Raw genomic sequence first — 137,942 nt, forward strand, 5'->3', positions numbered from 1 at the left:
TCAATGTCTGTATCCTCCGGGAGGACAGCCTTCATCCTCGTCTTCACATGCCCAGGCAGCTGGCAGAGTCCCACATAGGATGGGGACTAGTAAAGTGTTGGCCGAATGCACGTTGTGTTTTCCCGATTCCATTAATAGTCCTAGCTATCCACTACTTCTCAGGAAGTTCATGGCAGAAAATTAAACAACAGAGTATTTTCACTGGTGTTGATAAGACTTGTGGTACATTTAGTCCAACATTTTCTGGGCTCTCCACTCTAAGCATTTTATTTTAGTAATTGATTTGGGTTGAAATCAATCTAAAGTGAAATCATATCTCTGAATTTTTATTGAGTTTAATATCTTGGGATGCCTTGCTGAATGATATAGCAAAGGTGTTGAAGGATACTGGGCACACTATTATAATTTCCTGAAGAAACTTTGAGTGACTCATTTGGGAATGATGTCAGCTTTGCTCTCATAATTGACTATTTGAAAAACACTTTTGGTAATACAAATCATGAAAAAAAAAAAACACCCAAACCCAAAAAAAAAAAAAAAAAAAGTACAGTTGAATTTCCACTGAGAGGAGTAGGAATCATGGATTCCATTCAGAACCCTTGGTGTGGACACATGTAAATGAGGTTTGCCCTGGACCCCTGAATGTTTCCCCCCTTTAATCTGTTCACCTCTCTGTGTCACTCTTCACACCCTTCAGGTTTCTCTTTCCCTCTTGCCTACTGAAAAGAGAATTTGATAAACTCAGTCATGCTAAGATGTCACAGGTGGAAGCAATTTAAAGTATCACCTTCTCCTCGAAAGGAGGCTGGTAGGTAAGAAGAATCAAGTCAATGGTGTCACATTAGTGACCTGGATACATGGTAGAAGTTTTTTTCTCAAAGGAAATTTTTTTTTTTATAAAGCCAGGTGACACTTGATCCTCTCAGCACCTTTGTATTAACAAAGCATGACTGAAAAATAGTCCCTGCTACCCATGGACTTAACATGTAGTGGAGGCACCTACCGGCTACTGTTTCTTTTCTTCTAGAGACATGGTGAGTATGCTCCCCAATACCAACTGTAGCCACTCCTGCCCTCACTGCTGTAACAGAGACTAAGTCAGATGTGATCTGGATGTATTAAGCCCACATGGCAGATTTCTCCAGAAACTAAATGGAAGGCACGTCTGTCTGACATTCAGGGCCATTGATCATCTGACTCCTTCTCACTAATCCCCAACCACGTGCAATTAAACCATTGCCAGCCCTTGGCATACCCTATAGCTTCATGTTTTTTAAGGTCATCTATTGCTATGGAAACAGATGACCCCCCCCCCCAAAAAAGTTACTGGTTAAAACAAGAAGCATTTATTATCTTACTGTAAGCTTGTGGGGTCAAGAATTTAGGAAGTGAGTCGCTGGCTGGTTCCGGCTTGGAATTTCTCAGGAGGCTGTGGTCATACCTGGGCTTGAGGATCTGCTCCTGAGGTGGCTCACTCAAAAGGCAGTGCTTGTTGTTGGGAGGAAGTCTTGGTTCCTCTTCACGTGGGTCTCTTCCAGGGCCATGTGAGTGTGGCTGCTGGCATCCCTCAGAGCGTGTTATCCAAGAGAGAGTGCTCAGGTGTAAGCTATCCTTATTATGACCCAGCCTCACAAGTCACATGACATCATCTTCTATCATATTCTGTTAGTTAGGAGTGAATCACTAAGTCCATATTCAAGGGGAGGGGAATTTTTATTTGTATTTATCTGTAACCCCAATATTAAACAGTTTTAATATGCTGGTGTAGTCACTACTCTAAAAGACTATTCTAACAATCTAGAAGAACATGACTTTCTTCTTTCAGTCTTCATGCTGCTGAAGACCCTGACTTGTTCTGCCCAATCTTTCTAAGGCTTCCTTCACTCCAGATTCCAGTGGCCTTTCAATAAATTGCCCCAGTTTGTTGTTGTTGTTGTTGTTGTTGTTCAAGGCCTGGCTCAAATACTACTCCTTCTCCCTGATTTCCTTAGATGGAATTTATCTTTTATTACCCTTCATATGTCCATTAAAATGAGTTCCACAGCTTAGTAGTAGATTCAAGGTTCACATATACCTAAACCAGGTCCCTCCTGAAGGCCTCCCAGGGCCAAGCATCATGTCCAGAATAGTACAGGCCAGATCTTATTGTGAATGAAACGGATTTTCATTTGGGGCTTTAACACAAAGGGATATACCAAGTGACCACATCACTAGGGAAAAAGTTTGGAGGCCACTCTAGCAAAACTTCCTAATGCTTTTTTTTTTTTTTTTTTTTTTGTATTTCACATTTGTTAGAGGCTGGTAGTACAATGAGGATATTGAACACTCACTTTGGATCATGAATGGTGACGTTCAAATCCTATCTCACTCACCACAAGACCTTAGGCAAGTTACTTAATTGTTCTGTGCCTTAAATTGCTCAATTGTAGGGGCGCCTGGGTGGCGCAGTCGGTTAAGCGTCCGACTTCAGCCAGGTCACGATCTCGCGGTCCGTGAGTTCGAGCCCCGCGTCAGGCTCTGGGCTGATGGCTCGGAGCCTGGAGCCTGTTTCCGACTCTGTGTCTCCCTCTCTCTCTGCCCCTCCCTCGTTCATGCTCTGTCTCTCTCTGTCCCAAAAATAAATAAAAAACGTTGAAAAAAAAATAAAAAAAAAATGGCTCAATTGTAAAATGGTGACTCTTATGATACCACCCTGAAGGGTTAAAACAGAAGACAGATCAACTTGGAGCTGCTCTAGCTGAATTAGACAAGGGAGAACCAGAGGCTCACTCTCTTGGCATCACTCTCTCTGGTTGCTACCTCTAGGGGTACCAACTCAGGAGCCTGGGGCTCTCTACATTCGTATGAGACAAATACCAACAGTCAGTTCAGTGGTTTTGCTGATAGGAAAGCTGAGCAGATTAGTAAATAGCTTGCCCAGGCAACATGGCTGGTTAATGGTAAACCAAAGACTAAAATCCAATTCTCCCAACCTATAAACCACATTCTCTTTCCACTAACTCTGCCAACTCTATTCCTGATGTCAACTGTTCTTAAGTTTGTCTTGTTTTCCTGAACTGACATTCAAGTTCGTGGCCTGTGGTCCAACATATCCTACCTTTCCCCTATTGCCATTTTTACTCTTTATCACGTTCTGTGGATTTTTACCTTAAAAATAGACTCACTGCCTTATCCGATTCATTCCTTTCCACAACTTCCATGACTACACTCCCCCTTAACTTTGAGTGCTGTTAAATTAAACTCCTCCGGGAACCTACTGGGTAAACTGACTCCTATTTTCCTTATTTCTCCTAGATTTGAACAATCTTCCCATTATGACTTGCTCTCACATTGCCCCATGATATTCAGAGTATAATTTTGCACTGCTTACCTCAGTTTAGTAGTAAAGATACAAGGGCTTTTACACTTGTTGAAAATTGCTTTGTGGAAGTTCTCATACCCCTCTCTGATCTCTCATAACAAAATTAGATGTGTTATACTGAATTCTCTTTTTATCGCCTATTTTTGTTTAATGAATTATCTTTTCAACTAATTCCTCCAGTTCACTGATGATAGATAGGGATTGTTTTAAAGGTCTTTCTACAGACATATTAATGTTAGATATATGGAATGCAAGTTCAAACAGTAATTCACCTTATGGTTTGTCCTACAAACTAGACCATGAACTTCTCTAGAATAAGTATTCTTTTTAATTTTGTAAGTCCCAATAGTGCCTTACATAGGGTTCTAATACAGGGACAACAAGTATCTGAACACATTTTTGGGTACTGTAAGTCCAGCATGTTCACATGAAGTGAAACATGGGGCTGGGTTAAAGTTCTTTTAAGAATATATGAATCCAGGGGCACCTGGGTGGCTCAGTTGGTTGAGCATCCGACTTCGGCTCAGGTCATGATCTCACAGTTTGTGAATTCAAGCTCCGCATCAGGCTCTGTGCTGACAGCTCAGAGTCTGGAGCCTGCTTTGGATTCTGTGTCTCCCTCTCTCTGCCCCTGCCCTGCTCACACTGTCTCTCTCTCTCGAAAATAAAAAAATAAACATTAAAAACAAAAAGAAGAATATATGAATGCATGTGTGCATATCAGCTATATCTTCTCATTCCTTTCTGTATGTATGTTACAATGTTATATGGCACACTATAGAAACAAGGTAAGAATTTATATGCCAGGCCCTGGGCTTTGTGTTACATGTATTATCTAATTTAATAATCATGACTATCCTATGAGGCAAATACTATTTTTACATTAAAGGATAAAAAACAAACAAACAAACAAAAACCTTAGATGAGGTTTAAAAAAAAAAAAAGCCCCAAATCATACAACGAGGTCGTGTAGACTCAAGTTAATCCATGTCTAATTCCAGAGTCTATACTCTCAGCTACCATGCAGTGTGACCCAGGGCAAGTCTTCGACATTTGGTTAGTGGGCTAGGAAGTTAATTCATGTACTTAGCACAATGCCCTACACATAATTACCCAGTACTATTCCTTATCATTTCACCATGACAGGGTTAAAAGGTCAATAAGACATGCTTACTGTCCTTGAAAAACCTAATTTATGGTAGGCAGAATTCTAAAATGGCACTCCAAGACTTCCTGCCCTATGAATATAGCATATGCATGATTATGCGATATTAAATGCGAAAGAGATTTTTCCAGATGTACTTAAGGTTACTAATCAGTGGGCCGTGAATTATCAAAAGGGAAATTATCCCGGTGGGCTGCATATACTCACATAAGCCTGTAAAGAGCAGTTCTCCCCAGCTGGTAGTGGATGGAAAAGTAAGACAGACTTGAATCCAATGGATTCAACTCCTCTGTGAGCAAATTTAATGAGCTGAAGTTAGATTGAGGGGGCCAGATGCAAAAACTGAAGAGTGATCTCCAGTTGCTGAGAGTGACCCCTGACCAATACACAATTCTGGTGTCAGCAGGAATAATAAGGCTAGAAGCAAATCTTCCCCAGAGGCTTCAGATTAGAGCCCAGCCCAGTGGACACCTTGATGTCAGCCTTGTGGGATCCCAAGCAGAGAAACCAGTGGAGCCCATTTAGACCTCTGATCTAAGGAAAAGTGAGATAATGAATGGATGTTGTTTTAAATTAATAAGTTCATGGTACTTTGTTATGCAGGGGGACACAACACTATGAACAAGGGCTTAGGCCGCAGACATAGATATAAAGCACAAAGGGAGTGGAACTACCTAGGTGGAGAGACTGAAGAGGGCATGAAGTCTTGGGGAATTTAGAGGTGCTACCACTTTGAAGAATGAATGAAACTTGCTGGCTGTGGGTTGAGGGAAGATTTCATGGAGAAGACAGGGAGGAAAGATATTCTAGGCAGAGGGGCTAGCACAAGAAAATGATGAGCAAGCAGAAACTTGTTGAGGCAAGTCCACATGCTGAGAGCAGCAGAGGAATGGGCCGAGCAGGGTGGGGGAGGTTGGAGTGCGGCTGGGACGCTTTCTGTCGGCTGTGGAGAGGTCTGGACTTCCATTCCGCCAGCACTGGACGTACTTTTAAAAGCATCTTCAAAAACTAATGGAAAATATCTGGATTGAAGACTTAACAGAATATATGTATGTATCTATATAGTTTTACATTTTATACAAACGAACATGTTTTAATGCTCGAGCTAAGAGGATGGATAACTCTTAACACTCTCTCCTCTTTAATATAAAACTAAAATTGCCAACAACCAATTAAGAAGCATTTATTAAGATGGCTAAATTCAACAAAAATATATCCACACACAGAGAGAAAATTTGTTTTGAGTTAACAAACCTAAAAATATAACACTCAGGAAAGTACCCATTTTCAACAACAAAAAATCTATTAAAAATGTTTTTGAGTATAGCTGACACACAGCGTTAGTCAGTTTCAGGTGTACAACACAGTGATGCGACACGCCTATACGCTATGCTGTGCTCACCACAGGTGTAGCCACCACCTGTCCCCATGCATGGCTATGACAGTATCACTGACTGTCCTCTCTATGCCATGCCTTTCACTCCCGTGACTTACTCATCCCGTAACTGGAAGCCTGTGTTCTTCCGCTCCCCTTCACCCATTCAGTCCATGCCCCCAGCCCCCTTCCCTCTGGCAACCATCAGTTTGTCCTTTGTATTTATAGGTCTGATTCTGCTTTTTGTTTAAGACATTCTATTTTGATAATCTTGAAACATGTTTATGACATGGCACAATTATGTACATACAAGGTCTTTTCAATCCCTCTCTCCTTTAGTAGTTACAATAAGAGATTACCATATCTCCGAAAGCAAACTGCTGTGATTTAAAACACAATTTTCAGTAAGATTTGGAATGATCTTGCCTAATTTTCTAATGATCAAACATGCCAGGATTGGTATTTTCCGATATTCAGATTAATAAAAATACCTCTGTAATAAATCTCCTCAGAGAAAGAGAAGCTTTTCCTAAAATGAAATGTTAAGTATTTCTGGTCACGCTTCACAATTTCAAAATAAAATGTTGAAATAATATAATTGAGCCAGGATTGTTCATTTCTCTCCCCCTCCCTTGAGGAGCTCCATGGGAATAAATTAAGCACTGAGGGAGGTACATTACAATAAGGAGTCTCCTTGTGGCTACAGCAACTGAGTATCCCAGGTCCCTAATTTATCATTAGAGTGACCTAAAGCTCTGGGCAAATTCTGCATCAGTAGCCTAAAGCTAAGGTTATATGAGTAGATTTTTAAAAGAGTATCCTATAAGAAGGATTATATACAAACATTTTAATAATTGTTAGTTATATGTAGGATATCAAATATTAGTCTTATAATAAGAAGCACCAGCTACTGGGTATGTCTTTCTCTGATTAAACTGACTTCACAAGAGTTTACTTCTATCAATGTAGCACAGAGGGGTATCTAAAGAAAAATCAAGCAAATGTCTTCATAAGTCAGTTCTTTTAATGTATAGAAGTTTTAATCACATGACCTTGGCTTCCTTACCAATCACTGGTACTTTTATATATATATCCATATATATAGATAACCATAATAGAATATGTCTTAATCCAGATACTTGACCTACATTTAATTAAAAAGTAAAAATGAGAAGCACCTGGGTGGCTCAGTCCATTGAGCACCCAACTTCGGCTCAGGTCATGATCTTGCAGTTTGTGAGTTTGAGCCCCACATCAGGCTTGCTGCTCTCAGTGTATAATAGCCCCCTTCTGATCTTCTGTCCCCTTCTCCCTCTGTCCCTCCCCCCAGCTCATGCTCTCTCAAAAATAAATAAAACATTAAAAAATTAATAAAAAATAAAAAATAAAAATTACAGGGGTGCTTGGGTAGCTCAGTCGGTTAAACCTCCTACTCTTGATTTCTGCTCAGGTCATGATCTCACAGTTTTGAGATCAAGTGCCATGTGGGGCTCTACGCTGATAGTGTAGGGCCTGCTCAAGATACTCTTTTTCTCTCTCTCTCTGCCCCTCCCCCGCTTGCACGAGCTCTCACTCAAAATACACTTTAAAAAAATAAAATAAACATTACAAAAATGCCAATTATACAAGCATGTCATAGAAAATAACACACACTACCATATTTTCAAATGAAGTCTTTTAAAACTTCAAAGGTAATACCATTTCTAGTGTTAACTAAAAATATGCATGATCCCAGATAAACTGCTTTTTCATAACTATTATTAGCAGAGTTACATTAAACATGTAAACATTTAAAAATAGTGATGCTTTTGAAATCTAAGTGCACAAAGTCAACTCTGTCTACTTTATAGTTTAAGACTAATAGATCCCTGTGTAAATGGTCATCAATTAAAGTTTAATTACTGTTCAATAATTCACTCTTTAAAAAGACATGGATTTTGATAAATTCTGACCACAGGGACAGATATTTTCCTGCCAAAGCATTTCTCTTCTTGTTCATGGTATAGCACTTTATCTAGTACAGTTGCCCCTCATTCATGGTAACACAGGTGATTACATTCAACTGGCATTTAACATAAATTGCATCAACCTGCACTATAATTTCATTTTGGACTGAATTAATTAACTTCTCAGTAGGTGACTAAGGTGCTGAACATAAGCCTAAGGAAATACTTGACTGCTTAACCTACCTTAGATGAATTGTCTCTAACTCAAGGCAGCTTCCATTTTTAATAAATACTAGAAAAATGTATTTAGTAGGATCTTAAAGGGTAAAGATAAGGCATTTATAATAAATGGAATCAGTTTTCCACATACATGCACATCCATTTAAAAGAAGTCAGGGGGCACTGAAGACAGTTAAGGAGGATTTAACCAAACTCCCCAAGAGTTGGCATGGCATGCCTGATATTTTGAAAGACTGTTTACCTTAGGAGGTGTGTGTTTCCAGTAACAAGATGCCTTCTTTGTCCTTGGCAAGATGTTTAAATAAAAAGCTCACCACTTTGTAGCAAGTAAAAATAATACTATCTTAATGCTGTTGTAATTTATATCCCAGAGTTTGAAATGTAAATGTAATTTTCTAAGACATTATCTTCAGATCACCAGAATTATCATAATATCATAAAATATCTATTCTTTTTTCTCTAATTATAATATTGTCAAGATCTGACAGCTAACTCTTTGTTTTCAAGTTTATGGTCTTCATCTATCAAGAAACAAATTAAAAGGACAAAGAATGTGAAAAGCCAGCTCATAAAAAGCTGAAATGTCTTTCATTACACGGCATATTTTTATATGTCATAAACTTCCGGTTTAGGAAATGCGAAAACAAATACTTCTTTTGACGAACTCCTTGACAAAGTGTTTAAGTATTTTTAGATTTTTTTTAACTGTGGAAGGAAGGAAGGAAGGGAGTAAGATGGAAAGAAGGAAGGGAGGGAGCCCCAACTCTGTATTATACCTTTTGGGGGGAAGTGAATGAACATTTAATGAGCACGACGTTAAAGGAAGTGAAGCTGGAAACTTCAGCCTGAGTGCAAAGGCTGCACAGCGTACAGTGAGACGGGCCCCCAGAACCGGCCTGAATAATTGCGGGAGGGAGGTGGCCCTTGGTCAGGCTTCACATAGACGGTTCTAGCAGGAAGGGCTTCAGCCTTGTTTCAAAGTGCCCCACGGAGGGCACAACTGCTACTTAGGTTCTCTAGGAGTACATTCTCTTTCCAGTACACCTTAAATCTTTCTTGATATAATATGCATGAGGAAATGACAAGAATATAATTTGGAAGTTTTAACACCGGTTGTTATAAGGAAGGCTTCCACTAAAAAAAAAAAAATGCTTAGATGCCAGTTTCAGAAACAATTTTGCCTGCAGCATCTTCTAGCTCAATAATTTAGTGGCAATGACAGTCACAAATGCTGTCAAAAACAGCAGTGAGGTTTAAAAAATAAACAAAAATTCAAACCATAATATCCTGTAGATTTTTAATATGTCCTTCACTGATTTGGCAACCACAACAGACATTGAGGAGAGCCTCCTAGTTAGAAAAAACAAATTAATCCTACCTTTGCAGGTTTTCATACACGTGACTGTCTCTACACCCTCTAAGGCATGCATAAGGGGCTTCCTTCTCATCAAATACTGGTCACAAGAGACCTTTTGTATCATTACTCCCTCGAGTTGCAATTCTGACTAGGAGGCCTGGGCAAACACAAAAGTAACCTGGCAGTTACATCATTCTCTATAAATGAAAAAAGACTGCTATCTAAAAATAATGAAAGGCTCCATTTAAATTAATGTTATTTTTTGTCAAGTGTTCATTTTACTTTGTAATAATGTAGTTCTGATCCAAATAGAGTTCTCATGAGCTTTAAAAAGATCTCTAGAGATTATACGCAGGCCAGTAATTTAATTCTTGAATTTTTATTTCTTGCAATGACATTTAGGGTTCAGTGTGATTTCACATTTTTTGGTGCTGTTGCTGACACCTTATGGAAACTGTTTTATTTGAAAATTCTGACTTGATTTTTAAAACTGTTCAGTTCTTATTTAGAGGAATCATTATTATTTAAAAAATGGATTTTTTTGTTCCTTAAGGTATGCATCCTCTTGCTGTTGATTTCATAATCCTGTTTGGGTCACTGTGATTAGTTGCTATGGAAATTACCTCCTATGGAAATGATTCCGATGTCATTGTTGTATGAATATGACTTTTAATGAATAATATCAATAGCAGACATCAACCCTTACTAGAAAAAAGGAAATTTAATTAAAATGTTTTAAAAGGATTAATTCTGAAAATTATTATCATGGCCAACTTTTCTGATATTTTTCAATCGGCCATCTGCTTTTTAAATAAGCATTAAATGAATTTTAAGGTGTTAATCAGCTACTCACTTCCCCAAATTCCAATGTCACAATGGAAATTAGCACCATGCATAGAAAAGTGGAAATAAAGAACATTTCATTTACCTTTTCTCTAAACTAATAAATGTTATGCTTCACTTTATGAGTTAATGTCAACAGGATTTCAGGGCTCATCAAGGAAACAACTTTGAATAGCACATTATAAATCCCCTTTAAAGATGAAGAATTTAATATTCCAAAATTTATCCCAGGAATTTGAAAGGTCAGTGAGTTAACTAGTGAGTTAAACAATAGATGAGAGCCAGTGAACCATTAGATGAGAATTCCAGAATGCTAAGAAGAAATTTTCTTGGGTGGATTCTATAATTTGTGGTTTGAATAAAACTTTTGAAACATTCCATTAGTATTAAAATTCTCACAATGAGAATATGGCTCAGATTTAACACATTTTAAGTTACTAGACAGTCTCTCCCCAAAGAAATTTTAATGCCTTCTTCTGCCTAGTGCTTGCTCACTGCTGGTACTAATTTAGGAATAAATTAACCCTTCCAACAATTAGGATATTGTCTAGAAACTGCCTCTTGCACTCTACTGAGGAAATCACTTACGTTCTGAAAATCAGAAGTAAAAGAGAAATCCATTTCTTCATTATAAAACATTTTTTATACCTAATAGCTTATTAATTATTGATGTAAATCACTATCATATTTACCAACATAATTATGTATCACTATATCACCAGTGCTTCTGAATTAAGCCTAACAGTTATAGATTTTCTTAAATGTTTTATACATTAAGGGTTTTCTATACTTGTGCTTGCAACCATGATCGAGGATCCAAAATGTCTTTGATAGATTTCTGCCTCGGAGCTGGCACTGGCTTGGCTTCAAAATTGGTTTTAGTGTCTGTGAGTTCGCCATCAGTTAAATTATTTTTCCTGGCAGGGAGAAGTTTTCGAGGAGCAGCCATTGGTTTCTGTAAGTGATGCATTAGGGTTGATAATTTGGTATCCAAAGGCGAGGCCCAAGATACACTTGTTTTTTCCCAGTTGTCCTTAACCAATTGATCTGTGTTGCTCTGTGTTTTTAAGCTGAATGGAGCTTTATCAGAAGGAGGAAGGGGAGCACGTCTCTTTTTCCCTTTCCCGTCATGTAACTGCTTGCTTGCAGGAGATAACACCTTTTTCTGGATAACCACTTCATGATTACCATCAAAGAGGCTGGCCCAAAGAGGTGGTGAGGGTTCTTCATGCTGACCAATAAGAAACTGTCCATTTGTCTCTTCAAGTTTTTTTTGTATGGTCTCAGTTAAACTTTCAAGTTTTATAGGTGAATCAATGCCTGTAATGATTTTGAGAAGAAAATGCATGGGAAAATTCAGAAGCTGTGTGCACTTTGAGTCAGTTATTGTTTTCTAAACCAACATCTATAACGGTCATCAAAACACACTGGATAAGCAAGTGATTTGGAGTTGTTTTTCTTTTTCTTTTTTTTTTAAGCATTTGCTTGTAAAAATAACCCTTCCCCTACCAACAGAACCAAAAACTAAGGAGCTCATTCACTGTGCGCCACACATGCACGCACACGCGTAAATGTTCCTAAATAAACGCGTAAAACTCAGCTTTCAAAGGAGTAGAGTTACATCAGGATTTTTTTTTTCAATTCTGTAGATTAAGTACTTATTAAATAACTTTTCTTGGATTTAAAATATATTCTGATTTCTAGGTTAGAGTGGATTCCCTTTTTATAAAAGCCTGATATGTAAACTGGGACAAATGTAACTGGATTAGTATCCTTTCCTGTAGACTAGCAAAAGTCTCTGATCATAGAGAAAAAATTCCAAAACCAGAAACCCAAGGAAACATTTTGGTGATAAGGGTTCTGGATGAATTTTTCCTTGGGAAAAATAAGAGAATAGAGATAATGTCTATTAAATGAATCACTGATATTTTCAAATGTGTTTTTAATCTAACATTTTAAAGTAAGTGTAAAGCATATATTGGTGGCAAAACAGACTAGAATTTAGTGTTGACCTGTGTTCACAGCACTGTTCACTCAGGCAATCCTACAAAGATAAATAATTACCCTTCAAAGTGTGGGAAAATGGAATATTAATGAGTCTAGAAATTTAAAATTTTCCAAAGCATTAAACTTAACCAAATTTTTGACCTGAGATGAAAGAACACTTCCATTTACTAGTATTCATTTATCAACATTACTTTAAGACAAATTTAATAAAATACAGAAAAAATTATAGAACGTGATTATATTTTAGAATCCACAAGTTCACATTTTCAGAATTTTCATCAGCTACTCAGCTAATATTTATTTTCAGTGCACCTTTATTCATTTTGAAGCCTTAACATTTTTGTTTGATCTTAAGCATTCAAACTATGAAAAATGTGTATTCATTAATTTTGTATTAATTCATCTATTAAACATGAGTTCCTCAGTCTATAATCATAGTCTTTTTTCATTCGTTTTGACTGCACCCTGAAAATTTTAGCATTTTAATGTCAATAGAATAAGCTGCTTGAGTATGGACAATGTTGTTTTTGTTACCCCGAAGCTTAGAAAAGACAAACCCCACTTACTCATATCATGGTAGACTGAGGTCGCCTCTTTTGTCAAGAACAAAGGTGGTTTCCGTGGTGACATAATCTCAATTTTCATAAGTTCTTCACAACAATGCTTCCATTGGCCTAAGAAAGACAGAAAAAGGCAGGCTAGTTTAAAACATAAATGTGAAGACGTATACTTCATTTTCAATAGATATCAACATATTTTTTTTTGCTGTGAAAAATAACAGTGAATTTATAAAGCATTGCCTTAAGGAAGCCACAAAAACCTAATACTACCAATGATTTTACAGTCCACGTCTGAGCACAAAAGTAATCTATTTTAAGAATAAGTTCTGTGCACAGATATAAGAAGCTAAGATCTCTAGGCTATTAAATACTGTACTATTTCACTGGCACAGTAATGATCAATAACTAAAATTTCTATTCATGGCAAAAGTTGGCACAAGTTCTCCTCTGTTAAATATTAAATAAAAATACCCAGTATTTAAGACATTTGAAAGGTAAAAATCAACCAAAATATAGTTAGAAATAATGCTTCTCAAAAATGGCTTTAATTTTGAAAATTCTAAGAAATAAGAATTGTTTATTTAACAATTATTTCTTCAAATGATTATGCTTTTCAAAAATCACATAACTAGAAAAATGCTGCATTTTCAGTCAAGTAAAAGGTATATAAAAGCCCATTACAATAAAAACACATTATTCCAAATTCTAACTGGATCTAATTTATTCAGGAAGGACACTTTAAATAAAGCCAGTAGTTACTAGGAATAAAAAGTACTCTTAAATAAGTTGTTTCAATTTTTAAGTTAAAACTTTGAAGTGTGAGCATTAATTTTTCTTTTAATTATGTTTTATTATTTTCATCTTAAAATTCTCAGATTAATCTCTTCTGAGTGGTGGATATAAACAACTTAACCTTTCCATATTTATTGTGCACCTACGCGCTGGGTAACAGCTGTGCTAGAAACCATGCATCTCTCTGTTCATATTATAAAAGCAGGTTACTGGGGTTCGCTATGCTTATACTCTATCTTACATCTGTAGAAAAGTAAATGTCATACACGTATGTGTCTTTTTGGAATGATTTATGATCTATATTTCTCTTCCTTTTTATTATATTCTCAATATCCAATTTAGTTATTTTCGATAGCTTAAAAATGAAAGACATTTCACGTTTAGTCAAATTATCTATTCATTTCTGTTGTTTTAAATCTAATATACAGCCATGGCTATATGGTAATATGCATAAATTTTAAATCCATCACTTTAAATAGTTAAGAAACATAAAAAACCTTTTAGTGTGTTTTATTACAATGCTAAGTATAGAATATGGCAAAAATTTCAAAATAGCCCACATAGCATCTCAGAGAGAGAACAAAATCTTGAGTTTGAGGCTTCAAAGGTTGCTCTGCAGAATTTAAATCTAGTAGGATCTGAGATCTGATAACTTATTCCTCCCCTCCACTTCCTTTTTTAGATAAATATATAAAAGCCAGCTTTTCCTTCTTGGGGCAGAAAAAAATTAAGGTCTTATCTACTGGAAAAATAATGAAATACTTTAAGCTAGCAAACATTTCTCTGTCAAATCTTAGGGAAATTACAAAGTGCCGTATTTTCTCTATATTGATAGATTAAAGCTGTTCATTGTTAAAGTGGTAGCAGAATATTAATCATGTTGAAAACTGGAATATAAAGCCATGTTATCCATGTGTAACTGAAGTCAGAGGTACAAGTGTGGAATGTTCACCGGTCAATTTTACAATGGAAACATTTATTTTACCAGTGAATAAATTAGTATGCAAAGTTATACATGATACCAACATGTTAACATAAAAAAAAAGGCCTCAGTATGAAATATTAAATGGCTATGTTGTCTTCACATAAAATCTGTCTACTGGAGGTGTTTACCACAATAATATTTGTTATAATGTTCCCAGTCAAATGATCTGTTATGCTAAGCTGCTTATGTTGACTCAATATGTATATTATTAAATACTTGAAACAAATTTATCTTTGACCCACCACTCCTACCCCTTTCGATTATCCAGAACAGTGTCATTCCTTTTACGTGTTTTTCAGCTCTCAAATATTAAAAATTAGCTATCACATCCCCCTTGGCTTCCAACCTCCACTCTTCATTCGTCTCTGTTCTTCTGCAGGCTTAGTGCCATTAATGTTTTCTTGTGATTTTTAATCTCACTCTTTCAATTTTCTACTCTTACACAGAGTCAAATAATTGAAATTTGCTCTAAATATTAAATTACTCTTAGTTTATTCTGCCTTGAATATCCATCCTCTACTATGTTCTACATATCACATTTCACCTAAGATCACAACAGGCTACACTTACCATGAGGAAGATAAAACATTTAAAGTACAAGTCAATCTTTAGGATTTCCATCTTTGCTTCATATCTTCATACACAATGAATTCTTTTTAAAAAATGTTTATCTATTTATTTTGAGAGAGAGAGCAAGAGAGAGAGACAGAGAGAGAGAGAGAGAGAGAGAGAGAGAGAGAGAATCCCAGGCAGGCTCCATAGTGTCAGCGCAGAGCCTGAAGCCTGATGCGGGGCTTGAACCCACCCATGGAACTGTGAGATCATGACCGGAGCTGAAATCAAGTCAGATGTTCAAGTGACTGAGCCATCCAAGTGCCCCATACACAATGTATTGTAAAATGTGAATCTAATAGAATTTATACTTCAAAAACTAGATAGATTGGCAGATTTTATCCCAAATCATTAAATACTAAAGAAATAGCCAGATCTAAGAATCTAGTTGTCATTGCTTTCTTATTTCGACAGTTGTATCACGAGATTTATATCCCTCCAACTTCCTATTTTAGCATGATAAATTACTTTATGTAATCTGGACAATAAAAACATGAGATCATCTAGTAGTAGTTGATATCCAGACTATAATATTCTGCATTTTTACCTCCTCTTACCCTGTTCCTGTTTTTATACACATAAACATTTTTATAGAATCACTTCTAAAAATAATATAGTCTTTGTAAGACAAACTCTCTAAAGCAGAGCATTTAGGAAAGCAGTTAAAATTTCAGATGTGATCAGCAAACGAAAGGAAGTTGTTGTCTTTTAAGTTACACATCTAAGATCAGCTGAAGTTAAAAAAAATGTAGTGCATGCTGATAAGCATGGAACAAATATTCAAACGCCTATTGAGTGCCTAGGGATAGTACTTAAGGAAAACAAGTCCTAAAGAACTCCAGAAGGCTATAGAGGGAGTCCTCTAGTTTCCTGCAGTAAACCAGACATCTCTTCAGGCCTCAATTTTCTCAACTTTAGAGCAGAGGGAAATAATTTCTGCCCTGCTGGGCTGTTGTGAGAAATAAATGAAGCCATATGGTATGTTGAAGGTAATCAATACATTCAGGTCCCTTTTTGCGTCCTCCCCAACCATCACTATAATACTTGACCAGGCCATGGATCACACTGGTGACAGGAGGTATTAACTCTTTTATAAAGTTCCCCAAAATAGCTCATTAAGAAGTCCTAAAATTTCTGTTGGATTATTTCTAGGGGTTGAAGAAATAACTTTGATTGTTTGGAAATGGCTATCTTTTGTAATTCTATAAAAAAGCATTCTAAAGATATAAAATGCTGGTTGAATCTAACAGTAGGCTTAGTTTGACTAGAAATAGCCCATATCAATAGTTCACATTTACACAAGTGCCCTCCTTAATACCCATCACCCATCTAGCCCATCCCCCATCTCCCTCCCTCCTATCTCAATATATCATTTCAATATTTTCTTGTTGATAAAATTCCTCCTTAACTTGACAATACTAGATCACATATTTTACATAGTAAAACTCTTGTTATATTACTATCACATTGTTTTTAAAATCATGGGCTGTACTATTGAAGCTGAAAAACCACATGTATGGTTTAAAAAAATTTTTTGGGTGATGTCCAAAATGATATTATAACGAATCTGGAGTTAACAGAAGGTTACATAAAAATGAATTTCCTTCTGAACATTTCAACATTTTAGAATCATCACTAACGTAGAGAAGTGTTTCACTCCTCAAATGGATTGTTATCCCTTTGATTAAACACACTGCTTTAACCAATTAAAACCTAATATTTTGAAAAAATGTGGTCTAGTTGTTTTAGGGACCAGAGGAACTTAAAAAGTAACAGGTAGAGATACTAGGAATTCAAAGGTATAATAAACTATAGTTAAAGTCAGGCATTGGGGAAAAGTTGAGAGAAAAAGTGATCAATGCATTGATGATATACTATCATTTTATTCAAGAGCATAAAAAAATTCTTGATACAAATTATAACATTATAATTTTAATATTTAGATTGCTTTGTGCATCCTTTCATGATACATATATATAATACTGGCAAATCCAAAAATTAACTTACTAAGATCAAAAAAATGCTGCCAGAAGGCTTCCATCCATTTCTGGAGATCTTCTCTACTGTCCACTGCAAAAATATGAGTTACAGACTGTCCAGCAACAGGGTTGATAACAGAAAAATTATGAATTTTTTTCTTGGCATCCTTATCCATTGCGCGAATTCTGGTTTCCTAAAAATTAAGACAAAATTAATGTTTTACAAGAGAATATTTTTGTAATTAACAAATAAGTATTTTACTGCTCACTACCACATTTAGAGCAGATACATTTATAAATCTTGCTGCTGATCATTTAAAATATGGAACTTTGAGAATTTTCAAAATTCAGACTCAGATCACCGAGTTAAAAAATGCTTTGTAGTAAAAATACTGAACAATGTTTCAAAGCATGCTACATATAGAACTTACATTAAGTTACATGAGATTAAAACATAACCTGTTTTGATCCTTTTAAGTAGGAGTATGCTGTCTTTTATATACATCTTAAAATTTGCAATAAAACAAGTATGGCATGTCATAACTGTAATGTGAACTATATTAACTACATTTCCAACAGTAATAAAATAAAAGAATCAGTAAAGAATGTTTGTTATTCTAATATTCAGGCATTACATACGGTGTTATCACTTAAAGCAGTAAAACCGTAACTTAGTGTTTACTGCAGCAAAGCAGTTAGGTTTTTCCCATTAACATTTATTTCATGTGTAACATTCATTTACAAAGCTCATAGCTAAAGATCCACGAAGTACTATAACCTTCATGATGGTAACAATTATTTTTTTAAATGCTGAATGCAACACTCTACAACAAAGGCAATGGTTTCATTCATGTTGATAGTCTTAAGCTTTTTTTCTGAGTGGTACTAGGTACGACATTATGGTGCTTACTGTGTCTACATGTAGCAAGTCTGTTCCCAAGTGACACAGGCACCACCATGCCACATGACAAGCTAGCAACTACATGTAGTTTCCAAGGAGTTTTGGGGAAACAATGGGGATTTGGCTGCCTGGATAATGAGTGATATTATTCTAGAGCAGTGTTGTCCTGCACAAGTGAGCCACATCTGGGGTGCCTGGGTGGCTCAGTTGGTTAAGCATCTGCCTTTGGCTCAGGTCATGATCTCGTCATGGTTTGTGAGTTCCAGCCCCATGTCGGGCTCTGTGCGGACAGCTCGGAGCCTGGGGCTTGCTTCGGATTCTATGTCTCCCTGTCTCTCTCTGTCCCTCCCCTGCTCACACTCTTTGTCTCTTTCTCTCAAAAGTAAATATTAAAAAAATAAATACATGAGACACATGTGTAATTGAAGATTTTCTAGTATCACATTAGAAGGTAAAATGAAAACTGGTGAAAATAATTATGTAATAATTATTACAATATTTTGAAATAACGTTTTTATGGGCGCCTGGGTGGTTTAGGCAGCTGAGTGTCCAACTCCTGATTTCAGCTCAGGTCATCATGATCTTCCAGTTGGTGGGTTCAAGCCTCAGCACAGAGCTTGCTTGGGATTCTCTCTCCCCCTCTGTCTGCCCCTCCCCCGCTCACACTCTCTGTCTCTCTCTAAATAAATAAACACCTTTTTAAAAACTTAAAAACAATAAAATAAAAGGGGCGCCTGGATGGCTCAGTAGGTTGAGCGTCCAACTTCAGCTCAGGTCACGATCTCGCGGTGAGTTCGAGCCCTGCATCAAGCTCTATGCTGACAGCTCAGAGTGTGCAGCCTGCTTTGAATTCTGTGTCTCCCTCTCTCTCTCTCTCAAAAATAAACATTAAAAAAATTTAAAAAATAAAATGTTCTTCTGCAACCCAATGCATCCAAAATATTATTTTAATGTGTGATTGAAAAACTTTTTTTTGAGATATTTTACACTTTTTCATTCTAAGTCTCCCAAATCCAGTGTCTATTTTATACTTAAAGCACATCTCCATTTGGACCAGTCACATTATAAGTAACAGCCACTGGTAGCGAGTGTCTACTGTCCTGGGTAGAAGAGTTCTAGAGGAATATGTTTAAACCTACTGTAGTGTGTGCAGAAGAAGATTTAGTTGGCAGTTACAAAAGCTGATTAGGAGTGAGAAGAAATTCCTCACTTCTTTCAGTACTGAGTGAAGAGAAATTGCATGTATTCTCACATACCAAAACTAACATATACATATAATGTCTATGGACAGGAGCAAAGACTTACAAAGAAAAGCTATACATTCCCTGAAGCATGGGAAAATACAGACAGGTGAGCACCATATAAACACTAGCTCCCCCTTATCCTCAGTCTGTGTTTTCTGCAATTTCAGTTGCCCCAGTCAACTGTGGTCCACAAGCAGATGATGCTCCCCCTGACACGTCATCAGGTCAGCAGAGCCTAATGCTTCTACGTCATCATAATGCCTATGTCACCCACCTCACTGCATCTCATCACACAGGCATCCTATGGTCTCACATCCATCACAAGAAGGGTGAGTGTGGCATAATAAGATATTCTGAGAGGCAGAGAGGCCACATTCATGTAACTTTCATTACAGTACATTGTTATAACTATTCTATTCTACTATTAGTTATTGTTGTTATCTCTCACTGTGCCTAATTTATAAACCAAATTACCACAGGTATGTATGTATGTATAGGAAAACACAGTATATATAGGGTTAGGTACTGTCCACAGTATCAGGCATCCACTGGGGGTCTTGGAACATATGCCCTGCAGTTAAGAAGGGACTACTGTGGATGACAGAAGTTCTTTCCTGAAGGAAGGAATTCTTATTCAAAAATCACATGAGAAAAAATGTATGCTGCATGAAGTAGCAACCTAACTTTGAAAGTCTGGAGTATCACAAAACATAAGGATTAGTAACCATCTTAGAGACACTGTCATTTTTAAAATGTAGGAGTGTAAGTGTCTTCAGAGGATTGTAATGGACTTATGGTCAACATTGTAATTTAACATAAAGGTCTTTTTACATTCCTATGCCATGGTAATAAACTTTGTGAATTAACTCTTTTGAGCAATTATTTATACAATATAAAAACAAAATGGTACCCTAATTGATATCCTTGCAGGCTGAAAATGCATGTAATCAACCTCTTTAAGTATAACGCTTATTATCACCAGCAGAGAATGACTGAAGCTCCAGAAAGAATCTTTAATATGCTCTCAGTAAGACTTACTGAAGGCTGATTCAGTGGGGGAGGAAGGCAGGAGAACCCTCTATTCTCTCAGTATTAAAAAAAAAAACAATAAAATATGAATTATTCTTGTTGTTGAAATTGTGCTTTTGTCTCCATTCAAATCTATCGGAATACAAATTTCTGACTACCTTTTGTATGTAGGATTAAAATGGATTCAACTTTTAAATATGGAAAGTGTGATTTTTATAGATGAATATGTACATTTTTAATAATACCAAGATATCATTTCAAATGAAAATAGCTATGTAGAAAATCTGATAAACTGGATCATTTATATCTTTCTAAGAGAATATAATGCAATAATATATAAATACTGTACACTATACACTCCATTAGCTCTGAGGACCATAAATACCACTAAATTTTTAAAACATGAGAAGCTTTTAAAAGGTGCAAATGAAACGCAGAATAGATCATTTGAATTAACTTCTATATTTTATCACCCCAAATAATTTAGCTAATGGGAATTTTTTCAACCAAAAACTGGATGTCAAAGAAAAAGTCATTAAATAAAGTTTCTGATAATGTCAGAAAGTCCATGCAAGCTGTTTTTCATTCTGGGCAAAGTATCAATAAGAGTTCTTAAAACTTCAATGAGGAATGGATTAGAAAATACAAGGTGAATTCTACGACTGTTATCATTATGGGCTCACATGACGCTTAGATGAGGGCAGTGTCTCCTCTTAGCAGGGTTTGAAAGCAAGAAACGGGCATTTCTTCTCCCACTATTTCTCCCACCTAAAATACTGCCTGGCACTCACTAAGTGATTGAAAAATATATGAAGAATAAATTAATGAGATAAGAGAAGAACAACTCAGATAATGACAGTTTTAGGTTGACATACGAGGATCGCACATATAGTCCTAATCCAACACTTTATAGATGAGGAAACTTATGTCCCCAAATAAGTTTTCTATCTAAAATCAGAGTTTCCTGCCTTGCTTTTTGCTAATCCCAAACCATTTAGTTGATTAGGGAGGTTTTACAGTCAACTTTTACTGCTCTGCGGATAAATTTGAGACTTCATTGTGAAATTTTAATCCTTGGCTGGATCTCCTTTTATCAGTCAACACATACTGAACTGGAACCTTCCACTGCATGAGATGGCGGGTACCCAGAGAAGGCCAACTGAAGTCAGTAACAGATATAATCTGAGAAGTCAATTTTGTAACAAAATATAATTAACTCTGAAATCAAAGGAAAGTTTATTTTAGGCTGTTCATTATTTTAAATTAAAACTGTACTTCAACCTCTCTATTTCTGTGGTAATGGAAAATTACTAAATTGGGACTAGATTTATGCACTGTTTCTTACCTTACTTTTGACTATACAATCTTTAAAAAGTCTACTCCGTAACCAGATTATGGGTTCTAAATATTATTTCCTACTAAAAGGAATCAGAGCTCTTTATAGACATGGCTAATTCTTAGCTTGGGCCAGAAAAGGACTTGAGAGCCAAACTGAAGAGGCTTCCAGTAGCCAAAGATGGGACTATCTAAATGTCAATAAGAATCCAATGGTAATGGATTAATGCATGAAATGTCTTTAAACCCATAAATTCTTAATGATATTTAAAAATGAACTCATTTGGGGGTAACTGGATAGCTCAGTCAACTAAGCATCCAACTCTTCATTTCGGCTCAGGTCAGGATCTCACGGTTGTGAGATCAAGCCCCGTGTCAGGCTCTGTGCTGAGTGTGGAGCCTGCTTGGGATTCTCTTTCACCCTGTCTGTCTCTCTGTCCCTCCCCCCACTCACTCACTCTCTCAAAATTAAAAAAAAAAAAAATGGACTCACTTGTCACTTCTGAAGGATGCTAAGGAACCACCTCATTGTTTTGGCAACTAGTTAAATCTTAAAGTCTTCATTCTGTCTTTCCTATAAGAATTGTACCTCAACCAAATAGCTGATAATATAGAGGTATCCCAGCTAATAAATGAAGAAAGAATGTTAAAATACCACCAATTTGCAATCCCTAATGAAATAAAGGATGCAATCAATACTCACCTATGGATGTTAACATGATTAGAAGACCCAGGCAATTAAATGTCTCTCAATAAAAGTACACAATATTTCCTAAGATATATTGTTACTAACCAATCAACCAACAAACAAAAATCTGATCCAAAAATAGGAGAAAAAAAGACAACTCAAAGATGCAATCAGCAAAATTCAGAGTATGGAAAACGCTGTAGGATAAATGACTCAATTTCTTCAATAAATTGTGTGTGTGTGTGTGTGTGTGAGAGAGTGTGTGTGTGTGCATGAGACCAAGAGACAACTCCAACAGAGTTACAGATTTAAGAGATCAAATCAATTAAATGCAATATATAACCATTATTTTAAAATCCTGATTCAAAAGCTATTTAAAAAATTACAAGGCTGGAAAATTTGAACACTGAATTTTTGATGATATATTGACTATATATATGACTATAAATTTTCGTTAAGTATGATAATTGTAATAATTATAAGTAAAATCATATAGCCTCCAGGATTTGCTTCAAAATAATTTTATGATGGACAATGTACGAGGATACAGACAGGTTTATTTCTATCATTCTCTTTAAAGATTATATTTAAACGTCCCCTCCCCAAATTAAAAATAAGCTACAAGTACAAAGAACTAAGTGCCTGCTTTCCTACCTATAATGCTGAGATAATATTACTTCACTCACAGCTTCCTCATGAACATGTTGTTAAGAATAAATGAGTTCTTTGAAAGGTGTTTGGTCTAAAGTCTTGTTAATCAGGAATGAAGACAAAATGTTGCTGACGAAAAACAAGCTTTAGACCTCATACACACTCTAGTAACAAAGAAAGCATACTTTCACAATATTTGGCAAGGAATGTTGGAAATACATAAACCATAACCATAAATCAAACCAAGCATTAGGAAGGATTAGTATTAGTGTGATATAATTATTTTCAATTTATGTCAATGAAATCAGATGTAAACTCCTAAAGGAAAAGGCTTAAGTAACTATTTTTGCTGTATTTAATAAACGACAATCTAAATAGTTGATAGGATTGAGATATTAAAGGACTAACATAATCAGAAAAAAAATCCCATGTGCTTCATAATAATTTTGCTTGTTAGGGTCCATGACAAACATAATGGTTAAAGCAATTTCAAGATAATTTAACAAAGATCTATCAGACCAAGTAGTAATATTGATTTGGTTAGTACAAATTTTATTATTCATTATTGAAATGATATACAGTATCTAAATCAAGAAAAAACTTTTGATCTCAAAGACCCACACCACTTTTCCATTCCACTACTCACCCCACTGGCAATGGATAAAACTGGCTAATAAAATGTTTTCTACAATATATAGAAGATTCAATGGCTCTGTTAAGTATCCCTTATTGGGAATGTCTTGCTCAACAACATTAATAGTGAAGTTTTTTGAAGTTGAAGCAATCACTTTGAAGTAAATCATCCTTTCAAATTTGGATTGAAAACAGGAGGGGAATAGCTCAGGCTTTTCTTCCCTTAATGTGACTATTTCCACAGATGGCTCCCTATGAAAATTAATAAACTGACTTAGCTTTACAGGAAATGCCATTTAGAAAAAATTACAGTTAGAGAACAGATCCTGTGATCAAAATAACAGAATTATTGTTTATACACCTTAGCAACTGCAAAATTTATGATTTCACATAATTTTTATAGTAGCATTAAGCAAAATTATTATTTTCTAAATCATGAGATGAGAAGAAAGACAGCAAAGAGAAAAGAACTCTGATTTGTACTTAATATTTAACAGTATTAAGCATAAAAAGATGTTAGAGACCCAGAATTGAAAATATACTAAAAACTGAAACAAAACCATTCTTAAAAGTTTTATTTGGGGGCACCTGGGGGACCCAGTCAGTTAAGCGTCTGACTTCAGCTCAGGTCATGATCACATGTTTATGGGTTTGAGTCCTACGTCGGGCTCTGTGCTGACAGCTCAGAGCCTGGAGCCTGCTTCAGATTCTGTGTCTCCCTCTCTCTCTGGCCCTCCCCCTGCTCATGCTCTGTCTCTCTCTCTCCAAAATAAAAAATAAACATTAAAAACAAAAATTTTTTTAAAAAAAGGTTTATTTGGTGCTTACCTGCTCTACATATCAGAAAATACCAAGTTGGCATTTATCAAAGGTCCTGTTTAGCATGTATCCCATAGAAATTTCCAAAGTCAAACAATTAAAATACCTACCTTATATTTTAAGATCAAGTAATTTAAAGCATTGAATAAATAAAAATCTATGAGTTTACCATTAATCCGGGGGGAACACAATAGACACAACATTCATTTGCTTCTTCTGGAGGGAGTAATGCTGCTCCGATACATACTGCCAATATCAATACAAGACCAAAATACCAACTCCTTACTCTGAAAATTGGTAATTAAAACAGTAAGCTTTTATCCTGCCATTTCAGGAGGGACTGGAATTCATTGTTACTTGATGAGAAAAAGTCCTTCTTTATAAAAGAATGCCAGCTAATACATGTAGAATGAAGGGTATTGTGAGAACAACATATGCAACCTCCAGTGTGATAACCAATTCAGACAAGGGCAATCCGGTCGCTAAAACCATTATGTGAAAGACTACTGGACAACAAAGATATACAAACAGTGCCAAACTATCACCTCACTGATTACTTGCTAATAGTAAAGAGGATGTCTTACCGTTATGCAGGAGAGAGTTAGTGGTCACCACCTTAACCAAGTCATTAAATGTGGCATTGCCAAAATGAGACAACCCAGCATCATGTACCTCTGAACAGAATGCTCTGTAAAGTATTTGTCATTATGCATGAAATATTCTTGTAAATAATGTTTAGAATGAATCTAAGCAAACCTCTAGACCTAATTTACAGTTGAGAAGAATGCACAATCCTTGAATGTTCCTAGATTGAAAGTAAAAGCTAAAAGGACACTTTAGGGAAAATGGGGAAATTTGAATATGGACTGGATATTAGAAGTTATAAGAGAATTATTGTCAGTTTGGCTAGCTGTGACGATGGTATTGTAATTTCATCTACACAACACACTTTTTTTTAGAGGCTCCTATTTTTAAGAGTTGCATGTTGAAGTATTCAGGGATAAAGTATCAATGTTGGAGACTTATGTTCAAATGGTCAGCAAAAAATATAGATAAGAGACTTTACAGACTTATAGCTGTAAGATAAATAAGATCTGAGGGTGACTATAGCTGATAACACTACTGTATGATTAAAATTTACTAAGAGAGTAGAACTTAAATGTTGTCACAAAAAAGCTTAAAAAAACCTATAATCCAATACTGATTGTAGTAATGATTACACAACTGTATATTATCAAAAATTATCAAATTGTACATTTATAATTGGTGAATTTTATTTTATGTCAACTATACCATCATAAAGCAAATTAAAACTAAATACAAAGAGTTTATGGGGCGCCTGGGTGGTTCAGTCAGTTAAGTGTCTGATTTTGGCTCAGGTCATGTTCTCATGGTTCGTGGCTCAAGCCTGCATTGGGCTCTGTGTTGACAGCTCAGAGCCTGGAGCCTGCCTCCGATTCAGTGTCTCCCTCTCTCTCTGGCCCTCCTCTCTCTCTCTCTCTCTCTCTCTCTCTCTCTCTCTCTCTCAAAAGTGGATAAACATTAAAAAAAATTTTTTTTAAATACTTTTGTTTTGGGGCACCTGGGTGGCTCAGTCAATTAGGCCTCTGACTTGGGCTTAGGTCAGCATCTCGCAGTTTGTGAGTTTGAGCCCCACGTAGGGCTCTGTGCTGACAGCTCAGAGCCTGGATGCTGCTTCCATTCTGTGTCTCCCTCTCTCTCTGCCCCTCGCTTGCTCACACACACTCTCTCTTTCTCTCTCTCTCTCTCTCTCTCAAAAATAAATAAACATTAAAAAAAATTTTAAAAAACATTTAAACTCCCCCCCAAAAGAAAAAAAGAGATAAAGCAAAGATGACAACAATGGTAACTGTTAAAGCTAGGTGGTATGAAAGTGTCACTATAGTATTGTTACAACTTTTCTATAAATTTGAATAATTTTCTAAGTTGAGAAAAAAACAAGTAAAAATTACTTTAATAGGAGATGTAATTACATAACGGCCAGGTTTACAGAAGTAACAAATACATTTCTTGACTGAGATAGTCATATTTAAACAAGAAGACCAGGGCATTTACTGTTAAAAGTGAAGTTTTCAGGTAAATGGAAGGGTTCAAAAGAAGCCTGAGGTAGAAGTAGGAACTGCAAAGAGAAAAGCTGCTACAGAGAAAGGGCAGGAATCAGTCCTGGAGAAAATTAAGACAGCAATGTCACAAAGCTAGAGAATGGAGGACTGTGTTATCAGTTTAATCTTTGAGATCAGCAACTAAATTATATTAATCTTCTCGACCTAACCCTTACCTCATGGTTTAATCTTAAAATTCTCTTTTGTACTTTAGACAAAAGTCATGTGCAATGACAATTTATGTCATCGGTCGTCAGGGTCAAATACAGCCCATACTGCCCCAAGTCTAAGGCTGAGGTTATACAAATTACTAGATTAATCATTTTCCTGTGAATTTGTAATGGTCAATTGTGGAACCACCACTGGGATTTCTAAGTACGGTGATTTTAGTCATCTTAATAATGGAGCTGATTGACTACAGAATCCTATCAGTCACCAGGCCACCAGCTTTTATTACTACACGAAAAAATGTGTCAATTGAAAAAAGATTAATTCAGCCAGACCATGTAAACACTGTTAACTGCTTTTTTGGAATTACACCCTTGTCATCAGACAAGAAAATACACTGGTTACAGTAACAAAGGGGTTCCATTATAACTGCCTCTTAAATTTAAATGGTAAAGATTCAATACGTGTCTAAGCCATTGCCTATAGGTAGGTAGTAACTGTGGCCTCAGACTCAAAACGTCACTTCAGAGCTGTTTTTACTCTCATAACTTATTCAGAGTGGGTACAGAGATGGGAAAAAGTCTAATTTTGCCTTCCAAATCTAGTCTAGCAGTATGTCTGTAAGGAAACAGAAAAACAGTGAGCCATATAATTTTACTTACTAGCTAGACAAGTTCTATCTGATCTGTGAGTCTGTTTCTTCACTTGTAAAACAGAAATAACATACCTATAAAACAGGGCTGACTTACCTGCTCTGTCTACCATAAAGGACTGATAAGGTAAAATGAATACCTTGAAGACTGTTTTCAAATAAAATAAATGAATTTAAAATATCATCTGTCTAGATTACATTTTAATTTGTTGTCTGACTATCCATATTCCATTGCACAACATGTAAGAAAAAAATCGGTAGAATTCCATTTTTCACTACCTAGCTACCTAGTGAAAACCAGGTTAGATAAAATCATCTATGCAGAACTCTTGCCAAAAATATTTACTCGAATCTAGTGAAACAATTAGTCAAAAACAGATTTAGGGACTAGCCTGGATTTTTACAAAATGTCAATACAGTAAAAGACAAAAAAAGAAAAAAGAGGCAATGAGTGATGGGTCCAATTTAGGTAAAAAGGAAACAATCAAAAGACCTGGTGACCAGCTGCAGTTTGTGATCCTTGATGGGGGTCTTAATCAAACAATAAAGAAAAATTAGAACATTTTAGGGACAATTTGCTCTCTATATATTAGATAATATTTTATCAACAGTAAATTTCATGACTGTGGTAAATAATATGGTCATGAAGGAAATGTCCTTGTTTTTAGCTGAAACATACTGAAATATTCCAGGGAAGAAATGTTATGCTGTGGGCTACTTACTTTCAAATGGTTCTGAAAAAATTCTCAAACTATGTGAAGAGAAAGCAAATATGGCAACATATTAACAACAGCCAAAGACTCTAGGTGAAAAGTATATAGGTGTTTGTTATTCTATTCTTTCAACTTTTCTGCACATCTGCAATTTTCAAAAGACCAGGCAAAAGTGGACACTGCATAAACAAGACAAGACAAAACATTGGCAAGTAATGAAAAAATATATCAATTTTCCAATAAAAAATATACTTTTCACAAACCAACCTAATTATCTAAACTAAAATAAATTCACCATGTTTTAATATTGGGGTATATTATTTAAGAGCAACACTAATCTTTCTAAAACACAACACAGATCAATTAAGTGGACCTTAATGTAAAAGGTCTCACTGAAGAAGTTCCTTTAAGAAAAAGCAGTATAATTTCTAAAAGCAGGATAGAAATGGACTAAATGTCATTATTGGAAATGATCACAGAAATTAACTCAAGTCTTTATAGATTAGTAAAACAGTATCCACATGTTTTTCAAGACATACAACTTTATGTTTTTTCAAAAGATAATTTCAAGTCAAGCAGAACATGTACAGTTAACAGATGTGATGGCTCATATTTTACCAGATACTTCAATTCAACCACTCCAAAAGCAAAAACAAGCAAAGTAAAACAACTAGAAACAAGTCAGTATAGTCTATGGACAGAAAACATGATACTCTGCTCTAGAAATGCCAAGAAGTGCCCTAGAGTAGGAATGCCAAAAGGGGAGGAACCCTCTAATAAACACTAGATTTAGGTAACAGATGAAGATAAATTTAAGATCATGCGATAAGAGTGTGTGTGTGTGTGTGTGTGTGTGTGTGTGTGTGTGTGTGAGAGAGAGAGAGAGGGCGGGGGGAGGGGGAGAGAGAGAATCAGGCTTTCCTTTTCTGACAGAAGGTTGGACAACTGCCCATCAATCCCCTAAGAAATCAGGAAGTACACCCGGGAATATCTTTTTATGGGTTCATTTGAATACTAACTTTCTAGAAAAAGCATCACTGTAACATGAGCTATCAGTTTATGTTTATATTATCTCTTAAATAAATTCATGAAAAATTTAAATATCCTGTTAATGTGGAGTTACATTCTCTGCTTTAAAATCTATTTACTGGTATAGATTTCCAATTACTATGTTTTCTTAGGAAATACACAGTATTTCCTTTACTGGATAAGCACTGTAATAGAAGAAAAAGAGAAAATTAATTTATCTTTGTGAACTAACCTATTTTCAGCAGTCCTTCCCTTTTCTTCATAAGGTGGCAATAATGTGAATTGCACGGAAAAGAACAAACTATAAAATGTTATGTCTTTATTTTTAAAACAGCGTTTTATTTACCTTGTTAATGGACACTACCAAAGTTGGCTCCACTTTGGCTTCAATTTCTTCTGGTGTATAAAAACAATAGAGTTTACCCCCTCTTAAAACACAGTACAACCTTCTCCAACTAATCAGGCTTTCTACCATTTGCTGAAAAAAAATTCAAGAAGCCATCAACCTTAATCATTATTTATCATCTTAACATTAAATTCAACAAAATACTTAAATTACCAAAGTTATGTTAGTTTAAAAAAAATTTTTTTAATGTGATAGAGTTACCCATTAATTTAATGTACAATAAGTCAATAGTCCAAAATGAAAGAGTAAGTTAATATCACAGAAGAAAGGTTTGGAATTCTCAAAAGCATTAAGCAAATGGAGGTAATGATTACCACATAACTTTTACACATATAGGATCATAAATCAATGCAGTTTTAGAAAAGCTAGTCTATTAAAAATTAGTGCTTCAAATTCCACAGCAATCCATCTAATAACTCAAAAAAATTATAAAAATAACTCAATACTCAAAATATAATTTTCCCTTACTGTTCTCAGAATACTGGAAAATGTTGACTACCCTGTAAGAATGCAAATTTTCTTTCCTCTTAATGGAATCTTTTTTAAAAAGGTATTGATTCACTGAAGCCCGTAATTAATTATTTACTGCATGTAAATAACTGCGGTTATAAATAAATCAGGAGTAGGTGCCACAGAAGCAACTTTGGAAGCCCAGAGGCCTTAAGTGTGCCAAAAGCTGTCTGCCAGGAAGGCCTTCTCTGAAAGGTAGGGAACAGCCCTAATCTGCTTCCACGAGGGGTCCCTGCTGCTGATTGTCCTGCTACAGCCATTATGAAGCAGAGGGACCTGGAAGTGGCTCCTTAGCCATCAGGCCTGCATGAGACCCCTCCCCTTCCCACCTTCTCACCCCCATTCTAGGCCTAACATTGGGAAAATGGCCATTTAAAGGAACACTTTAAAAATAATACTTTTCATTATCAGAAGACCAAACTGCAAGTATATTAAGATCTAGACTGTAGCTATAACTGTAGGATATTCAAAGTCCTCCAACCTGCTGATGTAGAAATCCTGCAAATGCATCCTTAGCCACGCACGCTGGCTGGGCAACTAGGCGGCAGCACATGTTGCCGTATAAGGGAAGCCAAAATGAAGACTCCTCTAGTTAAACAAGATAGAAAAAAAAGCAAGTTACAAACATGTGTATTTAAGGTCATTATACATTTTCTTTTTTTTTTCTATTTTGCAATTTTTTTTGCTGTGTATAAGAACATATGTAAAGGCTCATCATACTCAAACAGCAATGCCATTGTTAACGAAAAAATCAAATATGAGAAAATAGGACAGGATGATGTTAAACTGATAATGCTTCTACCCAAAACAGACGTGGAGCTTTTAGTCTCTTGATCTCTGGTTTGATCTTAAAGTATTTAACCAATGAAGGTAGTTCAGGGCATATAAGTAAACTCATTTAAAATAAAAAACATTCTAATAAAATGATTTTTATATGTCAAATTCTACTTCGTGTTCTGATTTTCATTGTAATATCTAACAAAGCGATCTGAACATAACATTTCAGAGGACAATTTCAAGATAATGCTTGTATAAGCCTCTTGGCCCTTCTTCTTTCCCTTCCCTTACTGCACAATTCAGTTGTAAGTCACTAGGTAGAGCCCACCCCCACAGGCACCTATGCCAGGTGCTGGAGCCAGGAAGGATGGGGATGGTGAGTAGGAGAGCTGTCAAGCTGTCAAGCACCAGGTGTCAGAGCCTGAATGGGCTGAGGAAGATGGACCACATGGGACACAGCCCATGGGGGATTTCTCCTCAGGGGGTGGCCTGGTGTGGGGAGTCAAGGCCCAAGCAGAGTGATGTCTACATGGTGTGGCTGCCCAATGTGAGGTGTCAGAATCCAAAGAGTAAGGAGAGTGTGCACATTTGGCAGGTGACTCAGCCATGGCAGTCGGAGTCTGAGAGCAGCAAGGTCACATTCAGTGACCCAGAAAAGTGTGTCAGAGCCCAGTGAGGGGGGCATCTGAGAACAGAGGCAGTGGGCGTGGGGTGTCAGAGCACAGGCCAGCTGAGGAGGGTGTCCACTTGAGGTAAGGGAGAGGGCAGCCAGGCAGGGGAACTTTAAGCCTGGGGTGGCCAGGCTTGTGTGAGCCTCAGCAAGGTAAGGAGAGTCTACATGGGGCAAGGGGCAGCCTAGAATGAGGAGTCAGAGCTCCAACAAGGAGAAGAGAGTATCTATTCAAGGGAGATAAAAGAATGGTTGCTTTCAGGAAGGCTGATCAAAGAAGAAAATGCATTAAAGGTACAAAAGACGGGTTTCTTTCTGTCAGAAAAAGGAGTTACAAATGTGTAGAATGAACTCTGTGCTGTTAGATTAGAACTGGATGCACTGGTATGGACTCATGATTTCCAACATACAGAGGTTAGGAAATACAGGACAAAACACATAAGCATGTGTGCAGCTGTGTCCACTGAGAGCGCCCGTGGAAAGCCACACTCTAACAGTACCACTCTAATAAATCTAGAGCCCAGCTCATGTCTTCTAAATATTATTTCCATTACAAAGAACCAGCATTCCTTGGAGAAATGACCGATTCCATGACTGGGGCAAGGAAAGTACAGGATGAACCTGAAATACCTTGTTATGCCATAAAGCAAGGAAGTACTCATGATGAGAACACTGTCAAAAAGACAACAGAACCCTTCTTGAATGTGTTCCCATTGGCCAGATTGGAGACAACTTGAACCTTAAAACAAGCAATGATATTAACAGATTATGATGCACTGAATAAAACAGGAAAACATGAGTCCATATTGATATAAACAAATGAATAAATTGAAAGACCAGTAAGACATACACTTACATAGTTTCAAGCCACCGCCCTCTTCCACACAAAATACATATTAAAAGTTCTTTCAAAGGGGAAACAAAAGAGTAACTTTACAGTAGAGAAGCTGGGCGGACACCACACTAATCAAGTGATCAAAGTAAAAATTATCAGTATTGAGATGAATCAAAATTACATGCCACTTGACAGAACTCAATAAGAACTCAGGATCATTTCTGTGATATTCCTGCCAAAGATGCATATCCTAAGTCTTATCCCAAGAAAACATCAGACAACCCTGAATTTAGGGACCTTATGCAAAGTAACTGACTATGATGTTTAAAAATATCAAGGTTATTGGGCTGCCTGGGGGCTCAGTTGGCTAAGCATCTGACTCTTGATTTCGGCTCAAGTCCTGATGTTGTGGTTCATGGGTTCAAGCCCCATGTCAGGCTCTGCACTGACAGCATGGAGCCTGCTTGGGATTCTCTCTCTCTCTTTCTCTGCCCCTCCTCTGCTCTTTTTATCTCTCTCAAAATAAATAAATAAACATTACATAAATTTTTTTTTAAATGTCAATGTTATGAATGCCAAGAAAAGACAGAAGAAATGGTCCAGTTTGAAAGAAACTAAAAGAAGCATGATAATTAAATGCAATGAATGATTCTGCACTGGATCCTTCTGTCATAAAAGACATTATTGGGACAAGGAGCAATACTTTATTTAATACAGTTTGATGATTAAATGGTACTAATGTATTAATATTCATTTACTGACTTGGAATAGTGGTAGTGATGTAACCAATGTCCTATTAGTAGGAAATATATAATAACATATTTGGAGGCAGTGGAGAATGACGTAAACTTGCTCTCATAAATTCTTTTGGGAAAAAGATCTTGACATTTAACTTGTAACTTTTCTGTAAGTTTGCAATTGTTTAAAATGGACCACACAATGTCCACAATGGACATTGCCCACAATGGACCACACAAAACTGATTTTCAAAGTTTTCAATGCATCCCTGTTGGTAGTGCCTCTACAATTGCTAGCCATTGGTTGTTACGATTTTTGACCCCAAAGTCAATAATCTGGAAACTCTGGAAAATAACTCTGGAAAATAAAACATTTTTTGGTAAAAGTACAATTATATATAGATGCCATGCCAAGGTTTGGTACATCAGTTACATGAAAAAGATGTGCCTAAATAAAGTACACAAAGGAAAACAAAAAAGTTTTTAACAACCTGCCTGCTCATTATTAAGAATAGAGCACAACAAATTGTCTGGGACTATTCAAATCTTTTTTACTAATATCTTGGTAAAGCTGCTACCTTTCAGAAATAAAGGGTTTGACCTCGGAAAAATAAATGCATAAATAGAACACAGGCAATGATTCCAAAACACAGGCATAAATAAATAGATATAGGAGAAACTCCTTTTCTAAAATAGGCAGGAAATGAAATAAAAATTCGATAAAAGCAGGCATCTGAGTAAAACATCTGAAATCAACTTTGAGATTTATGAATTTAAACTTTGAAAGCAAATTTCTTTATGTAGCAATCCTAGATTTATGGATGGCTTATGTTCTAAATATCTGTAGGCTAGTTATTTTTAAGTGAGGATACACTTTGTTAAAAAAAATAGAACCATAAATGATGATTAGCTTTTCATACAAGTTCATAAAGTTTGTTCAATCACTAATGTATCCTGGAAACTACCACTCGTAACAAATGTGCTTCTCCAGTAAAAGAAGTTTAGATTTCATAGCATGCAGAGAAAAATAATTTCCTCCTGATCATGGTCCTTGGAAAGCAATATTGGATGTAGAATTCCTTTTTCTGCAGACCCCTTGCCATATACTCTGCAATCACCTATCCCTTCTGACCAGGGTCTCTTCACAGCTGAGGACCACCGTGGATGAAGTGCAGAGTCACAGCTTCTTCTCTCTACTTCTGACAGGAAACATGGCATCCATCTAGTCACTTAACCCAGCTGAGGACCAAGTCTTCATGTTTAAAAATACTACCCATCTTCAGAAGGAGGGCTGTTGTGAAAATCAAATAATGTGGAAATGGCATCTATCATTGTGTCTGTCACATAGCAGCTTCCTGTTATTTCATATCTAGGACAGTCTCACTCCCCAGACCACGCCCTTTCCATTTTCAGTGCTGCCTCCATCCCTGCACAAATTATCTAATCCAAATGCTTAATTCTTCTTTTCTAACCAAGGGCGACATTAGGACAAAATGAAATGAAACAGGAAGTGAAAAAGCAATTTAACTTTTCACTACTTAAAGATTTTATCTAATTCATTTATATTTTCAAATGGAGAACAAAATGGTGTTTAAAAATGACAGCAACAACAAAAACAAAACACAGGCAAGGGAAAGAATCCAGATAACATCTTAGTTCCCTGTGAGTCAATCTTCACAATGTGGTTTCATTGTTTCATAAAAAGAATAAAAATTTCTTGATGATGAAGATACCATTTTAGCTTTTCCTTTCAATTATCAAGAATAATAAAACTGAGTTATAAATTTTAGAAAATATAGTTATTTCCTCTTGATTTTACAGACACTAACATAACTTTATTCAGGAAAACCCAATGTATTAACATAGATTTATATTAATGAATAAATTTGAGGGTGGCTTTTTTTCAGTATAAAATTCTGTTTCCTTTAAATTAGAATATTTCTTCTTTTTCCAAATAGGATTGATTTACAAGATTTTAATTCATACACATTCTAGGAATATACCTCCTACGAAGAGTTAGGCATATGGGTTATTGTTTCTTTAACTTTCTTCTGTGGAGTCCACAAACTCCAGTGCCCACAGTTTTGGGTGTTACTGGTTTAAGCACAGTCTCAGACTTCTCACAGTGTGTGAGTCTGTATTGCATTTCTCTAAAAAAGAGCCATACCACACAGTGCCCATGCTGATCTACCCATGAGTATTTTATTGAACAAGAGTCTAGTAATAAGACAACTGAGGAATCACTGCTAAAATTAATGCTTCCTTTATGAATTGTATTCTTTTCCTCAACTTTTCGGATGATTTGGTTGAAAGAATGGGGCCTTTCATCATCAATTCCATTATTCACACATGGATAGTATTTTGAGTCTTTAGGTGCTTTAATAGTCATCATCCCTGACCAGAAAGCATAGCAGAGAGAGTACAGCCTGTCCTGGATTATTTAAAGTCTGGCTCACCCACTTCCTAGCTACATGACCTAGCATGTTATGTTCTCTAGGCTGCAATTTACCCATCTGTAAAATGTAAATGACAATAAAATGAAGAACTTGTGAAGGTCACAGAACTAGCCAGTGCTAGAACTAGAATATGAGTCCAAGGCTGACTGGTGCCACAGTCCACACCATTAATCACTTCATGGTAATGCTTCTTTATAGACACATCCCACAGACACTAGGAATGAAAATTGCTTAAAAGTGTTTGTTTGTTTCTTTGGTTGTTTGTTTACTTATTTATTTATTTACATTTTATTGTGGTAAAAACACCTAACAGAAGATTTATCCTCTTAAGAGATTTTTTTAAGTTTATTTATTTATTTATTTAGAGAGAGCGTGTGTGCCCAAGAGCGGGGGGGGGGGGGGGGGAGGGGGAGGGGGGGGACGGGCAGAGGGAGAGGCAGAGAGAATCCCAAGCAGGCTCTGCACTGTCAGCACAGAGTCCAACGTGGCACTCAAACTCACAAACTGTGAGATCATGACCTGAGCCGAAATCAAGAGTCAGACACTCAACCAACTAAGCCAGGTACCCCGCCTCTTAATAGATTTTTAAATGCACAATACAGTATTGTTAACAATAGGCTCTACATCATACAGTGGGTCTCTAGAACCTATTCATCTTGCATAGCTGAAATTTTATACCTGTTAATTAGCAACTCCTTCTTTCCCCTGGTAACTGCCATTCTACTCTTGTGCTTCTTTGAATTTGCCTATTGTAGATACCTCATGTGAGTGGAACCACACAGTGTCTGTCCTTCTGCAACTGGCTATTCCAGTTAGTGTGATGTTGTCAAGGGGCATTCATGCTGTCACATATTGCAGAATTTCCTTCTTCTTTAAGGCTGAATAATATTTCATAGAACAGTGTCTGATACACAATAGACACTCAACATATGATGGCAATATTGATAATCAGAGAACTGACACAAATGAAATGACAATAAACTTCATCTGCTAGACTTTGTGATAAAATTGATAATGCTAATAATATTGCGGACTTCAAATCTTGGGTAAGAAGGGTAGAGTGTGCAGACCAATCTTCCCACTGACAACTATTGAAAATGCTGTATCAAATATATTTAAAATTTCTTCCAAGAGCGACAAAAAGGTAACAAGACCATAAGAAATTACCAGTACAAATTTGATGAGAACCAGTGAGTTAAGTGAGCACAGATGCTGTGTTTGTCCTGAGAGCATTTGCCAATCCCAGCAAGGCTGAGGTTATGATTTAATGATCCTGCAAGATGAGGAAGCAGAACAGAAATCAAAGTCTAGGGCCTGAACTATGTAACTAGGTTAATGGGAGATCCTCCCCATGCTAGGCTGACATCCCAGAGGAACCACCAACAGGGTAGGCAGTGAACCAGAAATAAACCAGCCTTGCTGCCTAGGACTCTCAGTGCCTAGAGATGGGGATACAAGGAGTCCAGAAAAACTCAGACATGATCTTTGAATAAAGTGGGCCCCTAATGATAGTCCCTCCAGGTGCCTGCATCAATTTATTCCTGTACATAAACTTTCGATTTTAATGGCAACTATATGAAGATAACCCAATATGCAAGGAATTGAGACATCATGACCTGTAGGAAAAAACAACAGAAATATACCCAGAAAGACGTTATACATCTGAATTATTAGTCACAGGCTATAAAACAGCAATGCATGCTCTTTCACCAAAAACCTAAGAAACAACATTGACAATGCATGCAGGAAACACATCATAAAGGGTAACACACAGAGAAGATAAAGTGAGGACAACTGACACGGGTTTAACAGGCATGCTGGGGGAAAAGAAAGAGAATGGAGGAGCAGAAGCTCTCTGAATGGAAAATTGAGATTTTGTCCAGAACTAATGAAAGACACCAATCAATAATTTAAAGAAGTTAGAGTTCCAAAAGCATCATAAATAAAATTAAATTATGTACTTTATCATAATGAAACTTCAGAAAACCAAAGCTAAAGGGAAAAGAAAGCTACTGTCACAGAAGTGACACACTGACATGATTTTCAGTAGCTGGTAAAAAAAGCCAGAAGATAGAATTATATCTGTAATATTCAAAAATAAAAAAATGGGAACTACCAAAATTCTGTATCCTATAAAAATATCTTTCAAGAATGAAGCAAAAAACAGTTATCTTCAAACACAAGAACAAAGGTGTATGATATCCGTGGAACATACTAAAAGAAATTCTTAAGGATCATACTTCAAGCATAAGGAAAATGATCCCAGATGTAAGGTATTAGATACAAGTGGTGCACAGAAACTTTAGGTAAACTTAAATAAATATAAAATGTATAAAACATCTTGTGAAATTAAAAATCAAATAGAATTATAATATATAATAATAGCACACAGGTCAGAGAAATGGAGTTTCTGTTCTAAAGTCCTTGCATTGCCTAAAAAAAGGTAAAACTATCTCTTTTTTTTAAGTTTTTTTATTTATTTTGAGAGATAGAGACAGAGACAGAGACAGAGATGTAGGGCTTGATCCTGTGAACTGTGAGATCATGACCTGAGCCAAAATCAACAGTTGGACACATAATCGACTGAGCCACCCAGGCACCCTGTAAAACTATCTTTTAATTTTAGACTTTAACATATATGATTAATGGCATTTCCAGAAGTAATTTCTAAAAGATGAGAAAAAGAATTACAACTTAAGTTGGAACAAGGAAAAACTGAAATGATGAAACTATCAATCCTTAAAAAGGCAAGAAACAACAGAAAAACGATCATGAAATATATAAGACCAGCAGCAAACACAGGATATGATGGCAGATTTAAACATAAATATTTAATATCATATAATATGGGTTATAAACTATTTGGTATCAAATGCAAAATGACTGTTCCATTAAAAAACACAAAGATTGTCAAACTGGATAAAAATTAAAATCCAGTATATAATCCTGCTTGAAGAGGCATATCTACAATATAAAAATAAGAACAGTTTGAGGCTAAAAGAGTAGAAGAAAGTGCACAATTTAAAAATTGTGTGTATCAAACAGTAAAGGCTCAAATATTATAAAACAAAAATAGACATGGCTATGAGAACTAGAAAAATCCACAATCACAGCATATTTTATCAGACCTCTCATAGTAATACATAGACTACAACAGTTATTTCTAACAAATAATTAGAATATATAGAACAGACTACTGAATAAAAAAAACTGACAAACCTACTGCAAGAATGATAATAAAAAGACAGAGGACATACAAAAAGCCACTATCAGTTGGAAAGGAGAAACATCACCACAGGTACTGGAGAAATTCAATAAAGCTATTGTGAAGAAGTTAATGCTTATGAACCCGAAATTTTAGAATACACACATATGTATAAAAATATAACTTACTGGGGCATCTGGGTGGCTCAGCTGATTAAGTGTCCAACTTCGGCTCAGGTCATGATCTCACGCTCGTGGGTTCGAGCCGTACAACGGGGTCTGTGCTCACAGCTCGGAGCCTGGAGCCTGCTTCTGCTTCTGCATCTCCCTCTCTCTCTCTGCCCCTCCCCCACTCGTGCTCTGTCTGTCTCTGTCTCTCTCTCTCTCAAAAATAAATATTAAAAAAATTTAAAAATAAAACTTACACTAAAAAATAAAGTTCTTAAAATGTAAATGTACAATGTAACAAATAACTATGAGATGAATTTATGCATAACTACTCCCATGTCCAGAAAGAACATTGCCAACATTATTTCTTAATTATTCTAGATGTAAATGTGGCCCAATTTTTATGGTATTCACTTCCTTGCATTTATTTTTGGTTTTACCACCTATGTGTGCTTCTCTAAATAATACAATTTAGTTTTTTTCTGGTTTGAACTTTATATGGATAAAAATCACATTATGTTTTCTTAGTGACTTGGTTTTTGTTCATTCAGTATGTATATATCTTATTGCTTAAAGTATTTCATTGTATGATTATATCAGTATGTAAGTTATTTAGTTATTTTTAATAGTTGTAGGGTTCTTTAGGTTTATGGTTTCTTGGATCAGTTTTAGTAAATTATATATATATTTTTTAATTTTTTTTTAATGTTTATTTATTTTTGAGAGAGACAGAGACAGAATGCGACTGGGTTAAGGGCAGAGAGAGAGGGAGACACAGAAGCAGAGGCAGGCTCCAGGCTCTGAGCTGTCAGCACAGAGCCCGATACAGGGCTCGAACTCACGAACTGCGAGATCATGACCTGAGCCGAAGTTGGACACTAAACCGACTGAGCCACCCAGCCACCCCTAACGTAAGTTTTAGCACAAAACTTAAAAAATATTGTTGTAAAAACATCTATCTCATCAGTACAGAGCCACGCATCCTTACAACAATAAGTACAAGTAGGGTAGTACGTAATTTTATTCTGCTTCAGAAAATGGACAAGAATAAGTGGCCAAGTTATATTTCCAAACTACTTTACCATCACCACTCTGTATGATTCCTCATAGGTAAAATAATCTGGGAGAATGGAGAATGCTTATGCTAAATTTTATGAACCTTCCTAATTGCTTAAGTCCCTTTTTCACCTTGCTGTATTATTATTATTATTTTTTGGCGGGGGACACACTACAACTACCAATATTATCCAGAGATAAAACAGTTAAGATTAATTTGGTCCTACCTTCCCCAATCCTCTGTTTCTACCAACATAAGGGTTGGCTTCCTCAAATTCAACTTTAAAAATAAGATAGGTGGGTGGGAGGGAGAGGATGGTGGGTGATGAGTATTGAGGAAGGCACCTTTTGGGATGATCACTGGGTGTTGTATGGAAACCAATTTGACAATAAATTTCATATTAAAAAAATAAGATAAAATAAAAAAATAAAAATAAAAATAAGATAGGTCTTTGATTGCCAACTAGAAGGGTGTTGAAGTAATCAATTTCAAGTCCAAGACAAGGATTAGGAATACACAAAACCCTTCCTGTTCTCACTGAGCTAGTAGCCTCACAAACAAATCTCTGGCAAATGGCATGAGGGAAACATAACATTTTTTTCTCTTTTGGGGGAGGAGATGGACATATTAGAAAGAACCTACAGAATCATGCATGCCTACATTATTTAAGCCAACATCTGCTTCAGAGGGGCATACTAAAATTAGAAATTACTACTGCCACAATGTTATCTATTGACATAACATACATAGTAAGTAAAATATAGACTGTACTCACCATTTCCATTAATGGACAGATTATGGGTCTTGAAGCTATCCTCAACACTTTCCAAGGTCAGAGTAGTATGAGCTAGCAAATTATATTTTGTACCCCTAAGAATAGAGAGAAATAAGACATACCTTAAGTATTTTAGTATATTTTCTACTACATAAAATAGTTAGATGTTCAACAACAGAAAATAAACAACCTGACTAAAAACCAGGCAAAGATCTTGAATAGACATTTCTCCAAAGAAGATATACAAATGGCCTATAAAAACATGAAAATATGCTCAAGATCATGAATTATTAGGAAAATGCAAATTAAAACCCACAATGAGATTCCACTTCACATCCATTAGGATATGTTCTATTAAAAATAACAAAACAAAACAGAAAATAGTTAAGTGTTGGGTAGAATGTAGACAAACTGGAACCTTTGTATATTCCTAATGAGAAAGTAAAAATGCTGTAGCCACTATGGAAAATGGTACAGTGTTTCCTCAAAAAATTAGAAATAGAATTACCATATGATTCAGGAATTACACTTCTGGGTATATACCCAAAAGAACTTAAAAGTAGGGACTCAAACGGATATATGTACACCTGTATAAATAGCAGCATTACTCACAATAGCCAAATAGTAGAAGAAGGCCAACTGTCCATTCAAAGGATGAAAGAATAAACAAAATGTGATACATACATTCAATGCAATATTATTCAGCCTTAAAAGGGGAAGGAAATTCTGACACATTCTACAACATGGATTAACCTTAAAGACATTATGCTAAGGGAAATAAGCCAATCACAAAAGGACAAATACTGCTTGATTCCACATGTAAAGCCCATAGAACAGGCCAATTCATAGAAACAAAAAGTAGAGGTGGAGGTTGACAGTGGCTGGATGGAGGGGGGATCAGGGTGTGATTGTTTATTGGGTATAGAATTTCAGTTTGGAAAGATAAAAAGTTCTGGAGATGGATGGTGGGATGGTTGTACAACATTGTGAACACACTTAATGCCATCGAACTACACACTTGAAAATGGTTAAAATGGTAAATTTTATGCTATATATATTTAACCACGATAAAAAATGTAAAATATATTTAGATGTTATAGATGATAGAGTATAAACATAAATGAATTATCAACTTGGCATGTTTATCTCTTTACGCTATTTTATCTTATGAAAACCTTCAAGTTATTTGGTTTAACTCACTAATGTTTCTCTGGAAGATCTCCATTCATTCAAAAATATTAACTGAATACCTAATATGCGCCAAGTCCTATGCAAGGTGATGGGACACTAATGACAAACAGGACTCAGTATTACATTCTGATGCAAGGGGGAGGGGAAAAAAAGAATAAGCAGAGGGATAAATAAGACAATGGCATTTGTAAGTTACAATGCAACTTTTTCTATGAAACGAAGGGGTAAGAAAACTGAGGGGTCTTTTAAGAAGGAGAAGCAGGAAAGGACTCTCTAAGGGGTAATGGTTATAACCTCATAAAATGATGGATCCAGGCTAAGAATGTGGGAAAACATTCCAAACAGAGAGGGCTGAAAGAAGAGCAGTGTGGCTGAAGCATAAGGAGCCTGCAGGAAACACCACCCTACTTGACCCAAGGTCAGAGGTACAGGCAAGGATTAGATCCCTGGGACTTTGCTGTGAGGCTTGGAGGAAGGGCGGATTTGATTCTAAGTAGAATAGGAAGTCACTGGAGAAGGTTAAGAAGAAGGGAGTGATGGGATTGGATTCGCATTTACTTCCTGGAGTTTACCAACTTCAAAGATTTGGGGTTTTCACCCATCATATGGGAAAATGGAGGACTTCATTACCAATTCCATTTTTTTTCCATTATAGTTCCCTTTACACTACTTGTGTTAAAATAGCACTCTTGCCAAAGTATCTAAAAATTCTGATGCTAAATTTCATATCCTGGTAACTTGTGGTGATAAAAAGTGAATTTTTATTCAATAATTATATTTTCTGTGCTAGCAATCTTATTTCAAGACTTCTCTTAATTTTATTATTTATTTTCCAAAACAGTAAAACCTCAACATTCAAAACATCAGAAAGCATGTTAAAATGAGACAGACAGACAGAAATGTACACAAACTTCATAGAAGAGAAACTTCTGATGGGAATTTTTATTGTATCAGGTGATATGTTTCATAAACTTTCTTCATCTCTTACTAAATCTTTAATAGAATCTATACTACAGAGAAAAAGTATGTATATATGTAGGTGTGTAAAGCATACCCCAAGAACGTTACTCCCTTGGAGAAGAGCTCTTGGTTTATTTTTTGTCCAGTTTTATTGAGAAATAATTGAAATACTTTACTAAGTACAGCATGGCGGCTTGATTTATCTTTATTTTTAATATACAACCACCAAAGACTAGAAATATCTCTCAATATCCAATGTCTTTTGTCAGTGTTTATAAAAGAAAATTTATGTTTCTGTCTCTAAAACTCAACAAAAATTTTTTAATGAAACGACGCAGGACTACAAATTCAAGGTACATTCTGAATACAATTGGTATGATGTCAGACTCATATGGAAACTCCTGGAAAAGTTCACTGAGCACCAAAAAATCTCCACTGTTGCAAGAGCTAAATGGCACCAGCCTCATACTCAGTGTGGGCCATTCTCTGCTATTACCCACTTAGCCTGGGTTTCTAGTCCTTCCATAGTTAGCTCTTATTTTTCCCTAGTGTTACACAATGAATTCCCCCCCAAAAAAGTTGAGAAAGTATTAAAGAAAACTGTGGAAAGCATTTGAGAAGAGCAGTTACAACGGAAGAGCAAACATTACTATGCACAAATGGCCTACTAACAATCCCTAATTGTCTGGTGATCCGGGTCCAATATATTAAGCATTATCTCAATGTGATAATTTGTCACTGATACAGAAGGTTTACAGAACTGCATTTTAATGACTCCTACCTAGAATAGAGGAAAATAGACTCCCCAGTAGCATTTTAGTGCAGTGTGTTATCTTCAGGAGCAGCTGTCAATAAGTAGGTACGTGATGAGGGAGAGAGATGCCAGGTGTGACTGGCAAACATGCCCAGAGTGGCTGGAGTAGTGAAGGAGGAGAGGTGATGTCCAAAAGGTAAGTAGGGGGCAGACACTGTACATGACAGTGCTTTGTAGAGCGTCAGAAGGACACTGGACTTTATTCTGAGTGAGATGGGAAGCAAATGGTAGGTTTTGAGCAGAGGCATGTGCTATGATCTGACTTGCATTTTGAAATGATCCCTCTGGCTGCTATGTGGAGAACACACCACAGGGGCCAACAGTGAAAATGGAAATGCCAACTAGAACGCTTCTGCAATGGGCCTGATTGGAGGTCAAAAGAGCTGATGCAGGCCTGGAATAGGATGGTAGCGGGTGAGCTGGTGAGAAGTGGCAATATTCTTGATATATTCTTAAAGTTGACCCAATGTGGACATGGGATGTGAAAGAAAAAAAGAGCTGAAAGCACTTCCAAGGCTTTTGGCCCGAGAACAAAACTGGAACTGTTGGAAACTGCAGTGAGGCTGACTGAGAGAAGACTAGACAAGTAAGAGTTGAGTTGTGGATGAGTCAAGTTAAAATAGTTTTAGATATCTAGATGGGCTACAAGGTAGGCAGCTGGCTATACAAATGTGGAGTTAGGAGGGAAAAAGGTATTGAAGAATTAAACTTGGGAGTTACCAGTATACAAATGCAATTTAATTAAAGTTAGAAAGTCAAGTGAAGTCCAAGGACTGAATACCGAGACACAGTTCATAATTTCAGATTAAGTTGAAGAGCAATGAACAAAGGAGACAGGTGAGGAACAGTCACAGGTGGCAGAAAAACCGGGGAAATGGTATCCTGGAAGGCAAGTTAACAGAGGCAACACGATGAAAATTGACTACAGTGGTCTAAGGGAGAGTAAGAGGTGAAGAAGTGGAGATAAGGTATATAGAAAACTCTTTTCTGTAAAGGATAGCTATGCAATGTGGCAGTAGGTATATGTTTGTAGCAATGATGCAGTAAAAGAAAAATTGATAATGTGGGGGAGTGGGGTACATGTGCAGGACCTGACTTCTGAGTGGCTCAGAAGATGGGATCTAGTGTGCAAGAAGGCGGCCTTAGATGAGGGAAAGAATTCCCAAGGAAGGAAAGCAGCAAATAAAGACACAGATGCAGATAGGCTGGTAGATTTGGCAGATAAAGGATACGCAAGTTCTCTCCTGATTGTTTCAGCAGAGTCAGTGACATGTGAGACAAAGTCATCAGCTTTGAATGAGCAGAGAGGAAGGGAATTGGAGGCTTCGGAAGAGAGAGCAATGTGATGGGATATACTTCCCCTGAAGAGAGGCAAAGTGGAAAGGCATGGAAACTTAGTAGGATTGCTCAGTCATACTGAGAACTCACCTAAAGTTACTGATCATGTGTCTAAAGTGAGACCAGCCCTTTGGACTGTTTTTCTCCAGCTTCCTCATCTATTTCTCATGAACGCAGCTGCAGAGGATCTAAAAGGAGATTCAACCAAGGCTGGAGTTTTTCCAAGGTAAGTATGACATAAGGAGAAAAAGGCTAAGAAAAAATAAAGTGGTAAATCATGGAGTCTACGCTAAGTTCAAGGCAGAGCACTGAAGGGAACAAGCTGGAAATGTGGGAGGTGGATGCAGCAAGATACTTGCTATGAAGATCACAGAGCATATACAATTATTAGTAACAAGTAACATAGTAACAACAATGGGGTGGACGACTGAAACAGGCAAAAGGACAAGATCACTGCAGGCAGGAGGTCATGGAACTGAGAGGTCAAGGTATTAGATGGATAGTCTACATGTCATTTTAAGTCCATCAAGAGAAACATCTGAAATGGTGGGAGGCACGGAGAGGGAGAGAAAGAGATGAAGATACTTTTTGGGTTTATTTTTCAGAGTGACACTGTAATTTATTCTTACTAACCACTGAAAACATTTGAGTATTCTTCACCTGAGGAACAGCATCATTTCAATACATTGTATAATACAAAATGCTAGTGCTATGAGTGTGCACAGGAAGCAGCTGGATTATAGGCTGCGCACCTGCACCAGGGCCCTGGAGAGGCAGGAAGCTCAGAAAGCAACCTGTATGGCAGAGTAGGCTGAAATTATGTGATCACCCAAGTATACATTTATATTTTTTCTCAGGCCTTAAAAAATAGTTGTAACTAAGACAACTTTTCCTCAACATAGAACACATCTGCCTCTATTTCCAATGAATGATGCATCTGAAAATAATAATGTGAGAAAGATTGTTGACAACTTCTAAGACTGGTTAAATAAACTAAGAGCCAACTGCTAGATAATGTGGTCATTAAAATGATTATGTGAAGACTCTGTAATGAGCGCAGAAAAAGAGCCAAATGTGTAATTATGAATATCTAAGTATCTCCCAAAGCTAGGTATTTAAAAACCTGAAAATTATCAGTTCAAAATTATAAAAAGTATTTGATTTAGAGTGGCGTGTGAATAACTTTTTTCTCTTCTAGATTCTATTTGATTGTTTTTATAATCAAATAATAAATGTGGTAGTACATTGGAAATCTCCCATAAAAATCAGAGACATGCGAAGAATTATAATAGCACATAGGTACAGCCTAAGGCATTTTGACAAGCAATGTCTTTCTAAAGATTCATAGTAACTACTCGAGGTAGGCAGGGCAGATAGTTTGGTCCATATTTTCAGATGAAGAAACTGAAGCTCAGAGATTATCACTGATTTGCCTATACCTAGCAAGTAGTATAATGGAAAGAGAACCCCACTATACTACACTTACTACCTTTATACTTCATTAAGAAATGGTTTAAAATTTTGGTACTTTTTCTGTTAAGACAGATACAAGCGACTATATTTCACCACTGCAAGAATTTTGAGTGCAGGGAGCATGACTCATTGACCTTGGAATCCAATGTGCCATATGATATAACTGCTGAATAATCATTTCTAAGATGAGTAAATGAAGAAATTACACCCAATGGCTGAGTACTCCTTAATTATGTTTGAACTCTGCATTGTCTTTCAAATGACCAAAACATTAACATCATTGTTCCTCAAAACATAAATAATCCATTTATTCTGGACAAGTGTTAAGATACTTGTTTTACAACTTCAATTTAATTTAAAATGTAGTATAGTGGCTTATTTTTTTAAGTTAATACACCTTTTTGTCAAGTAAATAATCACTCTCAATTTTACCAGTTTTCACAAAATGATTGTTTAAAATGATGTATATTTATACAGTGACGAATAATATTCGAAATAGTTCTCAAGGGGCATAAAATAGTGAACTCAGCTATTAGAGACACTGGGAAAATCCAGCTAAAGGAATTTCAGTAAGTGAGATTCCACAAATAAAATGAATAAATGAATCACATCAGGGAGCATGCTAAAAATTACCAAAAATGTTCACTGTCTTCTTCAGATCAAACAATACTTTATGATGATATTTCAAGTTACTTCATTTTTAAACCATGACTAATTACAACGCCAATGCTTCCAAAACCAACAATGATCTCACTTTTAAAACATTCCTGTCAGGATAACATTTTCTTACTAAAACATTACACTCATTCCTTTTAGCCAACCCTAATATTGAGTTCCCAACAGTTTAATCAGCTACATTTTTTAATCAAATAGACCAATTGTTATAACATTTATGGGGGGGGGGGGAGATTGGTTCAAAAATGCTATGAAAAAATAAATGACTAGTCTAAATGGTAGTCTAAAAACGCAAAAAGAACAGCTATATTTGGTGGTTATATGCCATATTACTAGAGAAGATCTATACAGCCCAAATTTGATCTTTTATGTCCATTTTGGTTAAAAATTAATAGCCATATTGGGAATCTTCTCATTGAACTAGATTACTATTAAAGAAACAAAACTGATTCCTTTATACATTCTGGTCACTAGTGCTAGTCTCAAACTCCTATATGGTGCTCAAGCGGTCAGTTAAGGAATTATCACTTAAGAGTGGTCCTGGGCTATGACTTTAACTAGTATACTCTGGATTCACATCAGAAACTCAGTAGAATACAGGTATTAGCAGAACATGAGTCAGTGAAATGTAAAAGATTTTACTTTTTCTTTGACCAACTTTAATTGGTATAAATAAGCAAATGGCATGCAAGTTACATGGGAGTGTGTTCACAAAGAAAATCAGTGTTTGGATTCAGGTATAAAACAAGTACAATAACAAATCTAGTAGGAGAATGAACACTTCAAGACAAATAATGTCAGTCACTATTTTAAAAGAACTTAACACCAATCACTCTCAAAACTTCTGCCAGACTTCAAAGAAAAATAGAGGTTAAATGCAAGTTCTAATATCACTTAGGTTATCTTCCATGAAATTATAAACAATGGTTTTAAATTTGAAAGTATCTGTTTACATTTTATAATCCTATGTTGTTTTTAAACTGCAAAGCTTCAGCATAAGTTTGAAGAAAATAATTCAGAAAAAGCACTAGTCTCACAACAGCAAAAATAATAATAATGGAAAGAGCTACAATTCTTAAATGTTTACTATATTTTTATTTTTTTCAATCATTAATTTTTGAGGAACCTCCATACTGTTTTCCATAATGGTTGCACCAATTTACATTCTCACCAACAGTGCACCAGGGTCCCCATTTTCTCACCAATAGTTATTTCTTATCTTTTTTGATAACAGCTATTCTAACAGGTATGAGGTGACATCTCATTGTGGTTTTGATAAGCATTTCCCTGATGATTTTTGATGTTGAGCATATTTTCATGTGCCTGTTGGCCATTCATATGTCTTCTTTGGAAAAGTGTCTATTCGATCCTCTGCCCATATTTTAATTGGATTTTTTTTTTTTTGGCTCTTAAGTTCTTTTTTTCTTTTAATTTTTTTTTCAACGTTTATTTATTTTTGGGACAGAGAGAGACAGAGCATGAACGGGGGAGGGGCAGAGAGAGAGGGAGACACAGAATCAGAAACAGGCTCCAGGCTCTTAGCCATCAGCCCTGAGCCTGACGCGGGGCTCGAACTCACGGACTGCGAGATCGTGACCTGGCTGAAGTCGTACGCTTAACCGACTGCGCCACCCAGGCGCCCCGGCTCTTAAGTTCTAACCCTTAGCAGATACATGATTTGCAAATATCTTGTCTCATTTAGTTGGCTGCCTGTTCACTTTGTTGATGATTACCCTCACTGTGTAGAAGTTTTTGAGTTTAATGTTACAATTCCACTCCTGGGTATTTATCTGAAGAAAATGAAAACAGTAATTCAAAAATGGTGTATGCATCCAGATGTTCAATGTAGCGTTATTTAAAACAAGTGGGGCGCCTAGGTGGCTCAGTCGGTTAAGTGACTGACTTTGGCTCAGGTCATGATCTCATGGCTCATGAGTTCAAGCCCCACGTTGCGCTCTGTGCTGAAGCTTGGAGACTGGAGCCTGCTTCAGATTTTTGTGTCTCCCCCTCTCTCTGCCCCTCCCCTGCTCGTGCTCTGTCTCTGTCTCTCTCCCTCTCTGAAAAATAGACATTGAAAAAATAATAATAAAAATAAAATAACCAAGATATGGAAGCAACCTAAGTGTCCATCAATGGATGAATAAAGAAGATGTTGTATATTTATATAATGGACGACTACTCAGCCATAAAAAAGAATGAAATCTTGCCCTTTGCAACAACATGGTTGAACCTTGAGGATATTATGCTAGTACGTCAGACAGAAAAAGACAAACACCATATATACCATATGATTTCACTTCTATGTAGAACTTAAAAACAAAACAAATAGATACAAGAAAACTAATAAATACAGAGAACAGACTGGTGTTTGTGAGAGGGCAGGTGTGTTGGCAAATGGGCAAAATGGGTGAAAGGGAGTCAAGAGGTACAAGCTTCCAGTTATAAATAAGTCAAGAGGATATAATTTACAGCATGGTATCTACAGTTAATATTGTTATTATGTTAATATTTGAATTAATATTGTATTTAATTAACATTGTATTCATATTTGTACTATAACACATTTGTATTTGTACTGTAATACATTTGTATTTAATATGTTGTATTAAATATAGTTAATATATATTAAATATTTAATACAATATAGTATTACTAAATATTACAATACCTTTTAATGACATTTTTATGAGAAAAGACTTACATCTTCTATGACCGTTTTTCAGTGGATAGGACCCATTCACTGAATCATGACATCAATTTATGATTCATAAACAGCATTTTTAAAAAACTAAATATAGAACAGGAAAGTCTGATCACAGTGTTATAAATAGGTAGGGCTAAGCACTGCCTCACGAAATCTATCTGCTTATTCTGCTGTACACTCAGTCATGAGGGTATTTCTTAGCATGGGTCTCAAGCAAAATAGACTGAAAGCTACAATGCTAGAATCCCAAAACATTTTCCATACCTGAAATATTTTGCTTTTTGTAATAATAGTAAAATTATTGACATGCTGAAGAGCCAACTCTACAGAGACATGCAAAGAAATTCTGGGAATGTAGACTGATCAACAGTTTTCTCAAGTAACATAAACATAGGGGAGCCTGGGTGACTCAGGCAGTTAAGCATACTGACTCTTGATTTTGGCTCAGGTCATGATCTCACGGTCATGAGATCGATCCCCACTTCAGGCTGGGTGCTGAGCCTAGAGTCTGCTTGGGATTCTCTCTCTCTCTCTCTCTCTCTCTCTCTCTCTCTCTGCCCCTCCCCCACTCATGCTCACTCGCTCTCACTCTCTCTCTCTCAAAGTAAAATAAACATTTTTTAAAAAGAAAAGAAACATAACATAAAACTGTTTGTGAAGTAATAAACACAATGTTTGAAGAAAATATCTGAAACAAACCAGGGCTCCTTGAAGAAACCAAGTCTGGGCAGAAAAATACAAGATGAATATCGAACACCTTGTGTCAGAAAAACAAAGAAGCTATCAGAGACTAGGTTGTGTCAAAAGCTGCAGGAGTCGCTGAAGATTTCCCACTTATCAAAGATGGGACAACTTGGCTTCAAAGAGAATAACAACTGTAACAGATTGAAACACAAATATATACAACAATTCAAGAGTTCAAATAAAATCAAACACTGATTACCTCCATGGTTGCTAGGACATCAATTTATTATTCTAAAATTGGGTAAATAAAAGAATCAAGTATTTTTTTCTCCCTTTCCTCCATCAATTTTTTGCACTTATACCCAGAGAATTCATGAAGGAAAGTTCTTGAGAAAATTCCAAGTTTAAAAAAAAAGGCATGATAAATTTAGAAAGTCAGCAAATTATAATCCTTAATGAAATAATCAGCAATAGCTGCTAAAACCACTAGATAAAAAATTGATAGGGAACTTTATAAAGGATGGGTTAAGCTGGCAACACCTGAACCCACTGGTCAATCTGAACATAACTGTAAGTGGGACAAGTCCTCCTAATGGGAGACAGTAGGAAGTACCTATAATCAATATGAAGTATTATTACCCAGAAAGAACCTGAATCAAATCAGTCCTCTAGATCTAACTACCAAACACAGGGATAGAAAAAGTATTTAAAAAGACCACAAAGATGCAATTAGCTAAATTCAAAATATGGGAAATTCTACAAGATCTGATTTCTTCAATAAACAATGACAAGAAAAAAGTAGACAGGGAATAATCAAAGACTAAAAGAAACTTAATCACTCAAACGGAACATTGTAGAACTTATCTGGATCCTGATTTGCACAAATTATAAGAGGACATTTTCACAATTGGGGCAATTTGAATACAGACTGGATATCAGATGATGTTAAGGATTTATTTTTTATTTTGTTAGATGTGATTATGGTAATGAGGTTGTTATCAAGAGATAAAATATTGTTAAAAATCTGTAAGAATGATGCATGACATATATAGAAATCCAGTTAGACTGACACACAGCAAACACTCTGACATAAAGATAGTCCATTTTTGAGAAAAACATTTCAGGGGTGACTGGCTGGCTCAGTTGGCTAGAGTCCAACTCTTGATTTTGGCTCAGGTCACCATTTCAGTTTGTGAAATAGAACCCTGTGTTAGACTCTGCGCTGGCAGCATGGAGCCTGCTTGGAATTCCCTCTCTCTCTCCCTCCCTCCCTCCCTCCCTCTCTCTCTCCCTCTCAAAATAAATAAATAAACTTTAAAAAAAGAAAGAAAGAAAAACGTCTCTGCTTTTGTGGTAGATACTAGAATTCCAAATCACTAAAAAACACGGTTACCCAACTTCCTACTTTCAAAGGAAGGTATTAAGGATACCCCAATTGGGTGAGTGTCAGTTTTGTTTCTGCTTCAGGATGTTATTTCCATTTAACATGTAAATTTCTACTCCACATACAATACTTCAAAATGTCACAAATATATAGTAATACTATGTCACTATAAATACTGTACGGAAAAACTTACGAAATAGCACAACTGTAGGACAAGCATGTTTCATGATCTTCTTGAAGCACCGAATTTATTTTCTTCCCTGTAGCTTTACTTATAGATGTCTTCAGCTTCTTGGCTAGTTTCTTTGGTGTGTTGGTTATAGAAGATTCTTCTGTACAGCAGCTATATACTTCTACCTTTATCTGAAAGTCTGGCCCTGCTTCATTACTAAAATCAAGAGCATTCATAATGTTAGAAATTTAACTTGGTGGAAAATAAAATCGTAACACCCTTTGATGTTTTCATAACATTTGAAATCACAATTTGAAATGAGTTTATGTTAATATGTTAATGAGGCAGAATCTCCCTGTGTTTATTTAGTATCTAAATGACCTGAGAGAGTCACTGCAACTTCCAGAGCTTCTAAAATAGGACAAAGTTAACTCAATTCAATCTATGTATACAGGCATAGTACTAAAGAAAAAGGATAACAAGCAAGCAAGAAACAGTATAAAGTGCTATACTACAAGGCAGGAACTCCTTGAGGGAGAGTGCTGCCTGGGTAATCTCTGTATTCTTAACTTAGCATAAAAGGTACTCAATGCATTATTATACCCATATGCAAAAATTCTGCAATTTTAGCAAATGCTAAGATTGGCTTTACCCTTTTCCAGACACAGTGAACTACCTTTGCTATAAAAGATTGCGGTGGTGTTACTAACAATAAAATTTACTTAAAACCGCAAGAGAGGGCCATCAGCGGTAGATGTTGCCTTAGATGGAAGATCCATCAGTCTTAGAGAATAAAAATGGCCAATCTATAGTTTGGATACACCCAAGGAGTAACTCCCAGATATTTTTATAGTTTACTTGGCAACTTTTAAATATACAGTATTCCTGGTAATGACTAACAAATGTCAATATTTAGAGAAAAACCAGAGACTCATAAATATTGAATACTTATTAAAAGCAATCATAACAAAGGCACATTTTTAAACAACATTTAGAACATTTGTCAGCAGTTATTTTTGGAACAATTTAAAATATTTACAGATTTTTTTTTAAAAATTATAAATCACGTGTTGTCTTCCCAAGTAACTCACATCATTCTTTCAATGAAAAAAAATCATAATTTTGCCTTTGTGGTAAAAAGAAATAATAACAAAGTGATGTGAAGTAAAGAGATCATTAAAAGGACAATTTTGGTAGAAAAAAATGCACTAGCAAAGTTGATAATGGAAATAAATGTATTTAGATAACTAAGGAAATTTATCCTTTTAGTCTCAATTCTGTAAACATTTGGTGATATTTTGGGGATCCTAAATAAATTCCTTATTCCTTTGGTTCAAAAGAGTTTGTAAGAAGGCCTGCACAACTGCTAATAACTCAGAACAGTACATGTTATTTTTCCATGCTACACAGTTATTTATGGGACACTGGACAGAAGCCACAAAACATGGCTTGCAATAGTTTTTCTAATGTTACGTGAGTGGCAAAACTACTCTCAAATCTCAACTGTTTACCTCCATAGCTGAAAATGGCAAAAGACGTGGACATTCAATTTTACTTAACTATTAGTTAAGTAGCTATTAATATCTAGATACAAAGATGGTGTTTTTGAAACCCTGAAAGAAATACAAATCACACACTGATTTAGGCCAATAGCACCTCTGAAAGGGCCAGGAAAAACTTATATTAGTTAAAAATGATTTCTATGGCTACCTGAGGAGTTCCTTCTGGCTCTGTATTATGACCACAATAAAATGAGCCTGTAAAAGAGCAGGGGCAATAAAAACAACCCTGAGGATCACCCAATCTTTTATTGTTTTGAAGTACATGAAAGGAGCACTCCATAAGAAAAAGAACATCTTGAAATTTTACCAAAGTGCTTTTCCTATGGTACATATTTCAGGACTATCTTATAAGTAAAGTTGTTATAACTATTTTAGTATTGCTATACCTAAACATCCTGTAGGAAATGTAATAACCTGTTTTATGCCCCAAATTCACTCTCTAGAAAATACTGGTATAATGAGACTCCACTGTATTCATAGCTTGGTTAATAACACTATAAATATTAATAAAAATTAATAAAAATTTACCATATCCAATGAGTCAAATATTTACTAATACTACATGATTTCCACTTTATTTTATGTTGAAAAGTTTCAAATGCAAAAATGGACTTCTTTTGAATAATTTTCAAAATCAATTTAACATTTAAACATCTTAATGCTTCAAAAATAATCCAAAGACCCAAAAATTTTGTCTTCCTTTAAAGAATTTTAAAATTTTAGAATTTTAGAATTTTAAATTATTCTCATTCTTTGAAGATTTAAATATACTTACAATATAGTTACATTTTCAAAACATATATCTGTGGTTGTTTTATCCACAATCACCATGTCAGTATCAAAAACTTCAGCTCCCATTTTGAATAAACAGAAAATGGCATAGTGCTGTGATCCTAGGGAAAAAACAGTGCCCCATGAGATGTATCATACCTATATTACGTTAAAAGCTCCTTGAAAATGACAAAGTTATCTCAAATATTTATTAATAGACTCTTATTTTCATACATGGTATACTGTAACCTTAACTTTTTATAGTGACTGCTCTGTCAGTACACGTTAATACCTTACCCAATCAGAACAAAGCAACTAAGCCAGGAAGTATCAAAAATTAAAACCGAAAATATAGGCCTCTCAGCAGCCTACTGTAACCATGACATTCATAAATTTTATTCCTAGAAAACTCTTTAAGCTTTAATTAATAGCAAATTTATTATTGTATATATACTACTACGACCTCTGTCATTTGGCATCCAAGTCTATTTAAGAAGTTCTCTATTGTGAGAGACCAAAAGCAGGCACGTTAACAACAGCAAAACATTTTCCACCAAACTGACAGCAAGGGAGGAAACCACAAAAACAATAAAAAGTAGACGTGTGAGTCCAAAAAACATAGCTGCTGAGCCTCTTAATTTGGTGATGTTTTTTAAAAGTATTAGGTGATTAAAGGGCCAAAACCTCATTATTGAGAAAATGTAGCTCTTCAGAAAAACTTATTCTCCATAGTAATCAGAAAGATACGCTTAATCCCCATATGCATTCCATTTTAAAGTAAATTATATTTCCTAATTGAATAACAAATATACTAACCTGATTTTGGATTCTTCATATAAAACTAATTATGCTCAATATGATTCAGTTTTTAAAGTATGAAGAACAAAGCTATCACAATAGACAAGAAAGATAAAGGATTATCATATCTTTTCCGCTTTGCTTCTAACAGCTAGAAATCATTTGAGGTTAATTTCTATGACCTTAGCAATACATGGATTTGTGAAGACTATATAAAGCCATAAAATGCTGAAGGGGGAAAAATCAGATCAAGCTAAAAATCTTTCCCTTTTACATCCTATTAAATAATCTGAAGTAACAAAACAAGGCAGAAAAGATCCCCCAGATTCTGGTCAGATAGAAATGCTGCCTTTACCTTTTCTCCTTAAACATTTTCCTTTGTTACACATTTCTCTTCCCCACAACCTGTTACTGTCCTTGCCTAGGTTCCAATCAACAACTACAAGTACACCAGATAGGCATTATCTTAGTATCAAGCAATTACAACATATTTACTAAAACTAGGAAAAAACACAGTTCAGCAAGATACTGCTTATTCTGTCAAATGACATCAATTTATTTCACCATGGAAGCAGCTCTTCTCTCAATAATTACAAATTTACTATACCATAAAGAATACATTCCAATTATAAATTAAAATCATACATACGTTCTTTGTTGCTGAAGTGATCAGAGTCTTTCCACATTAGCGGTATTCGAATATCTACAAAGGAGGGGAAAAAGAAATGACAAGTAATAGTCTTGATAAATTTCATTTCTTAGAGTGAAACAAACCTCTGAATTCCATAATAGATTCTGACCATTAAAGCCAATATAAAATTTATTATTTAAATATTCTAACACAGGCAATATTTTCTCAAAAATAGCTTAGACTAAGAATATAAAATCTGTTCTATTTATTTAAATAATTTACTAAAAAATCCTACCAATTATGACTCAAGAAATTAAGTAAGATCTGTAATACGCTTATGCCACAACATTTTCATTTTGTGATTTATGTTTTTGAAATAGTTGAATTTCTCCTTTGGGTAAGCAGTAGCAACAAACATAGCTAAAAACATTTCAAAACCATAAAATAGTAGATAGAAAGGACTTCAGGGCTTCTACTATGCAAACTTGAAAGATGAAAACTCCATGACTTGTCTAAGATCATTGTTTGTGACATACAGACCAAATTCATTCCATTAAGAAGATTTAACCTGTCTACAAAAGAATTTGCAAGATCTTTGTATATTCATGTTACAAACTACACAAACTACAGCATTTCCCTTAAGAAAACTAAAAAGAGCAATGCATTCCTTCTTTCAGACCAGGAAAAAGGTATATATTCTAAAAGTGATGGAAATACATTTTCTCTCGTTCACACATGCTTCAAATTTGAAAGTAATTGTGTTAATGATCCTTATTTCAGATGTTAATCTAGACCTTTGTCACAGTCAAAATGTTTCCTTCTTAGCTTCCTCCATCCTTCCCTTTACTTTTAATACTCAATTAACAATTTTCCCCTGACATTCCTATGTTATCTATATACCTTCAAAGAGAATCAAAGTTCTACCAAATAGATTAAGATATATGAATTATAGCATAACACAGGACAGTAGAAAGCTCAATGGTAAAGTGAAATTTGTTTTAATTACTCAGAGTATAAATACCTCAAACCTTTGTGGAAAATTTCTCTGTTTAAGACATTTCCCAATTACACTTAGGACATTTATGTGCATGTTTTTATACCTATTAATTATGCCACTTTCAAATACCTTCAACTCTTTATGAACATAAGCTATTTGGCTACATTTCTGTTGTACTTCACTTTAAATCCTATGATCTTTTGTCCACATTTTCATTTGTTTAGAATTCTTTTTAAGGTTCTTAATGCCTATTTCTAATTTCCTTTCTAGAAAAGCTTTACAATACTCCTTCATCCCTACCCTATCCAACCAGGTAGGTATGTATGAGTGCCCTTACCACTGCTGCCTTAGCAGTTTTAATAAAAAATATTACTTATTGGGCTCTCTCCATGTACCAAGCTAAATATTTTATATACATCTCATCCAACTATAATTTTAAAAATATATTTACTAATTTAATAGTCAATTGATAAGATTTGTTTAGATTTGTATTTTCTTGATTAACAAGAAGAATGTCAACACATTTATTAGTCAGTTCAGTGAATATTTGTATCCGTGACCCACGTTTTTCTTTACATAGTTTATGGTTTATACTTTTAAAAGTTAATTATTTAATCTATATGAGAATATTGGGTATATGTAATAAAAATATAAAGATTCTTCTTATAACAATAATTGTTCCAACTCCATTTATATATCTAATAGGACTTCTCTTCCTTGCTGATTTAATGATTAAATGGCTCTTTATCATATATGCCATTCTGACTAAGTATCTCTTCTTTGGCTATATGCTTTACAGATCTAATTGAATCATTTATTAATTACTGTCTATCCTAGTACCAATACCATACTATTATGACTACTGAATCTTTATAATATACTTTGTCATCGGTTAGAAATATATCCTTCCAAAACATCTTATTCCCAATTGCTAATTTCTTTATGTGAATTTTAGAAATATATTGTCAAAACTCCCTCTCCAAAATGTTTCATTAGAATTCTACTGTCCAAATTAATTTGAGAGCCATTAACTTTATAATATTCTGTCAATATATACAGTAGCATGATACAGTCATCCTTACATTTTTATTAAGGTTATGCTTGGGGTATTTGATGTTTTTGGTTTTTTGCTATTTTTATTGTAAAAGAGACCCTTTTGCCATATTTTCTAACTGGTTATTGCTGGTTTTGAGAGATTACCACTTTTTTGTATATTTATCTTGAATCTAGCCACTTTTACTGAATTCTTTATTAGTTCAAATAGTGTTTCAGTAACTTTCCTTAGATTTTCTAGGTATGCAATTTCTTATTTTAAAATAGTATTCAGTTTCTCTATTTCTTTTTAGTAGTTTCATCTTTCATTCTTGCTATTTCAGCTGCAATTTCTAAAACTGTGTTAAAATTATATTGATATAATAGACATTTTTACTTTGTTCTTCATTTTAATGGGATTGTCTTTATTGTTTTATAATTATGACTTGGCTGCTACCCTGTCAAAGAGCCTGCTTCTTGCTTGACCACAGTTGCTGACTCATTTCATTTCACAACTGTTCTTGTTCACAGCTGTTCTTGTCCTATTAGGGTGGTATTAACCATTTACACTATCTTGGGAGGAACATGAACCCTGACTTTCTCTGCTATACACCAATAGTCTATGGCATATAGCAGTCTTGCCTTTTCCCATGCCTAGCTAAGTCAAATCCTTGAGAGAAGGCACACATTTCTTATCTATTTACCAGGTGGTCTATTTACTGTTCAGATGACAAAGGATGTGTAACCTACCAATATGTGTTTTAATTCAGCTTCAAATAGTAGAAATTCCACACAGATTCTTGCAAATGGTTGACTCAGTTTTAGTTTACAGTACTCTTGCTTTTGTCTCTTTTTATGTCTTCATTGACACTTGTACTATAAAATGAAAGAGACATATGTAATACAATGGCTAACTTGATGCTATCAAGTCCTAGAAGTCTATTATTTTTAAAAGTAAAAACTTTTGTTTTTGAACTTTGTGAACTGACTTGGCTTTAGATATTGAATTAGTAGTCAGTGAATAAGCTAAGACAATTGCTACAATACTATTATTTGGTGCTTAGTAGGAATGATCAGGATATACCTGAATTATTCTTTTTAATTTTGTAATGATCTGGCCATGAGTGGTAAAGGTGAAAATGGAAAACCCAGGTTTCACCTGGTAATCAGAGAAAACTCAGAACATTATGAAACTTTGTAGCAAATATTCATTTTGATCAAAACCAAAGTCACATTTTCATCCCAATGTCAAAAGAAAATGTGTTTCGTTTTAAGGTGAATTCGTCTTTAATTTTCTTCATTTATTTTTTTACACATTTTTTTACAAATATACAGATAAGATATAATTAAGACTAAGCAAAGATGAAAAGAAATTACATATGTAATTTTCTGAGACTTCCAGTTCCTTAAGTTAATTTAAAATTATCTTTTGGAAAGAAGGAACACATGCAGAAATAAGTTTAATTTCTACACTGAAGTATTTGTGGTCAGGAAAATAGTTTTTTTTCTTATTTTAACTGATTTTACTTTATCACTCTTCTAAATGTACAGTAAATGCTATTTTCACAAATTGCTGTAGCCAATAAACTATTATAAGATGTCAATAGATGTTAAGTCTATCATGTCATTTGAATCTTCAAGAGCAATTTAACATATCTCATTTGTGTACTTACTGGCACTAAATCAGAAGCAAGAAATAGAAGATTATGTTTAAAGTATTTTTAGAAAATCTCCCTTAAAGATCAATAATACTTTATTTATTCACATTAAAATGTATTGAACATAGTGCACAACTATGTAAAGGTACTGTGTTTCGCATCAAAAGCATATAAGGAGGTATAAAACATGTTTTATTCCAGTCTTATAATTGGAAAGATGAAAACATGAATATAAATAACCATAAAACAAGCAACAGATTTTTATACAGTTATTTTTCTGAAGAATTTTTGCTGAGGGCAATTCCTATGATTTAGGACAATTACATCCTGTAAAATCCAAATCTATCCTTCCTGCATGAGAATTTTGTTTATCCATAAAGACATTTCTAAAAACAGTTCCTTGGGTGAGAGAGCCTGAAATGCAGCAGCATGTTCCCTGGAGCTAAGAGAACAAGGCTTCGGGCCAATGAAACAAGCTAGTTATTACTCAAGGGGTGATGGAGGTCTGCTGTACCCAAAATGTATTGATGAGATAATATTTGTAAAAGGCACATTATCTAACTAGTGTACACGAGTCAGCCTTGTGTTCATTTCAATCTGTGGCATCTCCAAGCCACTGTCTAGTTTCCTTAACACTTTGGAGAAACTGAGACAACAGAGCATTAAGTGCCATCTAGTGGTAAAGGGTCTTCTATCTGCATTAGGAATTCAAAGAAAGAAAACATCATTTCCAGCTGGAATGATAACAGGGAAGGCTTTATAGATGAGCAAACAGATCGCGAAGATAATATAGTTATTTCAAGAGCTAATTGGCTGTCAGAAGCAGGCAGTGTATTGACGGAACAGGGAGAGAAATGTCTGGCTAAAGCAGACAGTTTATGTACAGGAGTAGAAGATATGGCTAGAAAAAGAGTTGGGTCAGAAGGGAAAACTCTGGGGAAGAGGGGAGTTTGGTTTTTATCCTATGGAAAACAAGAAACAGTCATCCATCCAATCAACATCAATGAGCAATTACTATGCATAAGCACCATGCTGACAAACATTGTTCCAACCCAGGAGCTTCTAGCCTGGACAAACATTAAAAATATTATTGAAACTTCTGAGCAGAAAAGGAACAGAGAGTCAAAGATTTGAGTTTGCAGTCCAGCTCAATGACTTACAGGAAGTTATTTAATCTTCAAGTCTAAGAAAAGAGAACTATCCTACCTATTTCACAAAACTACGCTGAACAGAAAACCGCATAATATATGTAGTACATATGGAACAGCTTTTCCAAACTGTAAAATCTTACACAAAAGTACAGCAAATGATAAAAACAAATTTAAAACAAATATAGATAGAGGTATGCAAAATAAAATGAAAGAAAAGAATGGGCGCAGCGAATTGAAATCCCACCAGTTCTAGGAAGATACTTTATACAATTTATTCAGCAATACGAAAACAACCCATCTACAGCATACCTGATATGGCAATCTTCCCTTTACATGCCGCTCGTTCTTTACTTTCAAAATTCGCATCACTGTCAAAAGGAAAAAAAACCTAATGAAAAAAAAGATCTTTTCTAATAAGCAATGTTTTAATAACCTTTCACAAATGCCTAAATATTAAAACCTGACATATATCCATGCATAATAATGACTTCCAGTTAATATAAACTACTTGATTCAAACTTCAAGATGTTTAGTCAACAGCTAGCTGGCTTTAAGAGAAATACATACAGACATTCTCTTTGATTTTTCTTGTAAGCTTTACATTTCCTGATGATTATATACTGGGTTACTCTACAATGAAAGTCTTCTGTGAACATTTATTTATAAGCAAGATGTACAATATTTGGAAGTGTCCTAGGAAGTGTAATACCTTGGATCACCACTTCACAAATTATATTTCTAACTTACTACATTATAGTTGCCTGAAAAAGTTAAAGAGCTTCCCAACCATGAACTTGCTGCTCAGGAGTACTTTATCCTTATAAAAACCTAACAAATATCAAAAAAATTATTCTCCGCTATACATTTATATGCAATAATATCATATATCATTTCCTTGAAATTCAAAAAAACTACATACTAAAACAATAAATTAACTCAGGTGCTAAAGGAAGGGAGTGGCTCTGCAGAGAGAATAAAATGGGGAGAGGAAAACATTATCATGACAATAGAAAAAAATCTTAAGTAAAAAATCTCAAGTAAAAAAATCTCTAGGTATACAAGAAACTCCCAGATCTGACTTTAGAATACACTATTATGATAAAAAAAAAAATTCAAAATAGTTATCTCCTGCTAAATCAAATCAATCCCTTGAATATTTTCTAATTTTCTATTTCCTAATATCCTGCACTTAGAAATTAGCATTCAGGGGCCCCTGGGTGGCTCAGTCAGTTAACCATCCAGCTTTGGTTCAGGTCATGATCTCAAGGTTCTGGGCTCAAGCCCCACATCAGGCTCCGTGCTGACATTGTGGAGCCTGCTTGGGATTCTCCCTCTCTGTCTCTGCCCCTCCCCCACTAGCACTTTCTCGCTTTCTCTCAAAATAAATAAACCTAAAAAAAAAAAAAAGAAGAAGAAATTAGCATTCCATTTCTGGGACAATATTTCCAAGAGTATTCTTTGCACATTTTTTTTTTTTTGGTCTCAACTTAATTTGGTTAGCTAATTAACTACTGGCTAATTTAATTAGGTACTTCAAATATGTGATAAGATAAAAACTTTCCATTTGACTACTGTTTCGTTCTAAGAGAGCTTTTGGAGATTGGGTGGGATTTTGAAGTATAACTAACTTTCAGAAGAGTATGACACCATCTCATTGCATTTCAGTAGGCTTGTTAAAAAGATTGCAAAGATATTCATTATCATATGCCAAAACTTGAAAACAAAATATATAAGTCTACTTCTCTTACTCTCTTACTGAATTAAGCACATAAGCATTTTAGGCAAAATATATTCCAAATGCACTGAAATAATACACTGATGTACTTAAGTTGATAAACTTACATAAGACAAGTATATAATTATTTTTAGAACTACATGAGGTATAACTAAAGTAATGTAGTAGATTTAAAGCCATAAACTCTCAGGATACTATCTAATTACTTTATGGTCGCACTAGTATTTAAGTTAAAATAGGGAATTCATTAAGTAAAAAATAAAAGTACTCATTGATTATTTCAAGATAATGTTTCACTGAATCATAAGTTTAAAAAGAATCAAGTTCAGTATTTTATACTCAAGTTTAGTTTGTCACACTGGAGAACATTAGCTTGCTTATTAGTTCATCACAAAGTGAAAAGTTCAATTGAATAAGGCACACTACAAATCAAACACAAATCTCAATTTCCTCAGGTTGGTGTAAGATGTACAATATAAATACAGTTGGCTGGCATTTTTAAGCAATATTTCTAAAAACACCTTCTATATGAGCAATGCATAATATAAATTCCTAAAATACTTATTTCAGTGAGAAAATACAAGAAAGCTCTAATATTGGTAAGTAACTTGAGTATTATAGAATGTAGGTCATAGATTACACTAAAGTTGAGATCCATTAGGTATTTCTAAATTTGATTAAACTTAATGCTTTAGCAGGTAAGTGAAATTCTGAAATATTAGAACCACCAAAAGCAAAATGACTGAATATTTATCAAAAAAAAATTTTTTCCCCTCCAAACTCTTCAATCACCTGGCAGAGTATAGCTTTCTTCCCTGTAATTACAAATCGCTTACACAGGCATTTCCAGGGCCAGCCAACAAAGTTATTACATCAAATATTATCAAACTATAATATAGATCCATTTAACCATATTCTCTTATAGAAAAATTAAGTCTATGTTTTAAAAAATGAGACAAACTGAAGCAATTAAGCCTCATTTTGCTGAAGCTTGAATTATTTTCAATTCAAATAACTCCTCAAACTGTTATTTAGGGTGCTAAAATGTGATGTTTTTCTAATTAATCCAAATTGACAATAAAATTGTTAAACATTCTCTGTTTAATAATGTGCTACTGTAGCTAATAGTTTGCTACAGTTAAATAAATACTTGTTTGAAAATCTGCAATGTTAATGCCAATTCTAAATGCTACAATTAGAGAGCCAGCTTGAGGGAAAAGCAAATAACCACAAAATTATCTAAACAGAAGCACAGCTAAATAATAGCACACCTTATTCTTATAGACCTAGTTTAGAGCATTATTTTGGTAAGACTTGTAAAAGCTAATTTAAAAGAAATAAAAATATGAAAGACAAACTTTTAACTTTGCTTTATTACTTAATTTCTGCCTGTAGGTAAATAAAATGACCAACAGAGGGTGCCAATCAACCACTTTGTTGCTCAAAAATCTGTATTGAGTAAATACAGATTATCCTATTTTATATTATTCAATATGGGAATTTAAAATAGCATTTATTTGCCAAAGTTAACAAGGTATAATGAGAAATTGATGAAAGTATTTTATATTTTCTTAATGAAGCACTAAAAGAATTCTAACTGGGATTCCATTATTTGGAAGCAGGTTATAAAATCCTTCACCTCTTATGCAAATAAGTGAAAACTAAAATATTCAGAAGTGCTTTATTATGGAATTTTAAACCATCCTAAAATTATGTGGTATAAAATTAATAACTTCATAAGTATCTTAAAATTGGAAAGATGAGGTTTCTATTTCAAACCTTGATATAACAGACTCTTTCAACAGACACCCAAACAATATAAAGTTTAAAAAATAAAATCAGCAATGTCTTTAATATACCATGTTTTATTATAGAAATACCAGGAGTACACAATTTTCATTTGCCACCTATACTTTTTCTTTTTTTTAGTTATAGTATGTAAGTAATAAATTAGGCAACTGGAGTATAAGAAACTGGTTATTGTGGCATTATTAAAATCACAATTATGTTGAATGATATACATAATTAGGTGCTACAAATTGCTTTGACTAATATTGTTTTTACAAAACCAAATAAAGTATTTCAGAATTTAAGAGATATATTGGCAGGTTTGGGTAGGAGGGAATATTATTGCTAAAATGTAAGCTCTGTAAGCATATGGATTTTTTTGGCCTATTTTGTTCACTGCTGAATCACCAGTACCTTCAAGACACTCAATAAATGTTTAGTGAATACTAAATGAAGTGAAATATATATGGCCATTTTGATGGAGCAGGGAACATTTAGTAGATTCAGACTGAAGTCTTAGGTTTGAATCTTACCATCAATAAATAACTAGTTATGTGAAAGAATTGCCATTAACCTCTTGGCCTCAGTATCATCATCTGTAAAACAGAAGTATCCATCTACCTCATAGGTACTGAATGAAATAATATTTTCAATGAATCTATATCATTCTTAGAAATGTTACACAAATACAAAGATTACTGAGGATTACTGTGTATTTATATTTTTGGCCTCAGTATTTAACATGGAGCTTACATGGAAGAGGCACTAAAGCATTTGTTAAAGTGATCAGAGTCCCAGTTCCAGTTCCTGTAAGATAATGGTAGTTAAATTTGAATTTCTTCAGGTATCTTATAAAAGTTTTCAGATCAACAAGGAAAGCAAATAAAATCACCTATAGCCCATACTTACAGTGTAACTAGAAAACAGAGACTATAAAAAATTTACATTTACATGTAAATAGGAGAAATTAACAACTGAAACCATCAAAGCCAGCTCCTGGAGGCCTTACCCAAGTAGAGTCAGATACCCATTGCAAAACACAATATCAACTTTTGATGTCCCCTAGAAGAAAAGAAAACTGATAAAAGACCTGGTGGATACCATAGCACTGGTTCCTGGGGAGTTGAAAGGGAAGGACTCCAAAAGAATTCTGGTTCCGAAGTCATTAGTCTTGTGGAGAAGAGAGACACACAATGAGGAAGATATCCTTTGAAAGTCTGGACATGTCAAAAAAAAAAAAAACCACAAAAACAAAAAAAACAGGAAGAAGAAGAAGAAGAAGAAGAAGAAGAAGAAAGCAACTGAAGTTAAAAACCCCAAGAAACAAAATCATACCAAAAAATCAGGAAACCAACTAACCAGCATCCCTAAGTCATCTTTATTAAAGAAATTTGTCTTCACAGTTCAAATAATAGAAAACACTCTTGGTCAAAAAAACAAGTAAGCCCTTCTGCGCACCTATCATCACTTGGCCCAAGAAAACTCTACATGCTACATATTTAACTAGGGACAAAGAAAAGGACCCAAACATCCATAGAAAGCTACAATAAAACAAAAGTAGGAGTCGTCAAAATGCTTCAACATTCCACAAACCACTCTCCAAAAAATATAAAATAACAAAAATATAATACTCCAAAATGAACTGAGTGCAGTTAAATAAGCTATTGCAAATGTGAAAGAAGTGGGGAATCTGAAATCTAAAGCCTCAGACTAGTAAAGGACAAACAATAGGTAAATATGCAAAAAAAGAAAAAGAAAGAAAATTAAAAAATGAGAGGTAGGAACAGGAAACAAACTGGAAAAAGAAAAATAAAATCATTTCTGAAATGAAGGGTAAAATACAGTGCCCAAGAATGAAGACATAAAACTGAAAGTATATTAAGGGACATAATGGATGAGAATGAAAAGAGCAAAATTAGATAAAGACTTTAAAAATATCAAAGGAAAGTGATAGACATAGAAGACAGGCAAAGAAGATCCAACTTATGTGTAATTGAAGTCCTTAGATTTGAAAAACAAAGTAAGGAGACACTTAGTGCTTTATTCTAGAGGCTTTAACTCCAAGAAAACTGTCTGAAAATAAAAGAACTGAATCTACATACTGAAAGGGTTCTAAGTGAGCCAAAATGGTCAGCCTTTAAACATACTCCACTAAAATTATCAGACTTTGGATAGCAAAAACTATTTTTAGCCTCTAGATAAAAAGACCAAGTCATTTACAAAGCAAGGAAAATTAGACATTAGATTTTTTTATAAGAAAACAGGGATGTGAGGTTTTCAAGAAACTCCAGGAAAGAAAGCATTGGCCAAAGATTTTTGTATACACCCAAGCTGTCCTTTTAAAGACCAACACTAAAGAAAAGCACTTTAAAGATAAAAGAATATGAAGAAAGCTATACTCACATTGAGAAATCTACTAGATCATAAACTCCCCTCAAACAAGATATGATTTTGGAAAGTACAACAAAAGGTCAGGTAGTAAACATTATACATGTTTAAAAGTGTATCAAAGACTAAAACAAAAGTGGAGACACAAGTACAAGATTAGTATGTATTATCTACTCCATCACAGGAGAACTGACCACAACCTAGAAAAAGATAATACTAAACTAAAATAAAATAGAAAGGTACAGAAGGAAAAAATGGAAAAATAAAATGAGTTCATTGATCTCCACATAGATGAAAAGTGAAAATAAAATGATATCATTCAAAGTAGAAAAACAAAATAGTAGAAGCCTAAGGGGAGGAATAAAAAAGAATTAAAGTGATTATAAAATTACCAGTATATAGTTTTTTAACATAAAGTTCTAGTAACTACTATAACCAATAACTCTTTTTAAATTAAATAAAATTTTAAAAAGCACAGAAGATAGGCGACATACTGTAAGACAAACCGCAATTATAACATACATAAGTTAACATAGCATAAAAGAATATAACAAAGTCAAAGCTAAATATATCAGTAATATAAATGTAAATAGGCTTATTAAATCCCCTAGTTAAAGGACTTTCAGATAGGTTCACAATATAAAACCCAACTCTGGATGAATACAAGAAATACACCTTCAACAAAGTGATTCATAAAGGCTAAAATAAAGAGATGGGCAGAGGTAAACCAAACAAATGCAAACACTAAAAATGCCTGGGATTATGATCTTGTTATCAGGCAACCCCTGAATTGGAGTCTATGTGACAAGCACTATGTGACAACAGTAACAAAAGAACACTTGATAACAATGCTAAAGGCCGCAATTGACAACATGTGTGTAACAAGCACTAAGATACCAAACGTCTCATAAAACGGAAAGTAGGAGATATACAAGGGGTAAGACAGAAAAACTTTAGTAACAATCTCAACCTATCTTTCAGTCCAAGACAGTTCAAGTGGCCCAAAAATAAGCTAGGCTGTAGAAGATTTTAAAAACAATAGCATATATCTTTTGAACATATATGAAAGTTTGTACCCTGATAAAAAGAAATGTGAGAACTTTAAAAGGCTGTGAAAGTTATGAAAATTAACTATATTAAGTCAGAAAGAAATTATATTTCTTAAGATAGAAAAAATAAAAATCTGATCAAGATAAAAAATGCATTCCTCTTTTGGTATGTCAGAGTAGCTCATATTAGAAAAACTCTACCTCCCCCTCTTATGTTTTCCACAGAAAACAATATAAAGTCTGGAAAAACTACTTAAAAAACAACTACCTGAAGGGACTGGCAAGCAACCAAAAGTAAGAAGAAGTCAGAGAAGAGTCAACACTAGAAGGAAGTATACTCATACAATGGAATACTACTTACCAATAAAGAGGAGAAAATCACTGATACATGCTAGTTACATAATGAATCTCAAAAGTATTATGTATGACAAAGGAAAAAAGAGAGTACATACTGGACAATTGCATTTACATTAAGTTCTAGAATAGGCAAAACCTATGGTGGAAAAAAAATCAGTTAACAATGGTTGCCCCTTAGAGTAGGGACAGAGGTAGGTAATACTAATTGGGAGTCGGGGAAAAAGAAACATGACATATCCAAGAAGTTCAATTTAGTCCAAGGGTAAAAAGGGACACTCAAATTGAAACACTAGATGACCCTGTTTATGAAACTGAAAGAAAAAGATCACTTTAAGGAACTTTTAATCATGGTCTCCTGTCTATCCACAGGAATGTATACATGTTTGCGCATACATAGACACATGTACAAAAAGAACTTTCTTCGAATTGCATCACAAAAAATAAGATGAATTGATAAACAGATGAATTTAGAATAAAGAAAATATAATTAAAATATTAATTGTAGAATCTAGGTGGTGGGTATATGAGTCTTCATTTTACAAGTCTTTCAATCTTTTTGTATACTGGAAATTTTTTCTAATTTCTGTATGCTGGAAAAAAACTGCAAAGAAATCTTGAACTGGCCTAGGTCAGTAATCATATTGATACTAAAATTATGAAACTACTTTACATAATCACATTATTAAATAAGGAAATAGGATTACTGTTATTATGAATTAAGATTTTCAGAATAACAAAGAGACGCAAATATAAAATAAAGAAAACAAAAACCTAAAAATATCAATATACACTCATAATTTAAAAAAAATTTTTAAGTTTATTTATTTTGAGAGAGAGCACACATGCATGAGGTGAGGGGCAGAGAGAGGGAGAGAAAATTCCAAGCAGGCTCCATTGTGACACAGTGCAGAGCCCAACAGGGGGGTTGAACCCACAAACCATGAGATCATGACCCGAGCCAGGATCAAGACAGATGTTTAACTGACTGAGCTATCCAGGCACCCCACAAACTCCTAATTTTTTAAAAAGTCTCTCCCATAGCTATGTCTACTAAAAAAATCTAAAAGCAGTGATCCCCGGTAGCAATGAGCACACCCAGTGCCCAGATCTTGATTTCAAAATATCATTTACCATTAAAGGGAACCAGAACTCATTAGACAAATGGCTGATTCCAGGTATATGGCACAGAAAATGCAAGACAAGCCTAGGTCATCTTTTTGTGCTAGAAAGTAAGGAAGTTCTTAAAGACTAATAGAGGCAAGTCAAAAGAATAAAGAAGCCATTTTGAAGGAACTTCCATCAAACAAATTTGGGACAATTTATCTATCAAAAAGATCAATGACTATAAATGATATAATACACTGAATAAATAACAATCCATGAAGCAGTGGGAGAGAAAGGAGAGAAATGCCCTTTCTTACAGAAGAGTAGCTAAAAAGTATAGAAAAAATAATAGGGTTAGATAATTACTATCTGCAAACCTCATTGTAATAATGTAGGCAAGGATCATAAATAGATAAAACCACTAAGTGAAAGCTAGTTAGATAACAGAATATAACAGATAACAGAATATAATGTCCCACAGATTACTTGTGAATTGCAAAGAAAAAACCATTATACCACAAAGGAGAAATCAGCCAACTTCCATCCAAACCAAGGGATCAAACTGCATCACACAGGGTGGTAAAACCAATTATCTCTTCACATTACACTGGCAGCATGTATCTTGCTCAATCTGCCCTAAAACAATTCTTGCCCCCAAAATGTTTAACCTGAGTCTTATTAATAAGCCATTAGATGCAAATTCCAGGTACAGCTAAAACAGGAAATAGGATAAAAGGTCAATGATACCATAAGAAACAATTAAATAAATACAAAATGCAGGACATTCATAAAGGATATTTGTTAGAAGTGCAGACTCTTCAAGGCATTAATGGCAAGGAGTCTTTATAAAAAAGTAAAATGATTAAAAGAAATTAAAGAGACATAACCAAATGTATTATATGAACCTTGACTGAATTCTGGTTTTAGAAAAACAACCAGAAAGGATTTTCTTTTAACAACTAGTTGAAAGTGAATTCAGACTGAATGTTAGGTTATTACTATGGAATTATTGTTAATAATTTACATGATAATCATATTTTGGTTATGTAGTAGAATGTTCCTCCTTTTAGAACCACTGAGATGTATATGCCATGTTGTTTGCAACTTATTTTCAAATGGACCAACACAAAAAAGGAAAAAGGTATGTGTGTGCATGTAGCACAAAGACAGAGGGTGAGTAGATGAACTATATGGTAAACTATTAATGGTCTGCCAAGGTAGAGAATATACTATTCTTACAATTTTTATCATACTATTCTTATTTTTTTTACATATGAAATTTCATAATAAAAAGTTGATTAAAAAACTGAACAAAGTAGGGAATAAGAAATGAAAGTCTATAACATAGCAAGCATAGAGGACAACAAAAGTCAGAACCTAAGAATATACAAAGAAATTGACAAAAAGAATGTTAGGAAATTAAAACCAAGGTTTATACCTCTTTCAGTTTATAATGTGATATTTATGCACCCTTAGCATACCTGGCACCTAGAAGTCTGTCAGTTAACAACTGTTAACGTGCTAGCTAGCCTTCTAAACTTTCTTGAATCTTGCTATCCCTTTGCTTTTCAACTTTGGCTTCATCTTCAGCCTCAACCAAACACATCTCTTCACTGTTCTTAAATAATAAATGGTCAGGGGTGCCTGGGTGGCTCAGTCGGGTAAGCGTCGGACTTCAGCTCAGGTCATGATCTCACCCTTGTGAGTTCCAGCCCACATCTGGCTCTGTGCTGACAGCTTGGAGCCTGGAGCCTGCTTCGGACTCTGTGTCTCCCTCTCTTTTTCTGTTTCTCCCCTGCTCACACTCTGTCTCTCCCTCTCAAAAATAAATAAACATTAAAAAAAAAATTCATGGTCATCTTTCACCCTGAGCTTTTATTTTGCTATTTTTCTTTCTTGAAATGCTACTTTCTTCCTACTCACCCAACCAAACTAGATCATCCTTCATGATCTCGAAGATCATGAAGACCCAATTCTTCCACTAGATCTTCTTCAATTCTATCATTTCATCCTGATTTGATTCTTCTTTAACAAAGCTAAAAATTATATTAATTTGTTTATATTTTATAGTAAAATTTTAGAGAAGGTAGACTAATGGTAAGCAGTAGACTCATTAAAATGCTCTTTTAACTCTGGCAGCAATGTAAAAGCAAACCATTTTTCTACCTCAAAGACTATCAAAACCAAGCTAAGGAACAGACTACTGTATCTCTAAAGGTAAAATGTTTGGCTTCTGAATATACAAATATTCTCATATTTTGACAAATTCTGTTCTTTGAATTTGTACACACTAGCACGGTACTTAATAATTGTTCTACAAGTAGTAGATATTTGGTAAATATTTGATTGATTCATCAAATGGCATAATTTACATAACTTCCTTCAAGATATTGAAAAAACTTATCATAAGACTTGCCTTACTATTTAGATCATTTGGGGGCACCTGGGTGGCTCAGTTGTTTAAGCTTCTGACTTTGGCTCAGGTCATGATCCCATAGTTGGTGAGTTCAAGCCCCGTGTAGGGCTCTGTGCTGACAGCTCAGTACCTGGAGCCTGCTTCAGATTATGTCTCCCTCTCTCACTGCCCCTCCCCTGCTCATGCTGTCTCTCTCTCTCTCTCTCTCAAAAATAAATAAATATTTTTTAAAATTTAAAAAATAGAAATAAAAAAATATTTAGGTCATTTTTATGTAATAAGAAGGTAAGTATTATAATTTCCAGTTATATTTATATGATCAGTAACATCAGGTTCTATCTGCACATAACAATATGGAATTGTAAACAAAAGAATTCATAGAGAATATTCAGGTTTCTTTAAAGAAATAATTTTATAATTAAGGGAGACAATTTTTTATAGGAATAATGAATATAAATGTATGTATAGCAGCAAAGCTATTTTCATCTAATGAAGATAATCTCTAAAGAAACTGAAAAACATGCACATTTCCAGTTGAGAGTTTCAGATATTTTTTCCTATCTTTTTTATATAAATCCCATAAGGATTAAGTTTATTTAAGCATTTTTACAAATCAGTAACTTTAGAAAAGTTACACTGCCAAATTAAGAAAATAGTCAATTCATAATTCACTATAAGTATTTAAAAAACATAAATGTGGAGGACAGATATGATTTCCAGAGGAGCATTTCATGTAACTGTGAGAGATGATATAATAGCAAGTGTTTAGTCCCACACTATACTTCAACCAGTGTTTCTCAAACTCTTCCACTGAAACAGCCCCCTCCTGACCGAATATCCTTAAAAAGGATAAGAGAACATATATCTCTCTCCATGAGTAGAACAGCCCAAATTATGCCACAATTATAAATTTCTCATTTTTTCTTAAAAATTCACGGTTAATAAAGAAGGTGTGTCATATTTATTCTATGGCTTTTTATATCTCCTGACACATACTTATGTACTCTTAGTGATTTATATGACCCAGTTTGAGAAGCACTGACTTAAACCAGTGTATGCCCATGTGAAAAATATTTTCCTGAATTATGACATAAGAATAATTTCATTTTATAACATCAGGGATAAATAATAATGAAAATTATTTGTTATGTGTTGAATAATAAATATGTAAAAAGTATTAAATTAGGTTTTTAATATATATAATCTTAATTTTCAAAATGTAAATATTATCTTACCAACAGTAATTAAGGAACTGAGACACAAAGAGATTAAATAGCTATCCAAAGGCAATACAGCTAATAAATATTACTTTGTACACAAGTCTTTATTATATCACAATCTCATCAACATTTTATTTTTACAAAATCTCACTTTTCAAGAATTTAATGCAGATGTGCTATGAACAGCACATAGCCACTAACGTATCAAAAGAAACTCTTCACTAGCAGTACAGTTTTCAGACCAATCGATGATGGGTGATGTAAGACCACTTATATTAGAAAAGAAATCCCCATCTAGCCACTAAGTTGAGCTAATTCTTGGGTTCAAGTAAGACCTGGCATTGTATATGTGCTGCCAAAGCGAGCACAAGACTGGGCATTGTAAATAGGATAGGATGTAAATTTCATACACACATTCTAGACCCAATCCAAAATGGCAGCACAGAGTAACATTATTTGGCAAATCCTAAGCAACCTCCTGTTAACTTCTGTCACTAGCCAGTTACAAGTCCTTGAGTTAAGTTGCTTGCCTGTCTAGGATTTATGTTCACCATGTGAAAGGGGTGTGCATTTCAATTTCTATACCTGTTTTCGTTACTCTCAGCTAGTACTTCTTTGTTAGCATTTTTTAAGCAACTCGTTTTTTAAAAAATTGACATTTCTATATACTAATTATCAGTCTTGGTCCTCTTTAAAATATTCCCTCAGTTCTTGATTCTTAACCACTTCATTTTACAATCTGGAACACAACAAAATCGCCTGGTGAAAACTGCTACTTTAATAGTAACTTTACTATGAGCTCTACTATCAAAATGTTTATAGTATCAGAGTCTATTTCAGTGTATTTATTTTTTAAAAAGCTTTGGTGATTTGATATTTGCCATTAAAGTTAACTTATATTGTGTTCTTAATTCAAATTATTCAGTACATTAAAATCCATAGGAAAACTATACTACTAACCATCTTCCAGTTTGATTTGCAACCTGTTCTTCTAATTTCTGTAGCTCCAATGTGTAAGCCATTATTCGAGCATTGCATACCATGAGATTCTTAACTGCATGCAAGATCTGGTCTTTCTGAGTACTCAGAGAAAGGAGTTTCCATATTCCTTCTCGCATTCGAATTTCTAAATCTATTTTTTCTTGAATGCTGCAGTCCTTAAAAAAAAGAGAAAAGCATTTTTTTAAAGATAGCAAAAATCCAAAATTATAACATTTCTTTTTATTAGTAAAAATGTGCTAGTGATTTTATAACATATTGGGAAAGTAACAAAGTTTTGAAGTATGATAGTACAAAAAATATAGCTATTCAAAAATGCTGTTTGCAAAACCTTAATTTCTTGCTTTATTAGGAAGTCTACAATCTAGCGGAGAAACACAACAGAAACAAGGGTGAGAAACATTACATATTCTTTGCATAGCTTCGCAAGTTTGAATAGTGTCCCCCAAATATTCCTGTCCTCCCAGAACCTCAGAATGTGACCTTATTCAGATACAGGGTTTTGTAGATGTAATTAGTTAAGATGAGGTCATACTGGAATAGTGTGGGCCCTAAACCCAATGACTAGTGTCCTTATAGGAAAGCCATGTGAAGACAGAGAGACATACAGAGATAACTCCATGTAAAGACTGAAACAGAGATGAGAGTAATGAGTCTATAAGCCAAGGACTACCAAGCAACCACCAGAAGCTGGAAAAGGCAGGGAAGATTCTTCCTACAGCCTTCAGCAGGAGTATGGGCCTGCAGATACCTTGATTTCGTACTTCTGGACCCCAGAACGATGAGAGAATAAATTTCCATTGTTTTAAGCCACCTAGTTTTGGTAATTTGTTAAGGGACAGTCCAGGAAATGAATACAATAATATGTATAGTAACTAATGTGAATATTATAGCACATGTACATATTATTTAAGTTGTATTGTGGGATAGCAAGATGTGGTTGATGACACTGAATTAACCAAGGAAAAACAGATGTTGGAAAGGAGCAGATGCTGGAAAAGGGACTGAGGTTTAGCAGCTATGGTAAACAAAGTCAATAAAATCTCAGAAGCTACAGAGGGAAAGCACTGTGTTAAAAAATGTCCAAAGCTTTAGCTATCAGATGGAACAGAGATGTAGAATATATTTTTGGATTTTTGTTTATTTTAAAGAGTCACCATGAAACTACTAAATCATTTTAGTTCTGAAAGTCTTTTATTCCATACAATGATCTTGTAGTGGCCCGTTCTATATACAAGTTACACATGTGACAATAGAATTCTAGAAGCTGAAACTCACAGAGGCTTTTTAAACAATTATAAATCATTAGATATACTCTTTACTAAACTACAAACACAATAATGCTCTAGTACGTCTATTTTTAAAAGTAAAGTGACCATTATCCTGGCTTCTGTGGTAAAAAAAAAAAAAATGAATGCTATAATTTACCATTTAATTGAATCAAAATCTATATAAAAAATGTAACTGGAACCTAATAACAAAAGTTCCAGGTATTAAAAAGACAATCTTTTCAAAAAGAAAACCTAAAAGTTAGGAGGGCAAGTCAATGAAAATTACGCTAAAAGAGAAGCTATAAGGGTGCCTGGGTGGCTCAGTTGGTTAAGAGCCCAACTTCAGCTCGGGTCATAATCTCACAGTTCATGGGTTCGAGACCGGTGTCGGGCTCTGTGCTGACAGCTCAGAGCCTGGAGTCTCCTTCAGATTCTGTGTCTCCCTCTCTCTCTGCCCCTCCCCTGCTCACACTCTGTCTCTCTGTCTCTCAAAAATAAATAAACATTTAAAAAAAAATTTTTTTAAGAGAAGCTATAGTAGATGATTTGACTATCCAAATCAATCAAATATACTATTCACATGCAGAAAACAGATCTGTTTAATTACCTTCTGTAATTACATCACGTAATTACCACATAAAAACCTTCTTTAGTGGTAGAACTCAAAACTGGTACACTACATAAATGTAGTCATTTGCTAGTTTTCCTTCTTTACACATGGCTGAATCTCAACAACTCCATTTCATCTTTGTATGACTTTGTCAGCCCCAAAGTAAATTCTTCTTTAATGTAATTAATAACGAATTTTAAGAATTATCTATGTGACCCATATGTCTCTAAGATTAAGCTCTGTCAAGCTGGTTAGTATTGGGGAGCACACACATAGGAGGCAACCTGAAGCAAGATGAATAGTTTTACCCCACAACCCAAATATAAACAAATACCATCTGGTGCCATTAAATTCAATTTTGCTTTTTAAATGTTACAGTGAGGCAGCCAGCTGAACCAGCACAGTGGTTCTTAAAGCTGGCTACACATGAGAATCACCTCTGGTAGAGGAAGAGCCTTTTATAAAAGCATCTGAACTTACGACCCACCTCAAAACAATTAGGCTCTCTGGAGGTGGAGCCTGAGGTTTTTTTGTTTTGTTTTGTTTTGTTTTGTTTTGTTTTGTTTTGTTTTGTTTTGTTTTTAAGTTCCTCCAGTGACTCAATGTAGAGCCAGGGGAGAGATATGCGGTAGTACTTGAAATTCCACAGTGACCTGGAAAGTTGCAACAACCTTAAGAAACCAGTAGGTGGCCACAAACACATTAAAGAATCAGTTTGGGTTCTAGGGTTTCCATCTTGTAAATGAAGACTGTCTTCTCTTCATCACTTGATAAAGACTATAAAATTATAGAGGCTTGGGAAATAGTGCAAAAATGAAATGCAAAGTTAAGGCTTGTTTTTTAAATCACCTTATTTGTAAGATTAAATATTCATTAATATTAATATCAATATTAATATTCTTATTAATAATTAATAAGATATATCTAACAGATATTAGTATTAGAATTCTAATAGCGTGGGGGTCAGCAAACTATAGCCTAGCCAATGCCTGTTTTTGTAAATAAAGTTGTACAGGGGCACAATCACGCCCATTTGTATTATCTAAGGCTACTTTCAAACTACAATGGCAAAGTTGAGTAATTTCGAGAAAGACCATGTGGCCCACAAAGCTGAAAATGTTTACTATCTGCCTTTTTACAGAAATAGTTTGCTGATCCTTAATTCAGCCAAATTAACATACATAGTAAACTATGACCTTACCTCCCCTATTCTACAGTGAGCAGATGTGGATCTGGGAGGGCTGACATGAGTGGGGTGAATTGTTAAGCATATGTATGCTTTTGAATGTACTGGGGTTTAAAAAAAAAGAGGTATGGTGTTACCCGTTTTTTGTTCTCCATGCAACTTCTTTTAGTACACATCTATACTTCACATACAGGGAAACCCATCTGGTCAAGTGATAACTACTGCAGCCAAGAAAGTCTTTTCAGAGTGGAAAAACTTAATTTTAGTTAGTAAGGGGTGCAAAGTGCTCCTGGGGTTAAGAGCTGATGTGCCATGCACAGTGAGAACAATGATCACGTAATGAGGGCATGCATAGAGCATTCAGTGATGGTGCTTACTAACCCCAAAGCGGTATGGCAGGGAGCTAAAATCATGACTGCTGCTGCCTCAACCATAATGGCAGAGTAAACACTGACTAGGACCCATGACAAAAGCATGTATTCATCCCTCTTAGAAGTGTCTGAAAGCAAGTCTCCAGAAAGAGCAAATGGGGTGGGGAAGAATGGGGTGGGGAAGAATGGGGTGGGGGGAAATCTTCCTCTTGCCATTTCTCCTTCAATTTTCTAAATATGAGCTACCTTGTAATCAAGTCAAACAGAAGCCTATGGTACTGTCCTGATCATGTAGATACCTAGTCAGGCTGATAAAAATGGACAGGGCAAGGCTAAAAATGAAACAGGGAAATGATTTAGAAGTGCAAATCTAGACTATGTAGAAAACAGAAAGATACCAGGTTTTAAGAGCATAATGGGACAAAGGAAGTGCAAAAAAAATGGCCTTAATATTTTTTTTAAGTAGGCTCCACACTGGGCATGGAGCCCAATGCAGGGCTTGAACTCACATTCCTGAGGTCAAGAGTTAAATGCTCAACTGACTAAGCCACCCACGCTCCCCTGAAAATGGACTTAATTTTGAAATTAAGCACTGACTTAAAAATAAATGAAGCTGGGCTGCTGCAAGACAACTGTAGTAACCCAGATAGAAAATATCACCCACCTAATGGATATAGTTAAACCGTGTTAGTTAAGAGACCATGGTGAAAGAGAAGACTGCAAAATAGTATATATAGCATACATCCTTCTAAAAGAAATTGTGTGTATTTTAAGAATTGTTTATGTACAGGGGTGCCTGGGTGGCTCAGTCGGTTAAGCTTCTGACTCTTGGTTTCGGCTCAGGTCATGATCTCATGGTTTATGAGTTCAAACCCCACATTGGGCTCCATGCTGACAATGCAGAGTCTGCTTGGGATTCTATAGCTCCCTCTCTCTCTCTCTCTCTGCCCCCACTTCAAAAGTAAATAAATAAACTTAAAAAAAAAACTTAAAAAAAAAGGAATTGTTTATGTACAGAAAAAGTCTGGAAACTGTTAATAGTGGTTATTCTGTGGAATGGTATTAGAGAAAGAATTCTTAAATCCATGTTTCTGTATATGTTTACTACAATGAGATAGTGAGACAGGGAAACTGAAGAACTCCATTAAAATATGCTTTTTGCTCCTTTTCCTGCTTCTATCCTTGCTACCTGCCCCTACACTCCACTTTACACATGTCTTATAATGAAAATAGTGCATGTCCTCCTTGTAAGGGACAAGGAGTTAATGATTTGTCTAGAATAGATAACATCTAAGGATGAACCAGATGAGAATGATGGAAGAAGCTACTATATGTGTATTCCAGACCACTGGCACTAGACATCTCAATGCCAAGACCCCCTGGCTCCAAGCAATAATACCTGGGCCCTCATCTTTGTTCTAACAGGTTCCTAGATGCCTGAGAGGACACGTACACTAGACCATCATCCTCAGTAAAAACCCCCAGACCCCGAATGAAGACAAGACTCATGCTCCTCTCCTTTCGGAGTCTCCTGAACTTTTGTCTGTAACTGCTTTCTCTGTATCTTCAATAAACTCACCTCCTGCTGGCTCACATGTGATTTCCATCCTGCAGGAAGCCAAGAACTGGTCCTGTGGGACCCCTTCTGGATCCCTGAACCAGCCTGCCGGCATCAATGGCATTACTTCTTGAATTTCTTTTTTATTAAGATTTCAAAAGCTTGAAAGTTTGTAAGAAAGGTTAGGTGGCTGCCCCAACAGATGAATGGGACAAAAGATAGTAAGAAAAAGTTTTCCCTCAAGCACATTCTGAGTGTCAGGTACTATGCTAAGTACTTTAAAAAGGTTCTCAACTCCCAGCAACTTTCTAGGATAAGCATTTTACCCATTTTACAACTGTGGAAACCAAGGACTTAGAAAAGACAGGTTAACTTATTTGAGATTGTTCAACAAGCAGAATTGGATTTGACCTTAATCTGACTCCAAAGCCAATGCTTTATGCTGCGAGTACTCACAGCTGACTCTAAGGTTTCAGTAGATGTTTCACTAGTGTTATGACCACCTCAGAATCTTTGGTCCTATCCCTATTAGGTGGCAGTTTCACTAATATCAGAGGAAATACAGCAAATAAGAAATCACTGTTAGTCAAATATAAAATTCTCTTAGCCTCAATATTCCTGTTAGATTGAAACCTATTACTATTTTGCAATTTTTATCCAAGATCCAAACACAAGCAATTTCCACAACTCAATTACTTGGTTTTCTTACTGCCTATGAAATCATTAAATATTACTGTACCATCTCACATGTAAATAACCCAGTTCTTATGTATATTTATTTACTTTCATTCCATGTAGCTAAAGTTCTTTCATGACCTTATCTTCTTGTCTCTTTTGTAAAATTCCTAAATATTACTGCTGCACACAGCTAAATAAATATACGGCTACACCAATACCTATGTAATAAATACCAGAACCTCAACAGATTGCCTGCCCATTCACTAGAAATCAAGATTCTGTTATCAGAACAGAAAAAGTACTTAACAGATAGGACAGAAAAGCATTTTACATCAAAATGTCTGAAATTTTTGAAAATGCTGGCATAAAACAGCATTACTAATAAAGGAGTTGGACTTTGGTTTGCATAATAGTTCTTACTGTCTTGCTTTATTTCCCTCAGTATTATTGAAGAATTTCTAACAATTTTGTATCTGCTGAGGTTTCTAAACAAAATAACAGGTTTCTAAGCAAAGGTTAGAAGGTTAGGTTTACCCAGGTTTCTAATAAAAAAAATAGGTTGGACCATATAAAAGTGCTGATAGTCTACTAATTTTGACCTACAAAACTGGCATTTTCACATGGTTTAATCTATTTCAGAACTAGGTAAAAGAAGGTGGAGATTAAAGGGAAGATCAAGCATAAAGACATCAGTTTTAAGACTCTAAAGTTAGAGTTGAGGGGAAAATATAACACTTTAATAATTGATTGGTCTCTATTCAGTAAAAAAACACATACTTTACATGGCGAAATAGCAAAACATCAAACTTCTCTCTTATCCGATTCGAAAAGAATCCACTATCAAACCAAATTTTTCTAAAGTTCCAAGTTTGCAGTTTGCTTCTCCACCCTGCCCCCATCGAGTTTATGTCGTGTGTGGACATCGCTCCAGTAATTGCGCTTTCCGTCAAATCGAGTAACAAGCAAACCGTCCTCCCTTGGCCTCGGGTGGGCTTCTTGGAAATCCCGGGACCCCCATTTCCCCTGCGTCACCTACACTGGGATCTAAACCGTGTGTGTGTGTGTGTGTGTGTGTGTGTGTGTGTGTGTGTGTGTGTGTCGGGTGGGGGGGGGGGGGGCGGGGAGGTGTGGAAGGAAGCAGCCGGCAGGTGCGCCCGGGAACGCACGGAGGAACTCCGGCATCGCTTCCCCATTCGGGTCTAGTCTCCTCCAAAAGAAATCGGGGGCCGGAGCGGGAGGAGGAGATTTCCTAGCTCCACTGGAGCCTGCAAAGTGCGGTCTCCTAGTCCGTCCCTTTGTTTCTGGACACGACTGAATACGAGACGCGGAGTGGGGGCTTTCTCGACGACGAGGCAAAACGGTGGCTTGAAGACTTGAAAGTCCGGCCCTTCCTCACTCACCTGCTGGGCGGGAAGGCCCGCCAGGCGGAGCTCGGGACCCCTCAAGGTCTGCGCCTCCATCTCAGCACCACTGCCAGGCCCGCCGCCGCTCCTCCTAAGATTTGAAAAGCCCGCCGCTCGCTTGAGCCGCGGAGGACGCCAACCGCCGGCCCGGCCGTACCAAGTCCGGCCGCAGGGGGAGGGGCGCAGGGGGCCGCCAGCCTGAGGGCGCAGGCGCAGTGGCAGCGCCCGGGCCTCCCGCAGGGAAGCGCGCCGAGACCCTAGCCCTCCGTGCCGCGGCGAAGTGAGTGGGGCGCGGCGGGCAGGTTTAAGGCACTGACTGAGGAGTGGGCGGGCCTGGGACAAGAGTGGGCAGGGCCGTGGGGAGTACATTGGCCACTGAGCGCACCTGGCCGGGCACAGGGTTTAGGCAGGTGGTTTTCGAGGCACGCCCCAGTGCATTTTGCCTGCATCCCCGCCAAGGCCCTTCGCGGCTGGCTGACTCAAGGCTGCCGTCCCTGCGTTCCTGCGGACGACTCAAGGACACGCGGTGTCACCAGGAGCCCGTGGCCTCAGTCCCAGAGAACCAAGGGACACTGCTCCCAAGCGCTCCCACACAGCAGAGCATTGTCACTCAGGGCACTGGAAGCCCACGGCCCTGTTGATCAAGCTGGAGAGATACTATGTCAGACGTTTCACAAGGTCTTTTCTTTTGTCCCCAGTGTTTCTTTGTAATTCCAGATAACCCACCGCAAACACGTAAGTAGTCTGTTCTTACAAAGACTTCTTTCTTGAAAGTAGTCTATTCTTTTCTTGCAAAATACTTCTTCATTACTCTTTCCCATTACTCTTTCCCATTCTGATGGCAGAATAAGGTATTATTTTCCCAAAGCCCCATTTTTTGCTGTCCCTAAAGACCCATACAAAGACTTTTTTGAAGAGTTTTATTATTAATCATAATGGGAAAGAATGGAATCTTTAAAAATCAAAGTTGAAGTGCTACAGATTTCAGGACCCTGCAAGGTCCTTATAATCCACTATCCTGGCCTATCCTGACTTACCCTTGAAAAGGCAACAGGACACTGCTTTGGCTTCTGACGTTTTTTTCTCCTACAGGAAAAATCAACCAAATCAACTCTTGCACCCGCAACCTCACAGAAGGCGGCCTTGGGTGCTTTTCCTTCCATAAATAGGGTGACCATGTGTTTTATTTGCCTGAGACATTCCCTGTTTGGGTTTGTTGTCCCAACGTCCCACCAATCATGCACTTGTCCAAAGTGGATATTAAGTTGTATGGTCACATTATCCACAAGGCCCTTTTTTAAGCAGTTAGTTTGAAGATTTACTTCTGAAAATATGAAGAGTGCCCTTCCTCTCAAATAAGTAATTTGCCTCTTTGTGGCCCTTTGAACTAGATGATAATAGAAGCTGCCCAGCTAGGAATGACATCCCCTTACAATTAGGAATGTATGGGTCATTACAGATGACCCATATCCTTACACACAACTATAAAATATGGAGAGCTGAAAATTACCAACACAATGAGTTCACCTCATTCTCTCCAAACACAGATCTGAATTCCAAAGTCATTAGGTACCCTTCCCCCAATGCACTCCTCTCTCTAATGCTTTACCATTTTGTGGTATAATTATCCCCTACTCACAGTGAGCGGCATGAACCTAGTAGAGTACCTGACTCATAAAAGAAATACACACAGGGAGCTCATCATCAGACGTATATTATTTCTCATGTAACACACACAGCTCTTAGACCAAAATACTTACAGAAGCCATCACTTCATGAGAACAGAGGCAAGCCAGCCAATTTAAAATTGGACACTGATGTAGGAATATTTGATAAATACTAACTGGAGATGCATTTATTTATAATACTGAAGAAAAAGATCTAGGAAAAGTCATATTTAGCGATTGTCTGTAGAATTGACAATTGCTATTAAAGACCTTTCTCTTTGGAGAAGATAATGATGTAGTCCTATCTATTATTCATCAAGGGATGTTCCCAGGAAGTTCTTAAGATATAACTATTATATGGTGATTAAAATACCTCAGAGTAGGAATGCTGTTTCCTTATTTATCCCCAGGTCCTTCTGGTAGTTTCATCATAGTTTTCTCTGATGCATGTGATATACATAAAAATAGATGGAAACTAAAAAAGGTTAAAGATTTCACAAGCAGTGGTTTGGTTAGAGAATGAATGAATGAATGAATGAATGAATTTTAAAACTCCCAGAAAGTAAGACGTACTACCCTTTGCCACCTCAACTGTTTGAAAGATAATATTTGAGTATCTCTCATTCAAGAGCTAACATCCCACCTTCCTTGGGCTCCCACAGTTGATGGATCCCCACCTAATTGCCCAAGTGTAAAAGCTTCAGCTGAAGGTTGAATGGTGGCATTTCTGTTCTACCAATATTACTTCCCATGATAAGTTCAACATTTAAGACTAATTATAAGTATCTCTTATCTCTAATATAATAAACAGATAATATTTAATAATTAATAAATATAAAATCAGTATTTGACATAGGACAGCCAATTTAGATAATATGAATAAATGTTAAAACATATTTTTCTTCTCATTATTCCCTACATTCGCCTTTTTAACTCTCTAAAAGGCCAAAGAAAGGAGATAATGAACTTGAAATAAGCTCTCTTACATAATAAACCTATTATTTTTTAAAATGTGATTTGCCCCAGAACAGGTAACTATTGTGGTTTCTGATATCCTCCTAGACTTTCTTTAAAAAATCCTATTAAAGAATCCTCTTGGTGCTTCCTTTATTCATCTGTTATCTTGTAGGTAATGCATTTAAAATGAACTTCATAGACTAGAACTGTATTTTAAATTACACACACACACACAAAAAAAAAGGGAGAAAAGAAACTGAAGTAAAGATGCTAAACAGAGGTGCAGCATTTGTCTAAATGAATAGGCATAATCTACAAATAGCAGAAGCATCATATAATCATAAGAAGGAAATGGAATACAGAATCTGAGGACTCATTAGCTATATGACCTTGGGCAAGCCACTCAGGGTCCTTATCTATAAAACAAGTATAATAATAGCCAGCTAGTTTTGTTTTTTTTTTTTAGTTTTATTTATTTATTTATTTATTCATTTATTTATTTATTTATTTAGAGAGGGAGAGAAAGCCAAGGGAAGGGCAGAGAGAAGGAGATAGAGAATCTGAGGCAGGCTCCATGCTGTCAGTGCAGAGCCAGACAGGGGTTTCCACCGTGAGAACATGATCTGAGCTAAAATCAAGAGTCGGACCCTTAATCGACTAAGCCGGACCCTTAATCGACAGCCAGCCAGGTGCCCCACCCAGCTAGTTTTGTTTTGTTTTGTTTTGTTTTGTCATTTTATTTTTTTTTATTTACATCCAAGTTAGTTAGGATATAGTGCAACAATGATTTCAGAAGTAGATTCCAGTGATTCATCCCCTATGTGTAACACCCAGTGCTCATCCCAACAAGTGTCTTCCTTAATGCCCCTTACCCATTTAGCCCATCCCCCCACCTATAAGCCCTCCAGCAACCCTCAGTTTGTTCTCTGTATTTAAGAGTCTCTTATGTTTTGTCCTCCTCCATGTTTTTATATTATTTTTGATTCCCTTCCCTTATGTTCATCTATTTGGTATCTTAAATTCCACATATGAGTGAAGTCATATATTTGTCTTTCTCTGACTGATTAATTTAATTTAACATAATACCCTCTAGTTCCATCCACATTGTTGCAAATGGCAAGACTTCATTCTTTTTGATTGCTGAGTAGTACTCCATTGTATAAATACACCATATCTTCTTTAGCCATTTATTGGTCGATGAGCATTTGGGCTCTTTCCATACTTTGGCTATTGTGAATAACACTGCTATAAACATTGGGTTTCATGTGCCCCTTCAAAACAGCACACCTGTACCCCTTGGATAAATACCTAGTAGTGCAATTGCTGGGTCGTAGGGTAGTTCTATTTTTAATTTTTCGAGGAAACTCCATACTGTTTTCCAGAGAGACTGTACCAGTTTGCATTCCCACCAGCAGTGCAAAAGAGATCCTCTTTCTCTGTATCCTCGTCAACATCTGTAATTGCCTGAGTTCTTAATTTTAGCCATTCTGACTGGTGTGAGGTGGTATCTCATTGTGGTTTTGATTTGTATTTCCCTAATTATGAGTGATGTTGAGCATTTTTTCATGTGTCTGTTAGCCATCTGCATGTCTTCTTTGGAAAAAGTGTCTATTCATGTCTTTTGCCCATTTCCTCAGTGGATTATTTGTTTTTTGGGTGTTGGGCTTGATAAATTCTTTATAGATTTTGGATAATAACCCTTTATCAGATATGTCATCTGCAAATATCTTCTCCCATTCTGTCGGTTGCCTTTTAGTTTTGTTGATTGTTTCCTTTGCTGTGCAAAAGCTTTTTATCTTGAGGAGATCCCAGTAGTTCATTTTTGTTTTTGCTTCCCTTGCCTCCAGAGACATGTCGATTGAGTAGTTGCTGCAGCCAAGGTCAAAGAGGTTTTTTACTGCTTTCTCCTCAAGGATTTTGATGGCTTCCTGTCTTACAGTTAGGTCTTTCATCCATTTTGAGTCTATTTTTGTGTGTGGTGTAAGAAAGTGGTCCAGGTTCATTTTTCTGCCTGTCATTGTGTCCAGTTTTCCTAGCACCAGTTGCTGAAGAGACTGTCTTTATTCCATTGGATATTCTTTCCTGCTTTGTCAAAGATTAGTTAGCCATACATTTGTGGATCCATTTCTAGGTTCTCTATTCTGTTCCATTGATCTGAGTGTCTGTTTTTGTGTCAGTACCATACTGTCTTGATGATTACAGCTTTGTAATACATCTTGAAGTCTGGGATTGTGATACCTCCAGCTTTGGTTTTCTTTTTCAGGACTGCTTTGGCGATTCAGGGTCTTTTCTGTTTCCATACAAATTTTGAGATCATTTGTTCTAGCTCTGTGAAGAGTGCTGGTGTTATTTTGATAGGGACTGCATTGAATATGTAGATTGCTTTGGGTAGTATTAACATTTTAACGATATTTGTTCTTCCAATCCATGAGCATGTAATCTTTTTTTACTTTTTTGTATCTTCTTCAATTTCTTTCATAAGCTTTCTATGGTTTTCAGTGTTTTCTATAGTATTCAGATTTGAGGGTATCAAACCAGCCCTGCATCCCAGGTATAAATCCCACTTGATCATGGTGAATAATTCTTTTATTGTTGAATCTCTTTGGCTAGTATCTTCTTGAGAATTTTTGCATCCATCATCATCAGGGAAATTGCTCTATAGTTCTCCTTTTTAGTGGGTCTTTGTCTGGTTTTGGAATCAAGGTAATGCTGGCCTCACAAAATGAGTTTGGAAGTTTTCCTTTCATTTCTAATTTTTGGAATAGCTTCAAAACAATAGGTTTTAACTCTTCTTTACATGTTTGGTAGAATTCCCCTGGAAAGCCATCCAGCCTTGTTTTTTGGGAGATTTTTGATTACTAATTCAATTTCTTTATTGGTTATGAGTCTGTTCAAATTTTCTATTTCTTCTTGTTTCAATTTTGGTAGTTTATATGTATCTAGGAATTTTTCCATTTCTTCCAGATTGCCCAATTTATTGGCATATAATATTGGCTCATAATATTCTCTTATTATTGTTTGTATTCCTTCATTGTTGTGATCTCTCCTCTTTCATTCTTGATTTTACTTATTTGGGTCCTTTCCTTTTTCTTTTTGATAAAACTCACTAGGGGTCTATCAATGTTGTTAATTCTTTCAAAGAACCAGTTCCTGGTTTCATTGATCTGTTCTACTGTTTTAGTTTTGTTTTCTTTTGTTTTAATTTCAATAGACTTGATTTCTGCTCTAATCCTTATTATTTCCTGTCTTCTGCTGGTTTTGGGTTTATTTGCTATTCTTTTTCCAGCTCTTTAAGGCGTAAGATTAGGTTGTGTATGTGAGATCTTTTTTCCTTCTTTAGGAAGGCCTGGATTGCTATATACCTCACTCTTATAACTACCTTTGCTGTGTCCCAGAAATTTTGCCCTGTGATGTTATAATTTTCATTGAATCCCATGTACTTTTTAATTTCCTCTTTAATTTCTTGGTTAACCCATTCATTCTTTAGTAGGATGTTCTTTAGTCTCCAAGTATTTGTTGTCTTTCCAATTTTTTTCTTGTGGTTGATTTCGAGTTTCATAGCATTATGGTCTGAAAATATGCATGGTATGATCTCGATCTTTTTGTACTTGTTGAAGGCTGATTTGTGTCCCAGTATGTGATCTGTTCTGGAGAATGTTCCATGTGCACTCAAGAAGAATGTGTATTCTGCTGCTTTAGGATGAAATGTTCTGAATTTATCTGTGAAGTTCATCTGGCCCAGTGTATCATTGAAAGCCATTGTTTCCTTGTTGATTTTCTGCTTAGATGATCTATCCATTGTTATAAGTGGAGTGTTGAAGTCCCCTATTATTATGGTATTATTGTCAATGAGTTTCTTTATGTTTGTGATTGATTTATATATTTGGGTGTTGCGCATTGGGGGCATTAACGTTTACAATTGTTGGGTCTTCCTGGTGTTTAGAACCTTTAATTATGATATAATGCCCTTCTTCATCTCTTGTTTCAATCTTTATCTTATAATCTAGATTGTCTGATATCATTATGACTACTCCAGCTTTCTTTTGATGACAACTAGCATGATAGATGGTTCTCCATCCCCTTACTTTCAATCTGAAGGTGTCTTTAGGTCTAAAATAGGTCTCTTGTAAACAGCATATAGATAGATGTTGTTTTCTTATCCATTCTGTTACCCTGTGTCTTCTGATTGGAGCATTGAGTCCATTGACGTTTTAGAGTGAGTACTGAAAGATATGAATTTATTGCCATTGTATTGCCTGTAGAGTTGGAGTTTCTGGTGGTGTTCTCTGGTCCTTTCTAGTCTTTGTTGCTTTTGGTCTTTCTGTTTTGTTTCATCTTTTCTCCCCTCCGAGAGTCCCCCTTAAAATTTCTTGCAGCACTGGTTTAGTGGTCACAAACTCCTTTAGATTTGTTTGTCTGGGAAAGTCTGTATCTCTCCTTCTATTTTGAATGACAACCTTGCTATATAAAGAATTCTTGCCTGCATATTTTTCTGATTCAGCACATTGAATTTATCCTGTCTCTCCTTTCTGGCATGCCAAATTTCTGCTGTGAGCCTGATCTGTCTTCTCTTGTAGGTTAAGGACTTTTTCTTCCCTTGCTCCTTTCATAATTCTTTCCTTTCTGTATATTTTGTGAATTTGACTATGATATGCCTTGTTGATGGTCGGTTTTTGTTGAATCTAATGAGAGTTTTCTGTGCTTCCTGGATTTTGATGTCTGTGTCTTTCCCCAGGCTAGGAAAGTTTTTCACTGTGATTTGCTCACATATACCTTCTACCTCTTTTTCTCTCTCTTCATCTTCTGGGCCCCCTATGATTCAGATGTTATTCCTTTTTAATGAGTCACTGAGTACTCTAATTCTTATATTGTACTCTTTTGCCTTAATTTCTCTTTTTATCTGCTTCATTATTCTCCATAAGTTTGTCCTCTATATCACTGATTCGCTGCTCTGCTTCATCCATCCTTGCCACCATGGCAGCCATTTGAGATTGCATCTCAGTTATAGCATTTTTAATTTCATCCTGACAGATTTTACTTCTTTTATCACCACATAAATTGATTCTATGCTCATTTCAACCCCAGCTAGTATTCTTATTATCATGATTCTAAATTCTGGTTCAGACATATTGCTTATTCTGTGTTGATTAAGTCCCTGGCTGTCATTTCTTCCTGTTCTTTCTTTTGGGGTGAATTCCTTCTTTTTGTCATTTAGGAGGAAGAAAAAGAATTAACAAAATAAAAAATTAAAATAAAAAAATTAAAAACAACACAAAAAAAATTAAATAAAGGATGCTATATCCTAGGTGTATTTTGGTCTGGCTGTTGCAAGAAGCTTGATAGAATAGAGAAAAAAGGGAAAGAAAAGAAGAAAAAAGGGGGAAAAAAGGAAAATGTTTAAATTTTTTTTAAAAATGAACACAATAAAATAGAATAAGATTAAATGCTTAAAGTAAAATAGAATTTAAAAATTACAAAAAAATATAGTAGAAAAAATAAAAATCTTTTTTATAAAAATGGAAAATAAAAATGTTTTTCTCTGTCTGTATTCAAAAATAAGAAAAGAAAAAAATTGAATAGATGAACCAGTGAATAGAGTGAACTATGAATGAAATTACATCCAGTTTCCCCTAAAAGCCAAACTCTTAAGCACTTTATAGTCTGTAAACTAAGCAGATGGAGAGACTTGTGCTCTTCCTCTAGAACTTGGTTGACACAGTTGGACGGGGCTTAGTATAATGGCTCCATTCTCCACTAGAAGACACTGCTTAGCTTAATGGAGTGGATTATTGTGGTACATGTACGCATGTATGTGCATGCATGGGAAGGGTGAAAATGGCGTCACCAGCTACCCAGTCTCTAGCATGAGAATTCTGTGCTTTTGCCAAATGGCAATCGAGCACTCCTCCTTTGTCTCCTGCTTCCACCCACTCTCCACTTCTACACTGTCCACCACCAAGCCATCAGCCTGCCAAGTGGAACCTTCCTTCTGAATTTTATCTTAGATGGGGCTGTGTTTCCAAACCCCTCACTTCTTAGGGCCCTGTGGCTTGAGCCTGCTCCAACCCTCTAGGGGAGGATCCACCCAAGCAATGGCCAGGCACTGACCTGTCCCTGGGAATGTTCGCACAACTACACTGCTGCAGATGCCCAGAGACTGTGGTTGGGTGCTAGACCGCCCCAGAAAAAGTTTGTGTGATTGTGTAGCAGCAGCATTTCAGGGATTATGGTAAATCACAACACATATCTGGTGCCAGGCTTCAGTGACCCCTTAACGTCCTTGTTCTATTACCAGCAAATGTGGCTGTTCTCTGGGATCAGCTGGGACCTTTGCCTGTGGGGAGGCCACACAGCCTCTACCAAATGTCCTCCCAGTAGGGAAACTGCCTCTCCCCATTCAGCCTGAGGACCCCTCGGACCTCACTGTCTGCTCCTAGGGATTCACCCTTCCCACCAGAGCTCCACCAGATATCAAGCTGTGGGGTTTCAGACTCTGCACTACCCTGCTTATGGAGTCTTAATGGTATTTATTCCGTCTCCTGACTCTGTGTCCCCGTTTGTAGAGTCCTAATGGTATTGAAACCCTCTCCTTTCTCCTTTCTCCTTTCTCCCTTTTTTGTTCGGTCCCTTATAGGTGTTTTCACTCTTTCTCTTTCTTTCCAGATTCTTTCAGGGGAGGTGCTTTTCCTGTACTCTTCCCCAGTCTCTGTCCTCTCTCCACAAGCAAAAACAGCCCCCTAACCTCCGCAGCTTCTCTCTCCCCCACTTCACCTCTCCATGCCACATACCTGCTGAGTTCTATGGCTCAAGTTATGCAGATTGTTGTGTTAATCCTCAGATTAATTTTATAGGTGTGCAAAATGATTTGGTACTGATCTAGCTCCATTTCAGGGACAAGAGAAGCAGAAAACTTCCATGCTGCTCTGCCATCTTGGCCTCTGTCTAGTTTTTTAGAAATTGTTGGGAGACTCAAATGAGATAAGATTTGTGAGAGTGCTTTATAAACTGGTTTTCCCACACAAACATGAGGAACTGCTACTCATACGAAGGAAACATCAGCACCTATGGGCAGTTGTACAGGACCCACAGAACACTGAGAACTGAATGAGAAAAGCTCATGTGAGTAGGATTGGCTATAGTCAAGATATATCACCTACCACTGAAAAATAATTAGTACCTATATTAAAAATAAAGAAAAACAAATCAATAAAAATCCTACTGGAAAATGGTCAAAAGTTATGGTAGGCATACTGTAGGAGATTACACCCAAATGGCAAATAAAATGTGAAAAGTTGCTCAACTTTATTATCAGTTTTAGTCTGTACATTTGCAAATTACCAATTTACAGATTAAGATCCCAATAAGATCTATTAATCTCTTAATCTATTTTGTGGTTACTAGATTGGTAAATATTAAGGAGCTTGATAATACTAAGAACTGGTGAAGTTATAGGTCAAAAGGATATTATACACTGATAGAGGAGATGTAAATTTGCTCAATCACTTTGGAGAAAAATTCAGAACTATTCTGTAAAGTTAAAAATGTATATACCGGGGCGCCTGGGTGGCGCAGTCGGTTAAGCGTACGACTTCAGCCAGGTCACGATCTCGCGGTCCGTGAGTTCGAGCCCCGCGTCGGGCTCTGGGCTGATGGCTCAGAGCCTGGAGCCTGTTTCCGATTCTGTGTCTCCCTCTCTCTCTGCCCCTCCCCCGTTCATGCTCTGTCTCTCTCTGTCCCAAAAAAATAAATAAACGTTGAAAAAAAAAAATTTTTTTTTAATGTATATACCAAGCCATTCCACTTTTATATACAAATATCCTTAGGGAAATTCTTACAGATATGTACCAGCAACATTGTTTGTAGTAGCAAAAATATAAAACAATCCAAATGTTCATTTCAAGACAATGAATAAAAAAAATTGTGGTGGTGTACCCAATGAAATATGTCAGTAAAAATGAATAAACCATAGATACACATAACATGATGGCTGAATCTTGGAAATATTGAATGAAGAAAGAAAGTTGCAGAAGAGTATTAGAATATATAATTTTTATAATGCTGAATAAGAGAGAATCTAAACAACATATTGTTTAGGAACATGTTCATGTGATAAAGCTTATATTTAAAAAAGAACAGAGTGCTAAAAACAAAACTCAGCATAGTGACTATCTCTGGGAGAAAGGCAAGGGGATGGGATGGAGACAGAGCATGCAGATATAAAACTACTAGTAATGTTTTAATTCTTAAGCTGGGTAATGGGTTCCCAGGTATTTATTTTAATGTTTACTTAAAAACTTACATATATATTGCATATATTCTTTCGTGTGCCTCAAACATGTCATAATAAGAAATCATTATAAGATATTTGAAATATTCTTGTACAGGTTAAACAATGGTGATAATGTACAGTATTTTAGAAGATTCTTACTTGGCAAAATAACAATATACTTTTGGCTTCCAAAATTGGACTTAAATTTGATTCATTTCTAGTACATTCTACTATGTGAAACTCTGAAAGTACAGCTGTAATGCATTGGTTAGTGGCTATGCCCAGTGAGAGATGAGAACTGGCCACATGGATTTATCTGTGAACACTTAAGAGCCACTGCTTGGGAGCTTGGGTGGCAGGTAGGAGAGGTAAAATTTGTAGAGGATGAGAGCTTTGTCAGCAGATGGCGACAAAGTGAAGTTCCATTGGCATTCTTACTGTCAATGTGTTACTGCAAATTACACATAGGCCTAAGGACATTCAAATGGCATTAAAATCAGAAGGCTCCTTACTGAGCAAGCAAATCAATCAGAGGAATTAGTTAATGACTTGAATCAGTGGTCCTCAAGCTGCGGGACACAAAGGCTTTCCAAAGTTTTAATGGGCTTGGGCAGTTTTAAAGCAATCACTGTCAAGATCTTCAACTTACATTCCCCATCCTAAAATTGATTTAAGTAAGGTGTCTGTTGTCTGGGCCTCACATTGATTCCCCTTGCACAACTACCTTTTCCCAAATGACAAAAGAAAGGTCACTGTTAAGCAACCCTACAGCATTGTTCCAGACTATAAAAACTATCTGGGGGCCAAAGGGACAATTAAATTCATTGATGTTGACATTGCTATAAGCAATGAATGAGGAGCTCAGTGCTTGCCTGTATAAAAATGAAAATCAGATGTGGATTTGATGTTGAAAATGGGCTCATTTTGGCATTATTTAACATTTGCCCATGGATACATAAACTGAAGGAAAAAAGGGCTCATCTGTCCCATTATGAGATTCATTTCCAGGAAAATGTTACTTTTGATGTTCGATGTTGATCCATTATCATTTGTAATGTGCTTATTTTATTATCAATTTTATACTACTACTAATTTTAATATTGCAATCCAAAAAAAACCCTCTTGACCATTAAGTCTTTCAGTCACATGAAATGCAAAAATGTATAAAATTCCAATTTACATTTATATGCTTGCTGAAGAGAAACATGATAGGATGAGCAATGAAGACCTCAAGCATAACAATATTGTATATAAGCATAAAATTCTGTGAAGAAAGTAGAATACAAATAGAAGTTCAAGTAGGAAAAGGAACAATGTAAAATTTCCAATTTAGAGATAAAGCTGTCATGTATTTTCTAAATGGATGATAGTGGCTGAGCATCCCATCTTTAACATTTTGGATTCTATTAGATAAGTTAATAAATATTTAAATTTTAAACTGTAATTATTTTCAATATACCAGCAATCACATCCTTTATAACTATTTAAATATATGCTAAAGCATAAGAGATGCCACCTTAAAAATTAAGGGGTAAAAAGTTTTTAACAATTCTTTTAGGAGTGTTGCACAAATATTTTTGCAAACTGCTGTTGTAGTATGATGCTATAACATCACACTGCATGACGTGGATGTGTCTATGTCTGACAGAGGCACCCTTGCAAATTCACTTCCTCAAATTTTTCTCTGATGCTGCTCCCTCTGCTTCCCACCATCCCTCACTGTCCCTCTTACCTACTTCAAGTTTCCCAGACAGACTCAGCTCCTTCTCTAGGAATTTTTTTCTTTAGGTGCATGAATACCATCAATTAGATGAAGGACAAATTTTTCTCTTCCTGCTTTGGTTCTAGAAATGGTTTTCTTCGTAAAAGTTCACCATTGTTTTCTCCTTCTCAAGAGTATCTTGGCTATTACTGGGCCTCTGATCTCTCATGTAAAAGTTTTCATAGATTTTTCTCAAGTTCTGAAGAAACAAAAAAGAAGTCTGTTGGAATTTTTATCGTAATTGTGCTGAATTTAACTAATTTTTTTTATTTAGAGAGAGAGCTCGCACATGATCAGGGGATGGGGGGGTGTGGAGATAGATTGAATCTCAAGCAGGCTCCATGCTCCCTGGAGCCTGATCCCACGACCTTGGGATCATAACCTGAGCCAAAATCAAGAGTTTAATGCTCGGGGTGCCTGGGTGGCTCAGTCGGTTGAGCATCTGACTTTGACTCACGTCATGATCTCCCAGTTCATGGGTTCGAGCCCCAGGTTTGGCTCTGTGCTGATAGCACAGAGCCTGGATCCCACTTGAAGTTCTTTGTCTTCCTCTCTCTCTGTCCTTCCCCCATGCATTCTCTCTCTCTCTCTCTCTCTCTCTCTCTCTCTCTCTCTCTCAAGTAAACAAACATTAAAAAAATTTTAAGAGTCTGTTGTTCAACCACCTGAGCCACCCAGGTGCCCCTTAACATTGTATTGAATTTAGAAGGAACTTATATGTTTAGGGTATTGAGCATTCCTATCCATGAACATCACAAACTCTGCAAATTTAGATCTTCCTCAATGTTTTTCAGTAGGAATTTTATACTTTTTTCCATATAGGCTCTGCATGTCTTTGTTCCATATTTTTTTTATTTCTTGTATCTCTTCTTACTATTTTAAATAATTGCTTTAAAAATATGTTTTCTGTTTGTGGCTAGTGTATAAAAATAACGCTTTTTTTTTGTTTGTTGGTATTATATCCAAATACCAATTTATCCATCATAAATTAAATTCTCTCATTAGTTCTAATTAAATGGTAGGCTTGCAGAGGGCAGTGGGCAGGATTCAACTGAGTGTTCATTTTAACAATGTTGTTTCTTTTGTTTCTAACTCTTGTTATTCTTTTCCTGACCTATTGCAGTTGCTAGGGCAAGCCACTAATAGAGTGTTAAATAGAAGCATGCTTCTAAGGCATGCTTGTCTTCTTTCTGATTTTAAAAGAAATGTTTCTAACATTTAACAACTTTATTTCACTACCCATGTATCTTGCTACTTTGAATTTATGCCCTTCATCCTTAAGCATTAACTCTTTAAAAATTGCCTCTCCTCTGTTTTCTGTATTCTGTAATTTAGGAACTACAATTAGGCATAGGTTAAATCTTATTCTTTTGTCTTTATCTCCTAGCCTTTATTTTATGTTCTCCATTTTCTTTCCTCTTTGTGCTGAATTCTGAGTATATTTTCCATCTTGCTATTTCTTTATCAGTGTCTAATTTTCTCTTAAATTCAACCACTGAGTTTCTTTATTTCAACAATCACATTTTTCATTTATAACAGTTCCATTTCAGTTATTTTTTGGTATCTTCCTTGTCATGTTGGGTAATCTTTTGTTGCCTATGAATTCCTATGATTCTATTTTAATTTAAATCTTTTTCATAGTTACTCTATATTCTGTATCCAGTCATTCTACTCTTTGTAGCTTTTGAGGATATTAATTTGATGTTTCCACAGACATTTACTCATGGTGACTTGTTTCCTTGTGTTTTGTAACCTTTAACTGGATGTTCATATGTAGCTAATCTCAACTTTCTTCCAGGGAGGATTTGCATTTGCTATAAGGCTCTCATCACCTGAGACCCGTTAGCCAAGATTCCCAGGTTTAATATAAAAATCTCAGCTGCAGGTCCTTCGACTTGCCACTGACAGAACAAATCCATTTGTGTATGTTCCTGGGAATGTGTTTCAATTCATGTTTGGTTGGTGGTTTTGTTGTTATTCTATTTTTAGCCCCTTAAAGATATTTCTTCTTTACTGAGATCTCAGCAATGCTACGAAAGTTGTATTTCATGAAAAACTTATATTTCACTTAAACTTGTTCAATAGTGAGAGGAATCACTGTTCATGAAATCCACCGTACTGCTGATATTGAAGCCCACAGGAAAGGGTATTTTAACACCAAAAATATAAGAAGTCTGTAATATTCTTCACTGAAAAATAAAGAGCAGTCTTAAATTGCACACATCTGGTTTTAAGGGAAAGTTGCCATAGCATCTTTTTTCTTCTTCTTCAATTGTAGCTACCTGAAAAAGTTGTTCCGTGTCCCAACAAGGTCACCATTGTTCATCCTTAGACAAAGATGGAATATTTCAGAAAATATAACAAAGAGCCATGGAGAATAAATGGACTGGAAAGCCCCTTGTAAGTCTAATCAAAGAAACTTTTCTCTCCCTTTGGGATAGAGGATCCTTAAAATATCTGCCCCCTGGAATTTCATACCTGCTAGAGACAACAGTGCTATGTCTCCCATACTCCTCTTTTCTAAATAGGAATAGTTAGTGAAGTTACCCTGAACATGTTTCACCAGTGTGTACTAGATGTTTGGCAAGCAAATGACTTGCCTTTTTGGTTCATAGGTCTTTTGGCTCAAGAGGAGCCACACCCAGACATGAAGAACATTTTTCCCTGATGTCGATACTATACTAGGGTCATCCATAGACCCTGCTTATTGTGCTTGTTGTCTTCACTAAATGAAACTTGTGAGTTTTATCCTTCAGGGACAGGTGAGTATATATTGCCTATGGAAGGAGAATGAATTGAATATTCGGAGCCTTGAAGGACTGACTATTGTAATCAGTGACATTCACAAAATATCTCTGGTTTGGTGCACTGCCTCATAGGTTTGCCCATTTGCAGTTAGTCACAACTGTGAGTCATGCTTTGACCAATGAACCATGAACAGAAGTGTTTCTCCTGCAACTTTAAGAGCAAGCATGTGATTTGCTAGAATTTTCTCTCGGTGTCCCAGTGACAGGCAACTTTCCAGATAGTGGATGGTACAATATCCTGGGTTGCAGAGAGACACAGAAGTAAAGACAGCCCCAGAAATCTTGTGATAGACATGTATTAAGAGCAAAAAATAGGAGAAGCCAAGATGGCGGAACAGCATGGAAGTTTTTTGTGTGTCTCATGGCCATGAAATACAGCCAGACCAACACTAACCCGTCCTACACACCTAGAAAACTGATTGGAAGATTAACACAACAATCTGCACAACCTGAACCACAGAATTCGGAAGAAAGAGAAAAAATTCATTTTTATTTTCAATTTTTATTAAAAACATTTTTCTTTAATTTATATTACTGTATTTTTCTTTTGCGTAAATTTTTTCAAATTCTATTTTACTTCCATCATTTTATTTTAGTCTACTTCAGTGTATTCACCTTTTCAAATTTTCAAACGATTTCCTTGTTTTCTTTTTTCCTCTTTTTCTTGAATGCAGAAAGTGAAAAACTTCATTTACTTTCAATTTCTATTAAAAATATTTTTCTTTAATTTTTTTATTATATTTTTTTGCTTTTATGTAATTCTTTTCAAATTCTCCTTAACTTCCATCATTTTATTTTAGTCTACTACAGTGTATTCACTTTTTCAAATTTTCAAACGATTCCTTTTTTCTTTTTTCTTTTTTTACTTCTTTTCTTTTGTTTGAATGCAGAAAGAAAAAATTCATTTTAATTTTTAATTTTTATTAAAAATATTTTTCTTTAATTCTTTCTACTATATTCTTTACTTTTGTGTAACTTTTTTCAAATTCTATCTTGCTCCCATCATCTCATTTTAGTCTACTTCAGTGTATTCATTTTTTCAAATTCTCAAACTATTTATTCCCCCCCCTTTTTTTTTTCTCTAATCTGCCACACCGCTTTAAACACCCAGACCAAAACCTAGGATCTAGCATCATTTATTAGATTTTGTGTGTGTGTGTGTGTGTGTGTGTGTGTGTGTTTAACTTTTTAATTTTAATATTTTTTTAATTTAATTTTTTAATTTTAATTTTTCTACCTCATTAATTTCTTTTCTCCCTTCAAAATGACAAAACGAAGGAATTCACCCCAAAAGAAAGAGCACTAAGAAACAACAGCCAGGGATTTAACCAACACAGATACAAGCAAGATGTCTGAACCAGAATTTAGAATCACGATAATAAGAATACTAGCTGGAGTCAAAAATGGATTAGAATCTCTTTCTGCAGAGATAAAAGAAGAAAAAAATAGAATGAAATTAAAAATGTTATAAGCCATCATGGATGGATGCAGCGGCAGCAAGTATGGATGAGGCAGAACAGAGAATCAGCGATATAGAGGGCAAACTTACAGAGAATAATGAAGCAGAAAAAAAGAGGGAGATTAAGGCAAAAGAGCACGATTTAAGAATTAGAGAAATCAGTGATTCATTAAAAAGGAACAACATCAGAATCATAGGGGTCCCAGAAGAGGAAGAGAGGGAAATAGGGGTAGAAGAGTTATGTGAGCAAATCATAGCAGAAAACTTTCCTAACCTGGGGAAAGACACAGACATCAAAGTCCAGGAAGCACAGAGGACCCCCATTAGATTAAAAAAAAACAGACCATCAACAAGGCATATCATAGTCAAATTCACAAAATACTCCAGCAGGGAGGGAATCAGGAAAGCAGCAAGGGAAAAAAGGTCCCTAACCTACAAGGGAAGACAGATCAGGTTTGCAGCAGACCTATCCACAGAAACTTGGCAGGCCAAAAGGAGTGGCAAGATATATTCAATGTGTTGAATCAGAAAAATATGCAGCCAAGATTCTTTATCCAGCAAGGCTGTCATTCAAAATAGGAGAGATAAAAAGTTTCCCAGACAAACAAAAATTAAAGGAGTTTGTGACCACTAAACCAGCCCTGCAAGAAATTTTAAGAGGGACGCTTGGAGGGGAGAAAAGATGAAAAAAAAAATATGTATATGTATTTTTTCATATATGTATATATATGACTTGATTACATATAATCAAAAGCAACAAAGATTAGAAACAACCAGGGAACACTACCAGAAACTCCCAACTCTACAACCATCATAATGGCAACAAATTCATATCTTTCAGTACTCACTCTAAATGTCAATGGACTCAGTACTCCAATCAAAACACATAGGGTAACAGAATGGATAAGAAAACAAGATCCATCTATATGTTGTTTACAAGAGACCCACTTCAGACCTAAAGACACCTTCAGATTGAAAATAAGGGGATGGAGAACTATCTATCATGCTAATGATCAACAAAAGAAAGCCAAAGTAGCCATAATGATATCAGACAATCTAGACTTTAAAATAAAGACTGTACCAAGAGATGCAGAAGGTCATTATATCATAATCAAGGGGTCTATCCACCAAGAAGACCTAACAATTGTAAACATTTATGCACCAAATATTAAAGCACCCAAATATATAAATCAATTAATCACAAACATAAAGAAACTCATCAATAGTAATACCATAATAGTAGGAGACTTCAACACCCCACTCACAGCAATGGACAGATCATCTAATCAAAAAATCAATAAGGAAAAAATGGCTTTGAATGACACACTGGACCAGATGGACTTAACAGGTATATTCAGAACATTTCATCCTAAAGCAGCAGAATATACATTCTTCTCCAGTGCATATGGAACGTTCTCCAGAATAGACCATATAGTGGGACACAAACCACTCCTAAGTAAGTACAAAAAGACCGAGATCATACCATGCATATTTTCAGACCACAGTGCTATGAAACTCGAAATCAACCACAAGAAAAAATTTGGAAAGGTAATAAATACTTACAGACTGAGGAACATCCTACTAAAGAATGAATGGGCTAACCAAGAAGTTAGAGGAAATTAAAATGCATATGGAAGTCAATGAAAATGATAATACCACAACCCAAAACCTCTGGGATGCAGCAAAGGCGGTCATAAGAGGAAAGTATATAGCAATCCAGGCCTTCCTAAAGAAGGAAGAAGGATCTCAGATACACAACCTAACCTTACGCCTTAAAGAGCTGGAAAAAGAGCAGCAAATAAAACCCAAAGCCAGCAGATGGCAGGAAATAAGATTAAAGCGGAAATTAATGCTATTGAAACCAAAAAAAAAAAAAAAAAAAGAATAAATCAATGAAATCAGAAGCTGGTTCTTTGAAAGAATTAACACAATTGATAAACCACTAGCCAGTTTGATCAAAAAGAAATAGGAAAGGACCCAAATAAATAAAATCAAGAATGAAAGAGGAGAGATCACAACCAACACAGCAGAAATAAAAAAAAATAAGAGAATATTATGAGCAATTCTATGCCAATAAAATGGGCAATCTGGAAGAAATGGACAAATTCCTAGAAACATATACATTACCAAAACTGAAACAGGAAGAAATAAAAAATTTGAACAGAACCATAACCAGTAAGGAAATCGAATTAGTAATCAAAAATCTGCTAAAAAACAAGAGTCCAGACCCAGATGGATTTCCAGGGGAATTCCACCAAACATTTGAGTAAGAGTTAACACCTATTCTCTTGAAGCTGTTCCAAAAAATAGAAATGGAAGGAAAACTTCCAAACTCTTTCTATGAAGCCAGCATTACCTTGATTCCAAAACCAGACACAAACCCCACTAAAAAGGAGAACTATAGACCAATTTCCCTGATGAACATGGATGCAAAAATCCTCAACAAGATATTAGCCAAACGGATCCAACAATACATTAAAAAAAATTATCCACCATGACCAAGTGGGATTTATACTCGGGATGCAGGGTTCAATATCCGCAAAACAATTAACGTGATTCATCACATCAATTAAAGAAAGGACAAGAACCATATGATCCTCTCTATAGATGCAGAGAAAGCCTTTGACAAAATACGGTATCCTTTCTTGATAAAAACTCTCAAGAAAGTAGGGATAGAAGGAGCATACCTCGAGATCATAAAAGCCATATATGAATGACCCAATGCTAATATCATCCTCAATGGGGAAAACCTGACAGCTTTTCCCCTAAGGTCAGGAACAAGGCAGGGATGTCCACTCTCACCAGTGTTATTCAACATAGTATTGGAAGTCTTAGCCTCTGCAATCAAACACAAAGAAATAAAAGGCATCCAAATCAGCCAGGAGGAGGTCAAACTTTCACTGTTCGCAGATGACATGATACTCTATATGGAAAACCCAAAAGATTCCACCAAAAAACTGCTAGAATTGATTCATGAATTCAGCAAAGTTGCAGGATATAAAATCAATGCACAGAAATTGGTTGCATTCCTATACACCAACAATGAAGCAGCAGAAAGAGAAATCAAGGAATAGATCCTATTTACAGTTGCACCAAAACCCATAAAATACCTAGGAATAAATCTAACCAAAGAGGTGAAAAATCTATATGCTGAAAACTATAGAAAGCTTATGAAAGAAATTGAAGAAGACACAAAAAAATGGAAAAAGAGTCCATGCTCCTGGATAGGGAGAACAAATATTGGTAAAATGTCGATACTACCCAAAGCAATCTACATATTCAATGCAATCCCTAGCTAAATAACATCAGCATTCTTCACAGAGCTAGAACAAATAATCCTAAAATTTGTATGGAAACAGAAATACCCCAAATAGCCAAAGCAATCTTGAAAAAGAAAAGCAAAGCAGGAGGCATCACAATCCCGGACTTCAAGATGAATTACAAAGCTGTAATCATGAAGACAGTATGGTACTGACACAAAAACACTCAGATCAATGGAACAGAATAGAGAACCCAGAAATGGACCCACAAACATATGGCCAGCTAATATTTGACAAAGCAGGAAAGAATATCCGATGAAATAAAGACAGTCTCTTCAGCAAGTGTTGCTGGGAAAACTGAACAGCGACATGCAGAAGAATGAACCTGGACCACTTTCTTACACCATACACAAAAATAAACTCAAAATGGATGAAAGATCTCAATGTAAGACAGGAAGCCATCAAAATCCTCGAGGAAAAAGCAGGCAAAACCCTCTTTGATCTTGGCCGCAGCAACTTCTTACTCAACACATCTCTGGAGGCAAGGGAAACAAAAGTAAAAATGAACTACTGGGACCTCATCAAGATAAAAAGCTTCTGCACAGTGAAGGAAACAATCAGCAAAACTAAAAGGCAACCGACAGAATGGGAGAAGATATTTGCAAATGACATATCTGATAAAGGGTTAGTATCCAAAATCTATAAAGAACTTATCAAACTCAACACCCAAAAAACAAATAATCCAGTGAAGAAATGGGCAAAAGACATGAATAGACACTTCTCCAAAGAAGACATCCAGATGGCCAAGCAACACATGAAAAAATGCTCAACATCACTCATCATCAGGGAAATACAAATCAAAACCACAATGAGATACCACCTTACACCTGTCAAAATGGCTAACATTAACAACTCAGGCAACAAAAGATGTTGGCAAGGGTGCGGAGAAAGAGGATATCTTTTGCATTGTTGGTGGGAATGCAAGCTGGTGCAGGCACTCTGGAAAACAGTATGGAGGTTCCTCAAAAAATTAAAACTAGGACTACAACCCAGCAATTGCACTACTAGGCATTTATCCAAGGGATACAGGCGTGGTGCTTCGAAGGGACACATGCACCCCCATGTTTATAGCAGCACTATCAACGATAGCCAAAGTATGGAAAGAACCCAAATGTCCATCAATGGATGAATGGATAAAGAAGATGTGGTATATATATACAAGGGAGTATTACTCGGCAATCAAAAAGAATGAAATCTTGCCATTTGCAACTACGTGGATGGAACTGGAGTGTATTATGCTAAGTGAAATTAGTCAGAGAAAGAAAGATCATATGACTTCACTCATATGAGGACTTTAAGAGACAAAACAGATGAACATAAGGCAAGGGAAACAAAAATATAAAAACAGGGAGGGGGACAAAACAAAAGAGACTCATAAATATGGAGAACAAACTGAGGGTTACTAGAAGGGTTGTGGGAAGGGGAATGGGCTAAATGGGTAAGAGACACTAAGGAATCTACTCCTGAAATCATTGTTGCACTATATGCTAACTAATTTGGATGTAAATTTTAAAAAATAAAATTTAAAAAATAATAAATAAATTTTTAAAAAGAGCAAGAAATATATCTTTGCTGTTTTGAGCCTCTGGATCTGGAGATTGCTTGTCGCTACAGCATCACGTAGGCCATCCTGACTGATGCAAGTACAAAAGTGAGAGGCAGGACTTAAAGTGTGGTCTTAGCCCTGCCACCTAGTATCCACCTGCCAAGTCAGTTGGTGTCTCTGAACCCAAGTTTCTTCACCTGTGAAGTGGGACTAATAATTCTTCCCCTGTCTGCTTCACTGGCTTGGTTTTGGCACCCAGCAGTTGTAAAGGTGTTTGAAAAATGTCAAGGAGGCACAAATATGTACCAGTAGTATCATTAACAGCATTGAATTGGTCTATTCCCATCTATATAATGCCAGTCCCAAGAAGAAAGCATTAAGGAGGTTATGAAAACTTGAGACTTAAATCAGATAATGGTGTAATGAATGACTTGATAATTTCAGCATGAAGCAGCGATACATCCATCTAAAATATCTAAATAATTACACACACCTTCTTTTGTAAACATGCACTTCTTTAAAGAGTCTTAAATACTTTTGAAATGTTATTGTGAGTCAAAGAGTTATAACTGAAAAAAATAAAACCAAAGGTAATTTTGGAAGGATGAAAGTTGTTTTGGCCTTAAAAATGAGGTTTTGTGCATGTGTGATATCAAGGTGAGCATTGAGTTCGCTTGCTTACCATGAATTCCAGAGCCAAGTTTATGAAACTGCTTTGTTTTCAAATTTAATCAGCCTTTTTTTCACCACAAAATTCTGAGTTCTCAGTAGTTGACCCCTGTCTTCCATTGAGATCACCACACTAGAAAGAATGTCAGAGTCTTATAAGAAATGCCCTTTCTATCATTGTCTGAAAATGTAAAGGCAGCACAGGAAACAGGAAAAAGTCCTATGACCACCTTCCAGAATGTGTCAGCCTGTTTAGCAGTTCTGCACTGGTTAACAAAGACCATAAGCTGAACACTAAAGCTGTCCATGAGCAGGAACTTTCGGTCTCCAGGATTGTTAGTTTTGGCTTGACATTTGCTGTTATGAATGGCCAGGCAGGTAGGGCAGGCTCCATGTTAATTCTGTAAAGTGCTATGTTGACTGGTGCTATCACAGTAATGATGATGATGTGTGATAAGTAATTATATATGAAAATCTGAGCTCTTTCTCTTTTATAAGACACCTGGATTGGATTATTTATCTCTGTCCTTTCTAGTTTTTCAATGGGAAATCTTAAAGATTTAGGTTTCACTTCGAGCTGTATAAGCTTAACTGATTAATTGTGCTCAAATTAAATGTTAGATAATAGCTAATGCTAAATGAAAGCTTGCTTTTTGCTGATCACTGCTCTAATTTTTGTCCATTTGTTAACTCTGCCATGAAAATAATTTCATTTCTTCAAACCATTTCTTTATTAGTTACAGAAGTCATTCATTTATGAATTTTATTTTTTTAATATTTATTTATTTTGATGGAGAGAGAGACAGAGCACAAGCAGGGAAGGGGCAGAGAGAGAGGGAGACAAGGAATCCGAAGCAGTCTCCAGACTTTGAGCCGTCAACACAGAGCCCAACGTGAGGCTTGAACTCACAAACTGTGAGATCATGACCTGAGCCTAAGTTGGACACTTAACTGACTGAGCCACCCAGGTGCCCCAGAAATCATTCATTTATAAAACATGCACTAAATTCTTTAGTTGAAGTAAATAAAGTGCAAGATAGTATATAGTATCAACGAGAAACTTTTTGTCACTTGTGACTCAAATAATGTGGCTCTGACTTCTTGAAAGGACATTTGTGTATGTTACAGAATACAGTCATCAGATATACATCTAAATTATTTATGTCCTAATAATATCTTCATCTTTTGGATTTTCATTCCTTTGCTTTGTAGATGTTGTTATAACAATGTCACTTTTTATTCCTAGCATGGTATAAATAAAATCTGAAACTTTATCTGTAGGTGTAATGTGTCTTCCTCAATGTGTAACTCTAAATACCTTCAAGAATTCTATATACTAATCATAACACTGGATTCATATTTGAAAAGTGTCTAACCAAAATATTCTTTCAAAATACTGTTGTGCCCAGAGGGATGCCTGGGGTGGCTTAGTCTGTTGATCATCTGACTTCAGCTCAGGTCATGGTCTCATGGTTCATGGGTTTGGGCTCTGTGTTGAGCTCTATGCTGACAGCTCAGAGCCTGGAGCCTGCTTTGGGTTCTATGTCTCCCTCTCTCTCTGCCCTCCTCCCTCTTGCTCTTTCCCTCTCTCTTTCAAAAATAAATGAACATTAAAATAAAAATATTGTTGTGCCCTGATGAACTGTACTTTGCTTCTTTGCTTAATGGTTTCTTATGTTCAAGCGAATTATAGGAATTACATACAAAATTATATGTATTTTGTTACTTAAAGTGAAATTTGTTTCAACTTTGGACATTACTTATTTACTCAAACTAAATTTGCCTCTATTAACTGTGCTTCAAATTCATAAAATTAATAAAATAAAAAGAAAGACTATGGAAATCTGGATTATCATAAATTACTTTTTAATATAATGCATTAACAAACATGAGTTTTGTAAGTTGAAAATGTCTGTGGAGATGAGCAAAAAATAGTTAAAAGTCCTTTGTGTATCTTATTGAATTTTTGTATATCTTAATTCATTATTAGAGGAAATAAATTATTGATTAAGCATTAACCACCTTTTATTATTCAAAAAAAGATATTATCTCCTGAAAAAAATTTTGGTTGTTCCAGAAAATTCGTTTTAATAGAAAGACTGGTTAGATATGTTAAATAAATATGTATTTTAAATATGAGAATGGTTTGGTAATTATCACCACGTGTATGAGGCAAATGCTATGCTATGGTTTTCTAAGGTACAGAATAAAATCTATCATGTAACAATGTTAGCACAAAAAGATCTGGGTTGATGTCAATTCTTTATAGCTTAATCAGGTCAGAATTTTTATAACTATTGGCAAAATGTATCATAGGATTTTCAGAGTAAAGATTCAATCATAGAATTTTAGAAGTTAGAACGGGCTTTAGAGGGTATCTATCCAGCTCTATTCTATAATTTTGCAGAAGAAAGTAGAAATAATGTAATCATTAAAAACATTATAAAGGGGCGCCTGGGTGGCGCAGTCGGTTAAGCGTCCGACTTCAGCCAGGTCACGATCTCGCGGTCTGTGAGTTCAAGCCCCGCGTAGGGCTCTGGGCTGATGGCTCAGAGCCTGGAGCCTGTTTCCGATTCTGTGTCTCCCTCTCTCTCTGCCCCTCCCCCGTTCATGCTCTGTCTCTCTCTGTCCCAAAAATAAATAAAAAACGTTGAAAAAAAATTAAAAAAAAAAAAAAAAAAAAAAACATTATAAAAATAATGAAAAAATGTACTACTTATTAAATACCTTTAATATACCACTGGGCATCTTGGCAAGCTCTTCCAAAATATCTTAGCAATATGATAAATTGCCAGCTTTAATTTATTATGCATTTATATAAACATTGATATATATTATATGGCATGAGGTACAATTTCAATATATGATTAAAAGACATTTCACAGAGTGGTTTTCTGAGATGGTCTTTTCTGTGACATTTACTTAAGGACATGAATTGGTTGTTAATGATAAACTACCACAATACTTTTTCCATCTTTTAAAAATGACTGCTTACAGTATTTGCAAGGGTTTCACCTAGGTAGCGATACATGATTTCCCCAAGGGCCATCTCCTTATGTTCACCTCCCCAGGACTAAAGTAATATGTGCAAGTCTCCTGCTATGGCTTGTCTTTCCAGCTGTGAGCCTAAAGAGCTGTAAGGGCTGTTGGATGTGACAGTTAACTGGAGAGAAAGAGAGAGAATGAGAAAGAAAAGATGCCCACCACTGAAGAGCCTGCCATGATACTTGTTTTCCTGGCTTCCAGATCCAGTTGGCATAGTTTATATCAGACATGACATTAATCATCCAAGAGCTCAATGGCCATGACAGTTGCAATGTCTTTTAAATAAAATCCTTCCTTGATTGCATTCTGGTACAGCTGCACCCGCCACAGAATAAATACAGTCATTCGTCCACTGAGAAATTCATTTTCTTTCTTCCTTGTAGTAGCAGCAATTTTTGTCTTCAAATATAAAACAAAATCTAGCTTTTAAGATAGGGTTCTAAAGCCAGAGTAAGCCTCAATGTTAAATTTATTTACAGTTTTTATTGGAGAAAAGTTATAGTTGGAAGTATAACCAAACATAGGATTTCATCTGTTGAATATTAAGTCTTTAATTTTTCAGATGAAAAATACAACAAAGAGCCTTGCCACCTCCACCCTCAGCCTCGTTATTCTCATATACTTTGTAACATTAAATAATTCTTCAGGATCATTATTATTTATTTCTGTGGCTACATATCAAACCTCAAATTAACAAGATTAATATCAAAAGTTTATACAATACTAGGTAAAATGTCAGTCTGATGCCATAGTAATTAATTAAAAAAATGAGACTACAAATTTGAATCTATTATTATGATCATCATATTTATGATGGTATGAATAAAGTTACTCATTCCAGAATGTTAACAAGATATCTTTCATGTATCATTAAAATAACTTATGTCAAATACTTGGCTAAATTATTGAAGTACTTTCAATATTAATAATTTCATACAAATGTCTAGCAAGAATAACCAGGCAAAATTAATTAATGATCAATTAGGATAGATTATTTCTCTTGGCTCTCAATTGCTTTCCTAATAATCAACTTGCTTTTTTTCTAAAATAGGTCAGTTTGCAATGAGTCTTAGTCATTTCACACTTCTATTTTTTACTAAACCAAAACTGTTTACAGAAATAAGTAATTCTCTTGCAAGTTATTAATCCTTATGGATATTATAAATCATGTTTTCATCCCTTAAATTTAATGTGCTCATTTTCTCTTTAATTATTGTATACTAATGTGGTACTACTGTAGTAATTTTATTAGTTCTACTTCTAATACATTTTGTAAAAATTGATTTGTTCTATAATTAATTATATTTGACTTCACAGTACAAACCTTCCTCTCATTTTTACACTATTGATCAGGATAAAATTATTTTCAAGGTGTTTAGCTAAAGGTATAAAAGGGTACATTAACAGCTTTCATTTTTTCAATTATTTTGTACCCTGGTTTGGATTTTTGTGACTCTATGTTACACAAATCTCTTATTAATTTAAGCTAAAACCCAAGAGGTTAAGAATTTAACTGTGACTTATCTTTTAGCAAAAGATACATTAGCAAGAATTACCTAGCAAGTTATGGTAAAGAATACAGATCTGAAATGTTGAGTAGGAATTAAATCTTTGAATCTTGGGCAGGTTGAAGAGATGCTGGGTTTCTGACAAAGGTTAAGCTCTTCTATGATTATTATATTTGAGAAAGGTCATTCTCTCTATGTATCCATAGAATTTACCACTTCATTTAGCAATTGCTGAATTATAGATGAATATTAAAATGGAAAAAATGTAAAAATAACTGCAGAATAAAGATAAGCAGAATCACTATCCAGAAAACACAATTCTTGATAGTCCTACTAACCAATTATTCTTAATGTTAAGCTTATGATTTAACTTAATTGGGGTCAGTTCCTTTCTTACCTACATTACTGGATAGTAGTATATATTTTCCTAATGGCTTTAATTTCATAGCATACATACCTACTCTTAAATTACTTCTATGGACTTTAGTATGCTAACTAAGTGATGTACTTAGGAAAGCATTCCATTTTCCTGACTGTTTTCTGTGCCTTCCAAATATTCTCCCTATTTAAAAATGGGTTTGCAGTCTGTTTGCTTAGATACTAACTTAATCCTTTCAGTAGCCCCATGATAAGTATGAATTGGAGATTTTACACATGATAATAACAGCAGCAGTAGCTAATATTTACTTGGTATTTTTGTTCTGTAGTGATGATACTTGGTGCTTTATATGTTATCTTATTAAATCCTCACTACCTGAGGAAGGTGAACACAGGAGAAGGGAGGAAGAGTCACAGATTAAGTAACTTGCTTAATTCACACAATAAGTGGCCACCTGGTTGGGACTTAAACCAGATCTGTTTGATTTTAGAGCCTACTACACTACCTTTCTACTTGCAATAGAATAGAATAGAATAGAATAGAATAGAATAGAATAGAGTATAATAGGAGAGCCTGGATCTGATAGGGTTAGAACCACATGTTTTCTGCTGTTAAAAAAAAAAAAAAAAAGTCAAGACTCTGGTTTCTACCATAGAAACCACTCTCAAACTTGGTAAGATTCAACTGGTTAGGGGAGGTGAAAAGTATGAGGAGAAGCTGGGGCACCTGGGTGGCTTAGTTGGTGAAACATCCCACTCAGTCTCAGCTCAGGTCATCATCTCATGGCTGTAGGATCAAGCCTCGCATCCATGTTAGGATTATCTAGCTCTCTGCCCCTCTCCCTCTCTCCCCCTCTTTCTCTGTCTCTAAAATTAAAAGAAGAAAGAAAGAAAGAAAGAAAGAAAGAAAGAAAGAAAGAGAAAGGGAGAAAGAAAGGAAGGGAGGAAGAAAGAAAGAAAGAAAAGTATGAGAAGTTAAGAGAGCTTAGAAACTGTGTGTCCCTGGAAAAGAGACACCCAAGACAGGATGGGGGTCCAAGATAAAGAGGATGTGGCCTCATTCCTGGATAGAGACTGGAGAAGCAGTGAGGCCTCAGAGGAGGAAGATTTGTGAGGTGTCTAGGTAGGTAGATGCCCTGGAAAAAGGCTCCAAAGTTTCCCTTGCCTCTTTGTTGGAACAGAGAAGTGTTCCCACACCCAGGGGAAAAGGTTTTTGACAGCCCTCCCAGAGCCTGGCATAGCTTGGGAGCAGCAGGCAGATCCCTGAACATTTTGAGAGGGGCACTGACATTGCAGAGAGAACTGAACCTGAAAGGACCTTGCAGTGAAGGCTCATCTCAGCAGCTAGTGGACCTCCAATTAAGGAGAAAGCAAGGCAGGCGCCGCATCAGCAGATGTCACTGAGGGTAGAAGTTGCTGGCTCCAGGAACCCCTCGCAGAGGCAGTCACACCATACAAGATTGTCACACCAGGGAGAGAACAACGCTCAACTGACAGATCACCACAAAAAGAAATTTTTGAACATATTAGAAATACGTAGACCCTGTCGACATAAACGAAATCTTTAGAAGCTGAAACAAGGACCGCCATTAATCCCCACTGGTCACCCAAGTGTCACCCTACATGGAAGAATTTACTTGATTTCATTCTTTTGTTATTTAATACATGACATCATCAGCCTGAGGATTTTAAATATTCATTTTGCCAGTTTTGTGGGGAGGGAGATGGTTTCTGATAATTCTCTGTTCGTCCACGGCCATCATCCATTCACACTGCGTTTGCCCTGGGTTGTGCTGTGGAGCCTGACCCCTGCGACCCGCATCTCCAGGCTCCTTTGCTACTGGTTTCTGGTTGGTTCAGCCAGTGGGAGGCACTGGCAGTGGTTGAAGGATGGGGGAAGAAAGGGAGGGGTCTGTGTTTCTTCCTCATTCCCTCCTGCTTTGAGTAGTGGCTGTATGTCTTCCCAGGCTTTGCCTCTACTTCACGGCTCCAGCTGCCATTGTGTTTCAGGGGTATGTATCACTTCCTCTCTTTACCATTTTAGGCACAGAAGTATCAATGGCCTCCCTGGTTCCTGGACCCTAGGTACCTCACCATACCTTGTTTCCCTTCACTCAGCTCACATCTCAGGGCAGAAGTCCTTCATCAGAAACTCTTGAATCTTCTGAGTTGAATTCTCTTCCCTCCAGGTATCCTGACTGATATATTTAAAATTTTGAGTTCAGTGTCTTGGTGAGAACTAATAGAGATTCAGGCAGGAACTAAAGCTTTCATATGCCACAACCTTAGTAATAGTCTGGGCATATGGTTGTGAATAAACCAGATAGGATTCTTGACCCAACAGGGATTCTAGATGGAATGAATTTTCGAACGTATAAGGCTTCATTTCTCAGGTGTACCTGCCTCAGGTGTACCTGGAATGTTCAAAGCTGATGCCCAAGGCTTCATCAGGTGCCCTGCTTTCTTTCCACATGGACATTGATATTCAAACTTCTTGCTGTAGCACAACCATTTTTTCAAACATAGAAACAACTCAGGACTTGATTAGCATAAAATTGTTTTATTATATATACAAACATTTCTATAATAGTACATTGATTAAAAATAACAATAAACAAAATGTTAATATTGGGTATTATGATTGCAAGTTGCAGTCATAAAGTATTTTAAACATTCACATTTTGGAGGCAGGTTACAAAACACTGAAAAAACTTGGAATCACACAAACAGTAATGGAAATCATACTACTTTTCAAACACTCACCTTGTACTCTTAGGGTGTTCTTCATTCAATAAAACAGTGATGGCAGAAGTAACTTTGCTCTTGGCCTTAGAAAAATTGAATTAACGTGCTCACATGTTAACAGATAGATAGATCTCCCTACTGAGATTTTTTTAATGACAGTTTTTAAAAATAATTGGAGAGGCACCTGGATGACTCAGTCGGTTAAGCATCTCACTTTGGCTCAGGTCATGATCTCACGGTTCATGAGTTGGAGCCCCGGATCAGGGTTCTGCTGTCAGCACACAGCCTGCTTCATATCCTCTGTCCCCTTCTCTGTCTGCCCCTTCCCTGCTCACATTCTCTCTCTCTTCTCTCAAAACTAAATAAAAAATATATATATTAAAAAGAAATTATAAATAAATAAATAAATAAATAAACAAACAAACAAACAAACAAACAAACTTGGAAATGTTTAAACGGTGAAATTTGAATCAAGTCTTTCTGGAAGTACTTCTGTAGAAACCCAGGACTGATGAAGGGCACCACCTGAAAACTACCCTACTGGGCCTTGTGTCAGATTTTGCTCTATTTAAGATAAGAGAGTGACTTAGCAATACTTAAGCTGATCAATTGAGCCAAAAATTTAGATTAAAGCAAATGCACTGTGTTTTTCTCTTGGCAATTCACTTAGTAATTAATAACTTAAATCACTGAGCAAAAAAATTCAGCTTCTAGTACAAGGATAGTGTATGAGGCTAAAACTGTTTTAAAAAGATGTCTATATATATATATATATATACATATATATATATATACACACACACACACACACACACACATATATATATATATATATACACACACATATATATATATACACACACATATATATATACACACATATATATATTAATTTAGTCATGAATGTTTTGGTTTATTTATAATTTTTTTTAATGTTTATTAACTTTTGAAGGAGAGAGAAACAGAGCGTGAATGGGAGAGGGGCAGAGAGAGAGGGAGACACAGAATCCCAAGCAGGCTCCAGGCTCTGAGCTGTCAGCACAGAGCCCACCGTGGGGCTCAAACCCACGAACTGTGAGATCATGACCTGAGCTAAGGTCTGTTGCTTAACTGACTGAGCCACCCTGGTGCCCTTATGTTTTTAAATTCTTTGTTATGACACGTATTAAACATAATCCTAAGAGAGAGGAGTAATTTCATGAATTCTCATGAACCCATCACTTGGGTCCAACAATATCAAATCATAGTCAATCTTGCTTTATTTAAGTTGCTCCCCTCCTTCCAGCCCCAGCCCTGATTCACTGGAAGCAAATATCAATATGCCTCTCACTTCTTCTGAAAGTATTTCAGGAGGCTCTCTAAAAGACAAGATCTCTTTCTAGGAACATAACTGCAGTCCCATAATTTAAACAATTCCTTACTGTCATCAAATATCCAGCCAGTGTGTTCATAGTTCTATTACCATTGCCTAACATTTTTATACTTTTTTTGTATGAATCAGGGTCAAAATATGATCCATACATAGCATTTGGTTGATATGCCTCTTAAGTCTCTTCTAATCCTTTTTTTTCTCTTTCTTACTATTTATTTGTAGAAAAATCCAGGTCATTTGATCTTTATAATTTTCCATACTGTAGGCTTTATTGACTGCATGTCCTGTACCTCTGCCCTCTGAGATTCTTGCAAATTGGTAGTAGGATCTAGAGTAGCAGTTCTCCATCCAGGCGGTTTTGACCCCAGAGGACATTTGTCAATGTCTGGAGACATTTTTGGTTGTCATAGTGAATGGGGGTACTAATCTAAGGGGAAGAGGCCAGGGATGCTGCTAAACATCCTCCAGCACATGGGACAGCCCCTTTCCCCCAACAAGGATTATCTGGCTCACCTGTCAATAGTGCCAAGGTTGAGAAACTCTAGAGGCAAGGTCACATTCAAGTTTGATTTTTATCTCCAACTTTTCTCAGTGTGTCTATTTTTATCATCTTCATCTTTTAGGTACTAATGGTTTGCGCTAAATAAATAGTAATTATTTCTAACACATAAGTTGAAATATACCATAAGTTAAAAAAAATCAGAATGACTTTAGAGGGAGTTCTAAACTACAGTTAGGATTAGCATTCATTTTGGTTCCCTCGTAAGATTATAGTTTTATTCACTAATCTATAGTTATAATCAGAAGAGTTTGATATCTCACTACAATTGTAGTTGGGGTACAAAGCTGATTTTTTTAAGTTTATTTGCTTTTTGAGAGAAAGAGAGAGAGCTGGGGAGGGGCAGAGAAAGAGGGAGAGAGAGAATCCCAAGCAGGCTCCACACCATCATCACAGAGCCTGGGGTTCCAACTCAAGAATCATGAGATCATGACCTGAACTAAAGTCAGACACTTAACTGACCGAGCCACTCTAACACCCCATTCGTTTTTACTTACAATAGTCATTCCAAATTAGTCCAGCTGCCCTGCTGACATGATATCTATTTTCCAGACCCATTATGAAAACTGAGGAAATTTAGTATTTCCTAAATTGTCCAAAATTTTTTGAGAAAATTAATACAAAAGGCAGTAACAATTTTGTTTCCCCTATGTATAGCTATAATTGAATTTGAAAATAAACAAGCCATCTGGTCCTGGCTTTTGAAAAAAATAAAGCAACATCACTTAGAAAAAAAATTGAAAAGAATATCTAATTTACTATGATTCAAGTCTTTAAAAGTTAATCACCAAAAAATGCACTAAAGAAATAAAATTTTCACTGGAAGTAGCCTCGTTTTGCTTTTAGTTGTTTTTTGGGTTTTGTTTGTTTGTTTGTTTGCGTGTGTGAAGAGAAGAAAATTTTTGAGGTCCAATTCTGCCAGTCGTCTGAGTTAAGCTTTTATGTTTTTATGCTCTCTGGTCTTTTTCTATAAAAAAAATTGTAAGCAGTGAACAATGGAATGACAGACATTTACAGAATGTGTGGTAGATAAAAGAACACGGTAATCTTAACCTCTGAAAACATTTTTATCTCAGAGATTGAAAACAAGATAAAGATGAAGAACCCTATGAAATACTGATTTTATGTTGAAATTTTACCAAAGCTCTACTTGTGAGATAATGACTCAGCTATCTTCTCAGTGAGTGCATGAATGGTCTACTTAATACACATGAATGTTTGGGTCATCTGAAAATATGGATGGCAAACCCATATTCTAAAAAGAAATAACCTTTATAATTTTTTATTTCTTTGGTAATATTGTACTAATTTATAAGAAATTTTCTTAAATATTTTAAAATTTATAGCAAAAAGATAAAGTTTTAAAATGATATATTGAAATGAAACATGATTGGTTGCAAAGGACAGAAACTGATTCAAAGTAACTTAAATAAATAAACTATCTTTCCTCAGATACTTGAAAATCCCATGGAAAATCAATATGGTGGACCCAACTAGTAGTGGCTGTCTTCCCCCATCCCCCACCCCATACTTTTTTCCTTTCCGGAAAGGCCTGTCTCTGTGGAAGTGAGAAAAAACAGATCTGCAAGCTTTCCTTGTAGCTAGAGTTTGGCCTGTGACCTAATCCTGGCCAATGAGATATAAGAAGTCAACTGGGAACCCTCATAAAAGAATTTTCTTTCCTGTCTTTAGTCATGGTTGTGTGAGATGTGGTGCTGTAGTGGTTAGATGAAGTGTGGGGCCAAAGCTCTAATTTGGTCTACCAAATCAGTGCTGGAACAATCTACCCGTAAATGTTTTGTTATATGAAATGAAATGCTCACATCTAATGGAATGTTTTGTTATTTGCAGCTAAAGCCATTGTAACTGCTACTACTGATTTCTGGTACGGTTAGGTTCAAAAGCTTAAAGGATATTATCAAATCTTTATCTGTTTTTCTCACAACTGTTTTTTCCTCACTGTTGGCTTCATTGTCAGGCTCCAGGTAGTGGCCCCAGGTGGTTAAAACTGATAATCAGTTTTAGCTTAAGGAGAATTTCCTCCAAAAGAGTTCCCAAACCATCCTAGGATTCAGTGAGATCCATGTGGCTTGAGTTCTGTACTCTTCCATGGAACAATTTCTCTAGCCAAAGACATAAAACATAGTGATCAGGTCTCCTGAGACCCCTGGAGCTGAGGTCCATCCTACCCAACCACACATAGAATGAGCTATTTCCCAATATTGCTAACTGAAAAATGGAAATGGATGCTATGTAGACAAAACAGATAAGCAACAAAAAATCCAAATGTTTGGTGCAATAATAAAAATAAATGTTTACATTACCTAAGTATAGAATGTACAGAGAAAAAGGTAGCCTTAGAAATAAGGAGACTATAATTCTACTGATTGAATCTTTTAAATACATAGATCATTAAGCTCCTAATATATCCTAATATATGACCATACAGAAAGTCAGACACACAATATCTGTCCTCACAGTCTAATGAAGGAGATGGAGGGAAATCAGTGATTACAAAATAGCAGATGGATGCCGTGTACTGTGCGTCATGGTTTTGCCCAGGAATGTCAGAGGAAGGGTGAGGTGAAGGTTTCCATAAGACTTTCCAAGAGTTCGTAAGATGGCAGCCGAGTTTTAGAAAGTTGAGATGGTGAGAACTTCCTGAGCAAAATCAGGAACTTCCTGAACTTCTGTGCTGCCTGTGGTTGATTCCAGGCTATTTCCAACTCTGCTGGTGGCCTTCCACAAGTTTTCTGGCCTCTATGTTTTCTCATCAGTAAATAAGCAGAAAGTGCATTGAGAAGTAGGGAAAGAGAGGATAGGGGAGGACTTTCCCATGATTCTTTACAGACATAAAATATGATTATTCTGTCTTGTTACAAATATCTCTGTGGATGTGAAAAAAGCCTAAAAACAGTTTTTAATTTTGATCCATCATGAAATTGACAACTGACCCAGTTTTCTAATTACTGGCAGAAAAAGGCTTTAGTTTAATACTGAGTAACAGATAACCAAAGTCATCATGTTTGGAAAATGTTCCCCTAAAATTAACTGCCTTATAGTTAACAACCCACTTTCTAGGGATACATTTAACTTTTTTCTTTCAATGAGTTCACCAACAAAGCTCTTTTTAAAGTTAAAAGCTTATTTGGTGCTTTCCTGAGTTGTTTTGTTTTGTTACTATTCATCTCTTTTTTCTTTTTTTTTTTCTTTTTTCTTGTATTTGGTGTTCATTTGGTGTTCATTTCCTGAGTCGTTTTGTTTTGTCACTATTCATTTCTTTTTTTTTCTTTTTTCTTTTTTCTTTTTTCTTATATATATATATATATAGAGAGAGAGAGAGAGAGACAGAGAGAGAGACAGAGAGAGAGACAAAGAGACAGAGAGACAGAGAGTGTGTGTGCATGCACAAGCTAGGGAGAGGGGCAGAGGGAGACAGATAATCTCAAGCAGGCTCTGACATAGGGCTCGATCCCACAACCCCGGGATCATGACCTGAGGCAAAATCAAGAGTCAGAGGCTCAATCAACTGGGCCACCCAGGTGCCCCAATACTTATTTCTTTTTAGGTTGGAGTTCTCTTGGCCTCCTTTGAGGCTTCAAAGACCCATTCACACACATTTTTCACATGTAATTACTGTGAAAATCTGAATTACTAAACCCCCATTGCACCCCACTGAACAGTATAGTACAGTTCTGAAAATGAAAAGGAGAAAGGGAACAGAAATTACCTAGGGAGGGTAAAATTGAGAAAAGAAAATTTTTCGTGGGACAGGTCCTATGATAAGAGTGTAAGAAAATCGGAGTCAGATTACTGATCATCCTGAACTTGACACCTATTCTTAAAAAAAAAAGGCACCACTTTATTTCTTAATATCTTCTGGTCTTTTGTTTAATAAATACATACTTATTCTCCTTGACTTTTGACTTTATCTATCAAAATAAATCTTCCCCTTTTAAACTTACATAATCCTAAAATGTGTCCTAATGTCCATATTAACTTGAAATGGACCTACATTTATATACATCTTGAACTTCATCTTAGAAAGCATCTTCTCCTACAGAAATGAAGAAGATCCTCAACTCTTTTCCCTCTCCATCTCACTTCTCTAAACCACATCAACAGCAATAGAAAATTCTATCTGTGAAAGCCAACTTCTGAACATGAGAGAGAAGCTAGTATCTGTTAACAAATATCGGAAGATTCCAGACGTGAGGCTTAGCATTTTTAGCGTCCTATATTTCTCAGTAGATTCATGAAGTTCTATTCAAGAAAGGAAGCACTTATTATGCTTCTGTTATTCTGACATTAGAATAGAAGGACCAGAAATGAGCCTTGAAAATATTTGAAACCGTATAGATCTATCTTGTGACTATAGACCTGTTTATTTCAAGTTTGACAGCAAATCTGTAAGAAAACAACAATGTCATACATATTCACCTTGTGGTACATTAGCTTGAAAAAATTCTTTATGACAAGTAATGAGAGTAACAGAATGCTCTATTTGTTTAAGTAATCAGAAAACTCATTTGGAGGAATAATGGGCTTTTCTCTGTGAGTTTGACATAGAAAACTATGGGAGGGCACACCTAGCTTACCTAAACCATGTCTTCATATTTGCTTTTATTGGAAAGCTTCAACCTTTTGTATATGAACCCAAGTAATTATTTTAGAAAACAGTGTTCTCAGGGAACCTGGGTGGCTCAGTCAGTTAAGCATCCAACTCTTGATTTCAGCGCAGGTCATGATCTCACAGTTTCGTGAGTGCAGAACCTGCTTGGAATTCTCTCTCTCTCTCTCTCTCTCTCTGTCTCTCTCTCAAAATAAATAAATAAATAAACTTAAAAAAAATTAAGACACAGTGTTCTTAGGTTGTATGGAGCTAACTGGATATTCAGCTTGCGGAGCACCCAAGACAGAGAAAAAATACTACAATTTAATATATATTGGGATAAAAGAACTCACCATAATTTCCTACTCTGAACAAAAGGGATCTCCCATCCTCTGAATTCCACACCATTAAGGGAAGCTCTGTTAAGACTGGTCAGTGCATAAATTTTGCTCCAATCAGTTCTTTGCCATTGTTCGAATATGTAGATATTTAACCAAACGGAATGTACGTCCCCCACAAGTGCCCATACATACACATGTGCACCCAGGGAACAAAGCAAGGGGTTGGAGACATTCAACTGAATGGTGCCATCACCTTATTCTATGAGAAGATACACATTGTTTCTCCTCAATGGGGCCATCAATCTGTTTATCATCTTAAGACCAAATGAGTACAAAACACTTTTAGGTTTGTTTTGAAATCCAGTGTTGAAATGGTGATAAAGGCTCGTTTCATCTTACATGAAATTTCAAAAGTAAAGTCCTACTTGCCAAGAGAAAATTGTTTTTATAGAGCACACTATTTCTTTTGAATATTAAATACCCAATTATACCTCAGAAGTTGGTTTATCATGCTGTGGTGAGCCTGATTTTCCATTTAACATAAAGGAACAGATGTTCTGTGCACTCTAGGGATGGGGGGAAATCTGCCCTCCTTTTTCTTATCTCCCACCCACAACCCCACTGGCTGTTGTCCACATCGTAGATACATCCTCTCTTCAAATTTTGCAATACGGTATTAAGCAGAATGCCACCAATTTCCTGACATTTGATCATCATTTTACTAAAAAACAATTTTAGACTAATAATAGAGGTGATTTGTTCACACAAGTTAGTACAGCCTGGGGGGGGGGGGGGAAGGGGGGAGGAGTGGAGGCTGAGGGGTAAAGTTTAGAGCCAGAAAACAATTTGTGAGGGTTAAAACAACAATTTGGAACGTGTTATTTTGAATCTAATTACATTTCCAATGTCAATCAATGACCAAGGACTAAAATCTTGATTTGGATCCGTAACAAAGAGCATGAGAGTGTATCTTTCAGAAATTCAACTTAAATAATTTTGAAATTATTTCACTACTAAATGTTTTATTGCCTGTGCCTTCTAATATATTTCGTTTCAATGTATCTAATAGATTTTGTTTCAGTTTTAACTAATATAGTTTTTAGGGTTTATTGTTGGTTTGCTTCTTAGGAATTTATGTTTAAGACAAAAAGAAGAGTGGTTTGTTTGTTTGGGTCCCAGTTTCAACAGATCAGAGTGCAGAAAAGGAGCTACTCACAGGGCAGCCCTGGGAACTGGAGACTGTCAGGGTTCAAGGCAGAGAAGGCCAACAGTTAAGGGTCCCAGAAGTGTCATCCAACTCCGAAAGGGAAGGACCAAGGTCACCAGCACTGTAGATAGGGCAGCGCAAAGATGAGCCAGCGAGGCAATAGTGTCAGTGCCCAGGAAGGTTTCTAGATACTATAATTTTGGGGTTTTTTTTAATTGGGTGGAACCAAAGATGGTTTTCAATGTTTCAGTTCCCTAAGTAAGAGCCTTGTAGCAGACACTGCCTGTTACCTTCTCAGCAGCATTTTCTTCCCTGCTTAAGTCACACCTGTTCAGTTAGAGAGGGAGATCTCTTGCCGTTAGGAAAGGTAGGCCTCACCTTCAGGCCTAAGGGTGAATAATGAGACTGTAGACCATGTGGTCATTCATTCACCCATTGATTCAATGTGTCGTCGAATACCTACTATGAACCAGGCACAGTCCTAAGCATTAGGCATACAGCAGTGAACAAAACAAAGCTCCTACCCTCAAGGAACTTCTATTGTAGTGGGAGGAGACACAGCTACTAAATACATAAGCAAATACAGTACGTGAAATGGTGGGCTAGGGAGAAAAATTGAGCAAGATGAGAAAAGACGTGATAGGTTGAGGTGGAGGATGGTAGCCTCGGTGAAAGGGGAGCGAGTCATACTGGCATCTGAGGCAGAGACACTGCAAGCGTGGCAGCCCTGAGGAGACATGCTGGATGTCAAAGAACAGCAAAAAGGCCAGGGCATTTGGAACAGAATGGGTGAGGGAAAAGACCAGAGAGGGAATATAGCGGTGAAAGTCAGACAGCATAGGGTCGGGTAGACTTTGACTTTTACCCTGAGCACAATGGGAGTCCACTGGAGGTTTGAGCAGTGGCATCACATGATCTGGGATTTGCTTTTACACAGCTCTCTAGCTGTCTTGATGTCCCCTGATGTCCCTTCTCTAGCTGTGTTGATGGTCAGTGACTCATCTAAAGGGTGTTAAGGAACAACTACTAGGCATCTATTGCCAAATTTTTAATAAGCTAAGCATTATGAGCAGAAAGCCCTTCCCTTTATTTTTTCTGCCTGGAATTTGAATGTGATGCCTGGAAATACAGCGGCTGCCTTACTACCATGAATGAGGAGGTTTCCTGGTAAGGATGGTGGAGCAGAGATATAGAAGGGGCCTGGGTCTTTGGTGACACCACTGATCCTCTATAGTAGCTCGTGACTACCTACCTCCAAACTTTTGTTACACCTATTTTAATGGGTTATTGTTTCTTGCAATTGAATTCCAAGCTGGAATTGACATTGAAAAAAAGAAAGAATAAAGGAGAGAAAGAAAGAAAGAAAGAAAGAGACAACCGTTGCACACTTGAAATGACATTTAAGTACCAAAAAGTACCAAAAAAAAAGTACCAAAAAATGACATTTAAGTACCAAAAAAGAGTGGGAAGAACATCATCTCAGAATAGGATATAAATTTTTAAATTCAATCACTTTAGCCTTATAAAGAAAATCTAAGAACTGGATTTTAATTCTGCTTTCTTCCCTATGGACCAGTGAAATCTTCATCACAGGCTAAGCTCTAAAGCAAAGGGGCAGAAGAGCTGGACAGCTCAGCAAACCAGGCCCTGAACCAGCCATGACCTTGTTGCGCACTACCAAGGTTTGGGTAACACGTCAAGGTCGGGTGACCACATGTCAAGGTTTGCTAAGGACAATCTTGGTTTATGCTTGCTGCCCCTACATAATTATTAACAGCACCTTCTTTCACCCTAAAAAGTGTCCTGATGTGGATAAACTGTAAAATCACACACATACACACTTACAAGCATGTCCCCACATGCTTTACAGGAGTAAATTAATCAAACCTAAGGAACTACACAGGAAGTATTCTCTGGAAATGGCACCAGGTTTTGTGGAAGAGTTATTTTTAATATATTATTTGTTTGAATTTTGTATCTAGTGTGTGTTTTACTTTCAAAATTTAAAAAGCTTACAACATTTACAGGAGGTACTTACCAAGTTATAAGGGTTCTGAACTTTTTTTCCTATGTAGGAAATAAATCTCAGACAAAAATGTCAGATTCTATTGGAATCGACATCTGAATGAGACAAAAAGCTAATATTTGAGAATAAATGTCAGTTACTCAGCTCTGAGAGTGTGACCCGTTCACAAAGATGGGATCGTAAGTGCTTGGTTCTCGTGCTGGCTGTGCCGTCATTTCCTCAGTGCCACCTGCCACCTACCCGAAACGTGCTTCCTAACGCCGTTGTAGTTAGGGATTCAAGACAGAATGGAAACAATTCTGTAACTTTGAACAGTCAGCAAGTGTCTTTGGAATGCCTATGTGTGTTTTGTATGCCTGCTATGCAAAACGCATTGGGCTGGGCTCTGGGTAATGAAAACCACCCTCTTCCTGCTCTTGTGGAACTTAGTTTAGTAGGAGAGACAGGCAATAAACAAGCAAATACACACTCATATAGAGAATTACAAATTGTGTAAGTGCGGTGAAACAAATGAGAAAAGCGCAGTGCTAGAGAACGAATGAATGAATGAACTAACACATTCATTTTTCTGGAATAACAACAATAACAATTAAAAACCTGAGGGGCGCCTGGGTGGCTCAGTCGGTTAAGCGTCCGACGTCGGCTCAGGTCATGATCTTACAGTTCGTGAGTTCGAGCCCCGCATCGGGCTCTGTGCTGACAGCTCAGAGCCTGTAGCCTGTTTGGGATTCTGTGTCTCCCCCTCTCTCTGACCCTCCCCCATTCATGCTCTGTCTCAAAAATAAATAAAAATTAAAAGTAATAAAAAATAAAAAATAATTAAAAAGCGGAAAGTTTTTATTTCTTCCTTCTACAAGAGAAACTAGTATCCAGGGATGGAAAGGAGATAGGATTCTGTCGGGAAAGTCTACTTCTGGTTCCACCACATAATAATACTATGACTGTAAAAGTGACAAACATTCTAAGCCTCATTTTTTGTGTTGACCTTCTTTTGTCATAATGTTGCTGCGAAAAACAAAACAAAATTAATCAATGTAAGTGAGATGCTGGAAAGTACTATTTATTATCTATTCTGTCAACAAACATTTATTGAGTACTGTCTTTGGGATGGGCTTCTGTATTAACAGCATGATATATAAAGCTTCAAGAAAAAAGCCTGTAGTCAAAAATCTCCCTCTGATTCAGGGAGATAGGTAAATATATGTAACTATGTGTGTGTTTGTGTATGTGTTTGACGTTTATTTTTTTATTTTTAGGGATGCTTTTTAAACAAATGGAGGTAAAAAGCTCACATACAAGATTTATTTTAAAGGCCTTTTCAAAGTTTTACTCATGCGTTACTAGAGACCCGGCTTGATATTGGTCATCATTTACATTATCATAAACAGTGAGAATAAATGTTTGCAATGTGATACTGAGGCTTAATTTTTGTTGTGCCATGTGAATCATCAATTATTAAATAATCATCAGAATAAATTTGTGTGAGAAGCCCATGCACATATGGTCAATTAATTTACAATGAGGAAATCAAGAATGTATAATGGGGAAAGGACAGCTTCTTCAATAAATGGTGTTGGAAAAGATGAACAGCACATGCAAAAGAATGAAACTAGACTATTGCCTTACACCATACACAAAAATGAACTCAAAACTGGAAGACTTGAATGTAAGACCTGAAGCCATAAAACTCCTAGAAGAAAACACAGGCATAAGGTCCTTGACATGAGTCTTAGTGACGATTTTTTGGATCTGACTGCACAAGAAAATGCAGAAAAAGCAAAATTAAACAAGCAGAACTACATTAAACTCAAAGGTTTCTTCATAGCAAAGGATATCATCAATGAAATTAAAATTCAATCTACTGAATAGAAGAAGATATTTGCAAATCATATATATCATAAAGCGTTAATATTCAAAACATAGAAAGAATTTATACTACTCCTAGCAGAAAACTAAGAAATTCAATTAAAAATGGGCAGAAGATCTGAGTAGACATTTTTCCAAAGAAGACATACGAGTGGTTAACAGGTACATGAAGAGATGCTCAACATCCTTAATCATCAGGGAAATGCAAATCAAAACCACAGTGAGTTATCACCTCACACCTGTTAAAATGGCTGTTATCAAAAAGACAAGAGATAGCAAGTGTTGGCAAGGGTATGGAGAAAAGGGAACCATCGTGTATTGCTGGCTGGGATTGCAAACTGGTGTAGCCACTATGGAAAACAGTGTGGAGGTTCCTTAAAAAAATAAAAATAGAACTACCATATCCAGCAATTCCACTTTGGGATATTTATTTAAAGAAAAAGAAAATACTAATTCAAAAAGATATATGCACGCCTCTGTTCACTGAAGCATTATTTATAATACCTAAGATATGAAAACAACCTAAGTGTCCATATATGGATGAATGAGTAAAGAAGATGTGATATTTATACACAGAGGAATGTATTGTAATACTATTCAGCCATAAAAAATAATGAAATGTTGCCATTTGTGACAATATGGATAGAATTTGAGGGCATTATGCTAAGTGAAATAAGTCAGACAAAGAAAAGCAGATACTGTATTACCTTGCTTATAGGTGGATTCTAATAAACAAAACAAACAAATTAAAAAAAAAACAAGATGATAGATACAGAAAACAGATTGGTGGTTGCCAGGATGAGGGAGGGGAAGAGCAAAATGGGTGATGGTGGTGAAAGGGTACAAACTTTCAGCTATAAAATAAATGAGTTGATGGTCATGTAATGTACTGCATAGTGACTATATTTAATAAGACTGTATTGCAGAGTTGAAAGTTGCTAAGAAAGTAGATCTTAAAAGTCCTCATCATAAAGAAAAAAAAGACAAAATTTTTGTAACTATATACGGTAGACAGATGTTAATTAGACTTCTTGTAATGATCATTTCTTAATGTATACAAATGTCAAATCATTATGTTGTACACCTGAAACTAATGTACTGTTATATGTCAATTATACACCAATAAAAACAAATAAAATAGCAATTTTTAAAAAGAAAAAATACATTTGCGTGAGATATTTTTGTTTCTATTTTATAAATATGAAAAACAATAATTTATATAAACTAAAAAAAAAATCACTCTCTGGAATTTTAGTTTGGAGTAACACACTATGATGTTGATGATGCCAGAAAAATGAAGTGTTGATGATGCCAAAAAAATGAACTTTTTCTATTATAAAGGGAAAATACTTTCAGTTTAAGTTGTGGGTTATGCAAAGTAAAAGATTTGTGGATGAAGTGAAGGTGATTTTGCCAAAATTGGAGTCTTTAAAGAAGAAAATGTGTTGGAAAGATTGTTCCTACAACTAGATTTTCTCAAGAGTTCAACCAGAGCCCTTGCCTATGAAAATTAAAATTAAAATTAAAATTAAAATTAAAATACAAAGTTTAAAATATCTCTTTTGCACCTTTAAAAATGAAGAGTCCATGGTGTTAACTTAGTCATTAAGAGTTACTTGGTTCATAAGTTCTATAATGGGTTTGCCTAAAGAGATTGAATTTTTATCACTCAATTAACAAGATATTTTGATATGTTATCTCTGTACCTGGAGCGGCTCAGAAGTTACCGACGTTCACATACCTCTCAAGTGGCCTATTCCTTTTTCAAAGCCGTCTCACATTCCTACTTAAGTTTAGTTTAATCTTTATAGAGCAGGCTATGTAAATACTACCTGAATCATGTAGTACTTAAAAAAAATTCTTAGAACAATTAAGGACATATTCTCAAACAAAATTGAATAAACAACTCAATGAAGTGGGTAACACTTCTTGAAAATTCATTTTGGTAACTTTATAATGATTTAAAAATTCCAGACTGCCTTGTACTCTTTTTTTTTTTAATTTTTTTTTCAACGTTTATTTATTTTTGGGACAGAGAGAGACAGAGCATGAACGGGGGAGGGGCAGAGAGAGAGGTAGACACAGAATCGGAAACAGGCTCCAGGCTCTGAGCCATCAGCCCAGAGCCTGACGCGGGCTCGAACTCCCGGACCACGAGATCATGACCTGGCTGAAGTCGGACGCTTAACCAACTGCGCCACCCAGGCGCCCCTGCCTTGTACTCTTATACACATGGCCCTCTCTGCTTAATTGGGACCCAATTATTACTCTTTCTGGATTATTATAGTTCCCTGCATCCTTCCTTTTCTTTCTCTCACAACTCGGCATTTTTCCTCAGCAAGATACTAAATGCTACAACTTTTAACATTTCCCTATTGCTGTCACTTGTTATGAGTAAGATGGTGACAGAAACCAAAGCCATTTACAGAAAAGAAGCTCATGGATTACTGGTTGATAATTCTATCCTGTCAAGTGGTAACCCCATTCTGAGCAATAACCACACCCATCACGTTCAACACCTCATCTCCACCTGGTATGGGAGCTGGTACCTGACAAGTGTTCAGTTAAATATTAATTGGATAAATGAACTCATCTTAATTTTTGGTCTTGCTAATATTCATGACATAGGCTAATTGTATAATCATGGTAAAATCACTATGATAGGAATAAGAATTTGACTAGCCCATAACTAGATATAATACTGAATAAAATATTTGTTTCTCAGGATATGCCTTTTTATTATTTTATTGAAGTATAACTAACGTACAATGTTATATTAGTTTCAAGCATACAACATATTGATTCAACAATTCCATACATTACTCAGTGTTCACCACGATAAGTGTATTCACAAGACTTGGCTTTTTTTTTTTTAATGTTTAGTTTTTGAGGGAGAGAGAGACAGAGTGCGAGTGGGGTAGGGGCAGAGAGAGAGGGAGACACAGAATCCAAAGCAAGCTGCAGGCTCTGTGCTGTCAGCACAAAGCCCGATGTGGGGCTCGAACCCACGATCTGCGAGATCATGACCTGAGCTGAAGTCGGTCACTTAACCGACTGAGCCACCCAGGCGCCCCAAGACTTGGCTTTTTAATTGTAAAGTGAGAATTTCAGATGAGATCACTACTCTGAAAACTTTTTCGTTTGATAGTTTTAGCAATGAAACATTTTTTAAAGATCTCTTAAGTGGAATATGAGTATGTTTTATACAGCTACTAAAAGCAGAGTAAATCTGGTTTGAAATAGAGCCAGAACCTCCCTTTCTTGGCAATTCTATCCTTGAGTCACCTTTATTGGAACACTAAGGCTCCAGAAAACACAATTTGAAAGCCAATGGACTTAATTGTTTTTAATATTCTACTTTGAAAATTTTATAACCAACATGAAGAGATGCCATAGTGAAGGAAGAACACACAGTTCTCAGGAATCACTGAAATGATGTGCCAGCCCTGCGGCACTCTGTGACATTGTGGTTCAGATTTTTGCCTATGAGATATTCTACTATACTACTATAGTAGATATTCTACTATTCTACTAAATATAGGTGTGCTGACCAGCGACTAGATAATTTAGTTATCTATCGCTATAAAACAAACTTCCCAAAATTTTGGTGGTCAAAATATCATCTCATGATTTTGTGGTTCAGGATTTCAGGCAGAACTTGTCTAGGGAAATTTCTGTTTGCTTGATGGTATTCGGCTAGAAAATGTGGGCTGGCCTGGAGGGTCCAAGTCAGCTTCATTCAGGTGTCCTTAGCAGGGATGCATAGGCTGGGAGCCTGGACTCAGTCAACTGGAATGCCTACTCCAACTTTCCCAGCATGACAGACTCAAGGCAGTCTGATTCTTACATGGTGACTCACGGCTCTAAGAAGAATGTTCCAGCAAAGAAGGCTTCCTCGCATGGCCTTTTATGATCCAGACTTCTAAATCACATAACATTCCTTCTGCCATACTCTCTTGGTCAAAAGTGTCACAAGCTTTTCAAATTCAAGGGGAAGGGCTGAGCTCCCATCTCTCAATGGGAGTGTCAAAGAATTTGCAGCCATGTCTTAAAACTGCCGAAGCCTTTCTGCTCTTCAGTATCTGTCTTGTTACTGCAGTCGTCAAGGAAAAGTAGGAGTGAGTAGTACATTTCTCTCCACTGTTATAAGAAGAGAATATGGCAAGGGATTCCATGTATCCTTGAAAATTTTATATTGGGATTAAATGTTCCAAACTTCACCAATGACTACTGGGTTTCTTGAGTTCTATGTTCCAGGCAAGCCTCATACCTGTGCTACAGAATGTTTTTGGCAGAATTCTTTGCCATCACTATCATTCTTTACAAACAAGTCTTCTGTAGTTAGGATACACTAAACCACTCAAAAATTGTTTGGATAATGGAAACATGACATATATATTTGGAGGGCTGCTTTTGGAATTGTGACTCAAAGAGTTCTCAGCCTGTAGGTTTTGTTATGCAATTCAAACCATTTGGATTTTTCCCCTCTGCCTCCCAGTAATACTAGAAAGAAATAAGTTGAAACTATAGAATGTACGTTGTCTGGGGAAACATATTGAATGTACTTTTGGACAAGCTCTTTTTAAAAATTGTATTACAATTGCGGAAAGAGAATGTGAAAGTGTTTCGGAAGTGAAATTACTTATTGTCCTTGATAACAATAAATGGACTTGGCTGGGCTTTTTCTACACAAATTAAAGGTAACAGGGAGTATCGTTCCACCACCAAAAATGATTTTCTTTTTTACCTCTGTTAATCCACATGTTGCCTGGAGAATTCCTCCCCTAATGTAGAATATGTAACTCAGAATTTCTGAAGACACATATGGGAAGACAATTTCAGGAATCAAGTTACTTTCATGGAGATTTGCCACAGAATTTTTTCACAAAACCAAATATGAGAGTTTTTCTAGTGTCTTCTCATAAGACCCCCTTGTACTCCTGGGTCTGCAGCCAATAAGAACATAACCATCAAAATGTGTCTTTAAATCATCACAGCGGTCTCTAAAACTACCAGTACAGTTTAAGCCCTTTGTTTAAATTAAGGTAATGGGTCAACTAAGCTTCTTGCTACCCTCCCCTCCCAACCCAGAGAGGTAATAATAATTATCTGCCACTCCTTCCGCAGGGAAGGTAACTGTGGTCGGAGCAAGGAGAATTGCCAATGTGACAGACCAGAGAGAGACACCACAAAAATGAATCCCAAGAGGGAGCACACGATACTGTGAGCAAGAGACACAGAAAGAGGAGCTGGGGTGGGGAACAAGATGGAGGGGTTCACCCATGCTGACTGTTGATTATACTGTTTCATATAAGGGTGAGCCTATGTCTGCAAGTGTCCTGATTAGGAAAATAAAAGAATCTAGCCAACAACTTGGTCATAGTTAACTGAACCTCTATTTGTCAGCCTACCATGATAAAGTGTGGACAAGATTCAACGAAACAGCTTACCTAGCAGTGTGTAGCACACAAGGAGTTCTTGATAAATGAGGGCTGTGTTATTAAGTTCCCAAAAAGAAACAGACATTCCTATTGATTGATTTGAGAAGAGGTTTGGAAAGGAGCTCTTTATAAAGGCGTGGGAAGAATGTAGTGAGACTGCAAGCTGGGTATAACAGGACAGTATGACCACCTGAGGCCTAAATTAACAAGAAAAGGACAGTCGTCAGAACCTGAAGACGAAATAGTTGGAGAGGCCTGCCTGACAGGAGCTGTGACTTTCAGGAGAGAGATGAAGCCAGTTTATGAAAATCCCACACGGAGGGAGCTGGGGGAAAATAATCCAACTAGAGCCAAAGAGTTAGGGAGTCCACTGACAACATCCACATGGGTCAGCCACCCCTGCCCCAGGGGCACAATGCAGGCTGCATGAAGAATGGATTTGGAGGGGCAAATAGAAAAGCGACTCAACATAATATTGTTAATTGTTACCATTATTCTTTTTAAATCTCCATTATTCCCGTATCTGGTAACAGAATACCCAATACTTAACACAGTACCTGGAATCTGGATGCTCAATTATAATCTGTTGAATAAATTAATAAAGGAATGAACAAATTCCTACCCATGATTGTTTCAGTTAGGCATTAAGTTGGGTTGGTATTAAAAGAAACCCAACTGCAGTGGCTTAAAAACACAAGAGTTATTTTCTACATTAAAGAAATCTGAAGGCAGACTTGCCAAGATTTCGAAAGAGGTAGTGTTTTTCTGAGTACATTTTTACCTTAAATAAAACCTGCTATTACTAAGGAACACAGTCAGCATTCTCTTGACCAAACAGATGGACTTCAAACACCACATTTTGAGACCTGAGAAAAGATAGTTATGGAAGAGCCATGTGAGTGATCTTGCCTTATCTGTTTCCTAGGCTGCATTTGAATTAGTCAAATAACTAGTGATTTGAGACAATTTTCTGGATAGTAAAACAGCAACTACAACAACAACAACAACGACTGATGTATTTTGTGTGTGTGTATGTTGTGGTGGGGGGGGGGGCGTGTTATCTTCCATTTTAATTTTCTAAATCCCTCCCCATCTCACCCGTGCAGTTCACAAACCAGTCATTATGCTAAATCAAATCCTAGCTTATCTCCCAAGAAATAGCTCTAAATATGATTCCCAAACATCATTAAACCTAGGGCTCAAATGAATATTTTGTCTTCAAATTAAAGAAGAAGAAGAAGAAGAAGAAGAGGAAGAAGAAGAAGAAAACAAATTCAGGAGAGTACAAAGGATAATACATTAAGTTCTCATGTTCTCTCCAATAATAACAGAAAATTAACATTTAAAAACATTTTCAAAATGAAAATTATAAAACAAAATCCCTCTCTGGGCCAAAGCCAATTGTGTAAGAAAAGTGGAAGGGAATACTAAGGCAGCTGCTCTTGCCCAGGTTCACATTTGGGTCCCTGGGGGACATAGTTTTGCAAGTTTTCCACATACCAACCTGGGAGTAGGCCACATCAATGTCAATTGGGAAGTTCTCTCCATGGTAGATACAGAGAGAACAGAAGTATAGCTTTCCAGAACTCTTCCAGTTCCTGTGCGCCACTGATTGGGCCCAGGGTTTCCTGAACGTGAAGGTGGGGAATGCAGTAGGGGGATAGGGGTCAAATATGAAGATTGCTCCACAGAAGTCGGCAGGCCTGGGCAGGATGGTCTTATGGGAGAGGCTGTGGGATCAGACTCAAGTAGAGCCAGAGGGAGCATATGGGGGAGGCCTGGGAAGTCTTGAGCACCAGCAAGTGCTAAGATAAGACCAAGTCAACCTGGTAGCACCACTCAGCCAGACCCATTAAGAAAGTACAGACAGTAGAGGACAGCAAATGCCAACTTCAGCTGCAGATGCCAGCAAGGAAAGCATGACCAGGCAGAAAAGAGAGATCATCCGCAGGGATCCAAGTTCCCCTCACTCCACCCCGGGGAGATGACTTCATTTATGCCTAATCAGAGAATTAGGGTAAGTCTGAGGGAACCAGTCTTCTTACCCAGAGTCACACAAAGATACTATTTAAATCACTTTCATAGGTTGGATGTTAATTGCTTTTTAAAATATGCTTCATTTTTATTTTTATTTTTTAAATTTTATTGATTTATTTTTGAGAGGGATGAGGGGCGGAGAGAGAGAGGGAGACAGAGAAGCCCAAGCAGGCTCCATGCTGTCAGCGCAGAGCCCAACACAGGGCTTGGCTTGATCCCATGAACCATGAGATCAGGACCTGAGCCAAAACCAAGAGTTAAACGCTTAGCCCACTGAGCCACCCAGGTGCCCCAAAACAGGCCTCATTTTTATAACAGTGTAATTTACATGGTCCATAAACTGATACAATTGTATGGAGACTTACAGGAAAAAGACCTGCTTCCCTCCACCCTATTCCTAGTCCCCCAAGAGCACTCCTTCCGAAGTGCATTATTTTAATTGGCTTCTGATATATCTTTCCAGAGTTTATGCTATTACTAGCAAATGTGAATATATAGTCTTAATCTTGTTTTTCATTTTCTTAAATCAATGGGAACATAACTATTTTTTTCTCATTTAAAATACATCAGTGGTATTTTCATATCTGTATGGTATATAATGTAGTCACTGCTTTTTGGAAAGTCTTCCATTGTAAGGATGCTTCATAACTTATTCAACTCTTTCCTTATGGATGGACATAGATAAAATTTTGCTATTACAAACAGTAGTGCAATGAATGACCTTGTAAATATGTCATTTTTGTCTGCACGAGATATATCTTTAACAAAAACCTAGGTAATTGAACTTTAAATGAATATGTAAACTGGATGGAGACATTGTGCCACAGAATACTGGAATATTGCCGAGATGCACCCAGTGATTATCACCTTTTAGGTGATCAAATTAGTTAATGAAGAAATAAAGGAGCCACATATCTTGGTACATCTAAGAATATTGTTAGTAAGTTTGTGACTCTGCTTCATATCCACACATACTTGTAAGCACACATTAAAGATATATACTTGGGCTCATAGTTTATATACTCTTGTAACAGTTGCAAGCTAGGGACCCACTGAGCATAGACCACGTAAAGGGCTTACTGAAATGATTTACAAAGAATGCCAAGGACATTGTCTCGGAAATCTAAGAGCTGGGGTCGGGTTAGGGCACGTCCCATGTGGAACGAGCTGGAGTAAAGTTCTGTACCCCAAGCAGCTGCCAAGACCTCAGCCCTGGGAGCTGGAGTTTAGTGGCTGCCCTCCATCTCTGTCTTTTTCGCTCTGCTTTCAACCGCTCACTCTCTCAACCACTCTCTCTACTCGTTCTTCATGTCTGCTCCCCCATACTTTCAGCTTCCTACTTCTCACATTGTCTCCTCTAGTGTCCATTTTACCTTATGACCTTTTAACTGAGCCCTCACCCTTATTGCCTCATGATTTTCTGGGGTTTTAGTACAAATTTCAAATTCTGCCCTGCTCATTTTTCCGTCATGTCTGCACAGAGACTGTGTTGTTGGTCAGTTTACTGTTTGGTTACTCCTTGCATCTGTTACTCACTCCTTAGCCAATCAGAGACACTGGAAGGAAGACCACGTGGTCAAACAAGCTCCCCTCCCACTCCCTGCTGTCAGAGGAGAGGGTGGGGCTGTTTCCCTTACTACTGGGTGTGGTCAGGGCGGGCACACTAACATTTCCAATGTCCAGAATCATGGCAGTTTTTTCGTGCAATTTAATATCAACTTAATATGTTTATAAATAACTACATAGTTGTCCATTATATGGAAATTCTGAAATTTATATTATGAATCCCTATTACTAAGCATTAGAAAATATAGGGAACAAGGGGAAAAGAATGAAATGGTGATGAGCATTGAAGGGAGGTCAAGAAATTGATCAAAACCTGATCAATATTTCCCCCTTACGCATATGTAGAAAGATATGATATTGGTGTATTAACTGGTGTGTGTGTGTGTGTGTGTGTGTGTGTGTGCCCCTCCCCCCCATGCCCACCCCCACCATCCTCCTTTGCCTCTTGTGACTCTCCTCACCACCACAGGGGCGGCTTCTTGGACGAGATGACACAAGAGAAAGGAAGAATAAGTAGGCGATTCTCTGTGCTTGAGTATTAAAATAGATCTTTGGAATGATAGCAGAAATAACAGTCTTGAAGGAAAGGTGTTTTGAGTTGCCAGAGCCTGGATTCTGAAGGCTTTATTACAGAATAATGGTTTCAGAAGAAAGTGTTCTCAGTTCAAGACAATGTTCCCATCCTTTCAACCACAGTATCCATAAGAAAGAGGAATCAGAGCACACTTAGACATTTGTTTTCAGGATACTGACCCTGTGCCTTGGTCCCCACTGCTGGGACAGCTCCTCCTGAAGCAAGGAAACGCAGCAAGATTCATGGGTTCCCTTTCAGCATCATGATGGGGGAAGCGATGGAGTAGATGTGGGGGAGGGGTCTTGCATAGAGGAGCCTGAGACTTGCTGACATGGTTCTCCAAACCCAGGAGGACTGGGGGAGCAACAGAATGCTTTCCTGAGAGACCACGTATGGACAAAGGCTATTGATAGAGCTGGATGCAAGTGACTTTGTGGTGAGGAGTAAATAGAAACCACATGTACCCATGACCTGAGACCAGATAGAAAAGAGTATATTTCAGAGGATGCCATCCAGGACAGAAGAGGAGCAGGGACCAGACCTCTTCCATGAGGCTTTGGAATTCCCGACATCCCCTGGATTAGACACAACCACAGGCAGGAGCAGGCTGCATCAGGTATCAAAGTAATAGGACATAAAATAGAAATTAAGTTAGTTGCAAAAAAATGAAATGCATTTTAAAAATTTGCACTTGTGTCCTGACATTCTTACCTGGTACACATATTTTTCATGGATGCAAATATTTGAGCTTAGACAGCCCCTTTATTGCTCATCAAACACTTGGGGGGAAATGTGACTTAAGAATAAACAGTCCTCTGTTTTGTTAAGTGTTTTTACATTTCATTAATAGTTGAACTGGTGTCTGGCTCCGAAGATATTTTGATAAAAATCTCAGAAATGAACACACAATGTTCACATTTTTTGAGGGGTGATTTTTCAGACTGGGCATACTTTAGCAGTGGAACCGTCTCTTCAAACAAAATATGAACAAGCAGCTAAGAGAGATGTTCTGGTGGGAGATCAGAGTCTCCCCTTCCCTCACTGTCCCCTTTTACCCCCAAGGTGGCCCTAGAGATACCCAGTTGTAACCCTGGTAACTTGTGCACAAGCTGGAAGCCAATGCTTGTTCAGGCTGCTTCAGTCCTAATAGCCTCATAAATAAGAAACAAAATGGCGACATCTCACTTAGGTGGCTAGTCCTCAGTCCCCACGTCTGTTAGGTGAACAGGATGGACTAGCTCAATAGTGTAATTATCATTAAATCTCCCGAGTGGCTTTAAGGATGTCTATGCTGGCTCCCCACACCCTCCCCAACTCCCCACTGAGATTAGTCTGAAGTAGGGCACAGAAATCCATATTTTTAAAGCCGCCCCCCCCAATATGCAGCTAACGTGAGAACCATCAAGGAAGATGATCTTTGAGGACTGCCACCAACAATAAAATTCACATGAATAGGAATTTAGGGAGGAGTACCTTAACTTGACAATCCAGTTAGGACAAGCTCCAGAGGGTAGGAGAGTCTTTTGAGGACTCACAGAAGTAGAAATAATACATTTTCAATTTCAGGGGTGTTAAATCAGACAGTGAAGCAGAACAAATTCTATTCTCTCTTTAAGAAAGCAAGAATTTTTCTCTAGCAAAAACTGTCCTTGAAATAATCGTTTGTCCTTGGCTCCTTGGAAAATCATGGCCTATTGCCAAGTGGTGGGTATAAAAGAAAGACGATTTTGTTCATGTGAATGTCAATATTGCCTTCAGGAGGTAGGAATGTTAAAGACAGTGTTTTAAAATTTTGGAGTCTAGTTACCATATAATTAAACTAAATCTCAGCTAAAATCTTGCCTTCCCTGAGAAGGATATTATCCTATTTTTGTTAAATATTTAAAAATTAACCCATAAGGAAATGAAAATCATCATTTTAATCTTGCCTCATATTTGTTTAATAATCTCAAATGATTAATTTTCTAATTAAGGAAATGGAATTGATTTTGGAAAGTTATCATGTAGTATTCATGGTTGAAGGGTTCAATATTTCATAATGACATTTAGCCCAGTTTAATAAAAATTCTGCCATTTTCTAAAAAAGCATTCCCAAAATGTGTCCTATTGCTGCTGTAAAAGGTTAATGGAAGGCATACACACAAAATATTTCTATATTAAAAGAAGTTTGGGAAACACAGCCGTGTGTGTGTGTGTGTGTGTGTGTGTGTGTATGGGTTTGAATTTCAATACCTTAAAGTTCTTAGAAATGTCCTTCATAATAGGTACTTTCACCTCAAGACTACTTATAAACATAGACAGATTTTTTTTAAAGTTGTTATTCCCAGTCTCATCTCTGCTCACTCAGAAACCACTACAAGGGGGAACCCACTTCTGATTCTTGTTCTGCAAATGGAAATGTTGACAGATTATGTGGTCATTCTAAGCAGTTCTCTGGGACTCAAGCAGATCACAGTGTAAGTAATTAGGTTCCTATCAGAATTCTGAAAAAGAAGCAGATGAAAAGGCACAACTTGGGGGCAAGTTATTGATTTTCACCCCTTCATCAGGGTAAAGTTTGACGTGTGATACAGTAGCTGCACTATAGTATGGTAGTCACTAGCCATATAGGGCTTTTTAAATTTGAATACAATTTATTAAAATTACACAGAATTTAAAACCCAGCTCCACTAGCCATATTTTTTTATGTTTATTTTTGAGAGAGACAGGAGAGAGAGAACGAGCATGAGTGGGGTAGGAGGGAGCAGAGAGAGAGGGAGACACAGCATTTGAAGCATGTTCCAGGCTCTGAGCTGTCAGGGTAGAGCCCATTGTGGGGCTGGAACTCACAGACCTTGAGATTGTTACTTGAGCTGAAGTCAGATGCTTAACTGACTGAGCCACCCAGGCACCCCAGTACTAGCCATATTTCAGGTGCCCTATAGCCACAAATCAATGTTTCCATCTGCAATATACAGTCCTAGCAATTGAACCGTAACTCAGGATAGGACTCAGGATAGGAGTTTTGTACTCTCCTATTGGCCTGGGGCCTTCCCCATCCATCTATTCCCAGCACCCTTGTCCTGACAATTGGTTTTCATTTTGTATTTCACACGATTTTCTCTCTCCAGGTTCTCTTTTAGTCTCTACTGTGGTTTCAATTATCTATTTAATTTTAATGATTCTGAGAGTTAGCTGAGCTCAGCTGGTGGTTCTTTTCACTTGGCATTAACTAGGATCCCTCCTGTGACTGCGGTCAGCTGGAAGCTGTATGTGACCTGGGGTGTCCAAAATGGCTTTGCCTACAACAAGCCAGGCACCTCAGCTAGGTGGTCAGCATGGCCAGGAGCAGACTGGGTCGTCTCTCTCTCTCTCTTTTACATTGTGGTTCAACTCTTATTTCATCTGATAAACAAGGGAAGGCAGAAACTTCCAGAGCACTTAGGGGCTGGCACTAGAACTTGCCCAACGTCGCTTCCTTTACCAGGAGTGAAATGGAAAAAGAAAAAAGCCAAGGTTCTTTTCACTGCCACAGTAAAGAATCGCAGGACAGTGAAACGAAACAAAGCAGAGCAAAGTGTTATTAAAGTACGCTTCAAGGGAGGAGCAGGTCTCCAAAAGAGAAAAAGGCCCCAGAAAGTCCAGGATGTGGGCTTGAGTCACTTTTTTCTTTTGGGTGGGTCCTTGGGTTGCAACATTTGAGTGACAGGCCTGGATTATATAATAATTAACCAACTACGCATGTCCTTTCCCAAGACGTATTCGAAATGCCTGCAGGGGTAGGAAACCGCAACATTATTTCTATTCTAGAGGCAGAGGTCAGGTAAGGACAAGCTGCTGCTTTCTGCACCAGTGCAACGTGCACAACAAACTTAACTCTTCCGCTGCCAGAATGCTGTAACCACGGACCGGACCGACTGGTAGATGGGTGGAATGGGATGCTCCCTGGGTGGTCCTAGGTTGGGGCTCCCTTTAAGAGTGTCCAAGGTCCATCCTCCTGTCGTTAATGCCTGGCTTCCTGCCTAACACTCCCAATGCATTCTGTAGGTTACAGAAGTCCCAAGATCAACTGGAGGCAAGGAGAAGTAAAACAGTCTTAAGTGCTTGGTGGGAGGGACAGTTATCTTTGCAGACAATCTACTACATTATCTAACCCCCTTTCTGGTCCTCACATAAGAAAGTTCTTGAGGATAAATATAGAACACAACTGTACAATGAATAACAATAGATAAACTTTTACCTTACAGATTTTATACCCGGTAATATATAGTCATAAATAATATTTCCACAGCATCTAGGACCCAGAGGTGGAGTCATTATAAACTGCTGTGGAAGAGGGGTATGGAATGAAGATTTTCCTTCAAACCCCTCTTCCACCTGGTCTCCTAGAGAGTCATGGTGCACATGAGTGTGCTAAAAAATCTGAGCAGTCCTGCAGAAAAGAAGCTGTCTTGCAAAGGCAATTGGGACTTGTCTCTCTTCATATTTACACATCATGAGATGACTTCCCCACTTTGCTTGGAGGTGCTTAAAAGAAGTTCTTAAAATGGCCAATTCATAAGTAAAGGAAATATGTGATGCTAAAACCCATTCATAATTTAAGGATGCAACTGAAAAACAATATATTTTATGAATTACATTGTCTGTAGTTAGTAACTTTCAGGATGAGAATTTATGTGTGGAAAGGGATGGGACTCAGGGCACTATAAGCTTGTGGGAATATACATTTAAACAACTTTTTAGACAGCATTTTGACAATATTATCAAAACTTGAAAGGCATATTATTTAAGTCAGCACTTCCACTTAGAGGAATTTTATCCTCATTCCAATTAGTTTTAATTTTTTAATTTAAGTATAATTAACATACAGTGTTATATCAGTTTCAGGTCTACAATATAATGATTCAGCAAATTTTTTTTAATTTTTTAATGTTTATTTATTTTTGAGAGAGAGAGGGAGTGTGGGGGGGGGGTGGGAGCGAGCAAGGGGCAGAGAGAGGGAGACACAGAATCTGAAGCAGTCTCCAGGCTCCAGGCTCTGGGCTGTCAGCACAGAGCCTGACGTGGGGCTCCAACTCGTGAACCCTGAGATCATGACCTAAGCTGAAGTGACCTAATGGACAGAGCCACCCAGGCGCCCCAGTGATTCAACAATTCTATACGTTTCTCGGTGCTCATCAAGATTAAGTGTATTCTTAATCCCCTTTATGTATTTTATCCATCATCCTCCACCTCCCCTTCTGTATTTAAGAGTACATTTTTATTTTTCTTTGTTTGTTCATTTGCTTTGTTTCTTAAAC

The 137,942-nt window shown here is 36.3% G+C and overlaps 1 protein-coding gene and 1 long non-coding RNA gene across 8 annotated transcripts; one reads left to right on the forward strand and one right to left on the reverse strand.

Annotated features, from left to right (window-relative positions):
• Window positions 1-1,097: 1,097 nt before the first annotated feature.
• On the reverse strand, window positions 1,098-81,198 carry RTKN2 (rhotekin 2). Of its 7 annotated transcripts, XR_007145493.1 has the most exons (14): window positions 80,928-81,198; window positions 73,815-74,011; window positions 61,107-61,165; window positions 55,978-56,031; window positions 54,535-54,652; window positions 52,219-52,413; window positions 40,803-40,897; window positions 30,605-30,711; window positions 29,554-29,685; window positions 17,251-17,416; window positions 12,861-12,968; window positions 10,731-11,607; window positions 9,550-9,556; window positions 1,098-1,109 (listed from the first exon to the last, which is right to left on the reverse strand). XR_007145493.1 is itself a non-coding variant. In XM_047826315.1 (12 exons), the coding sequence occupies exons 2-12, from the start codon at window positions 73,912-73,914 to the stop codon at window positions 11,072-11,074; spliced, it is 1,590 nt and encodes a 529-aa protein (XP_047682271.1). In that variant the 5' UTR covers window positions 73,915-74,011; window positions 80,928-81,198; the 3' UTR covers window positions 7,280-11,071. The 7 variants fall into 7 exon arrangements, 5 of the variants coding, with proteins under 5 accessions (XP_047682271.1, XP_047682269.1, XP_047682272.1 ...); XR_007145492.1 differs by lacking the exon at window positions 1,098-1,109 and adding an exon at window positions 3,467-3,478 and having other exon boundaries at window positions 7,857-11,607; XM_047826315.1 differs by lacking the exon at window positions 1,098-1,109 and having other exon boundaries at window positions 7,280-11,607; window positions 73,895-74,011.
• On the forward strand, window positions 81,147-96,034 carry LOC125148323 (uncharacterized). The gene is made up of 3 exons (XR_007145494.1): window positions 81,147-81,210; window positions 81,629-81,665; window positions 95,864-96,034. It is a non-coding gene; the product is annotated as an uncharacterized LOC125148323 (long non-coding RNA).
• The last annotated feature ends 41,908 nt before the right edge of the window (window positions 96,035-137,942 follow it).

Source organism: Prionailurus viverrinus, chromosome D2, assembly GCF_022837055.1.
Source record: "Prionailurus viverrinus isolate Anna chromosome D2, UM_Priviv_1.0, whole genome shotgun sequence".
Taxonomy (NCBI): Eukaryota; Metazoa; Chordata; class Mammalia; order Carnivora; family Felidae; genus Prionailurus; species Prionailurus viverrinus.

Coding starts and splice junctions, on each gene's coding strand:
- RTKN2 (XM_047826313.1), bottom strand. CDS start 80,987: ATGGAGGCGCAGACCTTGAGGGGTCCCGAGCTCCGCCTGGCGGGCCTT. Junction 61,166..73,814: donor GCAAATCAAACTGGAAGATG/GTTAGTAGTATA, acceptor TCCTTTTGACAG/TGATGCGAATTTTGAAAGTA. Junction 52,414..54,534: donor TTTGAAAATGTAACTATATT/GTAAGTATATTT, acceptor TCTTGATTTTAG/TAATGAAGCAGGGCCAGACT.